Source organism: Nelusetta ayraudi, unplaced genomic scaffold (assembly GCF_046127955.1).
Source record: "Nelusetta ayraudi isolate G7.1 ecotype Tasmania unplaced genomic scaffold, CSIRO-AGI_Nayr_v1 ptg000073l, whole genome shotgun sequence".
Classification (NCBI taxonomy): domain Eukaryota; kingdom Metazoa; phylum Chordata; class Actinopteri; order Tetraodontiformes; family Monacanthidae; genus Nelusetta; species Nelusetta ayraudi.
This window is the reverse complement of record NW_027466123.1, coordinates 1,055,010-1,195,620: the sequence shown is the minus strand read 5'-3', so window position 1 is coordinate 1,195,620 and position 140,611 is coordinate 1,055,010. Positions and strand designations below refer to the sequence as shown.

Below are 140,611 nucleotides of genomic sequence, written 5' to 3'. Positions count from 1 at the left end.
CCTCGGACTGGGGGAAGAGGACGACGCTCCGGTTGCCGCGGCGAATCTCGGCGGCTCTGGGCTCGATGGCTCGGGCCTGCTGAGGGGTTAGGGTTAGGCTGGTTTCGCCTGGCCCCGACCAGCCCGTCTCTGCCGCTCATCCGTCCGTCGTCTTCCCGGTCTCCGCGCAAGCGATTGAGCGGCCGAGCGGGGGGGGGGGGGTCACCGGGTGCTGGAGACAAAAAACATAATCTACAACGGTATAATAGAATTAAAAAAAAAAAGCTTAACGGGCAGCATACGGCCCCCGGGCCGTAGTTTTGCTCACGCCCGGTCCGTAACGTTGAACTCGCGGCCGAGGGAGCCGAAGCCGCTTTTTGCCAGCGAGGCTCGGCGGGAGGCTGATACGGCGTGAAGAGAAAAAGCGGTTATCAAAAATGATATCAGTAGCCCCGCCCCCCACCCCCGCGGCCCTCCAGGGCCGCTTGCAAAGCTCCCAGCCGCCGCAAACACATTCTTCTCATTCCAGAGGGTAAACGCGGACGCGCCTTCCGTAGAAAAGACGAGATAAGCTAAGCGCAGAGAGTCGGACGCAGTTTCTTTTTTTTATTTATTTTTTTTTATTTGTTGTTGTTGTTGATTGATTGATTCACGTTCGCGGCAGCGGAGGCAGATTGTCCTCGGCGGCGGTTGACGGACCGCAGCCACTAGAATGAGACGCGGCGTAAATATTTAGCCGATTCATTTCCTCCCACTCGATTAAAGCCGTCTAAACATTCGCCCGAGTGTGTTATTTAACGCGTAGATATAAATCTGCTCCAAGTAGCAAAAATAATAACATTGGGGGATGTTTATGGGAATGGGACCGGGGCTTCTGGGTGATGAAGTCGCCCCCCTTTTTTAGCGTAAGAAGCTAAACATTTTCACTGGCTCTTAATGACACGTTGTTTTTCTCGGACCCAAGTGCAGTACACACAGAGATGTTTCATCGGTCGAGTACAAGACTTTAATGGAGGGGAGGGGCAGACGACAAACGGCACCCCTCGATGAAAAAAAAAAAAAATTCATCTTTCTAAAATATTTATCAATTCTATAAAAAAAAACAAAAAAACAAACATTGCGGGTAAAGAGTTTATCCCCAGCGTGACGTCGACTGTCGCTGTGCCGTGCCGTGCGGTCCCTTGGCTGATTGGCGGACGCATCGTGACGGTCACAGACAGACAGACAGACAGTCAGGGTGTGTGTGTGTGTGTGTACATAGATGGACCCCCCCGTCCCCCCGTCCCCCTTCAGGGCCGATCTGTCTTTATCTGCTTTTCGGATAAAGTTTGACATTGAAAGGAAAAAGCTGTTCTTGTCGAAAGATCAGACACAGAAAAAACATCGTTTGCCGAGGCGGTGTTGTCACGATACTGGATTTCAAGACTTCAATACGATATTTTGAGGCGGGCGGGGGGGATAGTATCAATATATATATATATATATATATATATATCGATATATATATATATATATATATATATCGATATGTCGATACAATATATCGATATTGATATATAGTATCAGTATATCAAGTGTCGATATATCAATACTATATATCAATATATCAATACTATATATCAGTAATGCTATACATCGATGCGATGTATCAATATATCGTATCGATGTGTCGAGTGTCAATATATCAATACGATCAACACTATGGAAAAGTCAGATTGAAGCGTTTTTTTTTTATTTTTCAATATCAAGGTTTAATCGAAATATCGATATTTTTGTCAACACTATGCCGAGGTCACACAGGCACAGAACAGGCTTCTTGGTTTTTCCCTCTAGGATGGATTGATTGGGCACAGTGGGGAATCCACAGTCAAAAAAGGTGTCGATCATAAAATGACCTTAGAGACAAAGTTATGGTGCTTGACTCGGTGCGTTTTGGGGTTTCGCGCACACGCACACGCACACGCACACGCACACAAATTGGGGATGACTGAATATCGGTAAGTAATCCCCATTTGGAAAATTTTGAGGATTTTATCGAGGTCAAATAAGTCGCAAAACACCTCCAATCTGCCAGCTTGTGCAGCACCTCTCTGTCCAGACAGGTCCCGAGCCCCTTGGGGGAGAGGAATGGGGGGGGGGGGGGGGGGGGGGTGGTGGACCGGATACTTATTAGCCAGTGATCCAGCACATGAGGCCCTTAACCCGGCCCCCCCCTGCAGCACAGACACTTTGGGGTCAGTGCCTTCCACCCTACAATCATCTACCCCCCCCCCCCCCAAAAAAAAAAACCCACTCACTCACTCACTCACACACACACACACACACACAGACATGCACACACACACCTGATTAGAACAGACAAATCCTGTCATGGTGGAGTCGGCGCAGAGTGTAAACTCATCTGCTGCCCGATGATAAGATGTCTGACGGCGCAGATGCGTCGCTGGAGCCTGAGCAGGAGCGCCGCTCTGCTCCCAAAATGCAGATTTGCGTTTTCTTTTTTTCTCCCCCCCCCCCCCCCCCACACACACACGCACTGAAAACATCAAATGCCGGAGTCAAAGCAAAGCCGTTTTTCGCTGAGGCTCTCTTGCCAGTCGCGCAACTTCCTCGGGCCTCGTCTGCCCAGAGAGTTGACTCAGTCCATTAGCTGACCCCCCCCCCACCTCCCCCTCCACCCCTTCCACACACGCACACACACACACACACACCCCTCCTTTAAGCAGACCAGGGTGTGCTCCTACTTGTCTGTGTCTTGTTTGGAAACTGGAGCGAGTGGAGATAAACAGCAGCGTCTCTGCTTATCTTGCCTTTTGTCTCTGGGACAGACCCCTGCTAACCCCCCCCACCCCACCCCACCCCACCCCCACCCCCCCCCGGGTCAAAGTGTCATCCAGAGGGGAGACCAGACTAGACGAGACGTTTTGGATGAGGTCTAAAGTTCTGGCGGGGGCGCTACCTTGTCTTTTAGATCTAAATGTTTCAGCCGCTGGCGAGAGCGTCAAGACAAACGCGGGTCTGACGAGTGCGATTTGCTTCTGCGTGTCAACAAGACCATGAGTCCAAAAAGTTACACGCGTGTCTGGGGGGGGGGGGTAGAACCTCGAGACCAGTGGTTTCCAACTGGTGGAGTCTCAGGACCCACATAGTTGGGTTTTCTTTCCCCTTATCATGAAGTTGTGACTCATGACCCACACATTTTTTTTTTTTTTTTTTTTTATTCCTTAAAGATAAAAGCACCAGCCCACTTTCTATCATGTCTACTCAAGAAGTATTTGAAATGATTGAATTGAATTGTGACGTGCAAAATAAGCACCCTATATTTTAAAATCCCTTATATATATATATATACATATAAAAAAAAGGACACTGCTCATTAAACCGTGACCCAATCAAAACAGCTCTGCGAACCCACCAGTTGAGAAACCGCTGTTTTAGAACCTTGAACGTGATTGGACGAAGCTCTTCTCTTGTCACATTCGGCTGAAAATTCCTCACCGGTGCAAAGTGAACCAAACGCACCAAATGTGCTTCACCACCGAAGGTGAAACTCGCTAGCAGCTAGCTAGGCGCGTATATGCTTCTTCTCCACGGTCCTCCTCTGTGGAAGACAGCGGATGCCTTCGACTTTTCAAACTAAAGCTTTACAAAACTGATTTTCCTTCGCAACGCAACTGTGCAGCCCTGCTCTGCCCTTCTCCCAGCCCGACTCGGATTCCTGCTTTTCTTCCTGCGAGGCTGAGAGTGTTTACTAAACGGGTCAAGGTTCCAGACACATTTATGGGCTCTCTCTCAGATGACCAATTGTTGGTAAAGCGCACGCTGTTCACACAGCTAAAGGCCACCCTGAAGATCTTATCTCGCCGGGGGCCCCTCTGCTACTCGGGGGGGGGGGGCCCGAGGGGAGAGGAGAAGCTGCTTTTAACCTAAATTCGGACGGCTAACGCACTCGTAGGCATTTTGAACCCATTTTGTTTAGTTTACTGGCTTAGCTCCTATCCCGTGCGTTTCACCCCCCCCCCCTGATTTTTTTTCACATTATATGTTGATGATATGATATCATTGTTTTGGCTTTTTCTCCAAAACGCGCCGAATTAAACGTTCTATTTTTTTAATCGCTGCTCATTCTGCACTGAGGGTCGTGGGGATACGTGAGCTAATCCCAGCTCTTCTGAGACGAAGTTGGAAGGCACAACTTTGACAGTTTGTTGTAGCCAACGTAGCCTCGCGACGCGCCGCGCAGGCTTAACCATTAGATGTCCTCGCGTCTGTCCCTTTCCTGCTGTTTTCCATTTTACACGAAGGCGTGGGGGTTTGCACGTTATATGTTGCGCTTTGTGTTCGAGCACGGCTAGCTTAACTGTATCATCCTCTCTACGCTGGACATTTATGGGGAGCCACAACGTTTTAACTAGTAGCATTAGGCTCCATCGGCCTCAAAAGATTTTCTTTTTCTTAACCTCTGCCTTTCTCCTTTTTATTTTCTATTTAGTTCCTCTCTTTACTTACTCACATGAGAGCCAATTAGCTAGTTTTGGACACGGTAATTTGGTGTTGTGTAACTGGTGGTGGGTCGCAGCCCTTATACAACCCTGGGTTTTCCTGATTAGCCACTCTGGGCCTGTTGCTAGCCAAACGCTACCTCCGTCAGAAAAAAAACAAACCCATAGTAATACCGGCTGTCTTGTGAGCTGATGACTTAAATTTAAGGCAAACAAACGGTTTAAATGGGTTGTATTTACAGGAGCCTCGTAATTAGAACAGAAGTCAATACACTTATTGTCGAGGACGTCTTTTTTTTTGATGTGCAAAGACCACCGTAGTTCACTGGCGCGCGCTGGCAAGGGAGGGCCAGCAAATCTAAAATTGGAGCCCAACGTGACAAAAATTTTTACGCACTGTACATTTAAACGTATACGGTGACACTGAATCACCTCGTCTCCTTTTCAAACCTGAAGCTGCCTTTTTTTTTTTTTTAGTCGAGTTTCCACCCGAAACCCCGAGTAGGAATTTGTCTCTTTGACACCATGGGTGTTCTACACCCAACGCACTAATTTCTTGGCTGACATCCATCTGTTAAGTTGTGTATTTACGGTGCCACCAGACATGATGACATGATGATGAAGTGTGATTCAAACTGACATGATTTCGGGTTTGGTGAAAGGAGTACACAGGCTCTTTGCTAAATGAGAATGTTTCTTAAATGACTTCAGAAGAAGTCGAAATTGCGAAACGTTTCTTTGTGGGTTTGCGCGCGTGTGTGCGCGTGCGTGTGTGTGTGCGTGTGTGCCTGGAGATATGCACAGGGCGGCGGAGGAACAGAGGCCGATGGAGGGCAAATATTTACCATAATGTCCCTCGCGCTCCCCCGGCTGCCTCTTTAATGAAAGACGAGGAGCGCTCGGAGGAGGCGGCTCATTCAGGGTCTCCCACCAGTAAACAGTAGTTTGTGTGCAAACACTCGGCTACCGAATTACTGAGCGTACATGGCGATGTGAGTGTAGGTGTGCGTCTGTGTGCGCTAATTAAAGCATCTTACACATTCCTTTTGAGTCTGCAAGCAGTGTTTTGCTGGCAGGGCCGGGAAGGTGTGTGTGTGTGTGTGTGTGTGTGTGTGTGTGTGTGTGTGTGTGTGTGTGTGTGTGACTGACTGGGGGGGGTAGTCTTCATTATGTAAACAGTGTTTATGTTGTCCTCTCAGAACCCCCAGAGTGATGTTTAGACGGAGGCCTTCATCAACTAAAGCCATTACCCACCCACACACACACACACACACACACACACACACACACATCAAAGACACGTACACTTTTTTGCCTCTTTCGTCCTTAAAGTTGTGACTCTGTTGCATGAACACACAGAGAAGACTGAACGTTCCCTCCAGAGCAGCTTCGGATAACTTGCCTCTCGGCTACACCGCGTGTCCTGAGCTAATTCTGTTACAACTGAACTGGGACTGCAGCTTCCACCTGTTTGCTTTGTGAATGTAGTTTGGTTGCAGCAACGAAAGTCCTCCTGTTTCGGCCCTTTTGTTGGACGCGTTCGTTGTCGTGTGTTTTTGTTTTACCTGTCTGCAATGTGTCCTCCTGGCCACAGAGTGCCGCCGCTGATCCTGCGCACCCTCTCTTTCCAGGTGGTGACGAGCGATTGGTTGGTAAAAAAAAGGGTCTTCTTCTTCTCCTTCTTCTTCTCCTTCTTCTTCTTCTTGCACTCAACAGGAGGAGGTTGCTTATGTGTGCAGCTGCCCTCTGGGTTTGTCAAAGCGCTCACGTTTAGTTTTTGTCTTGTCGAATTGCACCGTGGCTTGTGCACCCAGACTTGGATGTCTCGGCCACCTCCTTCTTCGTTGGTTTATTTGAGGACACCAGCGTACAGGCAGCTGGATTGTCCACACCAGGCTTCCGTAGAAATATGGTGGTGCAAGATTGCAGCAAACTAAAAGTATATTCTTCTTATATATATGAGAACCGTTCAAAGGGTAGGAATAACCAAATGACTTGTAAAACGTACTTATTGTGCTGCGAGTATACACTTTTATTGATGTGTTTTTGCGCAGTATGTTATTATTTTTTTTTTTTACCAATATAGAAACCATAAACCAAGCCAAATATTACACACTGGACCTTTAAGAGAGCCTTTTGTTTAGTATTTTGGCCATGTCCTCACTGTCGTCCTTGCCAAGATGATGGTTGTAAATAAAAATCCACCTTGTCGACTGTAGAGTGTTGCATGGTCTTCTTCAAGAGCCGGAAGAAGAGGTCGTGCTCTAGTCCCCCCCCCCCTCCCCCCCCTCGACTGCGGCATAACAATCCCGCCGTAGACCTTCAACAAAGATATCCAACTGTGTCCGTCTGTCTGCAGCCCTCAGGTACGCTAAACACACACACGCATGCAATCTCCTCTGAGCTGTTCCCGTGTTTAGTCTTTAAGAGTCCAGGAAACGCCCACCCTTTGAAGCTCCCTAAGCAGCCAGAGAATGCCCCTCAGCACCAAACGCCTGCTCTGGGGGCCAGAGCTGCCGCAGTGTATATGGTTCCAGTTAAGGGTCTGCTTCAGAGAGGTCCATCTTTAGCTAGCGCGCAGTGTTTTACGCACTCTGTTTATGTTTTTTCCTGCTAACGCAGAGTGCTGCGTTAGCAGGAAGTAGGCTCCTTGGCCAAACGTCCAAATGATGCGAGTAGGTCTTTGCCTAAATGGAGAAGGGGAAAATAAATTCAATGAAAAGCAGATTTTAGTTTCTTTTTTTTTTCTTCTTTTTTTTTTGTTGAATAAGCAGCGCAAAGCCAACACAAAAAGAAAACACAACATTTGTCAAAACACACCCACTCTGTTGACGTGACATCCTGCCAGCTCGAAACTGTGCTGTATTGATTACGAACGTAATGTTGAGCGTCATCTGTGTTCAGTTGAGCCCGTTGGCGTTCACGGTTTACGGATCTACGCGCGGACGCGAGGGTTTCGAGGTGTAGGGCGCACGTGCGCATTGTTCAGTGTGAGGGTTGGCAAAGTAAAGTAAGCTAACCCAACCGCAAGTCACGTCAATATATTACAAACACCCTGATGGGGGGGGGGAATAGAAGAAAGTTCAGACAGAAGCCCAGAGACGTCATCCCTCACTGTAGAAAACGCTTTGACTTGCTCACCCTGTTTTCTCTTTCGAATGTGGAAAGTTCTTGGAGATGCCCTTTGGCTGGGATTTAGCGATTGATTGATTGATTGATTGATTGACGTGAGCTGTGAGTGAATTTATCCAGAGCGACATGATGCGGGGAATGAGATGATTATGATGCGTCTCATCCACCGCTGGGACCAGGAACCAGATGATATGGCTTCATCTCCTCTGAACGGCATTTAGCACTCTGTTACGCCTACACCGTCAGGAAGTTTTGGAAAACAAGACAGTGGAGACTTGGGGGGGGGGGGGGGGGGGGGGGGGGGCTCAGTGCTGTCCGAATACACAGGGAAAAAGGCGGAGGTAGAAAAAAAAATGGCACGGGGCCCAGAGTGTCGTGGGAAGTCCCCTAGCGATCCACATCTATAGTAGCCCTAGAAAGTTAAAGTGTACGCTTGGAACAAAAAACGGAAATCTGAGGTTTTTCCTTGCGTGCGGACGATGTTTGGAGATCTTTTCGTACGTTTGCACAGCGAGTTGAGCAACGCCATTCCGCTAGAGTCTTGAATAGGTAACAAGAGATCTAAAAATAGAACTCTTTTTCTGTTGAACTCTCGACAAAGGCACTCCTGGAAAGTCAATATTGTTACCCACGAGCCCAACAGCAATTGTGCCATTGCCTGCTGCTGGCTCGTACTTTCTGTTCCGTAACCTTCCGTTGCCCGGGAAATTACACAATGCCACTCCATGCTCAAATAATATTAGCAACAGTACAGTCACGTTCTTTTACCAAGGTCCTGGTACTGGTTTAACACACAATAGAGGCTACAGGAAACATTTTGTCGGAAACCCGAAAAGCACCCGAAGCCAACTTGCTAAACGGTCGATCGCTGCGAGAGCAATTATTACGGCCCTCTCTGTTATTGCAACTGGCAAACGCGCCTACAAATGCTACTGTCCGCGGCAAACGTCTCGATGGAAGGAATTGGATTACGTTTGCAATTCAGAACAGAAACAGAAGCTCGGGCCGCGATCTCGCGTCGCCCTGCCGCCCTTTGATTTCAAAGGCGGCTTCCAGAAGACGCGAACGCAACACACCATTATCCCATAATTAGGGTTGGTACAAGGAGTCGCCTCGCCCATTGATTCAGTGTTATTACCACACCCGGCTAAACCTTCAGGTGCATTGTGCCGCTGATTCTTTCTTTGCATGGAGTATAATTAAGTTCTCCTCTTGTTTTGTGGCTCCTCGTTTGAACCACAAACAAAATTCAGAACGTCTCCCGGCGGACTCCTGCCTGGTCTTGCCATCCAGAGCGCTGATTGATTATGATCCGCCCAGTGCGGCGCACGCAGAGCCACTTGTGAAACCTTACGGGTTATAACGTAGGTCCCGAAAGAAATGCGGGGAATCACCTGCAATGATTAGCTAATAAAAAAAAAAAAAGAAGAAAAAAAGTTGAACTTCTGACGTTGGGATTTGCTCGATAAAAGTAATCCAGCTACCGATTACTGATTAGTCCTTAAAAAGTAATCTACTTTCTTATTTAACTCCTTTGTTTTTATAAGTAATCTATTACTAATTACTTTAGTTTAAAAGTAATTTATACTTTAATAACTTCAGTTTTGTTTTGTTCTTTGCTGCCGCCCTGCTTGTTTTGGTGCGTCGTCGCATATCAATGACGTAGCATGCACGGCTGCATCATCAATCTGCGACATCATGATTTTTGTTTGCTTTTCTAAATTTCAGACATTTTGTGGATGACGAGACATTTTTAGCTTGCAAGATATTTCAGAAACGTCATGGATTCAATACTTACGATAAAATGACCATTTTTGCCAGAGTAATCCTTTTACATTACTCTGTCACTAAAAAAAAAAGTAGTTTAATTACAGTAGTGGATTACTTAGTAATAGATTACTCGCCAACATTGTGCATTAATTCAATTCAATTCAATTCAAAAAATTTTTTTGAATGCACATTTTAAAACAAAAAAGTTGAGCAAAGTGCTGTACAGAGATTAAAACCAAAAGAAACCAAAAGAAACCAAAAGAAATAAAACAAAGTTATAAAAAGTAATAAAACGGTAAATAAGAGACTTATTATTATTATCATTATTATTATTATTATTATTATTATTATTATCATTATTATTATTATTATTATTATTATTATTATTATTATATACAGCTGTACACTTTCATTAATTACAATAGATATTGTCTCTACTCTAACTAATGCACTTACATACAGATTTTTCTGGGGACTTTCTGACCTGTAAGCATTCTTATGAAGCTTAAAAGTCAAAGACTTGAAAATGTACAACAGAAATATTTGTTAGAAACAGTGTTTCAGGTTGCAGGTCTCCTGTGAACCATTTTACAGGCGTCTGTTTTTATATTGCAGTCTATGGGGAAAATGCTTTTTGGCCTGCAGAGGTGTGTGTGTTTTTTTTTTTTTAGAACACAGTTTGTCTTCCAATTCGATTTCATGGTGGCAAAAATTGAAAGGGCCAAAGTCCACACAGTATATACGATTTTGTTAAAGTTTTAAAGCGAAGACGCCAACAATAGAGATCCCCCCCCCCCCAAAACAAACTGTAGGTGCACAGAGGAAACCGACTCCCCCACCACTGTTTGTTTAGCTGATGTAAAATTATAATTTCACTCTTCACTGGAAGCCGTGGTCAAGTTTGACAACGTCTGAGCTGATGCTTCATGACAAATTCCTCTCTGTTTTGTTCGCTGGAGTGGGGCACAATGCTGACCCCAGACTCACCCCAGGGCCCGGGGTACCCACTCTGCCCCAATAATGAGATCATTACCAGCAGTTAATTAAAAGTGATGCATCCTCCAAAGCATTGTCCCATAACAAAGTGTCCAAACAATTGTGTCCCTTGTGGACACCCCCAGATGAAAGGGTGAGCCAAATGGAGGAGAATGACCATTGTCCTCATCCTGAGAAACTGTCTATCCTCACTTTTTTTTGCCATCCAATGAATTCTTTGTGTGTGGGTCCACATTAGTCCACACACCAGCTCTACCTGATCCAGCTACGCTAGGCCCAACGTCACGACTAACGGAGTGTGGCACCGAGGAAAAACTGGAGGAATAATCCAGCCAATGGCAATCCAAGGTCACCTTAACCGTTTCTGTAGTTTGAATTTCAACCTTTTAGAATTAGGGCGGATACATATTTTCATCAAATAACACCAATTACACAGTGATCATTATGGGAAAGAATAATGTAAAAAACAAATGTTAAGATCGACAAAACACATCTAAACATTGCTAATAAGTCAAAGATCAAACAATATTGTGTTCATGACCGCCCTAGCATAGTTTTGCATGAGACGGAGTGGTAGAATGCAAAATCTTAACGTGGCAGAAAATTTAAAAAACAAACAAAAAAAATAAACACAACATACTACATACATACATACGGCATAACCCCCCAAATTTTTTAATCAGCCCGAAATTTACCGAAAAGAGGTTCAACCTATTGAGCAAACAAACCATCTTGTTAGTGTCGTGGAGCGTTTTGCGCCTCTGCGGTGTGAGTGAAAGGATGGCTCTAAACTCTGGCTGATGAGAAGCAAGTGTTTCATCTCGAGAGGAACAAGGCTGTCCGAGACAAGCGGGTGTCCGACACAGTTTTTTTCACCGAATATCATGAGTCCAAGTCTTTTATACCGCGGAATAAACATGAGCACGAGATGAATAAACACGAGCATACAACGAGCAGATACATGTGTCATTTGCTGAACGCCTCCCCAACCGTATCTGGACCCGCTCCAGACTCGGTGTCGCTAAAGAAAGATACAAACCCCACCTCTGAGCTACTGGACGCCTTCGCCAATCTGTCTTGGTCAACCTGACCTAACATTGGTGTTGGAGAAGCGGCATATACTGAAGGCCAGCTGAAATGTCTCTAGAAGTCCAGTTGTCACAAACCACATGATTCAACGATCATTTTTCCCACCACATTAGCCCTCTTAATACTCTTTGATAACCACAAATTAAACATGGTATTAATTATGTTTTATGCATTGTATCCACTCCTCTGAATGAAAAAAAATAATTTTAGTATTGAAAAACACTATATGTGTGTCTATCTAAAAAGTTTATCAAGTTTAGTTGAAGTAAAAGACAACAGCTATTCACTTTGTTGACCATGCATATACCAAGTGACCAGTTCTAGACCTAGACCTCTATATATATATTCAAGAATACAGAATTAACATACATATAAACATGTATGTTGACCGCCCAATCGGGGCGCCAGTCCTGCCGACATTAAACCATGTGAAAAGCCAGGTGATGCCATCGAGGCAGCGACACAAGGCGACCGGAAATCACCATTAAAGGAATGGATCTCCAATATTACCAGGGAAATTCGTAATATCTTACAACTAGACAGGTTTTTAACCGCTGTTGTGGGTCAGGAAGCATTGGGCGAAAACCCGGCAACGCCAGCTCTCGCGCATCGCCATTAACAAATCCCATTAACCAATCACGATAAAGCAGCACTTTTACTTGATTTGATTTGAAACACTTCAACGAAGTCAACGAAGGGCAACTTTATTGACAATGTTACAGTTGCAAACAATTGGGGCTGTTGCGCCCAATTGATGCCTGTGACTTTTTAGTAATCTTCTAAAGACACCTCTAAAGTCTTAAATCTTCCATTTGAAACTAGTGATTTAAATGTCCTACAATAACAGGAAGAAAAAAACTGAAATGATATTGATAAAATTGTGTCCTTAAAAATTGGTGTGACACGCTGTAGTTTTAGAGTGTTAAACATAAAGGCAATGGACATGTTGGACAGATTTTCATTTGCATCTACTTACAAATGTTTGTAGAACAAAGAACCATAAATCGGACATCCAGTCCAGTGCCTGTAAATGTTAAGTCCTGGCCCACTGAACAGCTGCTTGTAACAATTATCTTTATCTTTAGCATCCCTCGTGGCATCGACCACAAGTTTGTGCCAGTGAGCATTTGGTACCAACCACTGCAAAGCTGCTCATAAGCTTAATTTGTTTTAGCACTCCTAGTGGTGTAGACCCTAAGTCTGTGCCAGCAAGCTTTTGGTCCCAGCAAGCGTGTCATTACCTGTATCTTTAGCACCCCTTGTGATATAGACCATAAATCGGTGCCAGTGAGTTTTTGTCCTGGCCACTGAGAAGCTGCTCAGAACCCTGGTGGTCTAGACCATAAGTCTGTGACGGTAAAGATTTCGGTCCTGGCCCACTGCAAAGCTGCTCATAACCTTTTATCTTTAGCGCTCCTGGTGGTATAGACCATAAGATCCGTTAGGGAGCTTGTCTGAACCTGTACCTTTGGCACCCCGAGTGGTAGAGAACAATTGTACTTTGCCTTGGATTCCCCCCCAGTCACCGATCAAGCTGGTCAAAATCTGTATCTTCAGCACCTCTCGTGGTTTAGACCATTGATCTGTGCCAAGGATCATAATGGTCTTTCCCACTTGGGGTGCTTACGATGCAGGTCTTGAGGAGTAGTTTTTCAGTTGTTGGAATGAAAAGTTTACTGGCATGGATTAATTGGTCTGTAAAATGGTGGGTGGGGTGGTGGGAGTTGCATCTTGCACGCGTTTGTATTGCCTTAAAATTCTGGGCAGAGGCCAACTGAAAGATAGAAAGAAGAAGAAGAAGAAGAAGAAGGCACCGCTGGAGACACTTTGATTTACACACAACAAGGCCCTAATGCCATTCTGGAGCTTCATTAGACCACTGTCATGTATGGTTCATTTGCAAGGTTTTATTTAATTGTCGCATGTTTGAAGCCGGCAGAAAACACATCAGTTTTCCATTGCTGAAGCCCCACGACATCCCTTAATTGGACAGCCAATTGCCTGTAAGCCGAGAATATGATGTCACATGGCTGGCGAATGCCCAATGCGTGAATCATTAGGAGGAGATGTTGTCAGATGTTTGTTTGCTTGTTGCCCATTTCTCTACGTCTTAAGCGTTTCCGTTTCACACCTCCATCCTTGCGTGGAAACTACAGGTCATCGATGCAAGCAAACTGAAGTGGTGTAAATGTGCGTGTGCGGGGCTGGGGGGGGCGGTGGTGGTGGGGGTGCTGGGAAGAGAGCGCACACACACACACACACACACACACACACACACACACACACACACATCCAAAAACACACATACCTCCCTTCTCTGACAGTGCCAGATGTTGCCGTCCTAATAATTGCACGGTGCCCGGTAAGCTCCGCCCACTGACTCCCCCGCCCATGACATTAAAGAGCAGTGCCTGGTGGGGTGCTCAGGCTCTGCAGGCCTTCGGGAATTCGCACTGTACACAGCGCAACACACATAGACATGGACGTTAGACACAACCCTGTCTCACGCCTGCAGTACCATCACGCGCCCCCAGGTGAGGTCACCCACTGAGCATGCGTGCAATTGTGAACTTACCCGCTTTCATTGGAATAAAATTGACTTGCTTATGTCAGGCTGTAGAGTCAATAAAGTTATGTTAGTATTACATGACGTGATGGATTAAAATTTGTGTATCGTCATCGGGATTCCTAATTACAAGAACATTTCAAGTAAGGCAAACAAACGGTGGCATTTTGAAGTAAAAGCACTGAAATAATATTTCCTTGTAACATTTAAAACAAATCAACATTATAATTACAAGACCAAGGAAATCGTTTCGCTCAGTGTGAAGGAGGTCACATGACACACCCACAGTAACAGGGGGGATTGTTGTCGTCTTGCGTGTCTATATGTTGACATGCTGTTTTCTGCTGGCATTTGAACATCCTGAAATGGTTGCGGGAGTCCCTCCAACCCACCCACCTCCCTCCCCCCTCCCCCCTCCCAACTCCTAAGTCGGAGTGTGATTCACTGCTGGCCCTCGGGCCTGTTCCACTGGTACCAGGCACTGTGTTGCCTTCATTATAGGTATCACAGGGAGCCACGAGGGCTGAAATTAGGGCATGCGGGGATGGCTAATGAGAAGGCAGAGACGTTGCAGACATGACACCGACTCTCAGCCAGGCCAGCTGACTCCATGTGTCACTGTCTTGTCCCTCCAGCCTTTTATTTCCACCACCCTGACCCTGCGAGGGGCTCCTCACTCTGAGGCTGTCTGGGTGAGTCTGGTTCAGTCTGTCCTCCAAGGACCAGATGGAGGATGATAAGTAGCTGTCTGCTGCAGATGGCGCAATAGAAGCTCACACGCACGCACCAGCACGCACACACTCACTCAGCCCTCAGAGAGGGGTGCGTGGATCCTTGCTCGTGCACCTGCCTCGACAAGGAGACACACTCACGCAGGCATGGCCTCACTTTATTCGCTTGAACAGTAAGTAGCTACTGATGGTTAGTTAGATAATATTTTTAAGGACTTGATTTTGGTGCTATATTTTGGTGAGACTATATTCCTGATTGTATCGTATTAGGTTTTGCTGTAATTTTACCTAGAAGTAACATTCAAATGTCAAAGAGTACTGGTCCAAGAACGCACCCTTGAGGGACTCCATCGCTAACTCTTTTATGTTCTCATGAGCACATGAACAAATTGAAAGTGACTGGTCCATGATCCAAAACAGATTTACAGCTTGATTTTTTTTTTATAATGTTAGATCTTTAGAAGAATGTTGTGGTCAACTGCATGAAATGCAGCGCTGAGGTGTAGACAAACTAAAAAAAAAAGATGAAAGACCTCTAACTGACGCTATCGTGAGGTCATCGCTAACCATTAGCGGAAGTTCTGCAGTCTCACTGCTGTGATTGTTCCTGAAGCCTGACTGAAAGACGGATTGTTTGCTGTTCATATCAGAATCGATTTCTATTCAAAGACACTGGTTTCTATCTTTGTGTCGCCCCACTTTTCGTTCTCCCGGCACACGAGTGGTGGCGTCGCATGTCATCTTGCGTCCCTTCCACAAGATGGCATGGGAAAATTCGCACACCAAAATTGAAGGACATTCTGCAGCACACAGCATTTAACACTGAAAACGCTGAAGCCCCATGGTATTTAGCTCTTTATTGAAACGACTCTTAAAACGCTGACAAAGTGGACGGAATGCAGCTATTTTAAGACTTACTCACTATTATGATAATTTCTTCAAGTACGTCAGACCTGATTGAAAAGCTCAACGGGCAGCATATGGCCCCCGGGCTGTAGTTTGCCCACGCCTGCTACACCACCTGGAAGTGTACCTTATTGTTCTAAGTCAGTTTTAGGCATATAAGCTCCCCTTTTCTTTGCCTTCAGCAGCCAGAGGCGCCGCTGGCAATTTTGGCCTCCTAGAATTGTCCGAGTCCGCCCCCGAGGGACCCCAGTCAGGAGCACTGTAAGCAGTGGCCTGTGGGGTTTTGTGGTGTGTTTTCTGAAGCAGGAAGAGTAATGGGATCTGCACTCTGATCTCGCCATAATCGCATTACAACTGTTTGAACTTTGTTTTCTCTTCCCCTCGCAGGGATTCGCCCTGGACACATAAACTCATATGGAAATGTGTTTACAGAACACCCCAAAACTGATGGCCGAGATATGAGACCAGGGAGATTTGTTTCATGTCGTCCTCCTGCCACCTTTGCCTCTGTCTTTCATGTTGTCTTTATATTTCCCCCCCCCATCCGTCTACACCGCAACTGTGCTGACGTGATTTTCCCTGATTCTCTTTTTCATCATTGGTATAATCCAATTAAAATACATTGGGTCGTTTTTGTAAACACTAAACAAAATAATACTTCTAGGATTTCGTCTTTGACAGAGTTTCGTTTTATTATTGCAGCCCAAATAAAATCATAAATAGAGCTGAAATTGCATCACACTCAAAAAAGGCAGCAACATTCGAGTTACATAAAAATTATTCTATGTGTTTCTTTTAATTTGTAGTTTCTTTAAAAAATAGGCTTTTATCACATTTATATATACAAGAAAACAAAACACTAAACATTGTTAGTCCATCCTAAGTTAATACACCTTCAATAAGACACTACAGCTTGAGAATCCATAGAGAATCACACTAAACCATTATGTCGCCTTCATATAGGTGACCTAGTTGGGCAAAACATAGTTTCCGGAGCATTTAAATCATATTTAAGGCCACAGATACTTTCGAAACTTACAAAAAGGCTATTTTAAGAGATTCCTTGATGTCGTTTTTAATAATTCCACCAAAAGTACTCTGTGATCTTGAATTCTGGTCCAAACTGGTCCAATAAACTGCCCATTGTCGCGCATTTATGCAAGTAGCAACCACACGGGAACCAAACAAAGTATTGAATTATTTAAGTGATTCAATAATTAAACATGTTGGCGCAGCTGCTGCGCCACTGCGCCCACGATATTTTCATTTTAAATTGCAGATGGTTCGGCAACTAAACCTTCATTTTCTCCTTTAGCCGTCATGGGTTCGCTGTGGTGGCAACCCGGGAACTCCGAGTTGAGTTCAGTCTTAGAGGCTCCCAGTGCTCATCCAATCACAGGACACATACGCGTTAAGTTCATCGTAAAGCCAGCCAGCTGGCCTTGGCATCACAGACTCGAGATGGGATTTGCTATCTCAACTAACTGATGCTCTTTTCACTTACAGCGGACAGGAGCCTGCTATTCCTAAGGCAGATTTTTATAGAACCTGCCAACACAAGCTAGCTGAAATACCATTGGATAAAAACTCTACCGTAATGGAAGCAGCGCATTCAAGTGGATGTTATATGATGTAAAAAGAACAGACTATGGAGAATTATTATCATATTTACAGGAATGTGTATGCATCCAAGTATGGTTCGGCCAGCAGAGAAGGCCTAGCTGGCCCTGACGACCCGCCACCGACGCTGACCCGCTGTCTCCACCGCAGTTGACCTATCACAGTCGGCCCCACCCCTCCACAATAAGACCCTCTCCCGTCCCTCTCAAACATCCCATCCCATCCGCATCCTTATCCATGTGCCTTTTCCCCCCGCTGCCGCTACCTCCCCGCCACATTCCTTGCATAGGACTGCCATAAACAACTGCTAACTTTAATGGTTACAAAAATCATTAAAGAGGAAACATGTGTGTGTGCCTGCCACAACCAATCAGAGGAGCCAAAGAGCAGCTGAACCATGGACCGTGGCCCGCAGTTCTTGCACCTTGTCGAGGTCCTCCCAGTACCACTCGAGCCCTTTATAGTGTATTTTGTGAGGGGAAGAAGCAGCGGGGGTGCTGTGGGGAGGGGTGGGGGGGTGGTGGTTAGAGTGAAGGTGCGCTGGGGGATTCTATAAAGACACACAAACACATGGAACTGGTTAGTATCTCAGTGGGGGCGGGCAGCAGTCGCTGTGTTTCCCCCTCTGTTCTTGTTCTTTTTCATTTTCTGTCTTTTTTACGTCCCACAGAAAGGCAGCGCGTTTCCACTGCGGGTTCTTCATCTGAGCTCCTTCACTGCCGAAGGATGTAGCGACGAACTTGAGAAAACAAACAAAAACAGGCGGTTTTGGTTTTGATTTGATTTTTTGAATGTTGTAATTATATGCACAAAGAAGCAGTGCTAGCTTTTTGAAAGTGAGAACTAGCATACACAGACATTCCAAGTGATGCCAATTGTTTGCCAAAATCAAACGTTATGAGATTCAACCAACAAAAGCGATTGGCTAATTGCAAACTCACAGTACAAGCAAGCGCCGCCATGTAGAGTAAGTAAAAAAAATAATAATAACATGGCACAGATGGCAAATTTCGCATCTTTGTATCTATTGGATAAAATTGTTGTCCCATTACTGCTCTGCTTCCTTTTCATGGAACGTCTTGAATTATATGTAAATTATGGGCAACGCATCAATGAGCTCTTCCTTATGAACCAGTGGGCTGGCCTCACGGAGAAGGACTTTGCAAGTCGATGTAATATTAGCTCATCGCATTGTATCTTCACAGACCAGACTTGAAAGACTCTCCCCAATACCCAGGTAGTAATAGACTCTAACGGAGCACAAGCGCCCATCTCCACCCCTCCAGCCCCTCCGCCGGAGTGAGATGTCCTCGACATACAGGTCTCACTTGCCCAATGAAAGGATTTACTGGGATGGCCCTCCATGGTCTGGTAACCTTTGTCACTTCACTGTACGAGGGGTCAGTTAAGTGATGAAGAACTCCGGGTTTGGACGATCGGGGAAATAAATTCCGGATGAAGGGGGTAAAGGGTGAATTCTCAGGCTGCTCTAAACCCATCTAACCCCACCCCGGTCCAGGCTCATTAACTCAATTCGTAACTGTCCCTTTTACCCACACGCTGAGCTCATTAGGCCAAGGATTATTGCTTCCACCTCTCTATAAATCTCCGTTTTAAACTAGAAACTCTTTGGGCGCTCGTACTGACAGTTGAAATAATGCTTGCTTATAGTTTGGGGGAGGGGTCTTTTCCCTTTTGTTGATTTTCTTTTTTTTTCCTTGATCGTCTTTCATTTTACATCCTTTGTCTTTACTCCCCTTCCAATTGGTTCAGTCCTCCAACAGTCCAGGCAGCTTGAAGCAGAACCACTAAACACGGATAATTGGTGTGTGTGTGTGTGTGTGTGTGTGTGTGTGTGTGTGTGTGTGTGTGTGTGCTTAATCAACCCCAATCTGTATCAGCCCTTGTCTGACCAATCTTCTCACAGAACAATCTGCAGATTGTTCCTGGGACCTGGTGACACAACGGCCTCCTTAGTGTGCATTTGTCCCATAATTAGCAAGTGGCTACTGGCGTACATGTCAGATGTACTTACATGCATCGAATTGATTTGAAATTTCCCTCCCCCACTTGTTTGCTCAGCAGCCTTTTTCCTTGTTATCCACCTTTCACAAACCGCACAAGTTCTTTAACTGCTTGCGTGAGTGTAACTCTTTCTCACGATCCTCTAATATATATATATATTTTTTAAAATGTATTTTAATAATGTCGATTGGGAATACTTGTCCTGTATTCATCTGCGAAAATAGCGTGCTTAATACAGCTTGCATTTTCCATGGTTTTTATGCAGGCTGGATACTGTGCATCATAGCGCGGGTGAAGCTGAATTGTACATTGTTCAATGAAGAAGGCAGAGGGACAGATGGAGGAAGAAGGCAGGAAGTAGCAATGAGGTGAGTACGTAAGGAGACTACATTTAAAAATGCATTGCAATCGTACCAGATTTTTTTGGAAAATAGAAATTTTACAAAGTGATGGGATGCACAATCGTGACACACTGCTTCTCTTAAACAATACGCTAGGACTCGTAATCAAGAGTTGGCTCACTGATGGTACACTCTAAAAAGATCTAAGGGGCCGTCCACGCGGAGACAGATTTCTTTTCGAAGCCGCACATTTTCGAAAACGCTCTTGGAAAAAAAAATGCGTTCCAAAATGTTCCCGTTTGCGCGGTGACGCTGAAAATGATGTAGTACCTATACCAGGCCTGGTGTGGCACCGCAAGTTTACTCCCTGAAAGTGGAAGATGGAGAAGAACGCCTGAAGCCTGCCGGGTTCAAAGAAGCAGGAGCTCGCTAACAACATTAGCACCCCAGAGAACGGGAGGAAAAAGATTGCTCGTGAAAAGACGGTGGAGCGACGAAAATCAATAAAAAGTGAAACAGGAGGTTTGAATAAACACTTTCGTTGTGTTTATTTCCACTTTGGACACAATCCACGATCGATCCACGAGCACCGCGTCTCATTGTCCAACATTGTTTGCGGTTTGTTGTAGTGGACAACAAGTCTGTTGCCCGACGCTGTTGTTGAGTGGTCGGCTTGGTGTAAACGCGAGGCCGAACCGAAGAAATATTTCTGTCATTGTTTGCTGGAAATGAGACTGATGGCTCTTGCATTTTAGAAGTATTTCAAAAGAAGGGGGAAAAAGAGTAGTAATATTTCGCCAATAACGGATGTCTTCCACTCCCTCACCCCCAACCACCACCCGTCCCCTTAATTCCTGACACCTCTGGGGCTTGGGTCGCTTCCCCTTAACTGTGGCTGCCGAGAGCAAATCCACGTTGGGCGGACGGCGCGAGCCGGAGCAGTTGCTGGGTCGGTACTTCATGAGATCCGCCGTTTCGTACTTAATGAGAGCCCCCCCCACCCCCCCTCCCCCTCCACCTGTCACTTTGAGTCACAGCAGTCAGTGGGCAAAGAGAGATGAGGAGAAGAAAGGAAGGAGAGAGGTGGGAGGGGTAAAAATAGACTTTGGTAGACGAATTCAAGGTGACGTTGAGGAGGCGTTGCATCCCCAGGTGGTGTCCAGGGAGTGAGGGGAGCAACAATATTAGGCCCCGGCCACACGAAGACGGATTTCTCTACGAAAACGCACAAATATTTATGTGGTTCGGCTTTGCGTTTACATGAAGCCGGCGTTTTCAGAAAAAACGCACCGACCGAAACCGAAACCGCCCTTTTTCGAAGACGCTCCTCAGGGTGGAGAAGTTTGAGAACGCCTCCTTGCTCGGATTCGTGCAAGAAACGCCGAAACCGAACTTTTTTTTTTTTTTTTAGAAACGCTGATGTCACAGCTCTAAACCCCTCCCCCAACCCTGCAACCTGAGCGGGCGTGAGGTGCAGACGACCAATCACAACATCAACCGTGCTTCAGGTGTTCTTCTTCTCCTTCTTCTGCGTTCAGGGAGTGAACTTGCAGCGCCACACCAGGCCGGGCATAGGTACTACATCGTTTTTGAAAATCAACATGTAATTGCAGCTCTCGTTCACATTCTAAAAAAAAAAAACACCAACCGACACACAGCTCAACACAACCAGTCGACAAATAAATAAATAATTTCTTAAAGACATAAAGAGAGGGGGGGGAAGAGAGAAAACGCCTCATCTACAAGGATGTAACAGGCATGTATTGATTTTTTAGGATAAAACTGGAGACATATGAGAAATATGCAAATCAGCTGCACATCTCTCTGCTACCTTTATTGCTTTTTTTTATTAAAAAGAAAAAAAAACCTTTCTACCCCAGCAGCCAGCCAGAGGCCTGGTCCGTACTGAACCCTCATTAGGTCATGTGTACTCAATCCTGTTGTTTTTGTGTCCCTTAATTTCCACTGTTACGAGGACAAAAGGAGGCACAAAGTGTATTGCAACTCTGGGTCCTTGCACCCGACCTCATTACCGTTGTCATAGAAACTCAGCCCGAGCCGATCCCTCCCACAGCGTGTGTGTGATACTTTGCATGTGAGAGGAGGCAAAGGGTGCGCGGGCTCCAGGGGCCCGGTGGTAGAGCGTCTGAGACTGGGAGGTTGTGGGTTCCATCACCCATTGCATCGCTGCCGTTTTGCTTTAGTTCTTGGAGGAGCATGAATGCCATGTAAAGGACCATGTATACATATACATGTATGTATATGTGTGTGTGTGTATATATATATATATATATATATATATATAAATATATATATATGTACATAAATAATTGTTTAGAACATATTTATATATTATATATGTACATTATATATGGTATACAATGTATGTGTGCTCCCTTTCCAATTACACGTTCCATATGGAAAGCAGCAAAAACAGAACATTTGGGTGTATTTACTTTAAGTGATTTTCTTTTCTCTTTTTTTTCTTTTTTTTTTAGCAATAATTACACAATAACATGTATTTATATACTTATATGTGCATACATACACATACTTATGCAAGTCTTTTTATGCTTACATACATATTTCTACCTATATCTATATGAGAGCTTTGTCATTTTATTATCTTTTTTTATATTTGCCCTGCAACTCACTCTGGCCTGTCTGCCACTCTGACTACTCCACTCTCTCCCCCCCTCTCTCTCTCATTTTGGTTTCCTTTTCATCCCAACCGGTCAAAGCAGACGAGCGCCCTCTGGAGTCCAGATCTGCTCTAGGTTTTTTCCTACAGGTTTGTGATTTTTTTTAATAATGTATTATTATTATTATTATTATTATTATTATTATTATTATTATTATTATTATTATTGATAAAAGCTTAATATGCTGCCCATGAATACATTATTAATGGTGTATACTCACAGAACAATAAAAGTAATTTGGTTTTCCTAGCCTTACTACGGTTCTCATATGAAATATGCATAGAAGAATATGCATAGAACAAGAGTCTTGCTCTCGGTTCACTGCCATATTTCTAAGGAAGCCCGGTGTGGACAATCCAGCTGCCTGACAGCACAGTTTATAGTTAGAGTGAACGCCCGCGTTTTACATAAACCAACGAAGAAGAGGGTGGACGAGGTATCCAGGTGTGTAGTGAGCGCGGCACGCCGCCGTAGTTCACAGGGAGGGAGAGTGAAATACGCTGCAATCTGAAATATGACCACTTGATGTCGCCGTTTCTTCTTCAAAATCTCCAATCCTCAAATAAAAGACAAAACTAAACGAGCTGCTAAAATAAAAGACAAAATGTTTCATGCAAATACTTTTATTTTGGGATACTTTGCATTGAACAGTGGCACACACTTGTCTATTTCTGATCATTTTTTTTTTTTTTAATAACCTCAATTTTAGACAAACATTGTGCATCGATTCACAAACGGTTCCCTTTTTTACAATAATCTAAAAATACCTTGTTCTGTTTTAAATATGTAGCATAACTATTCAAAAAATAAAATATACATTATATGAAAAATAACAGTTGTTTATTGGATAGACTCTATTGTACCAAATGCTATTATATTCCAAATACACCTACTCTCCATGACTTCTTACACATTTCATGCACTAAAAAGGAAAAGGGGATGGGGGGGGGGAGGAAGAAAAAAAGGCCGCATAAAAAGAAGCTGAACGTACCTCTGTATGAAAATAGAAAATATCAAATCAAGATGTGCACCGATAGTCTATCATGTTTACAAAGAACTTTAGAAGGTAAGTACAAAAAGACCTACAAGAATGACCAGATAACACATTACCTGGAACACAGAGGTACAGGTGCTGGGCTGGTAACGGGACAACATTAGGACCTCGCATGGACAACCTCCATGCAAGTGTACAACCAGATCCATCGGGTTCAACATTAAGCACGACTAGATTAAATTACGAGCAAACTGGAAGGTTTTTTTTTAGGGTTACAAGTTTGGTGCTGAAACCGGTGAATGTAGATGACCAATGCATAGCGTAAAGGTTTGATTTGGTGTTTGAGATTCTCGTATTGCTACCCCCATAAATAAAAAGGATTGTAAACAAATTTCCAGTTATGTTCACATCTTATAAAGCACTGATATATTCTTTTTTTTTTTACGTTTTGGCTGCTACCCACAGCATATCATCTACACCTACCCACTGCATCCTCTTCCCTCACACCAACTAAATACAGATGAGTGTTATGAAGCACTGATGTGTCAAAAAAATTAAATTACAAAATATATATATTTATATATATATATATATATATATTGATACTCAATGAGTATCCCAACACTTCCTGTACAGCATCTGCCTTAAGCCACAACTTTGCGTATTTATTATACTTATTGCCAAAAGTTTTTTTTTTCTTTTTCTTTTTTAAAGACAATGTAGTCAGTTACTGACATCTAGAGTTAATCATTTGTGTAAATGGACAACACGACATGTGTCACACAAGTGAATTTCTTCGCAGTGTTACTGTGTGCAAGGGGTACTGCGCTCAAAATAGCTACATTTGTCATTTGGTGTGGGAAAAAAAGCAATAAAAAAAACAACAACAAAACAAGATCCCACAACAGGAAAAAAAAAACAAACTCTGCAGTTCTAAACACAGATAGCCAAAAAAATACAGAAAAAAAAACCTTTTCTACAGGATGAGGATGAACAAAAGCAAGACTTTAATCAGACACTTGTGATACATGTGAGTGACGCCCACGGGTGGGAACTCCTCAACAATTGCCGCCTCGCGTCATTTGCAGAGATTAATTAGGTGCTCGCTGACAACTTAAAGATCGATCATTCCCAGCAGTGCAGATTCGACGCCGCTGCGGGACGACTATTGCTCCTAAATAAAAGCTAATCACGGACCACAGTGTTTCTCATGGCAATCCAGACTCTCAGAATACATTCTCTATTGAACAGATAAAAAGCAGGTTTAAATAGTAATACATCCAGAGACAAAACTTCCCAAGAAAAATCTATTGTAATCTAAGCACATATAAGAAAATACATATTTCTTCAGCAATAAATGTTTAAAATTATCTTTTATATTCTTAATAAAATTTTAAATAACCTTGATAAAATACTGATTGTTATGCAATACTATAGCCTTCTTCTTGTTATCGTTTGTTTTGTTGTTTTTCTTGTGTGTGTGTGTGTGTGTGCGTGTTAACGATTCCTTATTTCAGCAGAAGCACTTTTACATTCATATTTTAACACTCCGACTCAAGAAGGGCAGAACAGAGTTAAACAACATGCACGGTCACTGGAAGCAAACGGAAACGCAACGTCGAAATAAAGACACTCACTTGCCGGAGCAAAAATGAATAAGTTTAGTAGGGTGTGTGAGGACGGTACGGGAGAGAAAAAGCCCTGGAAAAAAAAAAAAAAAATCTGCACTGGCGGTGCCGTTATTTTGCATCTGAGCCGGAAGATGACATGAGAGCGTTTTGACGTCGCAGAAGCCTGTTCACTTCCGAAAGACCAATTTCCAAATCGGTAGAGGCTGGAGGTCAGAGGTTAGACTTTCTCCACTCGACTTGGGTCATATGAGTCTGATGAGAAAAATGAGAAAGGAGGTGCCACCAATGAAAAAGAAACGCAACTGGAATTTATTTTTATTTATTTATTTTATTTTTTTAAATTAATTATCTCTATTGACTATTTTGTTGGTACAAATAACTCAAATATATTCTTCATGTTTGAGGTAATGAAAGCAATATCATAGTTGCAGTTGATAAGTGAGTAAGATGTGAAATCCCGATACGAAACGACACGAAAATATTCGTTTAAAGTTTCCTCTAGGTTCTTCCGCATGCTCAACTCGCGTGCGGATCTTTCCCATTAACTCATTTTTTTGCTGTGCCCAAGCGTGTTCACATCTCCCGCCTCCAGGGGGCAGTACAACCCTTTGTAAGAGGCTGACACTATGGTTGTTATGAAAACAAAAAACAAAAAAAAACCAAAGCAGTCACTAGCACAAGGTGTGGGCAAACTATGGCACAGGGGCCCACATATGGCCAGTTAGAGCTTTTTGATCCGGCCCGCCAAACTTGAAGAAATTATATCAATAGTGAGTGAGTCATAAAATCACTGTATTTCATCCATTTTTTCAGTGTTTTGAGTCATTTTATTAAATCCAGTGGGGCTTTGACGTAACTTTGCTTTGGTTAATTTATTCATTGGCATTATGTTTTCTACATATCCCATGATGCATTTTTCCTCCTATGAGGCGGGCCACCAAAACACTGCTCCGGCCCCTCTGTCAAATGTACGAACCCATTGTGGCCCCCACCAGTCAAAAAGTTTGCCCAGCCTTGCACTAAATGCTCCACCACAAAAACTCTGTTTTAGTGAAGGCTACCACACTATTACTACAGTATTCTGGGTAAGCAGAGGTCTGGTGACGCTGTTGGTATCCAGAGAGATTTAGGTTTCGTCCTTCATTTTATTTTGGTACCTACCTGAAACTGAGTGCTTTTTGTCATCCTCCTTTTTGGCGGGGCCACGGGTCCCAGTGTTAAAAGGCAGTGCCGTCTCTCTCTTGAGAACACTGCGAGGTTTCGGGAGCAAGGGAGGCTTCTGGAGCTTATTCCGCTGCCTTGGTTTGAGCGACTTTCCTCCATCAGCAGCACCCTGAGTGACTTCGGCTGGACTGATGCCTGCTGTCTTCTGCTTTACTCCCGCTTTTGCCACGGAATTCTTTTCCTCCACGATTCCCGGTCCCACCTCTCCTTTGGCTTCTTCTGCTTTGAGTTCAACGTCAACCTCCTTCATCCCTTCATTTTCTACAAGTAGTGCAATCTCCGCATTAATGCCTCTTCCCTCCTCTCCTCTTTGCTCTCGTTCGCACATCTCCCGATTGGCCTCTCTGTGAGGTGTGCCCACGTCTTCTTCGGGATCCCCAAGCGCAATGTGCATTTCTGTGACATTCTCACGTTCTAAGTTTTGTCTTTCTCCTCCTCCTCCTCCTCCTCCTCTTTCTTCATTGAGTTTGTCGTCTTCCTCTCCTTGCAACGCCACGCCATTCTCAGTTATATTTCCTTGGACTTCACTCTGCCCTCCGTCCCCATCGCTAACGTCAGACTCTGAAACTTTGAGGTTGCGGCATCTCGTCCGTGACACCAAGTCCTCGTCTTCAAGATGAGCCATCTGGTCAGAGTTTGACCTGGCTGAAGAATCGGCAGATGAGGAAGAGTTTAGTTTATCTTGCAGGGGTTCCATCAGTTTGGATGCGCCACCTCTGGCTCTCTTGTCCATGGTATTCACACGAAGTGCCCGCTTCTCATCAGCAATGACGGGCAGGGAAAGTAGAAGCTTGCTGGGCGGAAACTCAGGCAGATCTAGGACCACAACGGACTGAATTTTGGCATCGTCTTCTTTGCTATTGGTGTGCTTTTGTCTTTTCTCCTTTTTGTGAATCGCCACTGACTCTGTCACCCTAACTGTGTCTCCCTCTGCTCCCTGAAGTTCAATTTCTTCAACTACCTGCTCTGTCTCATCACTCTGACTTTGCAGGTTCCCATCAAAAGCGGCATCTAAATCGTCACGTGTATCCTCTGGCTGTTGTTTGACCGCAACCAGAGCTTCCACTGGGACAGATATACCCAGGATTCTGGCAGCCCTCTGCTCTATCGGTTCATTTTCAGGAATGCCTTTTGCATGTTTCACCTCGTAATATTTGCTGAGGTCCTCTGCAGGTAAAGAATTTGTCTTCTCTAGAGGAAGTACGTTATCCAAGTCTCTATCTGCTACGGTTGATTTATTCATATATGACCGAGACTTGGACATTACATATTTCTTATAATAATCACCTTTCCCATACGCGTACGAATCCCTGGTCGACCTGTTATCATCCGACAAACCACCCTGAGGCAATTTGCTGCCCTCGCTGAAACTTCGACAAATCTTCAAATTCACAGTACCCCCAGAAGAGTATGCATTGTTGGACATGGCCTTTTTTAGAAGCGCTGCATCAGACTGAGCTACTTTCTCTGAATTGTGATGGATACCACTGTCCTTGTCACCTGTTGTCTTAGTGTGCCGTGACACTACCTCTGACGGACTTAGCCCCTTGAGGTCAATTGGAGATCGGACTGAAAGTGAGAGTTGGGTCGGCTGCCCAGGACCACCCGGAGTCTCTGTGTATACTGTTAACCCTACATCTTTGAGCAAGGATTCTTGGGGAACTGGAATGTCCTGTTTATACAGCCGGTTTGGCTCATTTTGGGGGCAAACTAAAGGAAAGTGGCAACTGTCTGTCGCACACTGGCCTTGGAGGCTCGGCAAGTCATTTGTTGATGTCTCATCTTTGACCTGTTGCCTCAAAAGAACACCTTTTACATCCATAGAGGCCAAAGACTTTGATCGGACTTTGATATTGAAACCTTTTTCAGTGTGCAGTGAAGGAAGACTGATAGCCTCCCTTCCTGGTTCTGGACAAGCAGTGAAACACGCTTCTGATTTTATGTGCTCTGTTTTCTTACTCAGCCTGTTCAGAAATCCAATGTTGGGCCTTTTAGTGATTGTGGCCTCCATCTCGTTGTTAATGCTCTCAAGTGCACCAATGAGATCGCAAGGTCTTCGGTTTACCGGCTTCAAGAGAAACTGACCAAAGACCTCTTGCTCTGCACTCTCTGTGGGAGTGGAGCTGCTCTTCTTGAGATACTGTGTCAGCTGGTCCTTTTGGTTCAGGATTTTGGTTGGAGATGAGTGGTCCTGTTGTAGGAATGGATGTAACGGTAGTTCTGTGGGGCTAAGGTTGAGTCGGGAGAAGGCGCTGTTGCTTGAGAGGTGAAGGTTTTTCTGCCCAGCCATTGGGTATCCAAAATGAGAGCTTGTGCCTGTTTCAAGAGCGTTGTCTGCGGTTACGTCAGAGACGGACTGAGCAGAATCTTGATCCTTCGAAGGGCTTTCAACTTCTGTACTTTTCACGAATGTTAAGGGTGAGCCAGTCTGAGTTTCCTGGTTGCGGTACTGGTTTCCAGGCCAAGACCCAGCGTAGCACAGCTCTTTTTCTTCACTGGCTTGAAGTGCCCAAGCATCTATTATCTCTTTCCTCAAAGGAGCCCTCTTGTAGTTCCTCATTGAGGATGTGCTGCTGGTTTGTATGTGAAAGTAGTGGGGTTTTATTGGTATCTCATTCACCGACTTGCTCCTTACATTCAGACTCTCTTTGAGGCCCACGGCAAAGGTGTCTGCATAAGTCAGGCTCTGTACTGTCTGGTTGTTGTTCTGATCTGCTGATAAGTCTTTTCTAACGTTAGTGGGTGTGTGGACTGGTACAGACACAAGGCAGAAAATGGTCTCGCTCACCCGTCTCTTGCTGTTTCTGATGCTCTCTGACCCTGAATAAGGGGTGATTTTCTTCACTTGTGTGATGGTTTCCGCAAAGACCTGATCCGAGCCAGATCCATGTCGAGAAGTCCTTTTCTGTGGTGCGTGGAAGGCTGAGGAGTTAGACGAAGGAGGACGGTGATCTATGGAATATCTGTTACAGTTTTGGTCGGTTGCTGGGAAGTTATCAACAGTCTCTTTGTGCAAATCACTGTGCCACCTGTTATTGTCATTGTCTATGTCGCTAGAAGATGTCTGGTTAGCACCATCGGCCAGTTTGGCTGCGATGGATGACCCCAAAGGTGGGGGTAAAAAGGCACTGTCGTTAGATACAGGTTCTGACACAGTGACGCTAGGAAGCTCATTACGGATGTGTCGGATCTTGTCGGCATCTGTCAAGGAGTTGCCACCAAGGGCTGATGAAAAATGGCGAATCCGTGAATCATCGAAGGGGATATATTGGACACCTCCACCTGGGTACTCCTGGGAAGCATACACGGGGTACAGGTGCCCCTGGCCAGCCATGCTTCTCTCTCTGCTGGGATCCAGCAAAGGACCAGCTGGATGTCTGGTGAACCAGTGACAACCATCTGGAGCCACTTGTAACTGCTGGCACACACTGCCTTTGTACCTGTGAGTTGAAAAAAAATAGTTACAATTTATCCAAACAACAAGACAAGAAGACAAAAAGATATATAGGAAGACTGAAGGCTGAAATAAATAGATTTGGCATTTGTTCACCTACAGAGGTATGTTGCTACCTATCAACAAGCAAAATACTTCTTAAAGGTCCAGTGTGTAATATTTGGATTTATGATTTTTATGTTGGTAAAAGCTTATTATTCTGCCCATCAATAAAAGTGTATAATCGCAGTACAATAAAAGTAATTTTGTTTTCCTACCCTTACAACAATTATCAAATAAATCTATACATAGATATATGATAATATCCATTGATCAAGGGTCCTACTCCCAGGAAGAGGCCATAATGCACCACAATATTTCCAAGGAAGCCTGCTGTGGACAATTTATCTGCCTGACAGAGTGTTTTGTATTTTGGGTGAACACTGGTGCCCTCAAATAAACCAACGAAGAAGAAGGACAAGGTATCCAGATGTGGTTGCCCAGGCCACCGTAGTTCACAGGCAAGCTCAGGAGGGGAAGGGAGCGTGAAAGAGGCTGCAATCTGTAATGTAACCACTTGATGTCGCTGTTTCTTCTTCAAAATCTCCAAATATTACATACTTGACGTTTAAGAATAACATTGTATTCAGCGACAGCTTCTCCACACATCCTTACTTTTAAAAGTAGCTCTTGAAAGGTTCTGTATATTCAGTTCAACCAGAGGACAGAAACAAACAAATAATTAAAAATGATGAGCTCAGGTTTGGCTGTGAATAAATGATATTTACAACATATACAATTTCATATTAAAACCAAAATCAAGTATTTCACTGGCAAAATCAAATATGCTTAGAAGTAAAAAATGCCTATTTACCTGTAGTCCACAGCAATTTCACCATATCCCGGACACACTCCACCCATTATTGGAATTCTCTTATAGGACGGGGGTGGGATATATCCAGGAGGTCCAGAATCCTGTGCAAAATCATCTAGCTGAGGGCCCCCGGCCCTCGACACTGGAAGCGGTGTTCGGTCCCTTGCATGGGAAATAACTGAGTCTCTCCCAGACAACACCTCACAGCTTCCCCTGATCTGCTGGTGCATTTCATAAGAGGGAGGTCTTGGGGGTCGCGTGAAGCGGGGCTTTGGTGTCGTTGAGAGTTGGTTTGCGCTAGCTGGTCTGCCATTCTCAGGCCTGTTTGGTGCCCTGTAGATGTCGTGGTGCGACAGCGGGTGACCACTGACCCGCCTGTGGAGTTGCTGACCAGATGAGGCAAAGTCCACGTACTGCAGGCTCTCAGGCTGCAGCATTCTGGGTAGAGACTGGGATTTACCTTTGGTCCGTGGGTAGACCACCATGCCCTCTAGTGTCCTGACATGAGGCCGCTGCTGTTCCTGTGCCCAGCGCTCACTCTCACTCTGGGACAGTTGGCGGTGAAAGTTAACGGCCGGATGCCACTCATTTGCCACGTGACTCTGACACTTCCTCTGGGCCACCATTTTCCACTGATGGAGAGCTGCTTCTCTCTCTCGGAAGTGTGCCTGAACTTGGGCGTGAGCCTGGGCCTGAGCTTGAGCTTGAGCCTGAGCCTGAGCCTGAGCCTGTGCCTGAGCCTGAGCCTGAGCATGGGCAGCCCAGCGCTGCCTTCCCTGATTTAACCTCTGACTTTGCTCCATGTATAACTCTTGCTCTGTGGTTTGTTGAGGTCCCTCTGATCTACCATATCCCCTCGGTCCTCCACCACGAGAATCTCTGTAGTCAGCATAGTCCAGTAGGACGCTAAAGTCCTGCCCTCTTCTTCTCCAGTAGGACACATTCTTGGACTGGAGTTGAGAACCTTTGGTGCCATCACAAAACCTGAAAAGACACAGATTTTTCAGAATAACGTTATTATACTTTAATTGGATAAATGAATGGAACCTGAATCTTCCTTTGGATTATTAATACATTGGATAGCTTGCTGGCCAGTCCCGCTGAGAGAAGAATATTGCTGGTGCTCTGTATAACCTCCATCAAGTTTCAATTTTGCATTGCATGCATTGACCTCCAGAAGGGATTATAAGGGTTATTTCAAAATAAAATGAACTATTAAGATATATATGTATGTATATACAGTATATAGTATGTATGTGTGTATATATGTATATATATATATATATATATATATATATATATATATATATGTATATATGTATATGTATTTGTATATGTATATATATATATACACACAATGTAATTCAAAAAAATAGGGCAACACTCGAAGCGAATTAACGTAGCTTGTAATTGCTACGAAATGACAAGTGGAGTAGACACTGAGTCTATTCTTTGCCACTAGATGGAGTCAAATGAACAGCAGAGGGGTGTGCAGTTGCTATGATGGGATGTAATTAATTATACAATGTCACTCTGAGCTGTAAGTCCCAGACGTCCTCGACAAAGCAGAGGATGTGTCATTGACACTCCATTTTGCTCCTCTTGAGCAGTTGATGGGATGATCGGTAGAATTACTAGCATTCAACCAAACTGTAGTCTAATAGCTGCCTTCGCCCAATGACGGCTGGGATAGACTCCAGCAGAACCCTGCAACCCTGAGTGCAGGAGGGAGTGAGCGGGATGGATGAATAGTAAGAACAGCTTGTGTCTGTAAAAATCAGTACACATCCAGTATAAGGCAGTTGGGTTCACATTCTGGTAGAAAGGTTAGATGATGACTGTGGGAAGGAAGGATCTCAACAAGACCTAATAGCGCTCTGTGTAGAGTCTAGTAATTTCAGACTTTTGAAGAGGGACTGGCAGGCAGTAAAAACAAGACCAAAGCACATGTGAACGTACTCCTGAGACTGAGGCCACACGGTGCCCTTGACATTTCAATCAACGACCATCACTGACCAGGGATGTTTGCTGGAGGACGGGGGGGGGCGTCCTGTCAATCGGCTGAATTTGAGAGCATCTCTCAGCGTGACGTTTTCATCATCATATCGTTGTAATTGGGTTTTAGCAGCTCTCCTATTGGGAGTGCCAATATACGCCTGCTCCTTATCTACAGAGCACCGAAGCTGCCGGGCGAAACGGATTTGGATGAGAGGGGGGGGGGGGGAGAGATGAACAAACAACGCGCTTAACAAACGTCTGCGGAATCCCCACAATCCCACAAGAATGCCCGGGTGACGCAGGCAAGGCGGCGACGCGAAGCACGGTTTACTCGTTGGAAGGAATGAAAACAAGAGTAAAAGGAAAAGAAACCCCACTTAACCCTACCGTTGACATTATTCAAGGTCATCTGACTATTTTCAGATTCTCTGTCACTGGCTGGTGGCTAACAGGATTAGCGGTGGGGGTTTAGGGCGGGGGGGGCGGGCGCGGGCGCGGAAGTCAAGCCAAAGAAAAATGGGAGTAAAAAGGGTGAAAAGTCTGATGAGTCTGCATGGAAACAGCTACATTAGTTTGTTTCAGTTACAGTAAAATACAATTTCTTCTGAGCAGAAAACACACGTGACAGTATTGGCAAAAATATAAATATGTTTCCCCCCCCCCACTCTGAGGGATTCAATTGCCTAACTATAGAGGGAGATAAACAGAGGCTCGCTCCCATATACATATTTAAATGAAACCGACATTTATTCTGTATCACTGACAGCATGTGCATTGCACTGTGCATAATGTTTGTAACTGAGGAAAAAAAACATATAGGTCCAAATATTAGAGGTAGTATGCTGAGGCCGGCCGGTGATCCTCGGACCCTGGGACGAGACGGAGGAGGTGGCTTGAGCGTGGGCGGAGGCGGGGCCGACCCGAGGACCTCACTCCACCACCCAGTCGGTGGCAGCGACGCGCGGTACGTACAAAGGGCAGGGAACTTACTGGGAAACGATTGCGATCCCTAAGTGAAAAATAACAATGAAAGAAGATAAAACCACTGATGCTACTGATTGTCCTACTGACGGACGCTCCGCCAATTCCTGGGAGAAAACAAGCCGACGATAGTATTATTGCTCAAACGTCTAAAAATATGTCGGAGAAATATGTCGGACTATTTTCTCGGGGGCGTTGGACTGCTGCCGCTTCACCGGCCAAGTGACTGACTCAGAGAGTGAGGGTGTCTCCCTTGTCCTCATAAAAACCCTAACTGTAGAAAAACAGCCGCCTTTTCCTGTGTAAGTGTGAGTGAACCCGGCCGTGGCAACACCCAGAGGCTCAAAAAAGCGGAGGTGAAACCGGAGGAGGAGGTGAGCGAGCTGCTACTCCAACTCCGAGTGAGAACTTTAGAGACTTTTTATGAGACATTTCGGTCTTGACAAACACGCTATCAAGAAAAAAAAAAAGAGCAGGTCATGAAAACAAGGCTGCAATAAACTCAAAAAATGACGTCGCCAAAGAAGCCAAACGCCGCGACGCTACACAGTCGGTCTGACGTAAAAAGACTTTCTGGAATTTGCAGGGCAAATCCAGGGCAGACGAAGAGGGAGAAGGTAAAGCAGGTCCTAACTGAGAAGTTTGGACCTTCTTGACCTGATTATGGTGGCCGAGAGCTGCAAATGCAAGCTGTAAGAGAGAAACGCTGCAAATTCGCAAAAACAAAATGGAAGCGCGCCAGGCCACTAGGGGGCACCAAACCGAGGGATTGACCAACCCAGCGGGATCTGTCCCTCTTTAAACCGAGAGAACGATGTATTTCTCTGTATTAGTTGAGGTAGAGGTGGAAGTAGAGGGTACGTTTCCACTTCCGCAACCTTATTGGACGCTAACTGATATACTAAGCTAACGTTAGCATGCTGGCATTTGTTGTGCTTTTCGTGCGAAGTTTGGCAACGGTCACGCTAGAGTACCATTATCTGCTGAGTAAATCCACACCTCCCCATATCCGTGTCTCTCTAACCACCATTAAATACAATCGCAACCGCCAGGTATCGAAAGTTGTTGCAATGGCTAACGTTCGCAACACCGATAACAGTACTTTAGTTTGGCCGTTGCCAAAAACATAATTTAAAAAAAAAAAGCAAAATAAAAAATACCAGCACACTTACATTAGCTATGTAGATCGGCTAATTTCCAATGATGTTGCTAAAGGGGAAATGCACCCTTATATTCAACTTCTTTTAGGGTTGGTCAATCCCTCACTTTGGTGCCCCCTAGTGGCCTGGTGCACTTCCGTTTTGTTTTGTGAATTTGACAGCGTTTCTCTCTTGCAGCGCGTTTCTGTGCTTGCAGCATGTGTGCAGCTCTCGGCCACCGTACCTGATGGTGATGGAGGAAGCTCATCGGAACTACAGCGGCACCTGGAAACGAAAGACCAAAACTGTAGACTAGGGGAAGTAGCGATGGTCCCTTTAGGGAAGAGGTTTTTCAACCTTTTTTGAGCTGAGGTCTGAATGCACTAAGACGTGCATGAGTACCTGAAGGAATTACACGTTGTCAAGAAAGCATCAGGAAAACATAACAAGGAGAAATGATGCAGCATCTATGGTATAGACCGCAGGTTACGATGTCTCACCCACTGTCTGATATCAGAGAATCTCCCAAAGAGTGGATGTCAATTTGGCTCCTGCTCAAGCCGACCCCCCTGGGTTGACCCCTGTCCCTGGATTCATTGTTGTTGGAACAGCTTCCAACGTGGACTTGAGAGTGCCCGGCTCCGTCGCTGTTCCCATAGGGGCTCCTTTCATAGCCGTTCACTGTCCTGGAGTGTCTGGGAATGCCCTCCAGGAACTCATGGCGTTTGCTGTAGGACGGCAGTGAGGACGAGGGAGCCGGGTAGGTTGAGGATACTGCGGTTGGTGTTGGGGTGGAGGACGAGACGGCGTGCTTGGGAAGCTTGTATCCATGGGAGATGAGGAGGTCCTCCACACTGTACATGGTCACATTTGTGGACGATGTCGAGATGTCTCTATTTCTTCCTTGCGTGTGGCGGCAGGCTCACCAGAGGACGGCTGCACAGCTCAGATCAATACTGAGAACAAAAAAAGCAGAGGGAAGAGAACACGGTCAAAAAAAAAGAAAAAAAAAGGACTTGTAACATTTCCTCAAATAATGATTTGCGCATGTTGTTGCTTTTGAAACATGGGGAATACATGGTGACGGCAAGCGAAAGGTCCAAACTGTAACCCAGGACTGTTTGTACCTCATGTCAAATGGCTTTATAACAGGTCATCTATTGCAGCAGTGGGCAAACCTTTTCGAGTGGTGGGCCACAACGGGTTGTAAAATTTGACAGAAGGGCCGGAGCAGGAGCAGATGGATGGAGACTAAATCTAAGTCTTTGAAGACCTACAAGGTCTTTATTGAAAAGACAATGGACGAAAACACATGGATGAAATACAACTATTTTATGACCAACTGACCAATAATATCATTTCTTCAAGTTCGGAGGGCTGGATTAAAAAGCTTTAATGGGCCGCACATGGTGCCCCCTGGCTGTAGTTTTGTCCATGCCGGGTCTATGGCTTCTGCCCCAAAGCATTAGTTAATCCCACTTGTAGCAAATGTTTAGCACAAAGCTAATCCAATGCCAATAAAAATACTCGCCTTTCAAATGTGCTAAATAAAAGACGCAAACAGCCACAGTGACCAGTACCCAGTTTGGTGAATCACATTGTGTGTGTGCAAAAGAATACCATCAAATAGTAACATGAGGCTGTGTATGTTGCAAAAGGGGTTTGGGGCACCCAGCTTTTATATGCAGGAGATTTTTTTTTTACCTATGAAGGAGGTCTTGACATCTATTTTTACAGACAGATCAGAATGAATGAAGCAAGGTTTTGGGTCAGTTTGAATCAAGTCACTCTTGACGAAGTCCCACCCTCCCAACCCCACGTTACTGTTGCTATGCCCGACGACAAGCTTTCCCTTCAAAGTGACACAGTAAGCCTCGATTTTTTTTCAGCAATTTCGACATAAGGACATTTGAAAGAAAATCACATCCAATTTTTTTAGGAGGAACAGTTCAGATATATGAGGGAGATTTGCACAGAAAAGTGCACGTGGGCGGCGGAGTAACGTGAAAGGGCGTTCAAATCGAGGTGAAGGCTCACCATTCTTCTTGAAGAACACGCGCAAGCGAGCAAGTGCTTAACGTGGAAAATCCGAATGACATTTCGACATCGGTAACGGACTGAACGCTGCACGCACGCTTAGAATTGAGACGGCAGAAGAGGACAGTTGGGATTTTAGCCAATATGTCAACACTGGTCTCTGTTTTTATTTGTCAACAGTGTGTATTTGGCCATTGATTAAGACCCAGCCATTTGAGTGCACATCTCTTTCAAACTTTCCCTGCATCACTTATTCAAACAGTGACGCAAGCGTCAAATTCGGCACGAATGCACTCCGAGCAGCACTCTTGTGAAAAAAGGGTGTCCGCCACTCAAAAAAATTCAAGATGGCGACCATTTTCAAGATGGCCACCGTTTCGGTCACGACACAATTTGATGTGTCGAGGAAGGTGTTGCTTAATGGAGTACCACCATACAACCGGGGCGGAAGGGGTGACATCACTGCTGTGGAACTCCTGGAAAGCCCCGGGGTTCAGTGCGAGCTAATGTAGTTTTACTTACACCGTAGCTGTTCACAACTAAGTTTAGCGTCCCAAATGCTGTCTGACAGCCAATTAGTCGTTACAGTAACAGCAATAGATGTGGTTAGATACCGCACTTGAATACATATATATTTGTATACATACATGCACACACACACACACACATATATATATATATATACATATATATATATATATATATATATATATATATATATATATATATATATATACATACATATATATATATATATATATATATATATATATATATATATATATATATATATGTATACATATATATGTGTGTGTGTGTGTGTGTGTATATATTATTCATATAGAGCAGGGTAAAAAAAAAAAAGAAGTGATTAATCGTGAGTTAACTCAGGACGCTAACGCGATTAATCGCGATTAAAAATGTTAATCGACTGACTGTACATACATACATATATATACACACATACTGATTTCACAGATTTTTAATTACTGATAACTCCAAATGTTTTTGTGCGGCTATTTGTTTTCCCAGTTTTGATCTCATGTGTTTCGCCCTCCTCAAGGGGTCTAAATTCCCATCAATTCCCATGACTCGCCCTGACTGATGGACATACCATGCAGGGCTGTCGCTGCTTACATGTCAGCTTACAGTTTGGTGTCAACTTTTTTTTTGGGGGGTAGTGTTTAACTGAGAAAATCAAACAGTCAGGACTCGGGGTGGTCCAGACTGACAACATGGACGGCACACATTACTGGCCTCAGGGTGGGAAAACTGTAGATTTGGAGGTCAGAAGCAACAGAAAACCCCCCAAAAAAGCAATTCCAAACACTGTAAATGAACTTTTTAATATTGAAAATTAGTGCAAAATAAGTGCTAAACAACAACAAGGGCGGCCTGGAACTGAAAAAAAAAAAAAAAAAAAATGAAAATGCTGCTTTCTAAAATATCCAACAGGAGCCACACCTCTCTAGTACATTGTTTCCAATCTTGTTGTTGGATCTATAACAAGTGACCCCAGTCAGAGTACACTTGGCTGCACTCCTGGCCTGCTTGTATTGGGGCTGTTGTGCACGTACGGGGCTTCCTTTGAGGCAGACGGCAAACACTCTGCCAAGCAAATTGTATTTGTGAATCGGGGCTTCGCAAAATCGATTGAATTATATTTTTTGCTTAGTACTAATCAAACTTTGATTCTGATTCGTTTCCCCATAGCAACATTTGTTTGGCTTTTTTTTTGAAAGTCAGATATTTTGGTGAGACACTCCCAACATATTGCCACAGCGCGATTCCAGTTACACCCCGTTTGGCAGCGAAATTAAAGGCGGGATGAGCAAAAAGGGTGGGAAAGTTAGGAGGGGAGGGTGTTGTTTTCATTCCACCGCACTCCCACTCGTCACCCTCAGACACATTTAGGGTTTCGGTCGTGAGTCATTTAATCCAAGAAAATTGTCCTGCCAATACTCTTTAATGCTGAACTCAAGTTGGTCTGACTGCCATTAGCTGACCACCAAGGTAAAAAAAAAAAAAAAAAAACAACAACAACAACACATATACACATATATAGCCCAGGGGGTCTCATGGGTTATTTGGGAGCTGGGGGGGTCAACCCCCCCCCCCCCCCCCCCCGGAGCCCCCTGTATTTCACACACTGGTTCTGAGCCACTGTGACTGATTTCAACCTGACCGACATATATTTCTACCCAACACATTTGCCGGTTGGGGCCCCACCTTTCCGGCACTCGTTCACCCGCTAATCACCGAGATGCAGTTTCATAACACGGCGGGGCCTCACCTGCACTACACTCGACTATTCCCCAACATGCGCCGTTTCCAAGCGTGGCAAAGTGCCTTCACGGCAATTAGTTTCTGTCAAGGTCTGGGGGGTGGGGGGGGTGGGGGGTCTCTAGAAATGACGCGGTGGCATGATTCATCAACAGGGAAGCACAGTGATCAAAGGACAAGCACGCTACGGCGCCCTGCTAATTAGACGGATTGTGCATGCCTACTGCATGCGATGGGATGGAGACGCATGCGCGGCCCGGAATAAACGCAGGGACTGAAGGCGCGATCGTGGCGACGAAGCGACGGATGAATGTCAAGGAAAACAAACAAACAAACCAACAAAAGAAAAAAAAAAAAACGAAAGAAAGCGCCGCCATGTATGTAAACGCGGCGTAATGAGACGGCAGCGATTTTCTCGAGGGCTTCGTTCAGAGCGGCGACAGAAATGTGGAATTAGAATGCCTTCATTAGTAGCCGCATTGGGGAGATTTGCATAATTGCAGCAACAACATAGTGCAAAGAAAAGAAAGATTATGAAGGACTATTTACAAGTTATCTAGATGGATAGATAGATACTTTATTGATCTTCAGGAGAAATTCATAATTACAGCGGATATATACAGTATATATATATATACAGTATATATATACGCACACAAACACACACACACACACACACACACACACACACATATACATAATACTGACAGACACATTTTTATTGCACCTTTGTGAAATGTAAGTGGTTGATAAAAATCTGACACACGCGAGCGACAAGGCAGTATACAAAGCACATAAAAGAAGCGCCTTCACCGCGTGACGTGACATTAACGAGCTCATCGTCCGACGTCGCGGAGGCAGCGAGGCTGCAGCAGCTCCGTCCGGCAAATGTCATCTTCTCGGAATTTCCGGCGGGCCTTTTCCGCCTATAAGTGAAGGCTTAAATCGACACGCACGGTCTCCTGAAATGCCTGCCTCCTATTCTAACCCCCCCCTCCCCCTTGCTCCCCCCCCCCCCCCCCGCCCCCCGCCTTCCTTGCGTCACCACAGCTCTCATCACGTATGACATCACGCAGGTCCTCAAAGGAGGGGGGGGGGGGGGGGGGATCCCTGTAGCCGGGCAAAAACGTCAGCGGAGTCGCTTGAGCTACGGCTCGTCAGTGATGGAAAACAGATTTCCTGAAGGTGCTTGACCTAGAAATACAGACCGCTGAGCCGACTGGAGGGGACGAGGAAGAGGAAGGAGGGAGGAGCAAGCAGCGGTGCGGACTGATAGTCGAGAACCCCCCCCCACCACCACCACCACCACCGCGGAAGACTGGGAGGTTGTGGGTTAGATCCCGACCACATCCTACCAAAGACTATTCCAAAATGTTTTTTTAAGCCACAGCACACCCCCCCCGACCCCCCCCAAATATTATAAAATTACACTTTGTAGCAAATAATGACAATACAGTCTGTTCACTTATTTCAACTTTCACTCCATGTGAAACCTAGGGAACCTGTTTAGATGCACACAAAGCTGCTTATCCGGGGAGGGAAACAGGCTCACATAAAGCCACTCCGCAACAATTTGTTTTTAGACCAATTCAGTGATATTGACTGTTTTTTACGACGATACGTCACGGAACGCAGTGGGTTGAAAAAAAAACACCGGCTTAGCACCTCACGGCGAGGGTTGGACTTGTGAGTTGGGTCCACGCCGCACCGTTTTTTGCTCACAAAGCCCCACAAAAAATAAAAATATTTTTTTTCACACGCTCGGATATGTCTCGGTTGTTGGGACAAGGATACAACAGCCGCGCCGCCTTGCAAATACCAGGAAGCCACCCCAAAACCCCAGACGCTCTTTTGCAGAGCTAGCTTAAAAAGTTAACCGGGTGGGGGGGGGGGGGATCGCATCGCAGCTTCTTTTTCCGCAACTGTGAGAAGGAACAAATGAACTGTTTCCTCTCTAGGCGCACTCCTTGTTCCATTCACGACCCCCACACTAAACCACCTACCCCCCCTCTAGACGCTGACACACTAATTCAGTCTCAAGGAGGAGTGAAAGGCCCACTGTTGTTGTTGTTGTTGTTGTTGTTTGTTTTCTTTTTTCAATGTTGGCGAATCAATCGGCTAATCGATCAATCAATCCGGAAACCAGTTTTGCAAAAACAATTAAGGCCGAGGCAACAACAGGACGGCTCAGACAAGGACAATATTAATCAACCCTTGGTAGGGGAAAAAAAACAAAAAACGTTGACATTCTAGTACTAAAAACATAAATAAATAAATAAAGCACACTCTAATCAGTGTGACCAAGGCAAGGCGATTAAATAGAGGCTATTAGGCATTAAATATTATGACTATTATTAAATATGACTGCACTGTAAAGAAACATATACATTTAGTATTCAAGATTGGAACACACACACACACACACACACACACACACACACACACACACACACACATTGACTGGATACATACGACTGACTTGACTTAAGGAGGGATATTTTTTTGCTAGCTTCGTCGATCAAAGTTGAAGGCAAGAAGCACGCACGGGGATGCATGGAGACGGTGGGTGGTGGCGTGAGGGGAGGTCAAGCAGCAGCCACCTCGGTGTGCAAACAAGCAGGCGTGACAAAAGTGACAGCACGGAGGCCGCCTTCGACCCTTTTGTTGCACCATTTGTTTCAAATTCATCCCCGTGACCCTGACGCACGCAAAGCCGGGGTGACCGGGAGCCGATGGACCGACCGACGGACGGACCGACCTTGGACCGCTGCTGTCATTTCACCCCCTGTGAAATTATTGACAGGGACGCTGTGTGACGTTAGAACCTTGCTGCGTTCGCCTTTTTCTTGCAGGTCAACAGCAGCCCTCGTCGTCATGCATTAAAAAAAAAAATAAAATAAAAGAAAGGTCCGCTACGCATAACACAAACCTCCCTCAGCGCGCGCACACACACCGTGGTTTGAAGTCGTTCTTGTGTTGTAACTCCACCTGCGAGTGTCGCCTATGTCGATACACTTGAGACTGGGGTTGGGGGGGTGGGGGTATTGGTGAATAATTCCACAACTTCAAATTGAGCCGAGATGGAGTTAAAAAAATAATAATAATAAAAATAAAACGGTAAAAGCTGGCTGGACGGAACACGGGAGGCACTCGGAGGAGGCGGCGCAAACGCTCACAGCTGCGCTAATTAGTGTCCTGGGTCGAGGGATGGCGCATTAGAAATCTGCGTAATTTCAGAGTTTGGCCTCTATGGTTTCAGCGGAGAGAGGAGAGGAGATGAGAGTGGGGGGCGCTAACGCTAGCCCCGCCGCTAGCTCGGCTCCATCAGCTCCATCAGCAGCAACAGCAACAGCAGCAGCAGCAGCAGCAGCAGCCGTCTTTAACCTTCAGCTGATCGAAGCTCGTCACGAAGGCGGGCCGGACAGCTGCCGGCTAAAGTTAGCAACATCTGGAGCGGCCGCTCGTCGTTCCGATACAAGCGTCGAGGCGGGCGGGCGGGCGGGCGCGCGCGCGGCGGTAGGAGGGATATTATATTAGCAACAGCCCGGGCCGACGGAGAGGTAGAGACCCCCCCCCCCCCCCCATAAGCAGCAAGTTCAACCCGTTAGGAGAAGGGGGGGGGGGATAACGAGATGCGTCTCCCCTTCCAGCTTCTCCTTCCTCAGCCTTCCTTCAGCTCCAGTGAATGCAGCAGGAGGAGGAGGAGGAGGAGGAAGGGGAAGGAAAAAAAAAAACAACAAACAAGGACGTGCATTTCCGACGACGACTTTGACACCGGAGAGTAGCGGCCGACCTGCTGCTTTTTTCTTTTTTCTTTACCTGTGCGATGCGTCGTGGAGCGGCCGACTCGGTATCCTGCTCTCATCCTCGCCGCTGCTCCGCTGCTCTCTGGACGGGCTGAGGGATCCGCCGAGGGAACAGCCCACCTTCTCCACCGCCACCACCACCACCAGCAGCAGCAGCAGCAACACGACCACCTCCTTCTCCACCTCCACCACCACCTCCACTCCTGCTCTCGATAGCGCGAGGGGGAGAGAGGGAGAGAGAGAGAGAGAGAGAGAGAGAGAGAGAGAGAGAGAGAGAGAGACTTGCTTTGCTGCTGCTGCTCCACCACCACCACCTCGCACCCAGTCTGGCTCTGCACATCTGGAAATGTTTACATGAGTCACTCAATCTGAAATAACATGTAGGGTATTTAAAGAACATTGAATATTTGCGGAATATTTTATTTTATATTTTAAAAAGATTGATTGATTGATTGATTGATGGATTGTTTTTTTTTTTTTTTTTTTTAAGTTAATGCTTAATTAAGTTTAATGAACCTTTCTGGTGGCCAGCGCCTATGGCTCACAAGACAGCAAAACTAATGACTAACTGTGATGTATTTGATTAATACAGTTCTGCAATTACCTAAAAATATACAACAAGTGCAAATATCAAAACAGTCAATAACAGCTGCGATGGAAATATTTCTCTCTATCTCAATTGCTGAGCATCATCAGCAAATTTTGCCAGATGCAAACATCGGGCTTCAGGTTTTTCGGGGGGAGTTTTTTGTTTTGAAAGTGAGTTCAAAACACATCGGCTTCAGACAACCAAAACCAGTTGGTAGCTTTCAAAAAAAAAAAAGAGACATTCTCAATGAAATTCATCCTGAACATCAAAATCACAAAATGTTTTGCTCATTTTGTTTTCTTTTTTTTTTTAAGATCACTTAGAAGGCTCAAAACAGTCCCAGAAACCGCTGTTGTCTTTCTTTTTTTTTTTGTCTCGTTGTAGATGTCCACGACATTCTGGTTAGAAAAAGCTGCACCCCCTGGTGGAGCAGGCAAAGGCTTCCAAAATGAGTCATGAAATCAGGACAGGACTTTATAAAGACGCAGCTGCCTTCACCGACTGCACAATCCAGATCCAGATGTCTGCAGAGAGCCGCAGACGTAACTCGACGTGGGCTGCTCCCACGTTGGGAAAACACCCTCTTCGGACTACTACTGGCTTCTGGGAAGCGTGACGGGTCAATCGGGGCTTGCGCCTCGACATTTTCAGGAATCTTACGCCATTGAGGAACTCCAACTTCTGAATCGGACGCAATCATTTTTTTAAATTTACTTTATACTACACTTGCTTTGTGCTCGCAAGCTAACAAAGTGCATGTTGTGTACGTTCCTTTATCTACTATACGAGGGGTGAGTCGCGATCACTACACAGCATGGTCATAAAACGCCAATAAAGGCATTTCAGGTTTCCCGACGGTGAATAAGAACAAATGAACACGTACCAATCACTGGGATTACAACTAAACCTTTCATAATAAACAAACCTCCTGAAAACTGCTTCCAGAGACATTCTTGAAAAAAAAAATTTTTTTTTTTTCAAACCGCAGTTACTCTGGTTCAACGTTTGCGTTTTGTTTTGTTTGGTTTTTTTTCGGGGGGGGGGGGGGCATTCTGGATCATCCGGACCCACGTCCACCGGGCCGAGAGCTGCACACCCTCTCCGCCTCTTCACAGGGAGAACAGAGGACCACCACCGCCCCAAGAACCTCCAAAAATATTGACACAGATGTTGCAGATCATCAACCCCCCCCCCCTGAAACTAAGGCAAGGCTGGCAGGCTCCTGCATCCCCACGGTGGAAATAACTCCACCTCAGCGATGAAATGGATCCCCCCCACAACCCCCTTCTAAGGAGCGGAATTGTTTGTCCCATTTGCCCAATCGCAGCCAGTGGCAAGCAGCCCGCTGCCAATAACAGCACCGACGCCGACTGCGTTTCCACTCGGTCAGATACACTTTCAATCAACCGTGTTGTCGTTCCGCCTGCATCAGGTCTCTGTTGCACTTCCACGTCGATGGGAACGTCAATGATGACTTAATGAAGTGAAGGAGACGGCGGCGTAGACGTAAAAACGAGTTTCGTTTGGTCTTTTCTCACTCTAAATATTTTCAGCTTTCAATCAATCAATTTTCCTTCTTCTGCACTATATTCTCGATGCAACAATGCAACTATATCTATTCTATTCTATTAATATCTGGATGACTTGTTGAAGCATTTTGGAGAGCGCCCGGGGAAAATGAAGAACAGCACTTGTGAGAAGCAATTTGGCGTGAGATAAGACTTGAAAGAGCAACCAGAGTTTTGAAGAGCTGCCGAGGGAAAAGGCGCGTCTTTTGATTTAGTCTGCTAATCACTGGCATCTGCCCAACTTCAACAAACACTGGCTGCTTCCGGTGCCCGAACACTTCCTGCGCTGCCACAGCGAGACTCAACACCCCGGTGGTGCAGGGTCTGTTTTCAATTCTCCAACGGCAGTGTTTGACAAAAAAATAGACTTTTTTAGCATAATAATGACAATGTGGTCTCTTCATTTATTGACACTCTGTCAGTGTGAAACCTGGGGAACCTGTTAAGAATAAAATAAGAATGCCTTTATTCATCCCACATTGGGCACATGTGCATAGTTACAGAAGCATGTACAATGGAAAGACAAGAATTAAAAAGAAATATACATGTATATATATATATATGTATATATATATATATATATATATATATATATGTATATATATATATATATATATATATATATATACATACATGTATTAGGGATGCAAACTATGGATTAATTTGTTAATTGTTAGTTGATTGACCTTATCAATCGATTAACGATTAATTGATAAAGGGCAATTTTTCATGAGAACCTAAATTTCACAATGAAAAATGTGTAAGAAACACAATATTTTACCCGTAAATAATGTTGAGGGTCCAATGTGACCACTTTTTAAATTAGAGAATTAATCGATTAAATTCTTAGTTGACGATTAATCGATAATCGATTAATCGTTAACATTCCTAATATGTTGATGTGTTAAATTAATAACACATCTAAAGATAATGAAAGATGCAGACACAATTCACATGGGAGGAATTGAGAGAGAGAGACTAAGGGTGAATTCCAATTCCTTAACCCCCTAATCTCAACCCTCAATCTCAAAAATGCGCGCTCCCGCGAGGTGCAAGTGCTGTCCCGATTCTCAGAACGTCAAGTTGAGGGACAAGTTCAAGGGCTGTACCGCCCTCAATATTGAGACTCTCCGGCACCACCCTTGGGAGTAAGGGCTACCCAGAAGGCATTGCGTATTTTCGCCAAGACATCTTTGAAAAATGGTGATGAAAAAAGCGAGCTACAAATGGAAGTATTTAATAAAGATATAAATATTACGAAACCATTTTATTGTCTTAGTTTAAGACTTTTTTTATGGATTATTGACATCGTTGTTGCGTAACATTTACTTTTTTTTTTAACTTTACGATGTTTGTCAGCCGGACCGGCGGTCCTGGCTTCACGTTGCTTGTGTACATCGTTGTGTAGCGACGGAGGACTTCTTCTTTTTCGTCGTCTTCTTCTTTTTCTCCTTCTTCTTCTTCGTCGTCGTCGTCGTCGTCTTCTTGACTGACTGGACGTAGCTTTGGCGTAAGGCCGTCTGAAGACGTAACTGCACTTAAGGGGTGTCCCATTTCTAAACCGTTACACTTATTTTTGAGGGCCAAGATTGAGGGTTAAGGGCGAGGGTCGAGATTGAGGAGTTAAGGGCGAGGGTTGAGATTGAGGAGTTAAGTGAGGAATTGGAATTGGCCCATAGGCTTACAGTGAAAGAAAAGAAAAAGTGCTAACACCGAAAAAAAAAGTGCTGACAAGTGAAAAAAAGAAAAGTGCGCTGGAAAGCTGGCGCTTTCACTGCTCGTGCTGTGCTAACGGTTTTGCGTTGAGCGCAGCCCACTGGAGGCCGCCGGGGTTTGCCGCGACTCTGCAGTCGTGAGTTTTGCGAGCCGTCTTCGTGCTCGTCCGCTCCGTTTTGGGGTAACCAATAATTTGACGAAAATAACACAAAAGTTACAAGTGCGGGATTTGAACATCGTGATTTCTCGTGTGGAAATGAGCCTGTAAGCGACGCAAACAGTGTTATCTTCACTTTATCACTCAGCGCCAGTGCATTTTGAGTCATTAGGCCAACAGCTCTAATCTTTCCTGTTATTGTCGTTGTGAAGTACAAGTTTGCGACAAGTTTTTTTTTTTTTCTTCTCTCGCTGCCTTTCTCTCCGGCAATCTAACCGTGCAGGTTGTCAACTCATTTTATGAACTTCATCCTACACCTTTGGAACATGGAGTGGTTACTTATGTTGTTTAAGACTTGTCTTTTCACCTTTGGTTTCGTTTTTTCTTGTCCGAGTATGGTTGCATATTTCATTTACTTTTTCTTTTTACTGTGTATTACTTTTTATCTGTTATTTTACTGCATCTTTGTAAAGAGTGTTTGAAAGTGTGTTAGAAAGGCGGTTAAAAAAAGAAAAGAAAAACGTATTATCATTATTATTCCATCTCTGCAAGAGAGCAAAGTTTAGAGCTTAGCCCGCTATTAAGTTTACGCTTTCACTCCTTCCATTGCCTCCACTTTTGTGTTGTTTAGTCTATCGAGCAGCAGAGCAGAGGTTCAGTTACCAGGATGAGGAGACGTGCCAACTGGAGCTGACCACAGGATTGCGGAGCCGCTGCAGAAAGTCCATCGTGGAATTCTAAAAAGTTATGAATTACCGAGTGCACGCCGTAAAGTCTCCGCAGTGACTGACTGGCAGGGCGCACTCATTCCCCCCAGAAGGCACCGTTAGTAGTGAGATGCAATCGGTGGCATTCCAAGTTCAGCGCTCCTTCTTGAAAGGAAACTTTAAAAGGACTCTCTTCCACTCTCCTCTGGGGGTTGGGTGCCTTTTTTTTTTTTTTACTTTTCTTTTTTTCTTTTCTTTTTTAACCCCAAACCCTTCCAGTTACAAATTCCATTGTCTCTGTCTGCACCCACCCATCTCTCCACCAAGCTGCTTCACACACAGCTTTTGCCCATGGCAGAGATAAGAGACTGTGTACTTTTCCTGGGTGCAGCAGCAGGAATCAGGCCACTGAGCTCTTCAACTTTCTCTCTCCAACCTTTCTTTCTTTCTTTCTTTCGTTCCATAACAGGAAAGTGTGAGCAAACAGCATGATAAGCAACCCTGATTTTATATATATGTATATACATATATATATATATATATATATATATACATACACGTATGTGTGTGTATATATATGTGTATGTATATATATATTATACACACACACATATTATACTCACAGTTATATAACTCATACCAAGGGTTAGGCAACTACTCCTCGGATATGAGCTCACCACTTCCTTTTTCTTCGCTTCCTACATAGGCTACGCCTGAGGAACTCAGACAAAGTCGTATTTTCCATTACACGGACATCTTTAAATGTCTTCGTCCAGCCATTGGTTAAGGCTCGGGGAGTTTGATACCAGTTCTTTATGACAATCACAGAAGTGGAATTTTTCTTTCGGGGCACGGTACTCTGTGCTTCTACAGCAATGACAGCAGAGTGTAATTAAAACGGCAGGCGATAGTTGAGGTGATATCGGTCCCCCGCCGCTGGAGCCTTCTACCAACTACAGGAAGTATAACTACGTTGCTGCCGGGACACTAGTCCCTCAAAATATCCCTCAAATTCCTAAATTCAATTTACCAATCTGAATCAAGTTCCTAGATGCCACCTACCAACTAGCATTCACCAAGTCCTCTAATCATTTGTTGCTGAGTGGATCAGGGAAGCGGCCCCAGCAACCAACGCTCACAACTTGCCTCCCAACATTATTACTTTGTTGAGCCATTTTACTTCCTATGTCGCCTATGTCCTAAGTGGATTTGGAAGGAATCCATCTTGGCCTAAATGCCTTTCTATTTCGCCTGGTATAAAGGGCAGCATGCACAGGCCAAGAACGTCCCTAGAGCTACATAAAAATATAATTTCAGGTTCAGTAATGCAAACCCACCTTCCCCTTTTTTGGAAGAGAAGACTCATCTACCTGATCCTTAGCTTCTTTTTTCCAGCCTGGATAAACTGGATGTCGGCGTGTCCCCCTCACCCCCCATGTGTGCCAAAATCCAAACAAACAAATCAAACCAAAAAGCAAAACAATCCAAAACAATAAACAAAGCCAATTCAGAAAACCAAATTTAACAACTCATCAATTGAGCCAAAACAAAACTTAGCTGTCAAAAAAAAGACAGAAAACAATAAAATAAATTAAAAACAATCAAAAGAAATTCAAATTTCAGCGATCTTACAGAGCCACAAGCATAGTGTGGGTCACACCAATTAAAAAACAAAAATCCTCATTCAACAAAAGTCCGATTAAAAAAAAAAGAGAAAAGAAAACCATAATAACAACAACACACACCCGTCACACATAAAACGCGGGCACAAGGGGAAAATAATGGCCAACATCAATAACAATGGACTGGAAGGAAGGCAGGCCTGCTCGAGCCACAAGGCCGGTTGACTAAGTGCTACTAAGCAGCAGTACAGTGAGATTATCTGTTAGGCAAACATTACCCAACATTCCTCACATTAGCCACCTTCTGCTGCCACAACCCACTATTGTGATACATTGTTTAGTCTTGTCGCAGTGCAATAAAATAATTATTTATAAACACTTTTTAAAAAAAAAACAAAAAACAACAACAACACTTATTTATATATGTAAATCATTTGTGTGTGTGTCCGTATTTATATACAGATAATATCTTTGTAATGCACACTTTGCACTTTCCCTACTTTTTCTCTTTGGACTCTATATGGCGCTGCAACTACGAAAAATGTTGGTTCTTGGTGTTCTTTGAAAGTCTTCTTAACAACCTCCCGACATGTTTGTTTTAGATCCATGACAGGATATTTTGAAGGACATGTTGTTTCGAACATTCCAGTGTTATCTCATGTGGCCTGAGCGACCTCAATAAAAAGACCTGACTCATTAAAAAGAAGTCTTTGTAGTAATTTAGACAATTAATTGAATTATTATTATTATTGTTGTTGTTGTATCTCATTGTTTCTTATTTTGTCACACGTGTTAACTTTTCTTCCTCTGAGACACGTACAGTTTGGTTCTCAACAATACATAAACAAATAAAAATATTTATTTTGTATCCATCAATGGACTATTACGATTTTAGTCTCAATGATAAGACGATAGCAGCCTACCAGTCTTTCTGCTTTGCCTCGACTGTTCATCCACTCGGGTCTCTCCTTCTCCGTCTCCCGCCTGCAGCAGCTTAAATATGAAACGCATAAATGTAAACGTTAGGTCATTTTACCTTCCACATGTGCTAAAAGCGTTAAGCGAGCTAGCTTAGCGGGCTAATCAATCGCACGTCCGTCCTTACCATCATCATCTGCTCGTCTGTCTCGAACCTACGTACAAAATGTTTCAGAATAAGGTCTTTTGGTTTCACTAAGACAGAAAACCGAATGTTTGTAAGCCACATATTACCAATACAAACACAAAAAAATAATTTTAGGTCGTTTATAATGTGCGCATGTCATTAAACTTTTTTTTTTTTTGTACAATACAGCATATCAATGCAGTTATCAGAATGACTGCGTTTTATTTTCCCTACCCTGAGATTCATACCGGACCACATGACCGAGTAAAAGTGGTCTGGGTGGATGACATCACACAAGACAAGGTGAGAGTGGTCCAAGTCAACTCAACTAGTTCAAAGTTTCTGAGGGATGATCGCTGACAGATCTGCCAGCATTTACAGGTCCAGTGTGCAATATTTGAAGATTTTGAAGAAATAGCGACACCAAGTGGTTACATTTTAGATTGCAGCGCTCTTTCATCCCCCCCCTCTCCATAGCTTGCCCGTGAACTACGGCGGCCTGTGCACGCAAACCTGGATTCCTTACCCACCTTCTTCTTTGTCAGTTTAGTGTTTTATCAACGTATTTATGGCCGGTATATTAAGCCAGCCATAAATACCCCTGGTATTTATATAAATATTACACACCGGACCTTTAACGGATAATCTGAAGGTAGTGATATACAGTGTGTGTTTGCTTGTGCGCGGCTGCTGAGGTTGTAGTGTCTCTGCTGCATTTCCACCTCACTCTGCCCAGACGGTAGCCAGGCAGGACCCCGGGGCAGTGCACTGGGTGCCCGCCAGTGCCAAATAAATTCATTACTCCCTTTTCCTCTTCAAGTAACATCTCAGGACATCTTTGCGCAATGTGACGAATGACTAAAAACCAGTGTGCGAAATACAGGGGGGTCCGACCCCCCCGATTAAGCCCATGAGACCCCGTGAGAGCCTCAAAGCAAAATTTTAAAGAGGTTTCTAGGTGTTTTTTTTTTTTCTTTCTTCTTCTTTCAAAAAGCTCATGGTCATTAAAATGTCTAACATTTGATTTTTTAAAAATATGCCTCCTGCATGCAGGAAATGTAGATTGGTATTGGGACCCACCCCCCCCCCCCCCCTCCCAGCAAATATTGGTATAATGTGTATTTCGCACACACAACACTGCTTACACAGTGGTAAGAAAACGCGTACAGGAAACCATTGAAATCCTAAACAATCAAACTTGCATTGCGTTGTCAGTATAAAGGAGACCATCGACTTCTGCGTTGCATCAGAGAAGGTTTATACACGAGCGATGGTGACTTACACTTTACCTGCGACAAAGTAGGTAAATGATTTTAAAAACACCCTCTCTCTGTCAAGAATTAAAACACGTCGGCCTCTGTGGCACCATCCAGTGTCCTTGTTTGGAGCTGCAGTTCGGTGCTCTGCAGAGCAGGAGCAGTTTTCCAAGGCTTTCGGAGAACAACCCAACCTGCTGGGTGTCTAAAATAAGCACAAGTCGGAGAGGCGGAGCTCGTAGGAAATGTCCCGGGAGAGTCTTAGCTCTTCTCCGGCACGCTGTTCTTCTTCAGAGACTCCAGCAGGCTCTTGATTCTCTCGCTGGCCGGCTCCCGCCTCCGTTTCTTGCGACTCTTGACCCCCGCGACCCCCGTGGGCAACAGGAGGGCGGCGAGTCCCCACGGCGAAGGCGCCACGTCTGGGCCGGCGGCGGCGGCGGCGGGCTGGGCGTCGCTTCCCTTCTTTTCCAGCAGCCAGGAGCACTCCTGGCACAAGGCCACGAAGCGGTCCAGCTGCGTGGCGTTCACGTTCTTGCTGACGTTGAGGGAGGTTTCGAACGGGTTCTGGATGTGAAGCGGGGCCACCTCGGGCTTGTTCTGCTCTCGACCCTGGAGGAGGAAGACGGGGGTGGGACAGCACTGGGATCAGCAGGTCCTAAAACAGTACATTGTGTACGGTCCAACTACGGTCTGACTGTGGAACTACTTGTGCCACAGGTACCACCCGAAAAATTAGAATATCAAGTAAAAGTTGTTTCATTTTGGCCATTTAACATAAAAGATGAAACCACACAAATTGACATCTCTCGAGCAGTTCCTTGTTGGAACTTTGCCGATTAAGATTTTCATAAAGATTTGTGTACTTTATGTAACATTCTAATTTTCTGATTTTTTGAATTTCAGTTTTTTTTGTTTTTTTTGTTTTTTTTAAAGCTGCAAGACCTGATCAGCAAAATCCAAAGAAATTAAAAACTTGAATACATATTGATTTGCATATTATTCGCTTGTATAATATGTCACATTCACCTTTTAAGTTGAATTGCAGAAATACTACAACCTTTCCAGGATATTCTAATTTTCTGGGTAGTACCTGTATATGTCTGAAGGTTCTCAGTCCTCCAGGTCATCTTGATGGTAAAGGGTTAAGGTTGGGCAACCAGTCCAGTGGCTTCAAATTAACCCCTCTAATGACATTATATTATATTATATTATATTATATTATTTATTATGTTTATTATACGTTTACGCACTATTATTAGAACTACTGCTACTATTATTATTATTTTAATTACCATTTATTTTTAACATGTTGTCATTTTCGAATGTTTCTCAAGTCTCAGTCTATTCAAATGCAAGCGAGACCACAAAGCAACAGCAAGAGAACACAATTCCATTTTAGGCCCTGAGACGGTTGCGTGAACGGGGTAACCGTGAGAAAGCCCGACAGTTAGAAAAGGACACAGGCAGAGGATGGCAGACGGTCACACGGAGCCATCAGTCACCCTCAGACTAGCGGCACCAGTGGAGCACATTTATGGACGTTGCTGCGCAGCTAAAAGCCTGCAGCTCCAGGGTCACGGCCAAGAGGTCTCTTCTGCAGGTCCTCCTCTGCTGCGTCAGACCCCATCGCGGGTGTCATAAATTAAGGCTGCGGTGGAGTGTCCTCGTACACACAAGAGGCATCATTTATTTAACTTTCGCAGGCCGGCAAGGCGGCGCGCCGTCTCATGCGCGGTTGCAAACCCGAAGAAGGAAAAACCCAAGTTTCCTTCGGGGTCAAAATGCGTCGGCTGATGATTTGTGTTGCAAAGTGTTTAGTGGCAGGGAGCTCAGACGATGCGAATTCAGCGTGGCTGCGCCGCTGGACGGCAATACAACATAATCTCAACCCAGGCCTTGTGCAATGCGGCACACAGAATAAATAGAAGATGTGGCTTGGAGGGGCCTCTTAACTGGGGTCCCACCTCAAGATAAGGACAAGTGTCATCTGTGTATTGGAAGAGGACAATGTTTTATATATATATATATATATATATATATATATATATATATATATATATATATATATATATATATATATATAAATATTATCATTATTATTGTTATTCATTATTGAGCATCAATTTTTTTTTTTAGTTCGACAATGTCAACAGAACAAAGTGACGCTGGATTGCAAATCTATTTTATGCAGGAAATGTTTTCATTTTGTTGCTTTTCATAAAGGCCCCCGTGACACTAATTGTGTTGCATGCTTGTTATTTCAAAGAAAATGTGTGTATAGATTAAAAAAAAAAAAAAAAAACACAAGAAAAGGATAAATGGTATCCAAGTGACTCCCTCTCTTATTTTCCCTTTGTCCTGTTTGGCCATTACAACAAGGCAGGAATGATAACTTGATGTGGCTTGATACATACCTTCCGGATGTTTATGGACATCTTGTTGAATGGGAAGGCGGCGTAGAACTCAAAGAACTCGCGCAGCAGATACTCTAAAGGCAAAAAAAAACGTGACAACAAACCGATGAGAAAAAGGAAACCTGAAGCTGCGCTACTGCACCCCCCCTTACCGTAAGTGCTCGCTCTCAAAGCTCACCTAGCGTTTCCTCGTTGCTCTTCAAATGGATCCTGCTGAGGTCGCTAACAAATGTGCAGTCGTTGCCCTCGATCGTGCACTTGTCTGCGGGACCTTGTGATGGTGGGGCGGGAAGGACAAGAGAGACGGAGTTCAGTCAGCGGTACTGTGACTGCAGTCAACAAGGCGAAGGGTGCAATATTTGGAGATTTTGCAGAAGAAACGACATCAAGTGGTTGCATTTTAGATTGCATTGTCTTTCACTCCCCCCCCCCCCCGCGAGCTTGCCAGTGAACTACGGTGGCCCGCGCAACCAAACCCTGGATACCTCGTCCACCTTCTTCTTCTTCTTCTTCTTCTTCTTCTTCTTCTTCTTCGTTGGTTTAATTGAGGACGCCAGCGTTCACCCCAAATACCAAACGCGCTGTCAGGCAGCTGGATTGTCCACACCGGGCTTCCTTAGAAACACGGCGGGTGCAAGACGGCAGCTGGATTGATGGATATTTTATTGCATCTCCATTAAAGCCCTTGTTTCCATCTCCTTTACTGCCACCCACGCGTCTCTACGTTGAGACCGCTGTTTAAATGTTTTAAAACGCGTGAGGTGGCGAGGTCATGGACCTTCCTGGAGTGAAACGCCTTTTACTGTCCAGGAAGCACTCGGCGTAATGCAGTTGTAAAGTGTTCAGGGGACAGAGGCGGAGGAGGCAGATGAGATGCGGGAGGGTGTGGATTTGCTTTTGGGAAAATAGTTATCAGAAAGCCACGGCGGTTGAAAGAGGCACAGAAGCAAACCAATGGTGTGTAAACCCACAAATTCCATTAACGTAAAAAAAAAAAAAAAAAAAAAAAAAAAGACATTGTAATAAGGGCTGCAACGATGAGTCGACAGCATAAATTCAGCGCCGCGAAAGTTGAAGCGTTGATCGTAAATTGCTGAACGATAAAATTACACTCCGGGCCGCTACGCGCTCATTTGTACCTGCAGTGCAGTACTGCGCACTGAGGGTGGCAGTGTCGCTCGACATCCTGCAAAAAAACAGAGAAGAAGAACGGCTTCTTCTTCTCTGAAAAGGCTCGAAAACTCCGCCCCAAAGTTTCTAAAGTTTAGGAATATTTCATAGAGAATGAGGCAGCGAACTCTGCGAAGCTCACCACTTAGCATTCCATGGTAGCACCACGGCGACACCCCGGAGTCACCGTATCACCATGCACCGCAGAGAGGAGTTCACAAATAACATCGAGGACGGATATTTCGTAGTTATGTTTTGAACCGCACGCCTTTTTGTTAATTAATCATCAGCCTTTGACGCAAGTACATTTTTTTTTTTTTTAGCACATCGGAAAATCAACAAGCTAGCTTAGCGAATGATAGTTCCCTTAGGTAAATGTGTGCTCTGCGGCAGTAATTGGTGAGTTACTCGCGTTTACACCGAGTTGTAACACACAGTCGCGGCCCTAATTGTAATACTGGCTGTATTGCATTATGAGGACTTCAGGTTTTGCAAGCCGGACAAACGAACAGTGACAACGGGTGTATTAATGGGAACTCCATCAAGATGGAGAACTCGACATATCTATATTAAACAGCAACAACGTAATTTACTGGCAAGCTTGGGAGAGGGACGGTGAGCGAATGAGCCCTGCAATCTAAAATCTGACCATTAGAAGACACAATTTTACACACTGGAATTGTAACACAATACTAAATCCATGTGGTACCGCAGACATTTTCTAGTATTGGTGTATTGTGGATCCATCAAAGTGAGTCTGATCTAAAATGGAATGCTACACTTAAGATCGACCTTCAAGACATCGTCCCTTTTTCTTCAGGAGGAACCAAAAGCCAAAGACCCCCGGTCTGGTACCTGCAAGCTCCTTCATGTGGTCCACGGTGGGGATAACGGGGTTGCTCCTCTTCTGCAGGAAGAAGAGGACCATGACGGTGAGGGAGAAGTTTGTGATCCAGGCCCCAGGGATGCTGCTGGTGACGCCGTGAGCTCGGGCCCAGCAGCGCACAGTGAACACCAGGTGGCGCACGCGAGGGTCCAGCTCTCCATACAGGTACAGCAGCTCCGTGCTCTTCACTGCCACCCTGTGGAGAACAAACAACGTTGTTATTAGCGCGTTTTCCAAAATTGCAGTACAATAAAAGTCATTCACTTTTCCTACCCTGACAACAGGTCTAATATTTATATATACGAACATCCATAGATCAATAAAGGTCTTGCTCCCAGTTAGCTGCCATAGCTTGCACCACAATATTTCTAAGGAAGCCTGGTGTGGACAATCCAGCTGCCTGACAAGCGTGTTTGGTATTTAGGGTGAACGCTGGCGTCCTCAAATAAACCAACGAAGAAGAAGGTGGACGAGGTACCCAGGTTCGGTTGCGCAGGCCACCGTAGTTCACTGGCGAACTCAGGAGGGGGAGTGAGAGTGCATTTCATAATTATGGCGAATGCTGGCGTCCTAAAAATAAACCAACGAGGAAGAAGGCGGACGAACCGCCACCTCGTCCAGCAGCGGCGCAGACCTCACCTGTTGTTGGCCGTGAGGTCGCACTGAAACCCAGAGGGCTGGTGGGAAAAGCGGAGCAGGGGGCACCGCGCGTTGAGGATCTTCTGCACCCCGACGCAGCCGGGTCCAAACTCGTCCACGCACTCCCCGATGACCGACAGGATGCTCTGCGTGGCCGCCCGCTCCGAGTTGGCCGTCTTCAGCTGGTACTCCAGGGAAAGACCCGACCTGGGCTGCTCGCAGAGTCAGAGGGAACATATGAAGACCGGTTATTTTAACTCGATTGAAACTAGAAAGTTTCCACAATGGTAAAAAAAAAAAACTTCAGCTAACTCCAGATACAAGCAGATGTGCGCCTCAAGCCAGAGGTCTTTGTTTTGCTATCGTTTACCCAGAACGTTTTGGTGTGTAGAGAAGCTGGCCGGTATTGCCGCACAATACGTGAATACGCAATAGCGAAAGGCAGGGGCCCCGAGAGAGGGATGTAAGGTGGGGCTGCTGCATCAAGGATTAACTCTCAGCCCCCGTTTGTTCACTTAAGGTGACAGACAGGCTGACAGACAAGGTTTGACACGAGTCTCCGTGGACTCCTCGTGTGTGCAGATGACACTGTGATCTGTAGCGAGGGAAAGGCAACAAGCGGAGCAAAGACTCCAGATAAGTGGAGTTACGACAGAGGAACGAAGGTCCGAGTCAAGCTGGACGGGAAGTCAACCCAAAGAAACACGAGAGAATCCTGGTCGTTTTCAAAATAAAAGCAATTTTATGGCAGTGTATGAAGCTTTCTTTAAAAAAAAAATAAATAAATCATAAATCAAGCCAAATTTTACACATTGGACCTTAAACCAAGACATTCTTATCCGATTGCTCCAAAACGAGCCCCTCTTGCGCCGCAGCCTCAAACTCCACGCAGTCACCTTGTTTTCTCCTCTTCCGCTGATGCCATCCAGGTCCAGGATCATGTCCAGGTCACAGCCCAGCTTCCCAAAACCGTTGACCGACGAGCCAAACGGCAGGACGTTGCACTCCGGGAAGTACGCCGCCGCGATGTTCTTGAGCAGGGAGGAGACGAGGAAGCGCAGGCGGGTATTCTCCTCCGTCAGCTGATAGGCTTCGGTCAGGGAGACCATCTGCTGCTCAATCTGGAGGGAGAAGCACCGAGAAGAGAAGCACAGCCGTTGACCAAGCGTCCTCGCGGCAGGTGAGCTTCGCCTTCGAATCAAACTCTTACGGTTTCTTTCTCGGAGAGCCTCCGTATGAGCTGGCTGATGGGAATGCTGCTCTGCGGTTCGCTCGGCTGAAGCGGGGACTCTGCCGCGCCTCGGTGCTTCAGCGACAGCAGCCGCGACTTGAACGGCACGGCGGCTTCGTGGCTGCTGCTGGGAACGGCCGCCTCCCCCAGCAACGACGCGACGGCGTCCCGGTTTGTGAATTCAACTACGGCGTAAACTCCCTAGTTTGACGAGAAGAGGCCGACACACTCATCATCGAAATGACGTGGTTAGAAAATGTGATGTTTTCATTGTTGTTGTTGTTTTCACTGGGGAACAAGCCACGTTTACTTACGTAGCTTTCGTAAAAGAAATACTTGCTGATGTCACCGTGTCGCGACAAAAACTTGAGGAACTTTTTCTCGTTGGCTCTGGGATTGCAGCTGATGAGCACGGAGCGTTCAGCTTGGGCCAGTCTCTCCGCTTGGACGGTGTGCAAAGGGCGACTACTTCTTGCGTCTGGGAGGGAAAGAGTAAGAAAACTGTTAAATTCAACGTGGACTTGTTGAACTTAAGCATGATTCTCTAAGCCTGGTATAAAATACTTGCGCATACAGCGTCAAGTCATTCACAACCAATGTTTGGGACAATGAAAGACTGGAAAGCATCAACCAACACATAGAAAAAACGTTAAATGGACTCTCAATTTACCGAAATTATTTGACAAATGTGTTCAGAAACCAGTTATCTCTCCGACAAAGAAAGAATAAAATATTGAAAGAAAGTACTCATTATATTGGTCTTTAATTTCTTGTACGTGAGCGATACAGATACAGCCAACGCCAAACAGAATTTGAATGGTAACTACAGCTGTAGTTTGTTATGACCAGGCAGTGCCCGGCGTCCATACGGGGCTTAACCCGGTTTGTTTGACACCTGCGGATAACACACCAGCTTTGTCCTTGCCCAGCGGTTCCCCCTGCACGGCGGCGACGTTCGTTCCGACGAGTCTTTTGAGGGGCGTCTCGACCTTCCGAAGGTTCTTGGCCAGGCTGAAGCGACGCCCCAGACGTAACCTGCACGCCACATAGGGGGACGCCATTGCTACTGTGGGAAGAAGGAGAGGGGCAAGTTGCAACACAATGCGACTGCGCACTACGCTCGGCTACGGCAAGCGGCAGGGTCCAACTCGGCTCGTTTCATTTTATTTTTTTAGCTTCTTTCCAACCATCCGGGCAATGCTAGTCGACGTTCGGGTTGTGCTACCTCTGTACATACAAAGCACTACGGCAATGACAACATAAGGACACAAATATTAAATAAAAACAAACATTTACCTAGCATGTTTTGTACTTTTCATTCATTCAGTGTGACGTAATTCGTTAAATTTTAAAAGTAAGATAGAAGAAAAACAAGAACACCATAGCAATTTAACAAGGATAGTAAACACTATAACTATCCCAGTTAACTATATTCGTATTATTTAGTATAACTAATGTTAACTAAATTGCCGAACGATTGCTGTCGTACAGCTGTTTTCTTTTTGCCCAGCAGAGGGCAGCACAGGACTGATATCTATAGCGCGTGGTCACTCGAACGACACAACAGTTGACGATACAAGCAGCTAAAAAAAATTGAAGGGTTTCAATTCTTTAATATCTCGAAACTTGACAAAATTGTACTTTTACCTGCTATTACAGCTTTATTTTCTATTCATGAAAAGTTTTTTTTTTTAAATATAAAAATAATTTGCTAAATTTAAGTTAAAAGAGAAGAATTCAGAATAAATATTTGGTCTACTTTAACAGTGGTTAAAAGCGCAACATGAAAAAATGTCCTTGAGTTTTTGGAAAAGGTTGAACATACCACCCATAAATATATTTGATTAAATAGACAATCACTGTAAAGTAAGAGTTGTTTCTATGAAAACACGGAGGGTCGTGCTGTCAGGGGGTCACCATCTCGGACCGGCATGCTTGTATGTATAACACAATGGGTGACACGCATGTTTTTAAAGGCTGTAAGAGGCCAAACAATCAAAAGCAATTTTAAACAAATTTGACAGACGGCATGGAAAATCACAGTGACATTAAACACGTCCTCCAAATGAGTTCCCATTTACAGGTACATGGAAATGTGCCATGCCCCCCAAGCATGCATCCAGGTGAACGCTCCAATGGGGTGATCCAACCTGTGAAACCACACAGCCTCATCTGAACACAAACAGGAGAGGGCTGAACGCTATCAGATGTTCTCAATACCAAGCGTTGACTCCTAATGGGAGCTATTAGGAGAACGCTTCACGCACTTGCTGTCAAGTAATACACACAGCATGTTTCCGTCATCCAACAGTTACTCAGATGTTGCTCAATATTTGAACTGGCTTGCTTGCAACGCGAAATAGGCCGAGAGGAAATAAAAAGAGGGAGGAAGCAGCTGCTGCCTTTTTTTTTTTTCTTTTTTTTTCTTTTTCCCAAAAAGCTTGGCAGGCCTCTGCAAGCTTCTCGCTCCATCTCATCCGCTCTCCCCCTCTTGCACGCTAAGTTGCTGGATTCGGAGGCAGCAGCGCCAGATCATTTGGCTACGACGCGTCTCCTCTGAACCTGAACTAGCCCCTGCAAGGAGTTTGATGTGTGACACAGCACGCATCTGCCCACCCACTCCTCCACACCCACTCAGTGCAACGTGTTCCAGCACCCTCGGAAAAAAAAAAAACTCCGTGACCCCCTCTCTGTCTTCCAGGAAGGCGGTGGGATGTACTTTTCATTGGTGGGTGTATATGTGTCAGGCGTGTAAAAAATCCCTGAGCCCAGTTTGACTCAGAACTCAGCTTTCTGCGGGTTTTTATTTATTTATTTTATTATTATTATTTATTTCCATGCGCTCCTTTTACAGATGGCAAAGAAATTACTGCCAAATGTCATGCCACTCACAATCGCATAAACATACACACACATTTGTACTGTTCGAAGTACCCTGCAATTGTATTTCTATGTAATGTAAATGCTGCAATTAAAGAAAAAACACCAACCTTTTCGCACATAATTTAGAGCTAAAAGGTTTTGTGAATGTCTTCCGGGCCGACTTGTGAGGACACAGGTGAGGACCGGATGATGTCAGGATGGCCTTGAGGAGGTAAAGATGGTTTCTTGAGGGAAGGAGGACATTCGGAGTCCTTACTTACAGTACGTTTAACCGCTTATTTTGTCGATGTCAATCAGTGGTGGAAAGTGTAAAATAGTGAAAAGAGTGATTCCACAATTTACAAATAAATAAGTCACGCCAATAAGGGCTGTGGGTGAATGAAAATCTCTTAGAGGTCTACACACTGGACAAGGGACCAGGTCATGTGCGAAAGGATGCCAAGTCTTTTCTTGAGCACAAATAGTATCTGAAGAAGTGATACTTGCTCACGACAATGCACAGAACAGCTCTCTTCCTCCTATTAGTCGATTCCCCCGACTCCTTGGAGCCAGACTAAATAATGAATAAATAAATTACCAATTCGGATGCCTGCTTCAAGCTAACTTTGTTAGCTTTTGAGCTATAACAAACAGAAAACTGTGTCTATTCTCTCTGTGCGTGAATGTAGAGGTATGGTGGTGATAGTGGTGGGAAGTAAAACAAAGAACAACAACTTTGTTTCGGTGCTTGAGTAAAAAAAAAAAAAAAAAGGTATCTGTATTTACTTGAGTATTTCTTTTATGAACATTTTTTTTTTTTAAATTTTACTCCCTATGTTTCTACACACAAATATTTGTACTTTCTACTCCTTACATTTGAAAAACATGCTTTTGTGTTTAAAAGTTACAAATTCCGTTCAAAGGAATTCACTCATTATTACCAAAGTTGTGGTTGTGCTGTATGGTTGTGTAGTTATATATAACAAAACTGGATCATATTTTAGAATGAGTTCGTTAATGGAATTACTTGAGAGTACCTCAGCCTGTCAATGAACGTATTGTTTCATTAGTTGCAAATATAATTTTATTTTTAAGAATCTAAAAGATTTTTACTTGGTGCTCAAGTACATTCCAAAACCTGTCTACTTCTCTACTTTTACCTACGTAAAATAGTTGAATCAGTACTTTTACTTTTAACAGAGTTTTAGTATAAGTACCCATACTTTTATTTCAGTACAGAATGTGAATACTTTTGATACCTCTGGGTGTCGATGATTGTAAAATGCGAACGACCGTTCCGTTCATCCTACAGCCGACCTGATTGGTTGACTCTATGTGAAGCAGCGCTTGATGGACACAGGTTCCTGCTCAGGCTGATGTAATTTCCTTCAAGAATAGCACAGTTTCAATATCCTGTTATCTTGTCACGTTCCCCAAAGTTAAACTGACTCCAGAAAGACACTGTCGCTGTCTTAGTTGCATTTGTTCCGAGACCTACACTCCAGGGCACTGAGGTATCAGAAAAAGAAGCTAATGTGAGGTCAATGCTGTGGGTCACTCTTGATTTGGTGAACAGTTTCTGAACTGAATTGTTTGATTTTTATATTGCAGTTGACACAGAAATTGACCCCTTGGAAGTATATTAAAGTATCTGCCTACCTACCAAGACAGCTTGACAGACAACGCTGATGGCAAATTGAAGTTATTTTCCAGTCATTGCAATAAAAGGTAAGCCTCACTTTTTTTTTTTTTTTTTTTTTTTTTTTTTTGGTCTTGTTAGTTTGGGACTGACTTCGATGCGGGCCTTCAAAAATAACCTCGAAAAGTTCACGTGAAGGCAACGTGACTGGTTTCACATTTGATAACTTGGATTCACCTCTCATCTGTAAGGCTCCTTCAGTAGAACTGAGGGACTGTGGAAGCTTTGAAGACGCTTTGAGGGTGACCTGGATAGCTGAGAACCTTCACACAGACGTACTTCACCACGATAGATGCGAGCGCCGGCTCTCTAACTTTGAGCGGCTGGAGGCGACTCGGAGGTTGCATGAGAAAAGTGGAGGTGGACTGGAACAGATGGTAGGAGTCCCTCTACCCCCCTGGGGCCCGCGGTGCCTGGCCAGCGCACGCTGCGATGCTCTTGACCATCTGGACTGAGGAGCAAGGAGCAGCGTCCCATTAGCGGATCCCCAAAGCATCTTCTGGTTTGTCTTGGTTTGCAGTGAAGTCGTCTCTGAGAAGTGCGGGACGATCAAATCAAGACCAGCAATGGAACTGAAGATGTGAATTTGATTGATGATTGATGTTAACCACAGTGAACCACGGGAGGTATTTTCCATTTCAAAGGTTCAGTGTGTAAAAACTTGGCTTGATTTATGATTTTTATATTGGCAAAAGCTTAACTTACTGGCCACAAATAGGTGAGTGAAAGTGTATTCTCGCAGCACAATCAAAGTCATTTGGTTTTGGCTACTTCAATAGGTCCTTCAAGTCCTCCAGCTGAAGCTCGGCATTCACTTCCCCGTGTTTCTCAACCACAAGACACTTATTTATCTGTCAAAATAATGTAGATGACTTGTAAATAGTCTGCCACACTGTCCATAAGATGTAAACCTTTTTTTTTTTTTTTCTTACACTATGAATATTTAATTTTTTGTTTCTTTTAATCAATAGAATTTTTCTTCTCTCTGCACAATTTTCATGCTGGAATTTTGTAAATTCCCCCAATGCGGAATTAATAAAGGCATTCTATTCTTTTCGACTTGACAAATGGAAAAGAATCGAATCCGAATCCCAAAGTGCAGCGTCACATCGCCCTCTGCCCCCCCCCCCCCCAAAGTGTCTCATTCCCCGGGTCCATTTGGAGCTCCAGCCCTGCTCAGATTGATGACTCTCTCCAGCCGCCACTCATTAATTATTCACTTGATCAGTCCTGCGGCTCATTAGACGACTAATCTGGGAGAGTGAGGAGAAACTTGACCCTTTGAAACCTGAGGCCGCGAAGCAGCAGGGACGGGACGGGAAGGGGAAGGGGAATGGAAGGGAGGATCACAACTCCAGACGAAGAGGGAGAGATGGAGTGACAGTTCATACATACTGCATGGAATCGCTGATTTCTACACGTGAGTTATGACATCCAGCGGGGATTGTAAATCTTTGATAAACCCATGGAACTACTTTAATAAGTGTGCACTTTGCACGCGCAGACAAGTTAGTTCTCGCGTGTGTGTGTGTGTGTGTGTGTGTGTGTGTGTGTGTGTGTGTGTGTGTGTGGTCAATGTGGCACATTGCCACAGCCTGATAAGTGTCCAAGAGCCCGTTATGTTACTCCATGTCGCTCGCATGTTATTTCAGAGTCTTGTTACCTCCTCATGTATTATGGCCAAATAGAAGCAAAAGAGAACTCGTTCAGAAGGTACGTGGACTCACAGGCACACGTAAAACCTTTTAACGGCTGTAAAAAAAAAATTATATCAAAGCCTATCTCAAGCCTGTATATACATATATATGTATGTATATTTAAATATTTACATACATATATACTTAGACATACATACATATGTATATGTGTACATTCATACGTACAGTATATATACATATATTTATGTACATACATATACTTATGTATGTCTGTATATATATATATATATATATATATATATATATATATATATATATACATATATATATATATATATACATATATATATATATATATACACAGACATACACATATTCATACACACACACATATACACATATATGTACAGTTCTTTTGAGGAAGTTTCTTTTGAAGCCAAAATATTCCATATTTAGTATAACAGGAAACTGGTGGTTAGATAAACATTTTGAAATTAGTCCAACTAAATATATATAAATACATATATGCATATTTATATAATATATACATATAATTTATGTATATATCCACATATACAGTATATATGTACATACATATATTTATGTGTATATTTACATATTACATATATACACACATAAGTGTATACATATTGTATATACTGTACAGTATATATATATATATATATATATATATATATATATATATATATATATGTATATATATATATATAAAGAAAGTTCTTTTGAAGCAAAAATATTCCACATTTAGTATGACAGAAGACTGGTGGTCCGATATACATTTTGAAATGAGTACAATGGCCCGCAGAGTCTTCAACCAAGCATATCTTTATAGTCAAACAGGCTCTTCAGGTATACATAGTCACAAGCACAAACACATTCAGCTGTTTGTTGTCTTTTTTCCTCATCGCTGAGGGACACAGACGACATCAAAAGACGGACCTTTTTACTCCGTCGCTTCCTGATTTGCGTGTGGAGATTGAAAATGAGGACGCGCCACCCACGGAAACCCAAACAAGGCTACTCCCTGACCACTGGAGGTGTGTACTCGGCGCACGGTTTACAGTACATCAGTACTCTCTGCCCTTCATTCAAGTCCTATGTCTGCGTCAGAAACATGAGGACGGCTCTGCCTGCCCTGCTCTCGTTCCCTCCCTCCTCCACTATCGCAGAACAAAGCAGCTAATTCACTCCTTACTTTATGTAATATGAATATATATGTAATATGAATATATATGTATATATGTATATATATATATATATATATGTATATATATATATATATATGTATATATATATATATATATATATATATATATATATATATATATATATATATATATATATATATATATATATATGTATATACATATATATATATATATATATATATATATATGTATATACATATATATATGTATACATATATATGTATATACATATACATATATATATATATATACATATATATATGTATATACATATACATATATATGTATATACATATACATATACATATATATACACACATATACATATATATACACACATATACATATACATATATATATATACATACATATACATATATATATATATACATACATATACATATACATATATATATATACATATACATATATATATATACATACATATACACATATACATATACACACATATATATATATATATATATATATATATATATACATATATATACATATACACACATATATATATATATATATATATATATACATATATATATATATATATATATATATATACATATATATATATATATATATATATATATATATATATATATATATATATATATATATATATATACATATATACATACATATATATATTCTCTCTCAGTATATCTATCTTCTATCAATATGAATCAGTCTACGTAGTATACATTTTTGGTATAAAAAAAAAAAAAAGAACATTTAGGTACATTCACTTGATTCTTCATATGAGCTATAACCACAAACAGATTTCAGACCTACTTGCCACATTGTAATGAGCCTCTCAGGCAGGAAACAACACAGTGGGAGTAGGAACAAATAAAACAAAAATGTCTCCATGCTGGCTCTTTCAGGACCAAGAATCAAGCATAAATATACTTTAAGAACTATATATATATATATATATATATTTTTTTTTTGAAAGTTAGTACAAAATAGCATAGTTTCTGGAGTTGACGACTGTAAACTGTAATGATTGGAGTCTTGAGCGAACACGATCCCACGGGTGCGTACACAGACTGGCACGAGATGGTTTCCTCTCCGCAACGTCTACGAAGTCCACGGTGGAAGCTGCGTAAATGCTAAGTCACTTTTAGCATCGCGCGAGCGAAAGGGCTATTTGGGACGTCACGACGGAACGGAGCCACGCTAGCACGAGTCACAATACGCATGAGCACTTATACATCTTTGTCAAAAGGCCACGAGAATGTCACGCGGGTGCTGGTTGAGGAAGTGTTCTGTTGGGGGCCCAAGGGTGAAGGTTCTATATTGTTTTTTCTTTTCCAAATTGTCAATCCAGTACTGGACAGTAGTCACTGTTTTCGCCACAGAAGACACCAAAACTGGACAGCTAGCGTAGCAAAACCGGCAAAGGTCAAATCATTGCTACGAAGAATCGAAATCGAAAAGCTTGTTTTGAGTACGACATCCCTTTTGGTTAACATACTACCAGCACCAACTCATGGCTGTGTCTCAATTCAGGGTCTGCGTCCTTCGAAGGAAGCGTCCTCCGAGGGTAACACATGGGGACGGTCTAGCCTTCGGCGTATTTCTTGGTTGCGTCATCGCCGCTCCCTCCTGCTGGCCAACCCCGGAAGTGACGTTTTCATAGCATCAAGCTATGCGCAGTGCTATGACGCAACTGGCCTTCAAATGCAGGCTTCCAAGGATGCAGACCCTGCCTTGAGACACAGCCCGTGTGGACTCAGACATCTCCTTACTTTCTTGTTAGCCTCTATTAACATTGCCAAACCCAGGGTCAATGGAAAAATGATCTGCAAGTGTAATAGTAGCCAGTGTGCCTTGCTTATAAAACATCTTTCAGTATTTAAAAGCCTACCCAAAGACAGCTTTACTGACTTTCCTGTAGATTTAACACTTCTGGATGATATTCTATTTTTATTTATTTATTTATATTTTTTTAGATTTTACCTCTATAAAGTCACAAGGGATTGATTTTTAAAATGCTCACTGACAAGGGTCTGGTGTACCTTAAAAAAAAATGAGCAAGTGCACTGTTAAAAGTCTAGCTCAAGACAACTGTTGAGGGATGGAGGTCCCAGCACGAAAACCAAACGACAAACGATACAAACAACACTTCACCACAGCGTCAATATAGCTCGACAGCATCAGCATAGCTTGCTAACACAAGAGGAATGTGTTGAACTCTCTCAGCTTTATAAACCCTCTTAATATAATTTAAATAATTACTGGGAAGGAAAAAAAAAAGACGACGACGACAACAACAAAAACTTCTTAAAGGTAGAGCAGTGCGATCCAAACAACTGGATGAAAAATAATCGTCTATAAAACTGGATTTTTGACCTGAGAGAATATCCCCAATGACTTACAGCACAAGGATCTAGTTTTACCGTCGATTTGCTATATATATATATATATATATATATATATTTTCTTTTTTGGACCACTGGCGAAACTGGTGCTTTAAGACATGGGAGGAAATCCTCAACCCCTCGGCTCGTTACTCTTAAAACGGAGTTTTTTTTCCCCCGTAAGGAGGACGCATTAAATGGTTTCGCAGTAAAGGGGCTAGGCCGGGTAGTGTGGGCTCGGAGCGGGAGTGTCCAGATCTTCGTCGCCTGCGACGCCTCCGCCGCCAGAGTACGAGCTGAGCGCCTCCCACAGCAGGGCGGGCTGCTCGCAGTGGTGGCGACTCCGCCAGTGCTCCAAGACGCCCTCTTTAGTGTGCAGCACCTCGCTGCACAGCACGCAGTTGAGAGCGTCGCCCGCGGCCAGGACCCCGCCGCGGCCGTCCTCCCGCCCCTGGTGGTGCGACGGGTGGCGCCGCTTGAGCTTCGGGGCCGGGAGCTCGTCGTCGCAGCCGCCGCCCCCGCCGCCCCCGCCGCCCCGGGCCAGGCTGCGCTTCTCGTTCAGCTGCCTCCAGAAGTGGGCGGCGTGCTTGACCAGCTCGACCTCCGCCTCGCCGCCCGCGCACTGCGGCTGGCCGTCGCAGGGGGGCACTTGGATCTCCTCCCCGTGCACGTACAGCAGGTGCACCTTCATGTCCGCAAAGGTCGAAGTGATGGCTTGGCATCGGCCGCATTCGATCTGCAGCTCCTGATGATTCTGTTCCTTTTCTGATGAGCCTGGGGATGTGGCCCTGGCGAGGGGGAAGAAAATACAGACACATAAATGCTTTTAAGGGTAAAAGAGAATTTCCTACAAGTTACTGTCCAGGTAAGTATAGAAAAAAAGACAAGCACTCTCAAACTACGCAAAATGGCTTAAGAGGTGCAGGGCCAAAAATGGCCAATATCCACAGATCAAGGGTCTTGCTCCCAGTTGAGTGAATGCATGTCGACAGATACAAGTCAAAGGCAGTGTCAGAGTGTAATGTTTAAAGGTCCAGTGGGTAAAATCTGGCCTGATTTATACTTTTTATATTGATGAAAGCTAAATATACTTCACATAATTACATTTATAAAAGTCTATACTTACAGTACAATAAAAGCTATTTGGTTTCTCTACCCATAGAACGGTTCTTATTTACTCATAGGAATACATAGAGTAAGGGTCTTGCTCCTATTAGCTGCCATCCTGCGCCACCATATTTCTAAGGAAGCCTGCTGCGGACAAACCAGCTGCCTGACAACGCGTTTTCGTATTAAGGGTGAACGCTTGCTTCAAATAAACCAAAGCAGAAGAAGAAGGTGTGCGAGGTATCCAGGTTGGGGTGCGCAGGCCACCGTAGCTCACTGGCAAGCTTGGGAGAGGGAAGGGGGAGTGCAAGAGCGCTGCAATCTAAAATGTAGCCGCTCGAGGTCGCCGTTTCTTCTGCGAAATCTCCAAATATTACACACTTAACCTTTGAGGGTCCATCATAATTTTTTTTGAATTCATCTCACTGGCAGGCATCAAGGATCAAACACAAACGTGTTTCGATGACGTCTCCCTCATTAGCTGCATTTCCATTACAGTTTTTTTCACAAAATAAAGGCGATATTTCGGAAATTTCAAAAAAATCTCACAAAATCTCATCTCGCGGGACGCCACTCTCATAAAATCTCGTCACGGAAGATTTCCGAGAATTACGCTTGCGTTTGTTTGTTTACAAAAAAGTGCTTCCATTACGCTTTTGCGATATACTTCCATATCGATACGTCTGAAAAAAAAAACACCTAATGAGAGCATAGAAACCTTTTTAGCGATATTTGAAAGGTTTTTCTAAGTTTAGGTTTTTCCATTACCAGTTTTATTTATTGCGATATTTCGTTTTTTTGCGCAATTCTAGGGGTAATGGAAACGCAGCTACTGTGTAGGGGTGACTTCATCAAGGACTTGGTAACGGTCGCAAAGAAGTGCATATCATGCTGTTTATGTCAGTTAACTAAAATAATTATAATCTCACCTTTTCACAGCAACGTCTTCCTCGTGGTGGCTGACAGACGGCTCCACGGTCAGAATGACTTTATGGACTTCCCTCAGATGGTTGAAGTAAACCCCGACGTACCCAAACGCCTTCTCGCAGAACTCACAATGCAGGGACCGGCGAGGGTGGACCTCAGAGTGGTGAAGCTTCATGTGGGTGCTCAGACTGCCCGAGTGGGCGTACGCCTTGCGGCAGACCGGACAGACGTACGGGCGGCTGTTGGTGTGACTGTTCATGTGACTCTGGAGGTGGTGCTTGAACTGGAAGCAGCGGCTGCAGGTGGGGCAATGGTGGAGTGGACGGCTCCTCCTCGGGTGCGAGGCCTCCGTCAGTTGGAGGGTGACGGGGGCCTGTGCCTTGGTTGGGGTTGCACTGGGAAAATGGTGACCAAGTTCGAGCTCTTCTTCTTGCCCATCTGTCAAAGCAGGCAAATTGACCAGTTGAGGAATCGCCTCCATCACCAACATGGGCTTCGGCCGGATGCTGCGGTATTTCTTTGAAATGTCCACTTCTTTTTGTCTGGAGACTTGAACAGCAGCCGGTTTCTCTGGGACCCGTTTACGAAAGAATGACAGGGACCTCTTCTTTCTGGCCTCAAATGCCAAAATGTCTTCCATTGTCTTTCTCTTCCTCCCTCTTTTCTTGCCAGGTGGTTTTTGGAGGGTTCCCAACGCGGGTAATATCTTTGCCTGGGGCTGAATGATTGAATTTAGCATCTGGTTGTGGCACAAGGTTTGAGCCGTCTCGACATTCTTGGAGCTCGGTTCTGTGGCGCTGGTCAGTCCAATCAGGTGAGAAGGACCCTTTTTCTCCTGAGACAAGCTGCTGAGCTTAGCTGTTGGAGTAATGGTGCTCTTTATTTTTGAGTAGGGCAGGATGGGCAGTTTACCATTGGGTGGCGGTGGGTTAATTTGGACCGCTTTGCTAAAAATGGCCGGGGACAGGACAGCAATACTACTCTGGGGCTGGGCTGCAGCAGGTTTCGACTGGCAAATCCTTAGCATAGCCTTGCTCTCTTCGGGAGACTTGCACGGGGAACACTTGACATCAGGCGGGAACTGAGGGTTCTGAATTCGGCCTGCAGGTCTTTCGGAGACAAAAGGAACTTGTTCTAACTGAGAAGTTGGGGATAATACAGCGTTATCTCTAGGTACCGTTGTGACAGAGAAGTCAGAGGAGGATGGGTCGGATAAAATTAGCTGCTCGATAGGTTCGTCTTTGCACACTCTGGTCTTCTTTGTGTACTTGAACTCGTGCTGTTTTTTCTTAAAGGTTGTGAGCACCGATTTTGTCTGGGCTTTTACAACGACTTTGCTGGCTGATTTCAACTTCGAGGCGGGAGCTGGTGACTTGACCCTGTCGGTCCCTTTGCTCCTCATTGGCTGGTATCTGGGGATTGGCAACTTGAAGTTCTTCTGAAATGGCTGGGTCTGATGCTGTGGCGTTTGGGATGACACCGAGGGCGGGAGTGCCACAAGAGAGAAAGTACCATCTTGGCCAGCAATTTGCATCAGTGCATAGTTTTGGGTGGGCACAATAATGGGAGTAGAGGCGGTGGTCGCCTCTGGGAGGGCAGCATTAGACTGGCAGGACAGGGCCGCAGGAGAGAGGGAGGGAACCACGGCTGGGGCCTTAGGGGCGATACTCCGGAACTGAAGACTCTTCATCTGAAGGGCTGGACTCCCTGGTTACAAACTTAAACACAACAAAGGACAAGTACTTTCATGAGTTGAAAGCATTTACTTCATAACTTTTAAACGCTAACCCTAAGGGCGCAGAGTCCCAGTTGATTAACTGATTACCCACTGATTTGCCTTTGAGTATTCAAGTTTTTTTTTTCTCAGTTGTTTACAGGCAAATACTGCTACTGGAGACACAATGCCAAAAAATCCCACCACTAGTCTAGACAGTTTTCATAGTCTGTATGTGCAACATGCTGTGGAAAAGAAATCACTAATTTCTGTACCATGCAATCTTTTTCCCCCCCCCCATCCAATCCTGCTGAAGAGGTCCACACTTGTTTGACACCCTGGCAAGCAGAGAGCCCACCTCGGTCTTGCATTCTTCCAATTTATTTCCTTTATGGTGCACAACAATCATCGACCTTTACGCTCACCCCAGTCGTCAACTTCCCGTACACGTTTCGAGCGCTAGCTCTCTCCCACTCTGCCGCACATGCCGCCACAGAAACACACACACACACACACACGACTTCAAAAAATACGGAGGCATATTTTGGCAACAGGCTAACAATGAGTAGGTAGCGACCATCGCCTCTCATCCGAAAAGCTTCTTCAGTTCCAACGAGAAGAAGCCTACATTACCTGGACGACTGACAACCGTCAGAGGCTAGCGTGGCTTCTTGTGAATGTGTGTGTAATTATAGTAATGATACTTATTCTAACGCTAACGCAATGAAAACAGAAACGTACTTATGACAATTAGTGCCCAGTCGAGTTTTAAAGGGGCATTTCCAGAGAATGTGAATTAACTTGTGAGGTTGACTAACGGCAATAAACACGTTTTGTTTGGTTGTTTTTGCCAAGTCGTTTTTTGGCCACGTGCAACAGGATATTGCACAAATGGCCTCTTCCACTCCACTCTCCACTCATTGGCAAAAAATGATAACACCAAACAGGATCACAGACGCCCCACTCCGCTCTCTGATGCCGCTCTGAAAGCAGCGTACGTACAGTTGGAGCAATTCCCAAAGACTCAACCCATCCCGTGCCACCCATCAGATCTTCCTGACCTTCTTCGACCAACTTCATTAAGCAAGAGACAGTATGAGGCAGCGCAGCCAAGTGACTCATAAGCACTAACTGGGCGACAGCCACCAGATTGTGATATAAGAAAAGATAATCACTCTCTGGTTTATCACTTCTCTGCCCCCGTTTTCACTGGATTGAGCAGTGAGTGGCGGGGGTCTCCCACACCGTCTTATCCAAATCTGACACTTATCCTCTTGTGGTTCAGGCTTTGGAAGAGGAAAAAGTACAACCGACACAACCACTTGCCCGTGAGAAAGCTCGCCACGGTAGCCTCGCTTAGTTACTGTTGCTAAGGCACTATTGGTCAGTAGCTGTCCTGAGGCGGAGCGTACCGAAGGGTCAATTGTACACGGTCCCAAAGGTCCCTCTCCGGCTTTCACCTGGAGGTTCTTTGAATATGGGAACCAGATTGTAGCAAGAAAAACAAAAAATTAAAAGACAGAGCCCGTCACAAACCCAGCCAGAGGCCCAGTTGAGACTTTTTCCATCGTGGCTACAGATTTCTTCGAACCTGCGTCCCATCAGCACTCGATAACTATTCAGTCTTGCAGTGCGTTTGCGAAAAACGTCAAGTGTATAAGGTTTTTATGACTGCGTTGATCATTGAGTGATAGCAACAAAAGCTTGTGTGTGTGTGTGTGTGTGTGTGTGTGTGTGTGTGTGTGTGCGTGTGCACGCAGACACACTCACTTCCAGTGAGTGGAAGAGGGAGGAGTGCAGGGGCGAGGGAACAGAATAGCAGTGCCATATGGTATTCATGGCATGCGCACAACCGTATGTCATCTGCTGTCACCTGAGTGAATCAATGCATGGGCCAAATCTATTTTAATTAGGATTCCATTGCTCTGCCCTACACGCTGATGTAAATCAATCAGTGCAGACATTCCACCGCTAACCTGCCGTTCCTCTCAGAAAGATGCGAAACTGAAGACCCTGAATAGAAGAGACCGCTGCATCTTGAACTGTGGGAAACTCATTGTTGGCTACTTTTCAAGACAGAATTATTCTGAGGTTGGTAAGTGTCCCCATATTCACGTTGTAAGGCTTTCCAGATTGGTGCTCACAAAACGCAAAGATAAGACACGGCCCTTTAAAGGAAGAATGCTTGCAAACCCCTGACCGCCAATGAAATTTGATCAGCTGCCCAACTTTGGCCAAGTTCCATTCCTGGGAAGTTATAAATTAGGGCTGTCCCAATACTACATTTTCACTTCCGATACGATACCGATATTTCAACCTTGAATATCGGCCGATACCGATATCAATCTGATATCAGCATGCTACAAATGAAACATACTTTCATTTTTTATTCTAAAAGTACTGCCACACGGCCGACATTATTTCTTCCGAGAGCACATAGACTGTTACTGTTACTGTTGAGGTCACGTGAGCTCTACATGCTGGAGCCGAGCACTCTTCTTTGGCGAGCGCACCAGGTGTATTACCGCCACCTACCGCTGTGTTGGAGTATGAACCGCAGTCACCTATTTGCATAGGGCAGAAGCGCCGGAGTGGAATGGACTGCTTTCTATCGGAGTGTTAATATCGGAGACTTAAGATGACGTCCGATATAATCCGATATTCCTTTTTTTGGCTGATATCGGACCGATATCCGATATCAATATCGGATCGGGACAGCCCTATTATAAATGGCTTCAATCACTCATATTCAGGAAAAATGAGCACACAGACGTGCATACTTTTTAATATCTCCAATATATCGGAATTGACAAATCAACATTCGCTAAATTTAAAACACAAATAACCAGTACACTCTAGCCAAAGTAACTGCTTTGTCATTAATTGACTGTATGCCGGAAATCCAAGGAACATGGGTGTTCCATGATCAGAATGAAATTATGCAACGCAAAACCAACCGCAAGAGCTACAGCTCTTACAAACTCTCGCTGTTTCGGCGTTGGTTCATTTGAAATACATGTGAAGCGACTTGGATTGTCCCCACCAGGCTTCCTTAGAAATATGGTGGCGCAAGATGGCAGCTAATAGGAGCGAGACCCTTACTCTATGTATTCCTATAAGTAAATAAGAACCGTTCTATGGGTAGGGAAACCAAATAGCTTTTATTGTACTGCAAGTATAGACTTATATAAATGTATTTATGTGAAGTATAATAGGCTCTCATCAATATAAAAAATATAAGTCAGGCCAGATTTTACACACTGGACATTTAAACATTACACTCTTTCACTGCCTTTGACTTGTATCTGTCGACATCCATTCTCTCCACGTCAACACTCCAACTGTGTGGAGGGAGGACAGCAAATAACTTTGGTTCACAGCCGACAATCCATGGAAAAGTGAAGCCACTGCAACCTCAAAATGGAACACTAAAAGCATTCAAGGCAGACCATAATGATCACTCATAGCAACAGGAGGACTGTAATGGGGTCGCTGGAAGGAAGTACCTGGCAGCTACATCTAGGTACTCTGCATTTCAGATGACAAACTTGGGAGGGAGGTGCGGAGAGGCAGAACGTTTCTCAGCTTCTTTCTTTCTAAACCTTCTGCGTCATGCCTTTGCCCAACATTACCCGCTGCACCCACCATCAAAGACTCTAATAACTCTTCCAGTCCCTGAATCAGCGTTCCTTCTCCACCAAGCCCTGCTTCTTCCCTTCTCCCTTTTCTGGTCCCACCTCCCTCCCACATCTCTTGGTACCCGAGTAAATAAAGTGTTTGTGTGGGATGCTAATTAGAGATGGGGGTTGGGGGTGGGGGTGGGGGGGTTCCCACCCCAAGGGCACGGCGCAACACAGAGGTAAACAAGTCAACTTCACAGCGTTTCGCAACAGTATTTGGGCTTTCAATCCAAGTGAGGATTTCCTTGAAGTGAAGGCCGTCACCAGGGTGGAGGACTTTGAAGGAGCTCCCCTGGGATAGAGGGCACTGGTGAAGGGATGTGGTGGAGCTACAGCCACAATAAGAGGAAGGTGAAATGCATAATTCTTTAATGCCCTTTTTATTTAGTGGCCTGGTGTGAGATCAAAAGAATATGCAGATGACCCAAACCGATCGGAGTCTTCTGTTGAGGTGAGATCTGGCCTCTAAAATCAGGTCAATGTGAAAGAGTCGGTTCTTTAACTTAAGACAGCTTCTCTGGGTGGATAAGCAGCTGAATGTGTAGATGAAAAGGTAAAGTAACAATGGAGACAGAAGACAAACATGTGTGACCTATCAGTATGTATATGTATGTATATATACATATATATATATACATATGTACACACATATATATGTATACATATATATATAATACATACATACATATATACATACACATGTACACACACACACACACACACACACACACACACACACACACACACACACACACACACACACACACTTTACTTATGTCTCCTTTTCTGGTGCAGCAAATGTCAACTAACCTAATTTTCATACAAACACACAAAAAAGTTCTTACCAATTCAATGATTCTTTCTCTTCAGCGGCTCAGGATCTGGTCCTGCCCCCCCCCACCCTCCGCCACACTCCCAACTGTAAACACAGAAAACATTGGCCAATCAAATACACTGCACATGCACAGCCTTCACTGAGTTGCTACGCTAGCTCCACTGTAAGCCACGACAAGGTTAACTAAACACTTTCGGCGCGGGGGTGGAGCAAACAAACAAAACGGAGGCGAGCAGTGCAGGTTCCCTCCTTTTCCACAAAACTCCAAAACGCTCTTGGGTTAATGCAATGCATTTCCCGGAACGACATTAAACGCATCTCGACGAACTCTGCGGTGGATCGTGCAGCGGATCAGACGTCGACTTCTTCTCAAAAAAAAAACAAAAAACGGATCGTTTTGATGACGGGAGTCGCTGGAGTCAGGGAACGTACATCACTCGTGACTACAGGGATTATTGCGACGGGTACGTTCAAAGAGATGTGGAACTGCCCGTCGAGCACTCATTTGAGTGCCCCTGCAGTTTGGGGACGGAAGGCCACCCACTGAGATTCAGCCACGCTAAAGAAGCTGCTCTGCTGTGTACATTATTCATTTCATTTGCCTTAGCCTTCCTTTCCCCCACAACCTTGTTAGAGCAACTCAGGAGTGGAGGAAGTAGGGCAGGATGACACCCTGACTATATTGTGACTCATTGAAAACTGTAGCGCATCTCTTCTTAGGTTCACCAGGCAGTTAGTCATTGCGGTTGGGAGCAGGGAAGGAGGACAAATTCGTCATTCACATGTTTTTTTTTTTTGTTGTTGTTTCGGGGGCTGCACCTCTTATTTCAATCTACATTAGGGTTGAGGCAGTAGGTAGGGCTTCGATCCTCGGCCTGGTCATACCCAAAGACTGTGAAAAATGTTACCCTGCTCGGGCCTCAGTATTTTTGCGCTTGGAATCGGGGGGGGTTTAGATCACACCCAATGACAGCCTCAGGGCACGGGTCAAGTGCCAAGGACAACTTTGACATTCTTCAGGGTGTGACAATCAATGGGGGTTTCAACTTTAACCAGTACAAATAGCTTCTACACTGAACCCACTCACTGGTATGGCTCTTTCTTAAAACCATGTAAACATCCTAATAACGCGAAAGACCGGGTGGGTGTAGTGTCGAGATGCCGACGAGGACATTCACCGACGTATACATGCAGACATACCGACACATCAACAACCAAATGAGAATCAGTGCAGCCCTAATTAGATTTACCATATAAAATTTAGTTTTCAGGTTTTGGAAAGTGAGGCAATAGGTGGGCGTTGAGCATTTTGTCAGGCTAGCTAGTCGTAATCCAATCCCTTAAGATACCGCGAGTAGAGGTTACTTACTAACGCAGATCATTCCAGTAAGTTGCTCTAGACTGCCGCCACTGCCTCGCTGCGGGGCATACATCGCAGCATGGGATTCCGAGGTACAACCCCGTACTTCTCCGGCGTAACAAAAGCCGCAATTCCCACACAGTCGTGAATTATGCACCAACCTCCCAAGGAAACTTCTCACGAGTCGTTCAGAAAGGCTGCCCGAGGACCACGAGGAGTCCTCTTCGATACATCTCCGCCCGAAGAGACATCTCTCTCCCGCATCTTCAAGACAAGGCAAAAACACACGACACAACCACTGTTAGAACCACACTTTTGCAAAAAAACAGATTTTTTTTCCCCCCTCCTTCTTCTTCTTCTTTTTTTTAAAAAAAAAATAATAATTTCAACTGAAGCTCCGACGAAAACTTTGAGCAGGAAGTGGGGGTGGTGGGTTGGCGAAGATCAAAAGCCGAGCCAAGCTCCTTGCAAACGGACCCAATCAGCCGAAAGGGCCAAGAAAAGAGGAGGAGAGGCAAGCGCTTCCTTTTTAAATTGATCCCACAGAGACCCTCAAGGATCCCCTCGTAGGACTTGCAGGAAAAGTGATAAAAATCTGGCGATGTGGATCTTTAAAAAAAAAAAAAAAAAAAAAACATGGCGTGGGGGGAAAAAAAGCAAAGAAGAAACACAAGTTTCTGTGGGAGAAGAAGAGGCCGTTGGTGCAGATCAGGAGAGGAAAAGTAGGCTCATTCCCCAGTTTGCTGCTGGGGGGAGGGGGGGGGGGGGTTGGGTTTATCAGCCATCAAGCCCATGTTACACATCCAGTGATTCACTCAGCCATTCAAAAACAGAGCATGTATCTGTGTTCCGCCAAGGTCCTGGCAGCTCGCAGGTTGGATCGCTCGGTGTGCTGGCCTAAGATCAGACCACGGATGAGACTTGCAGACTTATCCACAGGATACTGTGGGACCCTGGAAGGGACGAGCTCTATCAGTGCATCCCAGAGACCCTACAGCCTGCCAGACACCCTATTACACCTGCCCAGTCCACTCTAGGGGGCACACGCGTATGAAATGAGATTACATGTGAATAATCTCCAATTATTTACAGCACGGAATAAAAGCCATTTTCGAAGGCACAATCGAAAAGGCGCTCGCGTTCTCTATAAAAACAAGTATCATCGCCGCAATAAAATGCTACGTCATGCTATGCTCGATATGCAAACTGCTATGAGCTTTTGATGCCTGTTCCTGAAGCTGACTCATACTTTTTAATGTTTTTTTTTTTTTTTTTTAAAGCACGCCTCAGCTCAAATTTAGCGTTTTATTGCACCGCAGCGGAAAGTGGAAACTCCAAGTGGAGACGGAAACTCGTTTTCCCACAGCATTCTGAATAGAATGGAACACGCTTATTCATGTTCAAAGAAACTACCACAAAATTAGGGACGATACCGGGCAGCTAACTGGGAGCAAGACCCTTATTGATTTATAGATATGTTCTTAGAAATAAATAAGAAGCTTTCTAGCGGTAGCTAAACCATTTACTTTTATTGTACGGTGAGTTAAGCTTTAACCAATATAAAAATCATAAGTCATGCCAAATTTTACACACCGGACCTTTCAAAGTGCACGGCTTCTCAGCCCTCTGTTGCCGAGGATGAATCTGCCAGGCAGTGGAGTTCCCAGTCCAGGCCAAAAGCAATCAAAGCACTGCATCACTGCATCCAGCAGCGCTGATATGAGTAACAACCGAAGTCCACATTATACCTGCATACACCAACAATGACAAAATGCAAATCTTCATTCAGAGGAAGTAGTGCAGCATGCATACTTTATATATATCTCGATAGGGCACACAACAAGACACTTGTTAAAAAGAATATTGTAAGATGACCCCTTTAAAGTATGAGGTTTGAGGGTGAACAAACTGCCTACATCCATGATGTGGCAAGAAAATGAAATCATGTGGCGGACACCCAACTCAAACCTCTGACAACAGAAAGCAATTCAATGCAAAAATACATCCATCACAAAGAAAAGCAGTGAAAACCCCTTCTGAGTCGCATCACTTGCCACAAGACAAAACAAGGTATCGGCCGTGGCATGGGCGGACATTATTTATCAAAATGAATTCACACTGGCAGAAGTACAGCAAATGCATTATGAACCGTTATATGGAGCAGTGGGAGATTCAATTCACTGCAACACTGGCTTGTGGTCTAAAATAGATGTCCCACATGAGACCCGGAGGGGACCTGAGTCTGAAGGCCGTCTTGTCTCAATGTTCACGAATAGAGGGGGGTTTCCTTTTGAAATCCCATTTCAGTGTGTAGGTAGTTTGGGCTACCTTTGCACAAATCCATACTCCGTATTTGCATGCATTTATTTATTTATTTATTTATTTTGGTCGGTGTTTACACGAATGCCGCGAGACCAAGACAAGCGATTGTAAATACCGCAATGTGCATGACAATCTGTGTGCACAACGTGAGCCCACACGCACATGGTCCCTCTAGTGAGATTTGAATAAAGCCATGCGTGGCCACGAGATAATAATGTGCAGTCACAAGTGTTCCTGTTGTCATTCCTGGCCATGACAGGCATGTTCGTAGACGTGAGACCTGGTTTGCAGCTCTGCCCTTGCTGATGGTGGGCCTGTTTTTCTTTTCTTTTCTTCCTTTTCACCACCAGCAAACCGCTCAGCGCTAAGATTCTTTAATTCTACATCCTGAGTTAATGGAACATTTAGCAAATTAAAAGAGAGGGGACAGCAGAGCAACACGTTTTAAGTACACTGCTTCACATAGCTTTACATAACATTCCATGAAACTTAAACTTATTATCTTAACTTACATATACACATACACACGTTTATGTTTTATGTTGTATATGTTAGAAAATCAGTCGCTAGTCGGTAGTAAAGATGGCCAGCGTCAGCCGATACCTATCGGATTGCTGATATTTCGTGCATCCCTACCTATATGATGCAGCTTGTTTGTTAGCATTACAGACCATGTTGTAAAGTATTAAATAGGGGGGGGGGGGGGGGGGGGGGGGTGTCAATCTAGTTATTGATGCATCATCTCTAGTCACCAGCTGTTAATATTCCACGTGAGGTTGTGCAAAGAGCAGTGACGTGATGACAGCGATGAAGCTAGGGTGGCTAATTTGTGAGTCCATTTGCACGCCTCCCCCGTTAATCTCGACCGTGAATGTTTACACGAGCAGCTGCGCACACGCTGTGGCGGCGGGATCCCGTCCCCATGACGTATGTGCGGCGCAAAGCTGCGGGGTCGTTCAGCTGCGGGCCTGTTTAACATCAACTGACACTCGCTGACACTGCGAGCCTGACACCTCCGCTCGCTTAGCCTGTATGCTAGCTCTAGCATATGCACGCTCTCGTCGCGATAAAAAAAAAAAAAAAAAAAAAAAAAAAAACACTTTCAATGACATTGCCCTTTCAGTCTGATACTAACGTTAACCCTGCGAATAACGGACACGGACATTAGCCAGTTATCGCCACTGCTTCGTGTAATAGGTACCGGGTTAACAGGACAATCACTGTCCCGGCGTTGTTTTGCGAGCAGCCAGACAGTTGTTGGATTTCGTAGAAAATGTCGAATGGGTCTCACCTGGAGCCCCACTTTGTGAGGGGGACACGTCTTCGCGCAACAGACGGGCTCGCTTTTATCCTCGGGTTTTTTTTTCACCCCTAAATTATGAGATGAAGCCGCAGCTCTCCTTCACTGTTTCTCTTCGGCCATTTTGAGCTTAACAATCACACCGAGCCGGTGGGGGAGCTGGAAGGGAGAAACGTACGAAAGTAAGTCAATCTGAGCTTAGACTCTTGTACAAATATGCGTGCGCCTATTCGATACGGCATTAAACGTTTCGTTTAGGTATAAGCTGTACTTCAAACGAGGAAGACAATTGGATAATGTAGTCATTAAGACCCACATCAAAACAAACAAACAAAAACCCCCCTCCAGGATCCTAAATGGTACGGTCTGATAAATTCCGAGTGCTCAGATCAGCTACCATTTTTTTTTTTTTTAACCTTAAAGGGATAGTTCAACATTTTTGCCAAAATTGCCATAATGAATAATAACCCACAACATGGCCTATAGTCATACATTTGATTTGAACGTGAGTGCCTGCTGACTTGGGTTGCGCAGGAAGCAAAAATGGAAGGCGAACTGTTCGGGTTCCTCCCTAAAAACTCACATCACTGGCAGCTCTTCTTATTCATTTTTTGCCGACCGACACACTCCCACGTGTCACCTGACACGTCCGTGCACTTGGTCGGCGGTGGTTGAAAGATATGCGTAAGAAGGAGTCCGTATGGCAATTAGCCAGCAATAAAGGCAGTATCAGAGTGATGCATCAGAGGGCAATTGGTGTTTCTCACACCTCGGTGTTGCTGGGGAGTAAGTTTTGATGACACGCTTTGTAAAGCGACTTGCCACCATGGCGGCATTAAGAAAAACAAAACAAAACAGAGGGTACCAAAAACCTGCATTCTATCTTTTGGGCTAGCTGCAGCAAAGTTGGTTCGGAGGCAAACACATCTGAGAGACTTACAGCAGTGGAGAAGTCCGAGGTCCACTTCTTGTGGCTACGTTTATGAGTTGATGTTGCTCAAAAAATAATTAAATAAATACATACAATTACGTTTTTATTCTAAAAGCAGTGGAGGCCATGGTTTGACCAAAGAGAGCAAAAAAAAAAAAAAATCTGAGGCTCACAACAGCATCCCTTTGTTCACCGCAGTGGCAGCAGGAGTTTATAAACTAAAAAAAGAAAAAAGGAAGCATCCCTTCTCTTTTTTCCCCCCCACTTTTGCAGTTGGTCGCTTCACTTCTTCCCCGAAATTGATTTTCTCCCCGCATCGCAGTATCGACTGAAATGGAGCTTCCACTACTCAGTTTTAATGCGCGCGTAGATTGCGAGTGTGCAACCATTTGCCGAGGGGATGCGGCTGCGCAGAGTGCTGCTGTGGCAATGGTGTGGTGAATACGCGAGGGCAGCGAGACGTTTTCCTCGGCCGCCGTGGAGCATGATGGAGCGGGAAGAACCTGCTTCCTCTTGAGGGAGTTTAAAGCAGTTTAGGCTTTATAGTCGATTGGATTGCATTCAGCTTTATTGTCACCGCACACGTCACAAGTACAGAGCAACGAAATGTAGTTAGCATCCGACCAGAGGTGCTTGGCAGTGAATTAAATCCAAATCTACATTATATACACATTATGTAACGCGCACACACACACACGCACACATACATATATATGTATATATATTGAAAATATTCAGGTGACATTTATATGAATTTAGTAATATACAATGATTTTGATGCTTGGCAGTGGACATGAGTGCAGGGAGGTATTGACATTACTGTTTACTGTCACTGCTTCCCTGTTCTCATCTTTTGTTTTGTTTTTTGTTTTGTTTTTTTTACAATATCTGATAATTTTTCCCATCTTTCGGTCTTATTTCCCCTCTTTCCCCTCCATCCCGGGCCCGCCGCTGACATCTGCTGCTCTTTGGATTGTATTTCCAACGGCCCACGTGGCACATTGCATCAGCTTGGGCGAGCTGGTGCTGCCTCACCATCACCTCCAGCCACTCACCGCTGCTGATCCTGCTGCTGCTGCTGCTGCTGCTGTTGCTGCTGCTCTCCTGTCCCCACCGAGCCCAGCCCTCACATTAATCTCCTAAACGATCTGGACCTGAGCGGATCAATACTCATTTTCAGGGAGCAGCATGATCCTTTAATGTAGTGAAGGATGGATGCATATCCCTCACTCCCCTACCACCACTCTTTATTCCTGCCTTAGTTCCATTCCCCCATGGGAAGAGCAGACTGATTGTATTTCACGGCCCATTTTAGATAAGCCAGTATATTGCTTTTATTGCTGATGTCATCATTCAGGTGGAAAGCACCTCTGCGCATCCCTTTTTTTTTTCTCTCTCAGGCTTTACCTCTGACTTTTATTACCTGATGACGTATTAGCTTGCGCGTGAGGCGGTGGTTTTTATGAAATTTGTAATAATTCTAATGCGCTGCCTTTATACTAATCTTGAAAGGGGCATCAGGAAAAACTGGGGGGTGTCTCTAAGCAGTGGAAGCAGCACTTTTTATTAACTCTTTATTGTCTTAGACCCAGTTTTCACTTTGCAAAAAAAAAAAAAAGATCATCTACACGCATTTGAAATTTCACAGTCACAGATAACTCACAGGATGCACCGGATACGTTGACATGCTGTCCTAACTCTTAAATGACTGAATTTAGGTGTCATCCTGAATGAAGTTGTCTTTTCGTTCTGTATTTTTTATGTTCTACACCACAACAAAATATTCCCCATGGCACAATAAATGTCATTCATTCATTCATTCATTATTGTCATAGAAATACACAACAACAACCGAATGTTATGAAAAACTAGAGCTGTGGGGCTCATCTGCCCCAACACACTGAATGAAGACGACATAACATCGCACACCAGAGGTCAAGCCACTAAAAAAAAAACATTCAGTCATCTACTTCCAGAATAGCTCTTCCTTGGTGACGCTGTCACTTCCTTCCCTAATAATTCATCATCGTCAAAGGACGTCACCGAAAGCGTAATTCACACCGCGCTATGATTACAAACTTCATATTTTCTTCCTGCGAACCGCTTCGCAGGAACCGCTCTCGAAAGTGATCAAACATATCCAGCTAATTAGACTGAGCCCAAACAGACAAGTGGGCCATTTGTGTGAGTGTGACCGCGGAGGTCTGCCTGCGTCCTCATGCCGCTGTGGGCGATGAACCAGAGAACAACAGAGTCTTTGTTTACGTGGAGAATTAAATCAGTGGTGGCAGTCTTATGACATCCTCCACCGTCTTTTCAAAACACACACACACTGAACACATGGTGCGTTGCAATGCTCCTGATCAATGCACACATTGTCACACATGGGTCAGTGGGTCTATCTATCTATCTATCTATCTATCTATCTATCTATCTATGTCTGTCTGTCTATCGACTACTTATCTATCTATCAATCAAGTTTTATTTGTACAGCGCTAAATCACATCCAAAGATGTCTCAAAGCGATCTGTATCTATCTATCTATCTATCTATCTATCTATCTATCTATCTATCTAGCTAGCTAGCTAGCTATCCAGTTCAAATAAATGAGGGGAACACATGGTCACCACATTGTAACTCAAAGTCAATCACACTTCCTGGATACCAACCCGCCCAGTCACAAAGCAACAATGACTGTGAATCGGTGTCACCTCCTTTTGTGCAAATGGGACGGACACGCAGGCGGAACCGAGAAAACCATTCTTGGTCATGTCTAGATGGTACCAAAGATTCGCAAGGAAGTGACGTAGATTCTTTCCAACTCTCATCGGATTGGTTCCAACTCTCGTCGGAAGAAATGGAGGGTCCGGGTAGCCTAGGCTCCACTGCTACCATCAATTAAATAAAATCAATCAATCAACGGTTAGGTTTAGGAACAGGACTCCGGTGATGGTTAGGCTTAGGATTCAGGTCTGAGTCATCGGTTAGGTTTAGGATCAGAACTTGGGTAATGGTTAGGTTTAGGATTCGGGTCCGAGTCACGGTTAGGATCAGAATTCAAGTTACGGTAGCGGTCAAGAATACCGTTTTGGAGGCTAAGGATGTTACATAGGGTAAAATCATTGCCTATCTCTATCAATGTTAGCCAGCCTCTTTAATGTTCGCCGTTTAAGCTTCGTCTTCAACGGGATTTTTCGAGACTTCCCTAGAATCTAAATCACTTTCTTACAAATCTTTGATCTAGCCAGGACCCTGATTCTTGGCTAGTTTTGCATGTTTTCGATACCCCCGGGACTCCCACAGGAGTTGCTGAGGTACGGCACGTTTAGATGCCGAAAAAAAGAGCATGTTAGTGTTAGAATTTGCTCGGCTACAGAAGTTTGAATGCGCTTGCATTGATCACGAAGCAGTCAAACAACATAGAGAGATGATATATCAATGTTCTGTTTTACAAATGAGTACTTTAACCGAGGGAATGAGTGATGTTATAACCTGCTGAAGGCATCTGTCTAAATAAAGTATCAGGCAACTACAAGGTTTCTGAATTTCCTTTATACACACGGAACCGGTGCTCACCCAGGCACCTGCTCCGATTTTGAGCCTGCCCCTGCCCTCAGTGGAAAAGAGAGAAAAAACAGGGTTATTCCAAAAGAATGAACCAATTTCATGACGCATCGCTTCAGTACTCAAGCATTGTCACAGAATTACCCGGTGACAATTTGAAAGAGGAGTTTTTCCAAGTTAATATTCCACCGCTAACCGCTCACCTCGATGACCTATGACGTCGAATAACAACAGCGATGAACTCGGCGGATTGCGAAATGCTGATAGGCGTCTGAGAGGAAACCTCTTCTCTTGTCGATGTTGTCCGTGTTGAACACTAGTTTTTTTTTTTTTTTCTACTGCTTAGAATATTGCAGCATGTAATCGGATCATTTCTTTTTTGAAAAACCCTGTACACAGAAATCTCATTTATTTGGAGTATGATTTAGATGAATAGATGAACTTATTCTTAACAGACACTGCTAAATGAAAAAAAAGATTTGAAGCGGAAATGTTTGATTCATCAAGATCTGGGATTTAACTGTTGTGTTTACCTTTTTATTTTTATTTTTTTGCAGCAGCAGTGTACACTACATACATTTTGCTTGAACAAAAGCAGAAGCCCAAGGCTTATTTCTGCCTACCATCCATACGTTTAAATAATCATGGATAACCCAGAACATTTATAATAAGGGAGAGAAAAAAAAGAATTGCACTGACATTCATCTTTTTTTTTTAAAACAAATTCTCATTTACATTTACATTGCCATATAGTCTTTCATTATTTTGCGCTTCAAAGTCTTTCTGAATTCCAAAAGAGAATTACACAGTTTGAGTCCATTCCAAAATTTCACACTCGCAGCACACTCACACATCAGTGTTTCACATCTTGCTGTACTCGTTGAAAACATAAGCAATCCCCTGCAAATCATACGCACCTTCCCTCAGCTTAAACGTGTCTTGAATAACCACCGAAATGTTCTTGTTCACTACGCGGTACGTCATTTCGAGTGTTCGTGAATATACAATGTCTTGAAATCTCAAAACAGATGACTGAATAAAAAAAAACAAGTAGTTGGTTCACAATAGCCAACTTTATTTATAATCCTGATAGCTCTTTTTTTTTTGGGGGGGGGGGGGGGGGAGAGTTTTACTCATGGATCAAAGTTAGTTTCGTAGGTGTTTCCCCAAATGTCTACACGGTAGGTCATATAAGGCACCAGAATCAAAAACAGATTTGGATCATTTCTTTCTAGCGTGTTCGATACGTGGCTTCAAACGCAGCTTGTCATCTGTAGTAACACCCAAAAACCTAGTTTCAAAAACTGAGAGTAAACTTCATGTCGAAATCATTTCTCTTGCCTTGTCTTTTTTCCATTTGGAGAGTTGTTGTTGCAAGAGTATATATATATATATATTGTGCAAATTTGTTTTTAGGTTTTTTTTCTCTTCTTTTTTGCCAGTTGATTGCACAGAATTTCATCATTTTACATTGTAAACGAAAATGAACTACTCAATCGAAAATTCAACACACACACACACACACACACACACACACACTCCTCGCATGCGTTGGCTGGACAGGTGCCGCCGTCTCTCTCTCTCTCTCTCTCTCTCTCTCTCTCTCTCTCTCTCTCTCTCTCTCTCTCTCACACACACACACACACACACACACACACACACACACACACACACACACACACGTCCACTTCTGCCATGAGTTGCTATTGGATTGGCAGGCACCGTGGGTCAGCGTTACTGTGGGAAGGTGACGTCGTATAGCCCCAAGTGTCGTAAAACCAGGTGCCAGAGAGTGTGGGTGGGAGGGGGCAGGCTTGGCTGGCTGGCTGGCTGGGGGGGTTGAAAAGGAGAAGGAGGTGGGAAGAGGAGGCGGAGGAGGAGGTGTCGGTGGTGGAGGTGGGGGGGCGAGAGAGGAGGTGACTCTCCGGCAGCTGTTTAGACACAGCGGAAGGATCATGGCGGATGGCCCCAGGTGTAAGCGGAGAAAGCAGGCGAACCCGCAGAGGAGCAACGGTGAGAACAGCCACACACGCAACAAACAAAACAGACCAAAAAAACAAGAAAAACAACACACTTCCAAAGCGTCTGCCGGTGGAGGGAGAGCTCGCGCTCGCGCGAGTTTGCCCCGCGCCAGAAGAAGTTTGACGGTTCTGCGGTGAAGTGGAAGTCCTTGGAAGTCTCGCATTGAGTGACTGGCTGTGTTCGCTGCGGACCGTTATACCTGCGTCGGGGCTCTCCAACCGCCTAACGGTCCTCGGCACAAGGACCGCGTTTCACTCTGTCACTTCCTATCAAATTTAAGCCACTTAAGTCCGTCTTTTTCTGTTTGGGGGCCGGTGGGGGGGGTGATAAGTAGTCAGAGCATTTACTGAGTCGGAACGTGGTTTTGGTTTTCTTTGAGAACAAAAAACCCACCACGTCGGACCTGTTTCACTTTGGGGGCGAAGCGGCTCTCCGGACCGTTATTGCGAGCAGGCTATTGATTTGGAGGGGGTAAAATACGAAAAGGTTGGAGACGTTTTCTCGGGGAGGTTGTAAAGCCGTGGGGATTTAACGTGTGTTTCACGAAACTGATCATCCCCCCCCCTTAAATGTTATTATTATCATCAATTATTGCCTGTTGTTGTTCGAGTTAAACCGGAGCAGATATCGACCGGACACTTCTGTTACACAGTGCAAGGCTTTTTACCCCCCCTCAAAATACAAAAAATCAATATAAAATCCACTATCAACGCGTTTATCGGGCTTTTCCAGTTCATTTACGCTATCTTATTACTTTTATTAACGGTAGAACACGTGAGAGTGTGTGTGCGCGCGCGCGCGCGCGCGCTCCAACTCCTACTCTCATTCCTTCACAACGTGGTGGAGCTGCTGTTGGGATGCAAATGCGGAGGAAGAGAAGAAGAAAAAGAAGAAGCGGTGTCGGAAACATGGATCCGCTCGCGGCGGAGGTTCCGTGGTGGGCATAGTCGCGCGGAGAGCGTGCGAGCGCGAGCGCGCCCCATATAAGGACAGTGGCCCTTCCCGTGTCGCGCGCCAGGAATCCCTGCGTTCGCGCGACCGCGACCAGAGAGCAACGACCCCCCCCCCCTCCTCCTCCTCCTGCCTTCCCCCGAACTGGCGTCTCGCTGTTTATTCATGTGAAATGTTCGGTAGTTTATTCGGTGTATCAGTGGTTCACAGAGGAGGAATGGTTCCGTTGTGTCTCAGGAAGCGATGTGTTTTTTTTTTTTTGGGGGGGGGGGCGCGTTTATTCGCTGTTGTTTTTAGTTGTCGTTGTCGTCGTCGTCGTTTTTTGTTGTTGTTTGGATTTGGAGAGAACGTTCTCGACCCGAGGATTCTATCGCCTGTTTAGACAACTCAAAACACGTCATTTTTGCGGCGCTGTTGTACTTATTAAGTTGATCCTGACTTCCCTCCCCAACGTGTTGTGCCTTCCTAAACTTTGACCGTGTTGTTTTAGTGTGTGTGTGTGTGTGTGTGTGTGTGTGTGCGTGCGCGCGCGCGCGAAATAGAGAGAACATGCGTTGTTCAGCAACGTTCTCGAGCACTAATACTCAGAATTGTCTTTTTTTTTATTTTTATTTTTTTTATTTTTTAGTAAAAACCAGAACACAAAATCTGTTTTTTAGGTTGTTGTATTTGTCATGCGAAAATCAAAATTGCCGCGTTCCTTTCTTTTACACATTGTTGTTATCTTAATTTCTCAGTGCATTAACGATCAATAGTGATCTCTGAAACTCTTCACCATCATCAACCATAATTATTGAAATTAATATTGTTTTTTTTTTTTTTTTTTACCGGGTCAGTTTGCTTTTTAAACAGGGCGTTGTCAGATGAAATTCATTTGGTCCCCAAAGTGTCCAGCATGTGGACACACCTTTTGGGTAACTATCCCATTGCGAGCTTGGAATATTTGGTTTGCGGAGTCTTCATTTACCCAGGAAAATCTATGAGGGTTTGTCCTTTGCCTGTGTGTTTCCATTAAAACGATGGCTCTTCTCTTCGCAGTGACATAGCCCAGTTGATATTTTAAAGGCACATCCCTACGTAATATGACAGAATTGTGTTGCTATTACTGCACCACATGTGTATGCGCACCTGTGAGTCCTCGGTTCCTTCTTTTTTTTCTGACAAAGTATGTGAAGTGATTAGTATTGGAATCACATTTCTGGCAGCAAAACAAAAAAAAGAAGAAGATGAAAACTGAACATTAAAAACATGGTAAATTGAAATGATAAAAAAGTTGAAATTGTGAGACAATAAGTCAAAATTCCGAGATAAAAGTCGAAATTCATAGATAAAGGTCGTAATAACGAGTGATGATGATGTACTTTTGATTTTACCTGTTGTCGAAGTGCTGTGTAATGGGCTTGAGGCTCAATGAAGACACTTGGGGAGTGTAGCGAATGACTTTTTACTGGCAGCTCAGTGGGGCACATAGCTCTTTAATCAACTACGTAAGTGTTTTAACAGCTGTAATCGTCTACCAATGTAATGTGGTGCCGCGAATAGCTTCTGGGGCACGTGGTATTGCCATAAATTACTGATTAGTCACCGTAGCAAGCACCTCATGCCTAGGTGCCATGGCTAATATGGTGTGCTAACAAAAGTATAGCTAATTGGTAACTTATGTGCAAGAGTGGCTTCTTGCTTAAAATCCATTCGATGGTGCGTTTGCTTAGTACAATCCAATTTGAATAAGCAAACAAATGAAATGGTAAATAAGTTTTAAAAAAAAATTAAAATTTTAATTTTTAAATCTCGTAACTTTGACTAGTTATCTCGTCACTCTGACTTATTTCATCGCTGAGTTTTCAACTTTTTCACCAGAGGAAACGGGTTTCCATAGTTTGGACCTCTTACAAATAAGTAATCGTCATGTTGCGTCCAGCTTGTTATTGTCAATGGTTTTTGCCAGGCCCTGGCCAGCTAGGATCAAGGTGAACGCCATTCCTGGCTGTAAACAGAGAGGTGTTAACAGCCGGCAGGACGACAGGTGTTTGCAATCTGCGGGATACTCCAGCTTCCTTTGTCACTTCTCCCCCAGTCGGCTCCCTTCAGGAATAGCAGCCTTCCCTTTGCAGTGGTAATTTAACACAGCGCAGGAATAGAGGAATGCGCTCGGTGTTAACATTCTTTGCAAAAATAAACAGGGCTGTGCTTTGACAGCTTTGTGCCCACGCTTAAGAGCGTGGACTCGTGTTCTCCAAATGGCATCTCGGACACTCAGGTAGTTTCTGTGAATTTGAAAATAGCAGACGGGCCATTTGTCTCAAACTATAATATGTCTCGCTCCTACCTGAGCCCAGTGTGCTCCCTCCCCTTCTCACACCGTCATACTCACACCCTGATAAATCATCCATCAAATAAGGAAAAGATGGGGGCCTAGTACTCCTTCAGTTTTGTGGAAGAACAATAAAAAAAAAGAGAAGCAGTGGTTAAAATTTAGAATTTTCAATTTTAGTACGACGAAGAAATGTTCTGAACTCGGGAGAAGTTTCCACGGAAAGCAGAGGTGGAAATTGGCTGCTCCATGCCTCAAACCACTGCAAAGTTTCAAAAGTCATCCGTATACATTTGAAAGGCCTACACCTTATGTGGCAAAAGTTTCCTCCTCCTTTTCTCTTTTCCTGAATGCATCTTGCTTTGTGGGTCATCAAAGTAAACACACACGCACAGACGCAGAGACAGAGAGTCCCTCCAGTGACACATACACATACACAGTCCCGCGACTTGCACTCTTTGCCTCATTCCTCCTCATCATGTCCATTACGCCTTCCAGGATTCAGGTTAAGACACTGTAACTTGTCACCCTGTTGATTGTTGATTGACCTAGTTTGTCTTCACTTTCCCCGCCACCTGTGCCACTGCGTAGCTTCCTCTTGTATGTCCACTCTTGTGTTTGTGATGTGTTCAGCCATTGAACAAAAAGGTATGTTTTTTTTCTCCAATCCATCCCTTCTGACCACTCTGTCCGCTAAGGAGGAGAAAGGTCATTGTGAAGTGGCTAAAGCAATTGAAGTATTCAACAAAAGGTGACAGTTGACGACATGACACATCAGCAAGTAGCAGCACGGGTAACAATATTATTATTATTTTTTTTTATTTAATTCAATTGTGAAAGCATTTTTTGGGGGGCCATGCCCCCCAAAAATGGCCCTCAAAAGCTGTCCAACTGGAGTGTGGGATAAGACCTGTCCTCATTTGACCATTGAGCAGAATTAAAATTGCGCCATGTATAGTCACACTCCCAGCTCTGTGAAGGCAGCTTAATGATTAGCCGTCCCATGGGGACTGAGAGCATCAGCCTACAAAAAGGTGCTCTCCCTTCAAAAAGAAGGAGTTTTAAACCGGAGCCAGTTTCAGTAACTCCCTTAACTGTGTTTGGATGTGCTTTATTGGGGTTTGTGTGGCTGGATGCTTCAATGAACCATTGTGTGTCCGGGCTTTAGTGAGAAAGCCCAAGGAGAAAGAGCCTAGTTACCTTTGCAGTTTGCCTGCTCTACCTCATACACTTTCAGTGGCAGAAGAAAAGGCCTATTCAGCATGCCCTGCATGGGGAGCAAGAGCCCTTTTCATACTTGGCTTTTGGGAAGCTTCTCCTCTAAACTGCGCATGCTATTTGCATATGACCCATTCTGTTCCCAAAGGCCCCTGCGATGGGGAGGAATTCATGGAACGTTCACAGAATTCATCCAATCCTTTTCTCTCATGGCCCCAGGCCCTCCAGAGTATACTCCACAATGCTCTGTTTGACATTTGTGCCTTAGAAACGTAGTTTACATCTCTCTTTATTTTAGCCCAAACCTAATGGTATCACGGACACATCCTTGTGGCACCCTTTGTTATGCAAGCAATGTTGTTGTTTTTTTTTACCAACAGGAAGGGCCAGATCCACAAAGCCATTGCATGGCTTTTGCAGCAGAAACTAAAAATGGGTCCAAAAATTGTGTCCAAAGCAGTGCGAAATCCAACTTGGGTGCTGGTTCCAGTGCTCAAGAAGTCAACTCCATCTATCCACAGTGACAACCGTCCAATCGTCTGCACTTCCTCATGTGACGAAGGTGCTGGAGAGGTTGGTGCTTGGGCTGCTAATGCTACAGCAGCCCCACAGGGCACTGTACTCTCTCCTGTTCACCTTGCACACCAGTGACTTCCATAACAACACAGAGTCGTGATACTTCAGAAGTTTTCTGATGGCTCCGCATTTGTTGGGTGTTTTAATGGTGGACAGGAGGAGAAGTACAGAGCGCTGGTGGATAGACTTGTGGAGTGGACTGGGGCGAATCACCTGCTGCTTAATGCGGAAAAAGACCAAGGAGATGGTGACTGACTTCAGGACTAAGGGAACAACTCGGAGGCCCCTATGCATCCTGGATAGGGATGTAAAGTTGGCTGAGGAGTGCAAGGTCCCGGGTCTGACTATTGACAATCAACTGAAGTGGTTTGGAGTCTGGCTACACTGCGTGTATGAACACAGTGTAGATTATTCTCTGTGTATGAAGTGTATGTCAAAGTTCCTCGGGCTTGCTGCCCATTTAAATGTAGGCGAAACAGCGAAACACTGGCTAGATTGCTTGTAATGGCACATTTCCATGACGCAGCACTTTTAGCAGAGCACTCTACTCGGCTTGGTCATTTTCCATAATAATTGAGTACCACCTCAATGTAGGTGGAGCCGTCAGCCGTTGCTGGCCTAGTGGAGGTGAATGTCTGCAATTCTTTTTTTGGCCCCATCAGTACCTGCTGATGTAATTTTTTATATAATTCGCACACAGCACACTCACACACATCCATTGTGTCCCCCTCTTTGTGGTCCTGAGTGGTGCAATAACTGAAAAAGACTGTAGTAACACAACAGACGTACCCCGCGAGAGGCTCTCACGCATGTTTGCGGTGAAAATTCACCAAGGCAAACCTACTGACTGTCTTTATCACTACTCATTTTCTTGTTATTTCCTTTTTCAGTTGGCGTTGAGGTCTACTGCATCTGAAAAGTGCTTGACCTTATGATGGTCCCATCATGTTTCTGTACACTAGTTCAATTAGATTACATCAGATGAGTAATTTGCCATGTATTATGACGTAAACATGGCCTACAGCCTGTTATGATGACCATATTGATTTTCTTTTCCACCAAACAGAACCGAACTGATAACGACCCTGCATGCCATTGCGCTGCAGCAGCAGTGATAAGGCGAAGAAATCGAGCCCCCTCAAAGTTTTTGTACGCTGAGTAAGCCGTGAAAGACCAACCCCATGACAAACCTGGGAGAGGAAGAAAGAAAATCTTAGTCACGTTGTTTGTTAGTCAGGGAGAAAGCCTCGCTGCTATGTTGAATGTCAATGTGGCTAAACATCCACATGCAATTAATGAGGGGGGAATGGCCAGCCCGGAGACAGAGAGAAGAGAGTAGGAAATAAATGGTGTTAGAGCGCGGAATGAGAAAGGCATGGAGCATCAACATTGTCCTGTTTAACTCATGAGGGGCTATTTTGTGCTCACCGGTGTGGCCTCAGTCAAGTCAACGCACAGCCACAACGCAGCTTGAAATAACATTACTGTGTCTCGATAGGACAGGGATTAATAGCCGTCATTGTTGTTTTTTTTTCAGCCTGTCTGTATGCCTTTCATATAAATTTAATCGTGTTTTGCGATCAGCTCACTGATGCGTGTCCTTTCTCAATAGAAGGTGCAATATCACCCAAATCAAACAGAATAATTGTGCTCTAAAAGTACACGAAAATGCCAGGGAATAACCCTTATTCAAACTTCTTCAATCTTTATTTGTATAAATCACCACTTGTAATGGATTAACTCCTTGAAATTACCCCGCTTGAGGATTCGAATGAGCACGACTCGTAAACTCAACCAGGGGGGTCGCGGCGTTCCACGAATCCTCAGGACACACATCCTGTCCCATCAGAAGCTATCGATCAGCTCCTCGGGACGAGGGTTTACTTTTCTCCAGCCTCACGGTGAACAAAACCAGGAAGTGTGAGAGATTGCAGCCCAGGATGCAACCTCAAAGCCCTTTATCTCTGTGAAAACAAAAGGCTTCCTGCGGCCCCGTATCCATCAAGGCCAACCCATGCCCCCTTCACCGCCATGGCCCCACGGCACCTGTGGTAGCCTAGGCCCTTCTGGTCGACTGTGGAGACCAAAAACCAACAGAAAACCTTCATGGCATTTCAAAGAATCTGCACTCTTGGCGTGAGAGTGCACAGAGAGCACAGATATGGAGAGAAAAACAGCAGCTTGTTTCATTATAATTTGTTTTGTTAAAGTCAGTATTGGTCATTTTTGAGGTAGTATTTACCCCCAAAAAGTTGCACTGCTTAAATTGTATATTTGATTAGTAGTTAGAGGTTAGAGATTAATCCACATCCAAAATAACACAGTATTGATTAGCTTTAACTCCCACCACACACTCTCTCTCTCTCTCTGTCTCTCTCTCTCTCTCTCTCTCTCTCTCTCTCTCTCTCTCTCTCTCTCTCTCTCCATCTCTCTCTCTCTCACACACACACACAGACACACACACATTCAGTTTTTGATGGCACTGGTGGTGCTTGGCCACCAGCGGGCCCGTGTTCATTGTCACCATGTCTTGCGCTCATTTTGAAATTTACGCAAATGACATTTCTCACAAAGCCACGCCCACCTCAAGCCCAAGCGTTAGGTGCCTACCAGGTCGCTGAGGCTGGGGAGCTCCTAGTGCCCTCCTCACACGGCATTCAAAAACATAGACATGCAGAAAGGACACACTGGTGCGCACAATTTGGGACGTCCCAGGCAATTTTGCAATTTTTTTCTACCCTACTTCCAATGCTGATCACGATCTATGTGTCAGTGTGTGGGCACTAACACTATACGTCGAGGAATATCCTCCTCAGTTTCCTTCAGATGGATTATTTACTTGTGGTGGTGGCAGTGCTCGGCACTGCACGGTGTTTGATAAACATGCACAAAATGATCTAGTCAAACAAAAGGTTTATGACCTGTGCTTATTTATTGCACATCAATCCTCAATATAATTTCCACTTCGAGGCTGTTTACAGAGTTGAACAGCTTCTGTGTGCACTCGATCTCTCTTTGCTTTGGCGTGGAAATGATTCACGTAAATGTCCATTTACACTAATCAAGGTGCTTTGAAATCAGTTTCAGAGGTCAGTTTTGTTCTCAAAGAGAAACAGACTTGCAGAACCATTGTGGACGATAGCGCTCGAGAAAATGTCTTTGAAATTCATTACAGCGGCACGATTCTTGAAAAACGTGAATCAGAACAGGGTTAGTATTCATATGCTAATCCTAACCACATGCTAGCCCTTACTTTAACCCCCTAACGCTAACCCTAACCCTAAGCCCGCTGCAACTTCAGTTGCAAGCAATTCACGTGATGCTACAGCACTTTGTAATAAGTTCAGCAAGCGAGCAATGGCAATGTTGCCTATGGGGCTGCTTGAGAAAATCCGAGAGGGAAATGGGAGCATTTGTTTGTTATGCAGCTCATGGAATAAAATGAAGAATGGCCGTCACTAAGAAATGAGATCACATGTAGTTGTAAATCGGAACAAATGACGAAGAATGGGGGGCGGGAGGGCGGGTCTATGTCCCCTCTGTTTGGGTATTAATGCTTCTGTCTGAGAAAGATGGAACAGTTAGCTCTATGTGTGATGTTTGCGGACCGGTTTACTTGTTGTTAACGTATCACAACTGGAAAATCAGGTGGGGGGGTTGGGGGGGGGGGCGCCCCTGTGAGACTACCGCTGATCATCACATGGTCTCGGGCTGCAATGCATTTCAAAGGCTACGCTTTCTTTGTCTTCACTGTGACACGGCTTGTCACGCCAAGCTTTCCGAATCTCCACCTGAATCCTGACCTGACTGTGAGCCGTCGATTCTTCATCGCTTTTCCTCCCCACCCCTCCTCCACCCTCCCTTGCACTCTGCACATCTCAGAGGAAAACCACTCATCTCCTCACTCAGGTTGCCCTCCCTTGCTTTCCCTGCATCTCTCCTAACCCAATGTTTTAAAAGCCGTTTGTTTCGGCCACACTTTGATAAATGCTTACCATAAAAGTCCATTGGTCGGATCCACCGAGAAGTACAGCAGCCGCGAAAACACCACAGTTTTTTTTCTGATGACATTGCGCACTTTGGCTGCACACCCACAAAGGTTTTTTTGCTCTAAGGATATGATCATACACATTTGGCACATGAGTCAGTGGCGGGAATTAACGATCATATCCTCACCGCAATCTTCCATCAACATAAGTAAAAAAAAACAAACAAAACAATGGAAAAGATGGAAAAGAAAAAAAAAAACTCCTCAATGCCAAATGACGCACTTTTTGTTTCAAAATGCTCAATTGCTAGCAAATGCCAAATATAACGCATGACCAGGAGAGAGAGAGCAGAGCTTTAGCTTTCGCTTTCGAGGTCAACGACACACCCGCCTCAGCAATGTAGCGGGTGTGTCAAAATGTCCCAAAAAAAAACCCCAAAACAAAACAATAAGCAGGTCTTAGTTATTGATAATCAAAAGTTGACTTTTGAAAAAGAGTTTCATACGGTTTTGAAGTTTGAATTGTCATACTGGCCCGATGAGCCTTTGATTCTCCAGAACACCGCTGATCGTACCCCCGGTTCTGACACATCTGTCCGTCGTTCATCCAAAGGAGGAGAAAGGATTGTAGTTCTTGCATCATCACCGCAGCTTCTCCGATGGTCGTCTCTCCAAAAATCCTCCAGTTGGCTTGCTGCCGCTCTCCCAAATGCCAGGGTGTGAAGGTGTTAAAATACACAGGTGGCGTTCCGCATGGGGATGACTGCATGTGAGGTCTCCCCAACAACCACGAGAGAAGGAATTCACACACTTTCAGCACAGTTTCACACGCAACAGTGCTGCTCAAAGCTCAGAGGCCTGCACTTGAATTACAATAAAAAGTGAGAGGGGGGAGGGGGGGGGGGGATAAAAATTTGGAGGTCAAATCCAAAAATCTGTTACCGCATGCGATGCTGCAGCAGTGATTGAAATAAAGTCCAAGCATGTGAGTCATTATATAGCCAGGTGACACTGTTGTTGGGATTACTCCATAAAAGTAATCCAACTACTGATTACTGATTTCTTCTTTTAAAAAGTAATCTAATTACTTCTTTAACCGCTTTGTTTCACAAGTAATCAATTACTCATTACTTTAGTTAAGAAAAGATAAAGCAGCATTTGAGAACGTCTTGTTTCCTGCACATAACGTACAACAAACCACAATATTATTTCTTTTTTTTTTTTTTTTTTTTCCGCCGCCATGCTTGCTTTGGTGTCCCGTCACATACCACTGACTTTGCGTGCACGGCTGCATCATCGATCTGCGACATCGTTGTTCTTGGTTGTTTTTCTAAATTTCAGACATTTTGTGGATAATAAGACATTTTTAGCTGGCAAAATATATTGGAAAAGTAACGGAATCGTGACTTGATAAAGTAATTGTGATATAATTACCAGTTTTGACACAGTAATCCCGTTACATTACTAAAAAAAAAAAAAAGTAGATTACTGTAGTGGATTACTTAGTAAATAGATTACTCGCCAACACTGCAGGTATCCTGCAAACAATTTTCACTTGTTTTGAATCTACCTATCTTTGGAGTACCTGGATCTTACACATATGTTACAATACACAGAATCTTCAGTTTTATGTGCTAAAAATGTTCTCAAAAAAAAAACCTCATCCCTCTTATAATACGTGAGCTGTCAGCCTTCTCATTCATTAACCCAAAACACTCCTCATAAGCTCTGCAGAGAGAAGAGAGTCTGCTCTGACCACGCTATAAATATTACCCGTTTCTTTTCTCTGCGTGTGGAAGTCGGCGCAGTCTTAGCGGATAAGGCGCTTATTTCTAATGAGGCTTATTGCAACAAAGAGGGTGTCGTTTTGCGTGAAATGAATGCAAACTATCAACGAAAACGCGTTCAAATGAGTCCGCCGGCTACAGTCACTCATTCTTTCATCTTAGAATAAAATATTTCTGAAGAGACCATTACACCGATGGGTCAGTTTAACTGCATTACAGTCCTTCCAGTGGAGACCAGAGACATAGCCGTTATTGCCGCGCGTGTAAACGCTGGGAGCAAGGGTCCCCTCTGCTCTAATGGTCCCTGCAGTCCAGCCCACCCCCCCATCATTTCCCTGGCTCATCATCTAATTTAAAACAGCAACCACCACCACCACCAGCCCCACCCCTGCCACCGCCGTAATCGAATGGCTACCTGATAAATCTATTGCATCATGACAAATGTCCAGCGGGGTGTGGCAGTTGCACGGTGTGTCTAGACAGGCGGAGAGGGACATGGATGACTTGTAGGTGACTCAGATGCGGAGGAATCTCTTTGTTCTTCTTTTCGCTGACGTGCAGCGTGTTTTTTTTTTTTTTAAACCGCCGTTCAAGACAAGCGCGTGGGGGGGGGACGAGAGGAGGAGGGGTTTCCGAGTTGGGTTCGACAGCTCAGACCGTGGGGACCAATGTGAAAATTCACATGGACCATGGACTTCATTTGGTCCGCCTGAAAATAGGGGTCTTGGCCCCCGGTTTTTAAGTGACCCCTGGTGCGGTTCAAGTCAGTCGGTCCATTTTCATTGTCAGTTTCTTTCTCAGTCTGATTGAACCGTTTTTAAACTGAGGGATCCGATTGTTGCTTCTATGCCCATTTGAACTGAGACCTCAGACTATCCAAGGTGAAAGCGCCATCAGCCCCCCCAGGTGATTTATGGTCTATTACTATCATACACAATGAGAGTCTGGGGTAGGCTCTCAGAAATGACATTAACGTTGATTAAATTATGCATTTTGATAACAAGGTGGAAGTCTTATATATGGGTCAGGCTTCGCGGATCCCCCCTCTTAAGAAAGGAACAGTAGCCCTGGGCGTCGTTCCTAACAATGACCGTGTTGCTCCATGACAGATAACACTGAGATAATGTTGTTTATTGTTGATGGTGTGTCTATTAGACCCGGCCATGCCTTCCCCCTTTTTCACAACAGAAATGGGGAAAGGCGAGGGTTTTTGATAAAACCCAGTTTAAAATGGTCCGGATTCATCAACATAGAAATGAATTAGCTAATAACACGTGCATTCACATTGCCCTCACTCGACTCTGGGTAATAATAATACACATATATGGAGGATTACTGTCTGCTTGCCTCCGCAGGTGTGGAGAAGGTCTTTGTCCAGGTAGACTGATTTTGACTCTGTGCTTACCACATTCTGTTGTGATTGGGGATCTGTAGCATCCATTAGTTTCATGTTTTAGTTCCCAAGAAAGATACGTATCTTATATTGTGTATCAGTGGATGTTCCGCTCAAGCTACATCTATACAGCAATGCAGCGTTCTAAATTCCGACTGATGTTGCACCGTTACATCGTTACGCTAATTTGTTTGGCATTAAAACTGTATTTCTTCATGCTTTTACTCATGGTGCCCAATTTCCATTAAGGCTATGGCGGATCCTTACAGGTACAAGCTACCTTTTTCACAAGTCTTTTCTCTGCCAGGAATGTAATACCACAGGTGCTGTTTGGCTTTTTTTTTTTCTGTCCGGTACGACCTAGAAGTTGGTCGCTAACGTATGCTAGCTCGCCCCCCCGATCCCTTTTCAACATTATGGATGAACCACGTGCATGGTACAAACGTTCATTGTAGATAATGTATATGTTACGTGATATAAAATATGTTTAAAAAAAACCCAACAACTATTCTATTCTATTCTTCTTCTGTTGTTTGGCAAGCAGAAACTGTAATGCATTTCAGTTGCTCAGGTCAAATTTGCTTTCACCTTTGTGATCCGTCTTTGTTTGTAGGCCTTTTTCTGTGATGGCAGGCTGGAGATTGTGGATTAATCTGCCAATTAGTCAGTGACAGAGAAGAGTCAACGGCGAGTTTGGATGTTGCGCTTTGCAACTTTTTGAACCTATTATGGATTTAAAAACAACGCAGAGGTAAAGCAGCAATAAACGGGAAATGACTGCCAACGCCAACGCGGGGACCATGAAGTCTGCAAACATTTGACAGTCTGAAACAGAAAATTAGAAGAAGATACAGGAAGGCGGCATTCCAAACAGCTTGTGCAGCAATGATCTGGTCTTCATCGGGTTATTGGGTGAATATGGAAGGCTGGCTATTGGAGAACCTATGTCTCTGCCCTGTGTGAAAAAAGGGCTTGGGGTTCACCGGAAGGCATCAGAGTATCAGGGAGGTCAGGAGTGCTTGATTAAAACAGTCGAGGAAAAAGAGGATTGGTTGGCAAGTGCAACAGACACTCAATCACACAATCACCAGTGCTCTGCAAAAGATGCAACAGGCCGCTGGGGTTGCCTCAGCAACCTGACGCCATTGATTAGGCAAGTCGGCCTGGGCTCACGTCAGGGTCCCAGCGGAAATGCTAGCGCGCTGATTTGCAGGGTTGGACAGGGATCAATTTCTACGATTGCATCTGTTTGCAGCTGTCTGGATCGGTCGCTTCCATTGCTTTAACTGGATGCCTACCTCAGCTCCATGTTTGCGCTGTAGATATTCCTGCGCCCTCGGTCAAAGCTCCTTCAGACCTTCAAATTTGTTAGCTTGCTTGCTTATATCCGTCTCCATTCGCGGAATAAGTTAAAGTTAAATGTTAAATTTTTTTTCCCGCTACGACTCAGTGAACATGCTAAATTTCAAATTTTAGTTACAATTCAGCAATGATATTTTCAGTGTGTTGCTTTGGTTATTCTACACCAGCGGTTCCCAACTGGTGGGTCACAACCTAAGAGATGTTGGGCATTTATTTTGCAGGAAACACAATTCAATTTAATCATTTCAATAATTAGTTTACTAGACATGATAGAATATGAGCTAGCGTTTTTTTTTTTTTTTGTGGAATAAATTTAAGTGCTGTGGAATAAATTTCTCTCCTGACTTCATGATAAGGAAAAAAAAATGGGTCCTGAGACTCCACCAGTTGAGAACTGCTGGTCGACACTGTGTACACCTTCAGGAAATTAAGTCTTTTAAACCTGCTTTGATCGAGAGTCCATTTAAAACAAGTCGGACTTGTACGAATGAAGCAGTGGGAACAATGCAAAATCAAAAAAAGTTGAGTGCTAAGTGGCACTGAGTAATATAATAAGCTGTAGGGGTGCTAGCATACCAGCTAACAAGCTAACATCTAATCTCACTTCACGATATTCAATGTGGCAGTAGTTTGACGTTTCACCGGGGGAAATGGAGACCAAAAAACGCCAGGGAGTGTAATGATTACTTTGTAGTCCTTGTAGTTCGGCCTCACCATGGCTTTCACTCATTGTCACTGTTACTGGTATCTTGTATTCCTGCACACAACACAAATTTCCCATTTTGGCCTTTTTGTCGTTGATGAAGACCCACAGAGTCCTTCATCATCTCAGCCATCATTTCGGTTGAATTTTCAAGACCGCAGCAACAAAGTCGGGTCAATGTGCTTACGTGTCCCTGCAGGAATCAGAGAGACACTCCGTCAAAGGGACCCCGATCTTGTCGGCTTTCCCAGCGAAAAAGGCTGACGGGGCAGAAATGCAGACAAAGCGGCGAAATCAACTGTTGTTGTTGTTGGGCAGATGAGAAAAAGACGCGAGTGAGTGAAGAGCAGAGGTCATTACACGCTGGATGCGTCGCAGATAAACGTCGCGAAAGTGTAGATATTCACGGACGATGAAGATCGCATCAAACACTGATGGACTGATAAAGGACTCGTCGCCTCGTCACACAATTATGTCACGATTGGTTCCGAGTGTAGTTTTGGAACGCAATTGGGAGACGATGAGGAGCTTTAAGTCCTCCTTGAGGAAGAGGAGGGCTAAATACCTGAGTGTATTGACCTGAAATCTGCAAGTTGCTCTGAGGTAAATTGCGGACTCGATATAGTTTATTGCCATTGCATAAGCCACTAGCGACCGAGTGATGTAATGCCAGAGCACTTTCAGTGCTCCTTTCCACTGATGGTCACACCCCAAAGGATGTGGAATTTGTTCTCCTGAAGAAGAAAGAAAATGAAAATGCATCGCTTTCTCGCAATGGAAAAATTGTGCAAGCGAAAGTTGTGTGAGCGTAAGCGATAATTACAAAAAAAAAAAAAAAAATCCATCCAAGTTCCTCGCACTAGGTGTGTAATAGTTTTGAAGAGGGGGGGGGGGGGGGGATTCGAGCAAAACGTCACAGGACGGACCTTGAATCTAAGAACCCTGAGGAACATTGGAAGTGAGACAGCTGCGAGTAGCAAGGTTACTGAGGATGGCTCGGCATTCCTTTCCCCAACACCTTGTGTCAAACACGTGCTCTCAAAACAAGATGCAGTCACGCCATGTCACATGACCGCTCGGACTAATCCTACCTCAAGCACCTGCTGGATTTAAAAACTATATATAAAAAAAAAAAAATCCAACAGTTGGTCCCATTCTGTGCTTTGCAATGGAACGGAGTGTCCATAGTAGTCAAATGAACCGTAGTTTTAGTAACGAATGTGCCACAGTAGTTGTGGTAGTTGTGGTAGTGTGAGTACAGTATCTAATAAAACTGGGCTGTGAAGCCCGTGTTCCTTTCTAAGAAGGATTTTCCACAGTTTCGGGTTCACCAGGTCACCAGGTCATGGCTACATTGTCTTTTCAATCAGGTGTTGTTTTTTTTGGGTTTTTTTTTTTTTTTTTTTGCCTTCCGTCCCCGCCTTCCCACCTCTGGGCACCGGGCCAGAGGTCCCAACCAGCTTCATAACCCGGCGACTGCCTCCACTCATCCTTTATTCATTGACATCAAAGGAACACGAGGGTTGTTTCCCGACCTGGAGTCGCCACCGCCGTGCCGTCCAACCTCCCCTGCTCTGCTCCGCTCCGCTCTGCGCGAGTGTACCTACCTAGTGTTCTGTATATAATTAATGGGTGAGTGAAAATAAAATATACATGCGCGTTTCCGACTGTTATATTCCTACCTGGTCTTTATTTCCGTGCCAACTATAGTGCAGAGCAAGGTGTGAAGGTGTTATAGTTGCATTGCACCATTGAAAATTGGTCAAATTCAGCATAAAACGTACTGAGTAACCTTTGAGGAGCTTATCTGAATGAGTGTCTTCTTTGGTTATAGACAGTATTAAACCATTGACTATCCATACAGAGAATTAATAGACTTTCAAGTATCATTTTAGTATCTCATCGCTGAGACAAACGTCCCCGTCGCCCTAAGCCAACCTATAACCTTGTTTTCGCTGTGAACACCGTTTTGCAATGTGGAGGAGGAGGGGGGGGGGGGCGCCAAAGGGGAAGGCAGGAGATGAGGACGGGAGACGTTGCGAGATAAAGGTTAAAAATGGTGATGAAAATGGAGAAAAGAGCCACGCCAGCGTCTTTAGAAGGAGAGGGAGAGAGGAGTGAGCGTTTCTGCACTGCTGGTGGAATTTTGGGTGGTGGGAGGAGGTGTGTGTGTGTGTGTGTGAAGTGCGTGTGTGTGTGTGTGTGTGTGTGTGTGAAGATCAGCACATCCTGCGAACTGTCAGCCTCCCCTGCTCTTCCCTGGTCGGACTTGACTCCTGCATCAGTTCTTTTTCTGTTGTTGTTATTGTTGTTGTTGTTGTTGTTGTTGTTGATCTCTCGCACAATAGAACACAAAAGTAAAGTGTTTCGTTTTCGTGAATACTAGCAGGAGATGGGCGGGGGGTATTTTCCGGGCGCCTAAGCGGCAACGTTGGTCGGGGTAAGCCGTTCAAATAGGCGGAGGAGGTTCGGAAATTCGGAATTTCATCCATTAATTCCGCTGCCGAGGGATGGCAACGGAGCAGCGGTGGAAATGAACTGCGGCATCGCGATTTGTTCCGCATTTCGGTGGCACACAGGAGGCCTGGATAGCGGGTAGCGGTGGAATGCAAACTGTTGGCGGCGCACTTCGCATAAGGACAGTGCCCTTATCCAGGGAACCATCCGACTGTTTGTTAAATGTAAATTTCCCATCATCAGCCGAGTTCACTCTGACATCACTCAGTGCATCACAGTAATCCGTATGCCAGAAACTTGCGTGCACGTAGAAAAGTCCTGTGTTGTCTATATATATATATATATGTATATATATATATACATATATATATATATATATATATATATATATATATATATACATATATATATATATATATATAGCGTGTGAATTAAAGTTAAGGTGTGTAATATTTAGAGATTATCTCCCTCCATCGCCTCTCCCGAGCTTGCCAGTGAGCTACAGTGGCCTGCGCATCCAAATGTGAATACCTTGTCCACCACCATATATATATATATGTATATATATATATATATATGTATACACACACACACATCTATATATATATATGTATATGTATATATATATATATATGTATATGTATATATATATATATATATATATATATATATATATATATGTATACACACACACATCTATATATATATATGTATATGTATATACATATATACATATACATATATATATATATAAACCAACGAAGAAGAAGGTGGACAAGGTATTCACATTTGGATGCGCAGGCCACTGTAGCTCACTGGCAAGCTCGGGAGAGGCGATGGAGGGAGGTAATCTCTAAATATTACACACCTTAACTTTAATTCACACGCTTCACGTTTAAGTAAAAAGTGAAGTCAAAGTTTTCAAGCGCTGCGGCGGCCCTGCCGAACCCAGCGTCACTCTTTCCTGCACGGAACCTGGAAGAGCGCAGCCAGACAGACGGACGAGGCCCGTTGGCAAATGACACGCGCGAGCCAGCCTTCGCTCGGCGCCAGACGCTTTTATTGGATAATAATGGGAGTCTGCCGCGGACGCACCCGCAGCCCCGCGCGTGGACGGGAGAGTTTCATGGCAACGCACTCAGGAGCGCCTTCTTATTAAACTCTTGTTATGCGAATGTCTCATGTGCGATGTGTCTTCTGCCCACAAGACTTTTCCAGTGGAACAAAAACCGTACTGGGTGTAACCCGCTCGGGTTTGACTGCGTCCGTGCCGCAGCGGCGAAAAATTGTGAGACTTTAGTCGTGGCACACTTTGCCACTTTGTAGTCCTGATTTCATCGCAATGAATTAGAACCGTTTTTGTCTGTGATCGCTGAACACGGAAGCCACGAGGAGCGCTTTGCCGTCATACTGAAAGTGCAACTGCGTTTCCACTGCGAGGCATTTGGTTTTTTTCGGCTTCATCACAGCCGACGGCTTTCAGGCGAGTCACATGCTGTCTGCCGTTATTCACAGTCACGCCAACTTCCCCACTGCGAAAGCACCGTCACCATCGCGTCTCGACGGAGGCTGCCGGACTTTTTTTTATTTATTTATTTATTTATTTTTTAGCTCGGATATTTTGCTGCCTGTTTTGGATGAATGCTTTTATCACATTGGGGGCACTTTCTACTTTTTCTGGACGAGAGAGAGAGAGAGAGAGAGAGAGAGAGAGAGATCTGTCCCGTTCACGCCCCCTCCCAAAAACACACATCTGGCTGTTTCCAGCTAAATGATTTCACATCGCACGGGTGACATCACATGGGATAGTCCCCCGAGTTCTGTCCAATCATTGCGACGCCCTTTTGCGTAATGGGGTTCCCACCCTGTTGGCCTGCGTTCCACAGGTTTTCGGGGGGTTTCTGGTCTTGGCCTCAGAGCGTGCGTCCAACATTGGCATCATCAACGGGGGGGCTGGGGGGGGCAGGTTAACACAGCAGCGCGTCACAATCAATCAGTCAGTCACCAGTTCTCGCAGAGACTTGGATGAGATCGTAGTAGTAAGGTTTTTTTTTTTTTGTTACACTTTCTACATGTTTCAGTAGCATTTCAACCTAGCGTTGTTACCAAATGCAGGTCGCATTTTTTTTGAAAGACGGCGTTGTTGTTTTTTTTTTTTTACCCTCGTAGGTCCGGCTGCGCCTAAATCAAACTGTTTCTCCGTAGATTCCGTATTTCAGCCTAGTCGCTAGCAGTTCAAGTCGGTGCAGGCAAAGAAAAAAGGAAAATATTCGCTTGAAAACGTCCCTAACCACCTGCATTCCCATTTATATATTTGTAGTCATGGCAAATTCAGCACGTCTCCACCCTTCCGCTAATTCCGAGTTAGCTAGACGGGGGGAGTGGAGTGGGGGCGGGGGGGGGAGTTTTGAGAACACCGAAGTCACCAGAGTGAGTTTTGTGGAATAAGCGCTGCTGACGTTAAGCCTTTTTCCTGTCCCGCCTTGATTAATCCCACATTGGGGAAGTTTTTGCATTAACAGAAAGTAGTGCAAAGGAAGTGTAAATATTTATAGGGTACGAAGGAAAAACAAAGATATCTACATCTACGGTTGTGAGCAGTTGGGTTCTCTACCGCCATCTACATACATTTACAGTTTTCTCCCAGCGTAAGTCGGTAAATAACAAGAAACGAGCGTGACAACCGAGCGCTGGCCCCCCCAGGCTACGTGTTTGACTGCGCGCGTGTCCCTTTTTGTGTGCGAGTCAGGGGTTTGTCTTCCGTGTGTGTGTGTGTGTGGGGCCTGGGGTGTCTTGTGATAGAGCTGACACACTGCCTGAGAAATTAGACTACGGTCAGCTGTTGTCAAAAATTTGCTGCAATGAGTATGATTTTTCTGTCCTTTCCCCCCCACCCCAAACAAAAAAGAGGAGCTATCGCTGCACTTTTCTGCGTTAGTGTCAGAATTAGTGAAGCCACAGTGGGTTGTCAACACCGATCTGGGCTCCGGTGACGCCTGCTTACTGGGCTCACTGCAGCAACAAGGGGTGGGGGTGTGGGGGGGGGGGGAGTTGCTGCTGCAGCAAATATTACACATAACCTGCTCTCCCGTTTTTTTGTTTTTTTTTTTTTTTTTTGTTCTGTTTCGTCAAGAGATTGTTATTTATGCTTCTGCCTGTTTTTTTTAATAAGTGTGTCAACATGCGCCTTGCCTTGCCCAAAGGCCAACAACCCACCCACCCCCCTTCCCCTCCGCGGCAGCGTCAGCTGACCTTAGCTCACACACCACCAACACAAATGTTCTCCTCCCTCTCACTTCCTCCTTCTTCCACACCGTCTCCCGCTGTCTTTATATCATTCAGGCGTGGGCAAAATACGGCCCAGGGCCCATATGTGACCCGTTGACCTTTTGAATACGGCCCGCCTGTCTTAAAGAAACGATACTAACAGGAAGTAAGTCACAAAATAGCTGCATTTCATCCATTTCCCCCCCCCCCCCCCCAGTGTTTTCAGAGTCATTTCAATAAAGAGCCAAACACCGCGGCTGCTTCAAAGACACTGATTTTGTTGGAACTTTGCTTTGGGTCATTTTCAAATGACATTAAAGCACACGTTTTCTTCTTGTCCCTCATGATATGTTTTTTCCGCCATGCGATGGGTCACCAGACACTCCGTCCATCTGCTCCGGCTCCTCTGTCAGATTTTACAACCCACCGTGGCTCATCAGTCAAAACGCTTGACTGATTTGGCCCCCTGATCTACCCCTGATTATTTCCTTTTGACACCCTCGTTTTGCCCTTTTGTGACTCTTGTGACTCGAAGCCAAATGTCTCTCAATGTCTCAATGTCAGCTCTGTCTTTACATCATTCCCCTTCACTTCACCACTTACTGTGTGCTGTCGGTTTCCATGTGTCACTCACTCACGCTGAAACACTTGACACACCGGCCTTGATTCTGCGGTTAGCGTGTCAGGTTTCAACTCAAACAAAACATACAACGAGGACGTGAGGACTTTATTTTTTTATGGCAAGTTCTTCACATCCTCTTAAAACTTGTTAACTCACAGTTTGGTGCAAACCTCACCTCTGAAAAACGACTACAAGCGTGCGGAAACTTCCCGGAAAAAGAAGTCCGAAATTTGTGCTGCGTTCCAAGGAAGAACTCTGAGGTTAGCCTGTCAGGCGTTCAAGTCAAACAGAACAAATAACGAGGACAAGAAGAATTTTTTTTTTTTTGTCACAAGCCCCTCACATCCTCCGCCGTCCCCCTCGCCAGCTCTGTCAGCCGCACGGAGGAGTCCGCCACCCGGCGCGTGCTAGCATGCTAGCGCTAATGAGGCCAGCTGTCCAAACATGCAGCCTGGTCGGCAAGGGGGGGGTGGGGGGGACCACGGTCCCTTGTCGGTGCCAAGTGTGACTTCTCCAAACCATTTGTAACTGTATCGAATGCCTAAAAAAAAAAACCTGTCCGAAGGCCTTCAAACAGGTTTGTTATCGTGTACGAAGTCATTTTGTTCTCTTGAAACTATTTTCTCGAGAATCTTTGAACAGAAATGCTAAGTGCTAATGCTGCACTTAGCAAAATGCTCAGTGTGGTTATTATTAGTGTAATTTTAGTGCAACTACTCAAAAAAAAAAAAAAAAAATGTGTGGCACATCGACCTGTTGCCAGTGACTGGTCATTAGAATAAGAATAAGAATAGTAGGTTTTATTTCGAAGCGCCTTTCTCGACACCCAAGGACACTTTACGAAGACAAAACAAATGCAGTTAAAACAACAGACAAAAGCTACACACAGTAGAAGTCATAAAGAATAAAATAAAATGGAACAACACAGTTAGACAGAGTGAGCAGCGTGAGTTTGGAGTCTGGATTTGAACAGAGGAAGAGGGTCGATGTCAGTTTCGTTGGGATCGAGTCTGACAGACGACAGACAGAGAGTCAAATTGGCTCAAATGCTCCCCAGATGAATGCTAGCGCCGTTGGATTTCAACAGCTCACATCCCACAGGGCCAGAGGGCGGCAAATGTCGCATGGATTTCATCGCCAATGCGTGTTATTTTAATGCCGAAACAATTCCGCAAAGTCCTCGCAAACAAAGATTAACGGCGGCGTTGGGCTCCATCCAACTGCGGTTGCTGCTCAGTTTGGCCACGGTCTTATTAAGGAAAAGAGGGTTGTTTTTATTTGTCACCTATTACTGATGGACGGTAAGTAGTTCTACTCCTACACAGGGGGCCCTTCTCGCACATTCTAAAAACAGGCAGTACGGGACCGCAGCTGCTCTCGCTTTGCGCGCCAAATTCTTCCTCGTCCCCGAGAGCGTTGTTCTCGCTCAGAGGTTGAGTTAACCTCCTTAAACTTGGCTACGACAACGTCGGAGACGTCCTTTCATATCTTGAGCTTCTACTTCTTGCCGTCTCCCCGTAGGAACGGCGTCACGGTTCACGTAACCCACAGTTTGGTTCAAATCTTCAGTTTGTGACTCACAGTTTTGTTTCAAACCTTTTCAAATCTTCAGTTTGTGACTCACAGTTTCTTTTTTTAAAACCTCACCTTTCAAGAGCGACTAAAGAAACGCGGAAACCTCCAGAAAAGGAAAAAAATAAATAAATGTGTGTTCCGTTACAGCGAATAATAAATATGAAAACTGCTATCGCATTCAGGCCACACTGTCTGTTTGAATTGAAGGCCTCCAACCCTCACCTACCTCCCTGCAACCTTTCCCTCGAACCTTTATACACTTAAACAACAAAAGACACACAACCTCTTTGGCTCACGGTTTCCCGAGGTTGAGCCTCCTAATCGTCACTGAGTGTACAAAAACCGCACTTTCAGCCAGCCACCAGTCACTCTCGTTGCTTGATGGGCCGGTGATTCATTTTAACTGGGAATGGTTTGTCTGTCTCCCGACGCAGTAACTAACTACAGTGCGGTGGTGGACGCCGGCTCGGACTCCGAAGATGAGGGCAAGCTGCACATCGTGGAGGCCGACGGCGGCCAGGTGGACGGGACGGACTGCGACAGCACTCTGCCCGAAGACGAAGCACACTGCTCGGATGAAGGTGAGAGCCATGTGTGGGTCACGGAGCTGTTTTGATTCGTAGAGAAAGTGTTGGGTATTTGTTTTGCAGGACACACAATTCAATTCAGTAATTTCAAAAATGTACCAATTCGCTAGACATGAAACAAGAAACTGGGCCAGCTTTTTTATTTTGTGGGTTGGATTTGGGTCACCACTTCCTGATAAGGAAACAAATGTGGGTCCTGAAGGCTCTTTGTGGCCGTGTGTTCAGTGGCAAAGCAGAGGATCTTATCTTTCACCTGAAGTTTGCTGTCATCGTCTTCTCTTCTGTCTCGCGGGTTCTTTTTAGGGTTGCCACCCGTCCCGCTTTTCCCAGAATTGTTCCCGGGAAAAATAAAACCTCTCCCGGGGCACAATTTGTCCCGTTTTTTTTTTTTTTTTAGGGAAAATGACAAAACCTCATTTGATTTCCGTCTGTGGTCTAGATAGCGTAAAATACGCGATTGTCCCATATTTGGCAACTAAAAAACCTGTCCCGTAATGAACCGATACGGGACGCACTTCACTTTGTCCCGCATGTTTCGGGGACGCCTCCAGTACACGGAAACGCTGGAAAGTACTTACGCCAGGCCTTAGGTGGCGCTGTGGTTTTACGCCCTGAAGGCGAAAGGAGAAGAAGACCCGGAGCCCGGTGTATTTACAGAAGTAGCCGCTCGCTAGCATAGCGCTGCGAAGATGGCAAAGAACGCGAGCAAAAGACGGTGCGGATAGACGACCAATGCTGTCTCAATTCAGGGTCTGCGTCCTTGAAGTGCGCATTTTGAAAGGAAGTTGCGTCATAGCACTGCGCGAAGGCTCGTCCCAATTCCCAAGTCCTTAGGACGCTCAAAATGCGTACTCGGAATGCGCCCTCGTTTTAGCCGATTTCCAAGGTTGCACCGCTACTGTCCTTCGCGTACTTGTGTATCCCAGGATGCTTTACGTGCTGCTGCAAAGCATCCTGGGATCCTGGGAAGTCAGCTGAAAATAGCTGCATCTACTGGTAAAGACACTTCGTATAAATTCAAGTATTGAAATTTCACATAAAATATGCAGTTTTAACGTAGGGTTTTTACTTATTTGATCATCGAATGACATCGTTAGATGGTGAACCAATGGTTAGCTTGATGCTATAAAAACGTCACTCCCCCCCCCCGGCTCCAGGTGAATGTTATTTGATGGCAGATGGGGCAAGAATCTAATTCTATCGAGTTGCTCCATTAAGCTAAACCACAAGACCACCATAGGAGCTTCTAACCCTTATTTTCCGATCATTTTTTTTTTCCCGTTTTTTTTTTTCTCCCTAATAATTTGCTGAAACAAGTGTGGGACGACAGCGCCGATTCTCTATTTGCCAGCGTTGTCTTCACACGACGAGCGAGGCAAATAGAGAAGTGAATAGTCGAAGTGAGGCAAATTCGTTTGTTTTGCACCGCTACGCGCATCATCCGAAACACAAAAATCAGCTCAAAAGTAATTGATCCAATTAGACGCCCCCCCCCCCCCCTCAGCAAACCCCCCCCATCCCCACCAACATTTTCTCACAATATCTCGGTGTTCTTCAGTCTCCTTTCACACAGGGAAGCTGCCTCAGAGCCGCGTTCACCCCCGCCACCCCCGCCACCCCCGCCCTCCCCTCTCTGCATAAGCCGCCTTTGTTGCGCGCACAGGACGCAACAAAGGCGGCTTATTGCGGGCTCACTTTGTGCGATTTCACGCAACTCGCCGGCTTCCCAAGTTTAAATGACTGGGACGCCATTACAAGGAGTGTGCTGACAGCCGTAGCGGGAGAGTTTTTTCGCGGACCCCGCGGCCCCTTTGTCGGCTTTTGATTATCGCTTTACCGTTGCTTGTTGTCGTCGCGCGGTTCACGCGGTTCGCGACACTGCTTGTTCGTGAACTGCTGCGCGGCTAGCTTGCACACTACCGCAAGTACGGGAGCGCGGCCCCAGACCTCCAGCTGCCCAGTGAAGGTCCGACAAAGACTGCAGTTCTGGAGACCTACAGTTTTTCGGAACGTCCCTCATATGGAGCTGCTGGTGGGTACGGGGTAAATAAAAAAAAAAAAAAAAAAAAAAAAAAAAAAAAAAAATACAGATCTGAAAATGAACAGAAGACGGAACTTGTCAGGATTAACGCTTGTCCCCACTTCTTAACGTGCCATTACAACATCAGTCGTTGAGCCGTCTCATTGTGAACCTGCTGCAGGCCAAGCGAAGAAACGCCCCGCTGACAATATTACCACGCTTGCGTACCTTGACCTCATTGTGAACCAGTGAGCGAGAAAATAGGTACCGGCTTCCCAACTAAGACAGGTGGCGGCTTTCCTGCTGAGGGCAGGAAGGGAGGTATTAAAGAAAGAGAGGGGGTGAGGGGGAAACAAACAATGCCAGCACAAGTGGGAGACCTTCAAGCACAGGAAGTAGCCTTGGTGGCGCTGGTGGCACAACAAGCGCAGTTTGAACGTCTCGTTGCGAGTAGCCACTTCCGTTCCTGGGGGCAGGACGGCTGACGTCGCGCTCCGCAGCTGCAGGTGCCGAAGGACGTTTCAATCGGCGCCCGAGGCTGCCCTTCGCGATTGTGCCAATCCATGTTGTTGTTTTTGCGCGCCGTTGTTTCTCCGCTGCAGCCAGCGTGACGCGATCCCGCCAGTTGAACCCCACCGGGAATTTCTGTTTTTTTTTTTTTTTTTTTTTTTTTTCCCGTGCTTGCTCCACCTCACGGAAAAATTTGCAGTGCCGGTGGAACAGCCCTCTGCGATGTCACACGAAAACAACAACAAGAACAAACAAACGTAAGATGTTTCGGTGTCCATCCAAAACACCTTCATCAGTTGTTTCGTCCCCCCCCCCCCCAATCGAGAGCTCTTTGCACTCCTCTGTATGCGTTCCTTAGGTGTTTGAGAATCTGATCCTCGGGATGGACCAAGCGCTGTCTCATGGCGTGCTTTGTGCACAGGGGTGTTGCGCTTGGAAAAAAAAAAAAGAAGCCCTTCGGAACTTCTCAGGCAGTCCGGCCACATGTGGAACGACAAGTTTGTCTTCTGTTGGCCTTTGAAGTTCTGCCTCTTCTTGGTTTTGGATCTTTGGTGAAGGCCCATTCAGGACAGTGGCACTGTTTTGACGCTTGCTTCGTACGTTGCTGTCCTTAAACTGGTCTTTGGTGTTTTTGAATTTGTTCTTCATGTGCGGTGTTTTAAAAATTAAAAAAGAAATCCTCTTTAGAAGAGCTTTCTAACTGGATAAATGAATCTCCACAGACATATTTAGCCACACGTTTAGACACAGAGAAAATAGTTGAAGTGTTTAGAACAGGGGCGGCCATGTGCGGCCCATTGAACTTTGTATTCAGTTCCGCTGAACTTAAAGAAATTAAATTAATAGTAAGTAAGTCATGAAATAGCTGCATTTCATCCATTTTTTTCCCCATTGTTTTAAGAGTCATTTCAATAAAGAGCTAAATTCCACGGGGCTTCAAAGACACTGATTTTGTTTTTGATTTTGTTGCTTTAGTTCATTTTCAATGAACACGTTTTCTACATATCCCATGATATGTTTTTTTTTCCTCCTGTGGGGTGGCTCACCAAAACACTCCATCCATCTGCCGCTGCTCCGTCTCCTCTATCGCGTTTTAGAACCCATTGTGGCCCCACGCGGTCAAAAAAAAGTTTGCCCTCCCCTGGTTTAAAAGAGTATCTTTCGTCCATATATACCTCACAATTTATATGTAGAGAGAGAAGTCTCCCTGGCGCGCCTCTAAAAGGTGGCCCACTAATCTCCTCCTCCTCCTCCTCATCTCAAACTCAGGTTTGCGTCCAATTTAAACTCTCCCTTTGTGAGTGAGACACTTCTAAACAAAGGTAGTTTTTTCATTCCCCTTGATTGTACGGTGTCACGGGCTCTTTGGCCCCCTAGCTGTGATTGCATCTCAGCTCACAGTCCAGGAAAACCCTCATCTGATAAAGTTTCCCGTGGCACCAGATGACAGGGGAGAGGCCGAGTGTGCGTCGGACCAGCGGCACTATGTGCTCCAAACGGTCGTCGCTGGCCTGTATGAATTAACGAGACCTCATCAGAATGAAGTACACGTTTGCTTTATTGACGACTTCTTATGACTGCCTGATTCGTCGTCTCATCAAAACTGCCGAAAACAAATCAGAACAAGTCACTATCCACTGCCGCGTGTTCTAACAGCAGCAGTGTATGTAGCACAAGTGCAGTCGCTCCTGATGTGGCCGCTAGCTTAGCTAACTTCTTTTTGAATTTTAATTTAGTTTTCAAGTTTTCGGCACGTGTTATTACAATGTAAAGATAAGTCTGGAGGCTCTCACAGAAAAATGACATCCGACATTTTCAAAATAATCCCCCCCCCCCGCCCCCGCCCCCCTCACTGGTGTATCCTGCGTCTGCGATGCACATGCAGATCGTGAGTCGACCCTCCAGACAGAAAAAAAGAAGATGAAATGTCCAGCTTGTGAGCAGCCAGAGATAAGCAAATACCTCAACATCTATTCTCGACCGAGCCTCCTTGTTGGTGGGATTTCAAGCACAACATCCCCCAACGAGTGATCGTTGCCCATTCGAGCCGTCGGTGCAAAACCTTATCACTTGACATCCCAATCCGAGACACAATCGCAAACAAGTCGGGCTTGGCTTGGCTTGGCTTGCACGGTCGCAGGAAGCCTCCGGGGCAAAGGTTGGCCGGCGGAGGGAAATGCCTCCCTGGGATACTGTTACTGTTACCGGTATATTGTGTTGCAGATATCGAACAGAAAAAGGATGGCCCTGTGATTTCAACCAGTGTCTCTCAACTGGTGGCTCGCAACCCAAAAGTGGCTGGCGGAGCTGTTTTGATTGGGTTTTGTGGCTTCGTTGGGAGTTTCCCTTTTTTTTTTTTTTTTTTTTTTTGTAAAGGGGAGGGTGGGGTGGGGTTCAATACATATATATAGAGAGAGATAGAGAGAGAGAGACAGAATGCTGGCCATTTATTATTTATTCAATAATTCCGATGACTTATTTACGAGACACGATAGACAGTTGGCTAGCGCTTTTATTTTTGTGGAATAAATTTGGGTCACGACTTCATGGCGAAGGTGATACTTGGCCAGGTGTTTGCCAGCTTTGTCTTCATACAATTGCCAGTGTGTTGAGTTTAGGGTAATTCGTTTTTTTTATTTTTTATATATATATATATACACAGTATACAGTAATTGATCCAATTAGATGAACTCTCTCAGCAAAATCCCCTCTGCAGACATGTTCTCACAATCTCCCCTCACACAGAGAAGCTGCCTCAGTTGAAGCACGCGTGTCTATCCTACATGGGGGGGGGGGGGGCTGTCAGTTTGCCTTGCAAGTTGCAGACGTTAAAAAACTAAACGCAAAAAAAAAAAAAAAAAAATCCGGACAAAGCAGACGAATGTTGTGATATGACGATGACGGTATGATATATTTTGGGAACCTGTTGTCGGAGACTCATCAGCATGACTCTTGACGGTTGTGCAGTCTGCAGGTGAGGCACAACAGAGTGAGAGGAGTGGGTGCCACGCAAGCGATTGGGACCAATCAACAGAACTTTGATTATAGTTCTTAGCTGCAGACCTTGCGTGAGTGCACTCTAAAGCCTAGTCTAACTCAATACTCCTAATAGCGCTCATGAGCGGTGAACCTCCAGCATTCAGACCAATTTGCTCGGATATGATCTTAGCCTGAGGGCCGAACCTCTCAAGTGAACGTTTGAGCGCGCGCATGCATTTGTGTGCTACGTCTGCAGCCAAACCAACACAGTACATCACGACAGTGTTAATGCTACCTACGTAGGCTTGGACTCGGTCCCAAATGATCTGGCCCCGGCTCACAAAGCACTATCAAAAGGGTTGCTATTCAGGCGGAACAAAGGGCTTGCTGCTCGTACATCGCGTATTGTTATCGTCACATTATCGTCGTCGTCGTCGTCGTCGTCGTCGTCGTCGTCGTCGTCGTCGTCGTCGTCATCATCATCATCACAGATCGAGTAGGCCTCTACAGTATGTGGTTGCGTGCCCCATTTCCGGGCTGTAGAGCCCGTTGCAACGGAAGGGGCTCGGCAGTATGTACGGAAAGAATGAAAAGAAGAAAGAAAAAAAATTAATGAGATCAAGCAATAAATTCCCTCGCGATTGCTCATCAGTGCGCCTCCGTGCGTTTCGCAGTCAAGGAAGACTGCGGGTCAGATGGTGAGGATGACATGAGCAGAGACACGCTGGTGGAGGAGATGCTTCAACAGAGGGACACGGCCGTCATCTACCCAGAGGCCCCTGAGGACGAGCGCCAGCGGGAGGCTTCACCGGACGCCACTTTCAGTGATGAGAACGGTACCTGACATCCATCCCTTTTTTTTTCTCTCTCTCTCTCTCTCTCTCTTTCACCATTTAGCACATTTATCTTCAGGCAAAAGAAAAATAAAGCCCAGAAATACACAAATACAAATTTGGCTTGATTTACGATTTTTATATTGGTAAAAGCTCATTTGGTTTTTCTTACCCTTGGAATGGTTCATACAAGAATATCCAGAGATCAATAGGGGACTTTCTCCCTGTTAGCTGCCGTCTTGCACCGCCGTATTTCTAAGGAAGCCTGGTGTGGACAATCCAGCTGCCTGACAGCGCATTTCATATTTAGTGTTGAACTCTGCCGTCCGACAAAATAAACCAAAGAAGAAGAAGGTGGACGAGGTATCCAGGTTTGTGTGCGCTGGCTACTGTAGTTCACTGGCAAGCTCGGGAGAGCTTAGTCGCAGAGAGGGGAGCGCAATCTTGTCAAGCCCTTACATTTCATAAAGGTGCAACAAAACACTAATTCATATGTCAATATGTAGATAACTTGTGGAATAATCCAACTGCCCACGGAATGCAAATATCTTGGTTTTCCTCTTCCTCTTATTGATTTTTAATTGATGTAATTTCCCTTCTTTTGCACCATATTGTTGCTGTAATTATGGAAATGTCCACAATCCACAATGTGGGATTAATAAAGGCATTCTATTCTATTCTATTCTAATACTCCCCCGTCTCACCTCAGGTAATTCCCCGACCCCCATGAACAGACTCTCCAGCAAAATCACACTTTGATTTTTTTTTTTTTTTTTTTTTAAAGTGCTGCACACTGAGGCCTTTGTATTGGCTTTTGGCTTTGTCTTAACACCGAGGGAGGAAGAGAAGAGAGAAGAGCAGGATGGCGACTCAGGAGGGGGAAGAAGAAAAGAAAAAAAAAAAAAAAAAGGAAACACCTGAGTCAATTTGTCACGTATGTTGCGAGCTGTGAATCACAGCTTTGTGGGCGATAATCCGTCAGCAGTGTACGCATCGCGAGGCCCCCGCCGAGCCCGCCAGGGAACTACATACATCACCTGTTAACCAAGTCGGGCTTTAATCTGTGTGGGAGTTGGTGAAACTCAGACCCTCTGTTGGCCAGCCCTGGTTTCTGGTGTGTTCGCGTGTGGGTGTTTTTTGTCTTTTTTTTTTTGTCTTTTTTTTCTTTTTTTTTTCCTTCTAAAAACGCACAATAGGCAATAAGAAACATCAGGAGCATGCAGAGTGCCAAGTAAGCAGCTTGTACTGTTCGTCCTGTTATCGACTTGCCAATAATCTCAGCAGCGGGGAGGCAATGCTACGCATCGGCCTCTTTCCAGTTGGTTACCTGGCATTTGTTTACCTGAGGGGGAGTGACCTCGCTGAGACTGGCCAGGGCTGTTAGTGTTAGCCAGTCATGTGCAACAGCAACCGTGAAAAAAAAAAAAACATCACCTCTCCATTGACCGTGTGTGTAAAGACCGGTGATGTAGTCGAAACTGCAACCAACCAGCCGAGACCAGGACACGGTCGAGGCTAGAGAGCCTTGAGATGGAGACAAGACAAAGACTGTATATATATATATATATATATATATGTATCAAAGGAAAAATCACGAAACAGAACAAATGACCAATATCTTTATTTTAGTTCATTATGTTTCGTTTGGTTAACATTTTGCAGCGATTTTGAACCATTTTCAAAAAAAAAAAACCAAAAAAAAACAACTTCGCTAAAACTTCCTAAAAAATTTTTTTTTTTTAATTAACTTGAAATAATTTAACTGAAATTGATTGTATGCCGAACGTGGACCAAATGCGTTGAAACCTGTAATGTCTGAGCTCAACACCAAAAGCACACCGATCTCCCTCATGGTGGTTGTGAAAGACCTCAAAGTTCTGAGAGGCCAAAACAAAAGATTTCCTTCCTTTTGTTATCGTGTCACTGCAGCGTTGGCTGAGTCTCGACCGAGACTCTCGATCAAAAATCCCCGGTCTTCCCAGTCTCGACATCAAGACCAATTTCCACCACTACGAGCCACTCTCATCGCTCTCTCCACCTGTCGTCTTTTTTTTTTTTTTTTTCTTCTTCTCCCCTCACTCAGGAACTCCACCCGATTTGTTCTCCCAGCTGCTCACCTGCCCGTACTGCACGCGCGGCTACAAGCGCTACAGCTCGTTGAAGGAGCACATCAGGTACCGCCACGAGAAGACCAAGGAGACCTTCAGCTGCCCGGAGTGCAGCTGCAGCTTCCCTCACCGCGCACTGCTGGAAAGGCACCTGGCGGCTCACAAGAGTGGACGGAATCAGGTAAAACGAAAGTTTAGCTCCGTTCACCGCCTCAGAAAAACACGGTGGATTTTCACCTCCTGCTGAAACTGATGTCTGATCTTCCGGAAGGCAGACAAAAAACAAATTTATCGAAGTGTTGTAAACGGACTTTTAGGGTCCCAATAAAAGTCGTGGACTCCTGTCGTGAATAAGTTGCAGTGTAAAGGTTGTTGTTTTTGTTTTGTTTTTTGTGTGCGTGTGTGTGTGTTGCATGTCACCAAGTCCGCTCTTTCCTTGTCCGACAGAGACACGCGATGCCGGCGGCAGGCAACCGTAAGTTTAAATGCACTGAGTGTGGCAAAGCGTTCAAATACAAGCATCACCTGAAGGAGCACCTACGCATCCATAGCGGTGAGCGAGACAACCTCTGTCACCAACGCAAAGTGTGTGCGCGTGTTTGTGTGAGCGAGTGTGCACGAAAGTCCATTTCGGCTGCGATGTCTATTGAACACTTTTTTTTTTTTTAACGTTTGGGCGAACTCCCTGTATTCAGATGCTAATTGTGTTGTTTCTTTTTTTTAACACTTGCACACATATGTAAATAACATGTATGGAGAAATTAATGTATTTCTTTTTAATTCACTATTTGCACTCTTTTTTTTAAAAAATTATTCTCTTTGCATTGTAGATGTCGCTATAACTATGCTAATTTTTCCCCAACGTGGGATGAATAATAAACAAAGGCGTCCTTCTTCCTCTTACTCTTCAGGTCTTGCTTGATTTGCCGCGGTTATGTTTTCTTTTGGCGCCACGGGAGCGCAATTAGAGCGGGGCATTTTCCCAGCGTCGCCATCGCATCAGCCTCTGAACATTACGAAAAAGCATTACCTTCCTCGCCGTGCGGCTAATAGCCTCGCCCGCTCGTTTAGCTCCATTAATCCGCTGATGTCGTTGCAGGAGAGAAGCCCTACGAGTGCTCCAACTGCAAGAAGCGCTTCTCCCACTCTGGCTCCTACAGCTCGCACATCAGCAGCAAGAAGTGCATCCGCGTCGTCTCAATCAACGGCCGGCCGCACTTTGCGGGCGCCGAAGCCCAGAACCGGGACGCGTCGCCCAGCGCTCCCCCGTCCTCGGCCCCGCGCGGCCGCACGAGAGAGAAGCTGGGGTACGACAAGCCGCTGCAGCGGGAGCAGCTCTTGGCCAACCGGATCAAAACTGAGCCTGCGGACGACGAGTACAAGCCCGTGGCGTTGCCCACCCCAGCAGTGAGCGCTGGGATATTCAGCGTCGGAGCCGCGGCCCCCCTGCAGGGCACGGTGCAGGCCGTGGTGCTGCCCGCCTTGGGTTTGGTGTCGCCCATCAGCATCAACCTGGCCGACCTGCACAACGCCCTCAGGGCGGCGGTGGACGGCAACGTCGTCCGCCAGGCGCTGGTGGGCGCCGGCAAAAATCAGACGCTGACCGCCGGAACGCTCCCGCAGCAGCTCGTCTCTGCCATAAGTCTGCCTGTCGTGGGGCAGTCGGTCGACGGGAGCGCGCAGATCATCATCAACTACAGCGTGGACGCCAACCGGGGCCGGCTCGCGGCCCACAACTTGAAAAAAGAGGCCGAGTCCGGCCCGCAAGCCCCGGGAACTACTGACATGTTTAGCCTCCAGAAGATCCCGGAAGACCTCACCGTCGGCAGGCCCAGGGAGACAAACGAGAAGGAGGAAAAGACCACTAAAACCTGCCTGCTGTGTGATAGTTGCCCCGCTGGGCTGGAAACAATCCCGGCCCTCGACCACTGCAAGGCGGAGGGGCTCGGCCTGAACGGACGGGGCCTCGGTAAGCCCGAGTCCGCCGCGGTAGCGAGCCTGCTGTCGGAGGGAGGACTCTGCAAGCAGCCCAAAAACCTCCTGTCCCTGCTCAAAGCCTGCTTCGCCCTGAGCGCCGAGTCCTCCAAGGGCGAGCTGTCCGAGATCGCGGACTCGCTCAGCCTGCCAGCGCACGTGGTCAAAAAGTGGTTGGACACGGGGCGCGAGGGCCAGGTGTCACTGGGAGCTCCCGGATCGCCTTCGGCAGGCGGAGAGGACGCGCGTGAAGCCGGCAGCGTGGTGTCCCCGGTCCCGGGGAGGGACGCCGCGCTCGTAACCCCCTGCGTGACCCAGGACAGCCCTCCAGAGGGCGCCACGGCGGAGGTCAATGGTGCTCGCAGCTCGCCGCCATCGCCCGTGCCGGTAAACCTGACAGCCAGCGGTGGTCCCGTCCGAGGGCGTCCTCCGCAGAACGCCGAGGGACCCCTGGACCTGTCGCTGCCAAAGCCGTTGAGGGAGGAAACGGAGCGAGCGTTGGGCATGGACCCCTCCCACTCCCTCGGCCCGACCAATGGGGACGAGCCCCTGAACTTAACTTGCACGAAGAAAGACGGATCGGCCCTCCTCGTCGGCCTCGGAGCGCCGCGCGAAAAAAGCCATCCCAGTGCCAAACCCTTTGAGAGTGTAGCCGCAATGCATTGCCACAGGACACTGACCACTAACGGCAGCAACCACCACCAAACCATCCTGATCCCCCAGCTGGCTTATACCTATACCACTACAGCAAACAGCCCTGCAGGGACAGAGATGCAGGAGATCATCCACCTCAATGGAGTCAAGGTGCGCAAACCAGTCCCTTGTTTTTGCGCGGTGTAATTTTAGTCGAGGAAATGAGCTTATTTGCTTGGGAATTAAGGAAAGATTTTTTTTTTTTTTTGGCTTTTCCTTTCTGGACTATAATTTCAGAATCTGTGTTCCAAAACCACAAGGAAATCGCTGCCTTTTGTAATGTCACAAATGGCACAATATATTAATAATAATATATTGTTTTCTGGAATGGTTCTGAGATTTGGAATAATTTGTAGTTCCTTACCGCAGGCTGAAAGGAAAAGTGATTGGTATAATTATGGTTGCCTTTAACTCATCCGAGCACAGTCCTTTAGCTAGCAACCAGCTTAGTCGATTTAAAAAAAAAAAAAAAAAAAAAAACTGTGTCCAGCAATTGTAAATATTGTAAAAGTTAACATTAGTTCATCCTGTGTCAAGTCAATATTGCATTGCTGCCTTTAGCTTCTTCGAGCAGCCAATCATTTTGTGCTGATTGGTTTATTAAAGGCCAGTGACTTGCACCGAGATTCGAGTCTATCTCTACGTTTGGAGCAGCCGGTCACAGCATTTGGTCAAGATCACGACTCCTTCCTCAATAAAAGCAAAACAAAACAAAAACAAAAACAAAAACAAAAAAACAATTCACGACGTGAAACAAAGCAAAATCGAATTAATAAGACATATAGAAAGTGCTTTGTGAAAAGGACGGCCATTAGTTCTTCATTGTGCAGACACCCAAGGGGTCGGCAATTATGTAGATTTCTCCGCTCGCGTGTGACTGATCTCGCAGTGCCGTCATGCAAGGGGACGTGAGGCTGCGCTTCACCACAGAGCCTCCATTGATCCAGAGCAATCTGTTTTCAACGGCAGGTCTCTGTCTCCATCGGCGTTATTGTCAGGTGTGAATATGCATCGATCCGCCGCGCTGGGCCAATAGATGTATTGTCCAATGTTGCCCAACGTCATGTATTATTGCCGCGTCCGCAGACGCTTTGTCCTCCAAAGAAGACAGAATGTGAGTCGGTTGGGGAGGGAAACGGGCCGAAAAAGTTTCTTCCTGGTCAGCAGGCGATTGGTTGGTGCTCGCCCACAGACCTAAGCATTCTGCAAAGGGAAGCCACGAGAGTGACACGATGTCCCTCTGTTTTTCCGCCATTAAAAAAAAAAAAAAAAAATCTTTTTTTTTTTTTTTCCTGGCTGTTTGTCTGTCATGAGTTGCCGAAAGTCATCTTCTCATTTTCTCCAGGAGGAGAGGCAGGACCCCGAGGGCCTCTCTGCCGTCGAGGAGCAGAGCGACTCCGACTCGGGGCCTCAGAGGAAGAAGACGAAGAAGACGGACAGCGGCACGTACGCCTGCGACCTGTGCGACAAGGTCTTCCAGAAGAGCAGCTCGCTGCTGAGACACAAATACGAACACACAGGTGAGCGCCCGCCGCAAAAAACTTCCCGCGAAGCGCTGCCGAGACTGGGACTGAAGAGAACGCGCACCCAGAAATCGTCCGCCGCTCGGTGGAAACATGAGTCAGAGTTTGAGCAACAGAACAGAAGAAAAAGGGGGATTTTTTTTTTGTTTTTTGTTTTTTTTGTTTGTTTTTTTTTTTTGTTTTTTGCGAAACAGTGCAGAGCAGGGTGGACACCTCCATTCCAACAGGTATTACTCAACATGTACAGGGGAGGACTGAGAAGTCCGTTTCCGCCAACTCCCCACCTCTGCCAGCTTCTCGTGTGAACAGCCAAGTGTTGCGAGAGGGAGCGAGGCGAGCTCTGCTAGTCATTTTCGACGCTTATTCCACTGGCCGAGCTCCAGGATGACATCATCGGCAAAACTCGCTGGCGAGCTTCCTCGAGGTTTTTCGGCCCCATTGTTGCGATTTTGCTGCATTGTTTCAAAAAAAAAAAAAGAAAAAAAGATGACGCGAAGATCTCGAGCTTTTAGACCTTTCACAAAACACCTTGGGGAGATTCTTCACCGTGACAACTTTTTTTATTTTATTTTTTTTTTTTTTCTTCACAGAGGTATTGTAAATAATGTTTGGTCTTGAAAACCTCGACGCTTTTCTGACCCCTGTCATTTTAGATAGTGGGAAATTCACTTCACTTATTTGCTTTCTCGCACTAAACTTTAACAAATTGTGACACATTTCATTGACTTTCTTTTGAACAATTCCCTGGGTTATTTATTAACCGATTTCTTTCGCTTCTCCAAGTTTTCCAGAAGGGTGTGTGCCCATGTTCCATAGCTCTGGAAATCAGTCATTTTTTGATTTTTACAATGGGTGCTGTTGCCTCACGGATACCTCGTAGTTAAATGTCCAGTGTGTAAAATGTGACGTAATTTATGATTTTTAGACTGCTAAAAGCTCAAAATACTGCCGATGAGTCCATTAATAAAAGTGTTTACTCACAGCACAATAAATGTAATTTGGTTTTCCTCTCCGAGAACGCTTCTTATATGGATATAAGAACATAAAGGTACTGCAAAGGTCTCGCTCTCAATTAGCTGCCATCCTGCGCCGCCGTATTTCTAAGGAAGCCTGGTGTGGACAATCCAGCTGGTCTTACAGCGGGTTTTGTATTTAGGGTGAGCACTGTCCTCAAATAAACCAACAGAGAAGAAGAAGGTGGGCGAGGTATGCAGGTTCGGGCGCGCAGGACACCGTAGTTCACTGGCAAGCTTGGGAGAGGGAGGACACGAAGTCCCTCAGGGGACTTGAGTGAGGAAGCGCAGCAATCTAAAATGCAAAACTGCTTGATTTTTTGCTGTTTCTTCTTAAATATCTCTCAGAATATTACACACTGGACCGTTGAGTCATAACAACCCACAGCTGGGAGTGATTTGATTTAACCCACTTTCAAGCAGGTCAAACAAAGCATCAATTCTTTGCAGGAAGCGAAAGTGCAACATTTTATGCCCCCCCCCCCACCGTAGATGCCCAGAGTGGCGGAAATTGATGGTGCAAAGGTTGTTTTTTATCACATTTCTTCCTCCTCCTCCTCCTCCTCCTCTGCAGGGAGGCGGCCCCACGAGTGCGGCATCTGCAGCAAGGCCTTCAAACACAAACACCACTTGATCGAGCACATGCGGCTCCACTCGGGGGAGAAGCCGTACGAGTGCGACAAGTGCGGCAAGCGGTTCTCGCACTCGGGCTCGTACTCGCAGCACATGAACCACCGCTACTCCTACTGCAAGAAGGAGGCGCAGGGCGGCGGAGGCGGCGGAGGCGGCGGACGCCAGAGCCCCGAGGAGGACCTGGAGGTGGAGATGGAGTCCCAGGCGGGGCTGCCGGGCCGGGGGCCGTGGCAACAACCGGAGGGGCGCGACGAGGAGGTGGAGGAGGCGGAGGAGGAGGAGGAGGAGGAGGGGAGTGAGGAGGACGAGGAGGAGGAGAAGGAAGACGTGAGTGGCGTCCAAGTGGTGAAGATTGGTGACGACAGAGAGGAGGAGAAGGAGGAGGAGCAGGAGGTTGCGCTCGCGGGGGACGGAGAGGTCAAGGAGGAGGAAGAGGACGACGCCTGGCAGGAGGAGGCGCCGAGGAGCCTCCAGGAAGGAGTTAAGGAGGAGGAAGAGGAGGGGATGGACACGGCGGGTGAAGGTGCGACGGAAGGAGAGGGAGTGGCCGCGGAGACCCGTTCCTCCTCTCAGTAGACGGTTGGGAAGCAGCAGCAGCAGGTGACGATGATGATGATGATGATGATGATGATGAATGGTTGTTATTTCACTACTGTGTAGAAATCCAGGTGCCTGATAAAAAAAAAAAATACACACACACACACACAAAAAAAAAAGAAAAACTGTGACTTTTTCCGCAGGGAAAAAAAAAAAAAGAGAGATACTTCACTTTTTAAAAAGAAAAAGTCCAAGACACTTTTAAAACAAACAAGGCAAACACATTCTACAGACTTTGGAAGCTGCGGAGGTGAACACGTTTTTAGGTAATGTTTTATTACTAAAACACCTAGGGGGGTTTTCCTTTATCAGTGTTACTGACTTTGTCGCTCGCGTTTTAACCTTTGAAAGCTGTACATTTGGAAGATGTTTCTATACCTTTTTATTGCCAATGTACTAAAAAAAAAAAAAAAAAAAAAATCAGTATTTTCTGAAGATGGAAGAGAATTACGAGAAATCCTGTGCACTACAAGTGGCTTGGTTTACCTGTGGTTGAAAGCGGAGGGGTTGTTTTGACCACTCAGTATTACTGCACTAAAGGTACCGCGCTGTCGCCCCCGGGCAGACGTGAGCATGACGTCGTGTTTGGATTCATCGCCATGTGAATCATCGTCGCGATCTTTTGATTTCCTTTGATTGTGTTGCGGGCCTTAAGGAAAACAAACAAACAAACAAACAAACAGACAAACATTGGCAAGCAGGTGAGAGAGTTGTGGAAGTTTCTTCATGTCCTGTGTTTAAAGCGAAAACACAAAAAACAAACAAACAAACAAAGGTTTGTCTTTTTTTTTTTTTTTTCAATGATTGGGCTTAAATGGGAAAGTCAATACTGCTGTTCGTGCCCATTAGAAGACGCTGCTTAGCCAAGCTTAAAACAGCGGGCCGTGGATCGTTCTGGAGGCGTTTTGTCAAGCAATTTAATTCTGTTATCTGAAAGAAAGAAAGAAAGAAAAAGAAAAATTGCAGCAAAATTGACAAAATTGAAGAAAATAATTCATGTTTGAAACTCTTAAGTTTGGAAGTTTGGGATGCTACCACGTGCTGCTCTTCATGTAGCTCACGCGAGGACGAAGAACAACGTTGTTTTTCTCATCCACCCAACCCACCCATCCATCCATCCGTCTTCCGCACCCGCTTCCACCTGCTCTGGTCCAACACTTAACCAACTGTCTTACCTTCCGCGGGACTTTTTTTTTTTTTTTCTCAACACCTAGATTTATGCAAAGAAAAAAAAATAAGATTAAAAAAAAAAAAAAAAAATCCAACAGAAGACTGACAAAACGTGCCACTGAATCAACGTTCGTCAACCTGCTGGGATCAGACGTCGCGAGGTCCCGGGTCAACTATGAAGCCGAAACACTGTTGACTTCAGTTTTACTGCCACAACGCAAAGAGAGGCGGCGTTTTCGCGAAATGCATGTTTTTTCGCGCCGTAGATCTCCGATTAGTTCACCCGATTAGTTTCATTTTGAAAACATTTTTTTTTTTTTTTTAACCCGGGCGGCTACGAGAACTTCGCTTTTCAACGGCCTGCCGCCCGCCCTCTCGAAGCGTATCCGGTGCACTCGTCTCTTCAGGTAACAATGACGTGGTCAGAGAGAAAAACAAAGCCTATAACTTTAATTCTGCATCATTTTTTTTTTTTTTTTTTTTTTTTTTCTACCTGTCAGTATTAATTTCAGTTTTATTTAAGTTTTGTCGTCGTGTTGTGTTCCGTTTCAGTGTTTGCACACAGTGTTTTCAGCAACGTCAGTGTTAACCCCCCCCACCCACCCCCAGGCAACATGGATGTATCTGTTTTAAAGTTTTGTATTTATGTGTTTATTTTTTATATATATGTGTATGTCGTTTTGTTTTGTTTTTCCGTCATGGTTATTTATTACATAATGTAGTGTACAATACTGTAGTTTGTATTAATACAATAATATATTTTAGTAAGGGGGTGGGGGGGGCTGGGGGCTGGAGAGGGCGAGATGAAAAAAGGCAAGAGAACCACAAGCTTGGCAAGCGGAACCAGGTGAGACTCACTGGTTCACTTGGAGGAAGTTTTCCAAGAGTTTTCCTTGGATGGGGGAGAAACTGGTACCCTGCGAACAAATAAAAGAACGGAATCTTTAACTTCCCCCGTGTCCATTCTCACGTTATTTTTCACTTTTTATTGCCCACTCTAATATGAAGCTACTGATTTTTTTTTTTTTTTTTTTTTAACTAATAGTATGTCTTATTGCATGGATGTGTGCCATTCTATTGAAAGCTTGCCCTATAACCACACAAACTGTCCTTTTATTATTTTATTGTTGTTGGTTTTTTTTTTGACAAGCCAAAATGTTGACGTTTACTTTCTAATGTTACTTGTACCAACTCTGTTTCTTAACATGTTCGTGTCAAGACCACAGCCACTTTTAGGCCTCATTTTAAATGCCGTTCTATTGTTTGTTTTTCATTTGTTTCACTTTCTTTTGTTTTTTGTTTTTTTTATGACTCCCATCTCACAATAAAATGCACCAACTACCATCTGCTGGCTTTCCTTGTGATTTTCTTTTCGGGTGTGGTCCATTCAACCATTATTATATTTATTTAAAAAATAAAATAAAATGAAATAAAAATAAAAAAAAAGGTATATGAGTTTGAACGTATTTGATTTTCCCCCCTGCTTTTACGCGTCACGGTTGTAAAAAAAAAAAAAAAAAAAAAAAAACCCGGAATCGAGCCCACGGCCTTCTAGCTGCGAGGCAGCAGCGCTAAACCACTTGGCCACCGTGGGGTGGTTCATCCATTAGTAACCGGTCGAGATAAGAACATCCTTCAGGGGCCGCAGTTCAGATCTGCTCCAAGACCGGGATTGTCAAACCGAGAGGCTTGCGTTCCCTGTGGGAGCATCAGGTGGTGCAGGAGGCTAATAAGTGCGACGTCAACCGACGCCTTGCATGCTGCCATCTTCAAAGTTGACCTCAGGCCATTGCCTCATTATGACTGCGGCACTGAGGAGAACAAACAATTTCCCCCAACTCTTTTTGTTCCTTCCGCTGCAAGGTTGCTTAATTAGCGTCGTGATGCAATTTTGTTGTATTTGTACATCCTGTAACATCGTTACCTTATTATTAGTAGGTCTTACTGGCTTTGTTTTTTTGCGTATTCATTTAATGCTTTATCATTGTTTGTCTATTGCTGACCCCTGGCTATCTAGACCGATTGCTACGACACGCTATGCTTTTAGTTGTTTAAGTTATGCCTGAGGTAAGCTGCAAATGAACTGCCCTTATACAGATCAATACACACACACACACATATATATTTACATATATATATAATTGCGATTAATCATATAGTGTCCTGAGCTAACTCGCGATTAATCTCAAATTAATTGCAAGTTTTTTACCCTGCTCTATATTTAACTTTTACAAGGTATTTATTGTATACGTACTTCCACTGTCCAGATACCCCTCAAACTTTGAGGCATTCTCAAGCTATGATCACATTTGTCAATTACGGTATTCGCGAAACGATCGGTGCGCGTTAAAGTTGCGCGTCAAAAAAGAAATTGCGTCAACGTGTCGTTAACGTGTCATTAACATGTCGTTCACTTCCGACAGCCTATTTGTAAGCATCTTTGCAGTACTTTGAAAAAGGTAAGCGAGTGTGCACCCCATTCCTGGTGTCAACGCCATTTTACAGGCTTTTGGGTCCAGACTGTGGACTCGAAAGCTAAGAGATGTTCTGCTGGGCTCAGCATGTCCAAGGAAAATTGAAAAGCTATAACTGCTAAGACGCTACGGACTACTCTTGCCAATAACAGTGCTCAAAAGAGTGATGGAGCATCCCGGCTGCTGTGCTGGGACTGACATCGTGCCAAAGCCAGAAGACTGAGGCGCCCTGGGGAAATTTAGAGGAAAGCAGAGCAAAGGGAAAAGGAGGACGGAAAGGCCTGCGCTCAGTGAAATGGCACTCACTTAAATATCATCTTCCTTGTGTTCAACTTGCTGAATGCAGAAACACACGGTGAGATAATGTGTGTTCTTTTGTGCGTGTGCGTGTGTGGAAAGGGACAGGGAGGATGGAACTCTGGCTCTTCCAATGGGGGGGTGGGGGTGGTTGGTGGGGGGGGGGGAATCCCAGCAGGCTGGGGTTGACTCAGCCATCATCAGCCCTCTGATTCAATCTGTGCTGGTAAACTGCAGCGAAAACCCAACTGACGGCGCAGCTAAATCCAACCGTTTGGCCCCACCGATTGATTTTTTTATTTTATTTTTATTTTTTTGCAGCAAACCGAGTCGAAGCTCCGCAGTCGCTGTTTTTAGCACCGAATTGGCACGAGGCCAAATTTTGGAGCCAACCGCGGCCGTCAGACCCGCGTACCAGAGGCTGGTTTTAACACACCGGACCGGACCCAGACTGTCAGCCTGTGCTGCAACCAGATACAGCTACGCCTCCACCCACCATACACACGTCTATGCTGTTGTGTGCGTTGTTGTTTAGGCTTGTAATTGTTTTAGGAATGCATTCATTTCGTCAGCCAGCATAATTAGCTCCAAACTGTCTTGTTCTTTGCCATTTTGCGCAGTTTAGGTTTGGTTTGTTATGAGGACAAAGAAGTGTCACACACACACACACACACACACACACACACACACACACACACACACACACACACTCACCACACTTAATGCTGTGGCAGTTCCGTGCTTTCTTTTCAGGGTGAAGTTGAGGGACGCATTTCACCACTTCCTCCTCTTACCACAAGAGGGGCAACAAGGGGTTTTTTGTTTTTTTTGTTTTTTAGGGACTCGAGTTGCACTCAAAAAAAAAAAAGTCAGCGCTACCGCAATCATTTCACAGCCCCGTTTTGCCGCCGCGCAGTCGAACAAACCCTGCGAAGACGGCGAAACCGGCCAGCGCTCGCGGGTCGGCCCTCCCACACTGCTGGAGCGCGCACAGACCGGTTCTCAGTCATGACCAGAATAACGAGGAGCTGAACAGAATTTAATTAAACGGTCTGCTCTCGGAAAAGCTACCGCCCACCTGCCAGCCAAAATAGCACGTTGTAAGTAACAAAATCCCCGCCCAGCCACACACACACACACACACACACACACACACCCACAAACACAGCAAAAACCCGTGTACGAAACACATGCACACACACTTGAAGTTTGACTGCCTCCTACAAAAAAAAAAAAAAAAGTAACGTCAGAAATACGTTGAAGGTGTTAAATGATATCATCATCAAAACAAAAAACAAAAAAAATGAGGCATGATGTGGTAAGCAAAAACGTCCATATTGAGCACTCTAAGATTCACAGGCTGAAATAGTTTTGACATATTGGTCAAGGATATGATTTGGACGGGTGGTTGTACCCCTCAGATGTATCTTTAACCAATCTATGAATAATGGAGCATTTTCAAACGGCACCAGATTTTGCGAGAGTCCACCGATAGTCTAAACCAGAGATGAAAAAAAAAAAAAAAATTCTATATGAGGTTTGACAAATTCATAGCAAAACATGATCTTTTGTGCTATCAGCGACATGGCGTCACGAGATAACTACATATGCACTCGTTAGATTTGTAGAAGAAATAACAGGATCTGAAAAAAGCTTTTGATACTGTTGATCATAATTTGTTAATCAAAAAAGAAGTTAGGGAATCAGAGGGACATCACTTCCATGGTTAATCAGTCATTTAAATATGAGATGCCAATATGTGCCAAACTTTAAATCCAACACACAAAGGATTTCATCCTGGGTCCCCCAGTGGTCAGGTGACGGTTCTCTCAAACCTCCAGTGGTATCACCCGTTTCTAACTTCCCAAAAATATTTTTGCTTTTATTCTCAACAGAAGCCACGACGGAACGACCCGGAAACCTTTCTACCTACCATTTTGATGGCCAGAGCGATCGACCGAGCCATCGGGGCACAGCGTCAAATTTGTGAACTCGTCTCCCAGCACTGAAACACCAAGAGGACTATGGAGCATGGAATGGAACTACAGTAGTTTCCAACACTCTCCCAGCATACCCTTCAACTGCAGAACCGCAGATCTGGTTGCAAGGCAACTCTCGAAATTGGTCCTATAACATAGTCCCTATTTTGGAGGGCCACCACAGACATAATTATGAATTGGCTATTTTCAATTCAACTACCGAAATAGGACTGGCAAAATGCTTTTAATGTGGCGGCCAGATGGATTGAAAGAGATAATGCTAAGCGTTCAAGCACAGACCATTGAGAAAGTCCACACCCATCTCCAAACCAGCGTATATTAAGCCTCCGATCCTCAAACAAACCTGGAGCCCACTGGTAGCCAAAATAAAAAAGGCCAAGATCACTCGACAGAACAACCCAGAGTCGCTATCCGGTTGAACGAACCACGTCCTTCCACGTCAAGACAGCCACATTTTTTTTAGATTGAGTAGAAACCCCCACAAGCCTGCCCAAATAGATGAAGGTATTCGTAACCTATCGTCACATTTTGATTTAACACCCAACTCTTAAAGGACTACCAAAACTTTTTGATCGCTCCTCTTTCAACTCCTACCACACTGTCTACCCACGGCAAGATGATGGGTAAGGGACATGGGTTTGACTCGTCGTAAATCCCTTTTTTTTTTTTTTTTTTGGGTGGTTGCAGCAACAGTACGGAGATGAAGGGGCACCAGAAAGCTTGATTAAAGTGTAGATAATCCAGAAGAAGAGGAGGGCCTAGACAAAAGGCGTACGTGATGATCAAATTGGATGTCAGATTCAAAACAGAAAAAAGGGCGCTTGGTGTGTAATACAAGCCATCTCTCCTAATGGCCCTCCGAGGTTCATGCTTCAAATCCCAATGGCCCCCCGGGGTCGTCACTTCGACCACGCATCCCTCACTCCTTAACCTCACATTACCCCCCGCCCACAGAAAGCGTAACCCTATAAAGAGGGCAAGAAGGAGATACAACAAAGAACTTGACAGCACATGAATCACCGAGCATCATTATGGATGGCTTCCATGCTTCTATAATTCGCTGGCGTCTGTGTGTGTGTGTGTGTGTGTGTGTGTGTGTGTGTGTGTGTGTGTGTGTGTGTGTGTGTGTGTGTGTGTGTGTATTTACAGACTCAATCAAATTTTCCACGTGATTGGGAGCCAAGAGTCATCCTTTTGTGGAGTTGGGCGATGAGGCGGAAGATCAGGAAGAGGAGAAAGGAGGACGATTGGTTGAGCCAGAATCCTAAAGGGCTGGGGGGGCCTGGAGCAGCTACAGTATGCATCTGGGTCGTCCAGGAGAGACTCAATCTGTGTCCTTCACACGACACTCCAGTGGGACATGGGTGACACTGCAGGTACAACAAATTCCTTCCTAAGTTCCATCCCCATTGGGACAATGCGGCAGAGCTGGAGCCGTGTGATTTTAAACAAAGGGTTGAGCAACGCTTAAGTCTTTGCTAGCCAACGTGTTTGGTTTCATTAGCTAGCAGTGAAGATGCGCAGTGATATGAGTCATAGGCAGCTGCCTGGGTCTTGAACCAAATGGCGTAATTTAAAAAGAAATGCATTAGATAGACTATATTTACCAAGGTATGGACAGGCATTTAGAAAAAAAAAAAAAAAAAAAAAAAAAAGTGAGTCTAACATGAAGTCCATAGTTGAATGGATGGATGGGGATGGGTTGGGTGGAAGGGGCACTTTGTTTATTTATTTATTTTCTAATTCACTAAAATCAAAATACTGAAGCACGATTTGTATGTGTTGTGCACAGGAGTCCAGTGCTGCCGAAAGTATCTGCAAAGATAGATAAAGCCAACAGAAACTTACATCATGAATCGAGGGCTGCAGTGCACTGGAAGATGAGCGTCTGCTGCTGCTGCTGCTGCTGCTGCTGCTGCTGGTGGTGGGGGTTTTAGAAGTGTGTAGGTGTCCTTCTGGCTCACATCAATTTACTCATCGGATCTGGGGGCAGCAAAGAGGGTGCGAGGGAGAGAGCGCCAGTGCCAAGAGCCCCTGGGAGGGATTAGCGCTGACAGCACAACAAAGAAGAATTATGCCAAGGGGCGCTGGGCACTTCGACAGATTTGGATGTAATGTATGGCTCGGCTGTGCCAAGGCGGATCAACATAATATATAATCGACCCACTTTGCGGGCGCGCTCTGCTGGTTGTGGTGTAAAAACAATTTCTGCCCATAAAAACGTGAATGCTAATTGAGTCAGACGTTGGGCAAAGAAGCAAATCCAATGAGTTTATCCCACTACCCCCTTAACCACCCCCTCTCCTTCGTGCGTTGGAGAGCGAGGAGATGTTGAGCAAGAAAAAGTACCCACCAAAAGTGGCGAAGAGTTGTCCAATTAACTGTGTCGATCCTGAAACTGATGCCGAAATTTATTTCATGTTTGTAAAGTATTTACAATTTAAAGGTCGAGTGTGTAAAATGTGTCCTGACTTGTGATTTTCATATTGGTGAAAGCATAATGTACATGCCTTGTAAATACTTATGTAAAAGTGCATACTCGCAGTACAATAAAAGTAATTCGCCTTTCCTACTGGGTCTCGCTCCCAGTTAGCTGCCATCTTGCGCCACCATATTTCTAAGGAAGCCTGGAGTGGACAATCCAGCTGCCTGACAGTGTGTTTCGTATTCAGGGTGAACGCTGGCGTCCTCAAACAAACCAACGAAGAAGAAGAAGGTGGACGAGGCATCCAGGTTTGGGCTTGCAGGCCACCATAGCTCACTGGCAAGCTCAGGAGAGGGAGGGTGAGCACATGGGTGCTAAAATCTAAAATCTGACCACTAGATGGTAGAATTTCACACACTGTACATTTTATGCCTGCTCTGTGTGTAAAATCATGATGCTTTCGCAAGCCAACCTTTTGGGTAAGCATTGTGTCAAAGGCGGAAGACTTTTAGTCACAACTGGGGGGCGGGGGGGGGGGGATGCTTTTGACTATTTTGTTACTCGTCCAGTCACCCGCAAACAAAGTGGGATAAAGGGGGAAAACACTGCAGACCCATGCATTTTTTATGCTCCATAATGGCTTGTTCACATTACCTGCCCACACCTCAACCTCTGAGAAGTAGGCCAGTCTGGCGGCAGTCGTGTCGGGCCTGAATAAGGAGAAACCATGGCGAGCATATGGAGCACTTCAAACACTCTCAAGGTTCCCTCACTTCCAACCTGTGGTTGCAGCCATAAATTATAGAACCCGTCTAATTGTTTTCCCAATCGTCCAGCAATTTTTTTTTTTTTTGCATTTAAATGCCTGCAGTTTTGAAACAGGCGTCAGCGCGACCTACTTCAGACAATGTCTGCTTCTCTCAAAAGAGAAGCAAAGCCTATTCAGCGAATTAACATGTTGGCATAAGGAGGTGGTTGAAGGTGTGCTTGTGCTTGTATGTGTTGGAAGATGGGAATAATAGCAGAGGGACTCTGAGAGACGCACATTGGTGAGAGAAAACATTTTGGAAGGGGAAAAAAAAAGTTATTTTAGGAGAACATATACTACCCCCAATTCCCCCCCCCCCCAAAAAAAAAAAAAAATCTGTTGAAAACTATTCATTAAAGGGTAGTTGGAGCAGTTATGGCCACGAAATAGTCACACTCATCTCTTCTCCACCACAATCCTGAGAAAATTACATGAATTATTTAACAATGACTTTTTTCAAGACAAGTGAGTGGACTACACTTAAAAATGATGCCTGTTACTGGCAAAACGTATGGAACACATAACTTGCAACGGTGGCTAATTATAGCACTGATTTGCTCCGCACCCTACCGGCAATGACGGCTGGGTTTGTACTACTTTCAGGTAGGCTAATACTTTTTTTGTGGCGTCCTATTGGAACTGTAGATCCGTTTGTACGACAGAAAATCAAAAAAAATTAGACTTGTAAGTGTTTTCTATCCAGCAGTTTGGTTTACGATCAATGGGTCTAAGATTGAATAATGCCACCATCTAGTGGTGAAGAAAAATCACTACCTATGATTGAGGAGGAGGAAAAGAAAGGCCCAAAGCGTTTTCAGGTGCTCTCTAGGATTTACAGCTTGGAGGGGGGAACATTACATATATATTGACATTTTTATTTCGATTTTTCTTTTTTTAATTCATTTCTCGAAGTCAGGTAGTCAGACGACAAAGGCAGGTCAGAAACCAACTGAAAGTAAATAAGTTAAAACATCGAATGTATAATTAATCAATTTATTGCTTGAATGTATGACGTTAGCGTGAAAAATAGAGTAAACGTTTAAAATGCAAGACATTAAAAGAAAATGTGGAAGGGTTGAGCACGGTTGATGCAAATGTTACTGGTCGCACTGCGGCGATACATGATTGAAAATAGCTCACTTTATTTGCATTTCAAGGTTATTTTTTGGCACCCTTAGGGGGAGGGATGCACAACGGGGTTGTAGGTGTTCACGTTTGCCCCCTTTTTCAAATGCAATATCTGTACAGTATTTTTTACTGGACATATATTGCCCCTATTGTGGGCTCATTATGGGGGGGGGGGGGATGTGAAGGTTTTCACCTGTATCATGACCAAGTCTGTTTCAAGCCATTGTAAAAATAAATAAATAAATAAAGAAGCTGTTTGGTGTGGAATCCAGACATTAATACAGGGAGAATATTGTATTGTATTATCATATTATTGCTTTATTTTATCATTGTATTGCACGGGAAGAATGAATATTGAGGCGGTATCTAGAGCGGAACACCAGTGACTGTGACATGTGTACGTTGCACATTGGACATTATATTGATCGCTTGGGGTTGTTACGTGTGAGAGTTCAGGGCAGTGATGGCTCTCGGAAGGAAATTGTTTTTCAGCCCTCTGCAGCGCCTCCCAGTGGGCAACAACTCAAAATGCTGAGACCCCGGATGTGAACTGTCGTACAAAACATTAAAACCGAGGTAAAATTAAAAAATTAAAAAATTAAAAAACAGATGAAATAAAAGGACATTTTGTGAGACTTGATGTTGAAGAATTCAAAGGACTGAAAGTTATCACAGCCTATAGGAAAACCGCATGCCTATTTAAAGCAAAAAATAGAGCCAAGAAGAACCTTTTTAAATACAGGATTGTTTGAATATAATCTAGGAATTATGTATTTTTTAGATCGTCCAGGTCATCTTTGTGTAGAAGACAGGAAAACCGGTTCACTTGCCTCAACCTAACCCCTCTACACCATTTTCAGATATTTCTTGAACTTGTGTACACCAAAAGAATGCAATACATATATTTTCAATGCAACATGATAACATCCAGGGCAGTCATAGACACCAGCAAATTTTTTGTTTCTTTAGAGTTGGTCTTCCAGTTCGTAAAAGCACTGGGTTTTACTTTACATGCTTACCTGGTGTGATTAAGGACAGTCAGTCTCACTTACTGCCTGTGAGGCATGTGGTGTAGTGTGGCCATCCTCCGCATTGACCTCAGTACCGTGCCTCCTACCCTCCACTTGTCTGTCCGTATCAGCTGGCCCGGACTGGTTTCCAGTAGCCACGCTCCTGGAGTCCTGATGTTTTTGTCCTGGGTCCCTGGGTGATGACACTGGGTTGGGCTGATTGGTCACATGTCTACTATGATGCTGCTGTCGCTGAACTCCCGAGGAGGAGTTCCTGCTGCTGGTTGGCGCTGAACGTGAACAACGACTCACTAGCAGCTGGGCTGGTCACCGGCAGTCGTCCACTGGTGTGTCACGACAAGGGGCTCGGGTAGGGATCTCTTTTATCTTTATCTGTATCTTTATTGTTGAAATTTCATGAATTAGTGGACAGCGGTATTTTGCAAACCATGTTCAAAGCAGAGGGGGAAAAAAAAGTTCCCATTCAATATACAAAGAAAAAAAAACAAAAAAAAAACAAACAGAAAGCAAGTATGTTTTAAAAGGAACCAAGATCTTTAAAAAACAAAACAAAAAACAGATTCAAAACAAAAGTGATGGCGTGTTATGTTTCTGTACAACCAAATAATCCAAATCAATATTTAAACAATAGTATGTTGAAGAAATGTTGTCTCTGATTGGCGTGAATAATAAATAATCTTGTCAGATGGAAACTTCAATGTCATAGCCTGAGGTCGAAAAATCCACGAGTGCGACTCGATGCGGCTAGGAAAACTTTTAAGCTGTGCATGTGCCATGTCACAGGTGCTACCAGTCTGTTGCTTTCTCCAGTGTTAGGTTGGACCCAACATTGAGGAGTTTCTCTATCACTTTAGGTGTACTGTTAATTACAGTACTGCATTACTGCGCAATTACAGTCTTTACAACTTTACAAGCAGTCTTAACTTACTTAACTGTTCGATGGCTCTCAGCAATATATATATACACACACAGACAAAAATGTATGAATTTATGTTTATATTTATATATATGTATGTATATAGGCCCTGCGATGAACTGGCGACTTGTTCAGGGTGTACCCTGCCTTCACCCTAAGACAGCTGCGATAGGCTCCAGCAGACCTCCGTGACCCTGAATAGGAATAAGCGGGTATAGAAGATGAATTAATGAATGAATGTATGTATATATATTTATGTATATATATATATATATATATATATATGTATATATATATATATATATATATATATATATATATATATATATATATTTATGTATATATATATATATATATATATATATGTATATATATACACACACACACACACATATATACACATATATATACACACACAAGCTTATTTTCCGAAATAGCTCAAATTGTTATATATATATTGACATATACAGATGCGTGTGTGTGTGTCGAAGGCGACAATTCAATTGATCAATTGATTTTTATTCTGAAAATTTTCTTCACGTACTACTTCCGCCGCTTGTACGTCTGACTTGTGTGTGTGTGTGTGTGCCGAAGGCGACAATTCAATTGATCAATTGATTTTTATTCTGAAAATTTTCTCCACGTACTACTTCCGCCACTTGTACGTCTGATTTGTGTGTGTGTGTGTGTGTGTGTGTGTGTGTGTGTGTGTGTGTGTGTGTGTGTGTGTAGCCGGGGCTCGGCGGAACAGCGCAATTTCGCAGCGGTTCCTCCGGGGGACAGGAGGCAGCCGGGCGGCGACGGTCATATAATTTAGCGTCGCCCCGTTCGACTCCTCTCCGCCTTGCTTTCGAAGACCCTTTGCCCGTGAAGGAGAGGACTCCGGCCCGACGCGACGGGGGTAAAAGGAAGCGGTAGCCGCGTTTAATGTCCTTTGCTAGTCTGGCGCAGTCGGCGCTCGGTTTCGCCATCAGCCGTTGTTACGAGCCGATAAGAATTCGCCGCATTTAACGTCACGAAGGGTTATATCTCAACGTGTTTGTGCTGAGTTGACCCCAAAAAACCGAGGGGGCCGATGTCAATAGCCGATAGCCGAGCGGAGGCGACCGAACGATGCAGCCGCGCAGTGGGTGTCTGACTGCAGGTGGATGGCCGCAACCTGACGGCCGCGGAAGCCGCTTCCCTCCCCCGACCAGCGGCCGGCCCTATTCTGCGGCTCCGCCCGGTGCTACAGGCACAGGAGAAGAGAGACGAGAGCGAGAGAGCAGGTTGTTTAAAACATATTAACAACAATAATAATCCCGAAACATGCTTCCGGGGGTCGGTGTGTTCGGCACCAGCCTGACCGCCCGGGTCATTATCCCGCTGCTGAAGAACGAGGGCTTCGCCGTCAAGGCGCTGTGGGGCAGGACCCAGGAAGAGGCGGAGGAGCTGGCCAAGGAGATGAACGTGCCCTTCTACACCAACCGGATCGACGACGTGCTGCTGCACCAGGACGTGGACCTGGTGTGCATCAACCTGCCGCCGCCCCTCACCCGCCAAATTGCGGTCAAAACGCTCGGTGAGTGAGTGAGCGAGTGAGTGAGTGGCCCCGTCGACCTACTCCTGATCTGGGTCTCGTGTGCCGGATGCTGCGGTTCTGCTGGTGTTGGGGGCGTAGGCGGGGTGGTGGTGGTGGTGGTGGTGGGGGGGGGGGTTGGTCGTTCAGTTTGGGCCATTTGTTGGCCTGTTTGTGCGGTTGTGCAAGCTTTCCCTGGTTCCCGCTGCTTGCACAGGATTAGAGGTTCATACCCTTCTGGTCTGTCTCTCCAGTCGAGACACATGCACCTTTGCTGCTCCTTTCTACAGGGCCGTTTCTAGCTCTTTTTTTTTGGGGGGGGGGGGTGATCAATGTGCGAAATATATGTCCATATTCGGAGGAGGGTGACGTTGAGGGGGTCCCGAATATTGACGAATATCGGTGTTGTTGGGATTACTCCACAAAAGTAATCCAACTACTGATTACTCCTTAAAAGGGTAATGTAATTACTTCTTTGTTACTTTGACTACTTTGGATAAGTAATCAATTACTAATTACTTTAGTTTAAACAAAAAAAAAAGATATAGTTACAGTTGTTCAGTGCTTTGGAATGAACTTGATTAAAGTGCAAATTTTGCAATTGCAAACATTGCCTCTGTCCTCTTAACGTGAGTGAATGTTTGCTCTCTGAACACAAACTGCACAATTCACAGAACAAACTCGTGCACAGCCCATATTGTTGAAAGGATCAGAAGCGCGGTAGTTAAAAGAGCTCTACTGCGCAGAGGCACTGCTGACTTACTTGTAAACATGGCCTTCGACAGTTTATGAAGTCCCGCGTGGATATTTTCGAAGTTGAGAACGTCTTGTTTCCTGTACATAACGCACAACGAACCACAATTTTTTTTTTCTTTTTTATTGAAACAAGATGAACTCAAAATAGTGTTTGTATGTTTTCTTTTGCCGCCGCCGCCGTGCTCGTTTTGGTGCGTCGTCGCATACCAATGACATCGCGCGCGCGGCTTCGTCGTCGATCTTGCGACATCGTTTACGGTTGTTTTTGTTTTTTTTTCAAAATTTCAAAGATTTTGTGGATAATAAGACTTTCAGCTGGCAAAATATTTCGTAAAAGTAAGATAATGATTATGATAAAATGACCAGTTTTGCCACAGTAATCCTGTTACATTACTCTGTTATTTAAAAAAAAAAGAAAAAAAAAAAGTAGTTTAATTACAGTAGTGGATTGCTTAGTAATAGATTACTCGCCAACGCCGATTGTAATATATGAAGATTGGCTCAAAAAATGTCAATAATAATTTAAAAAAAATGTGACATTAGACAAGGTGACACGATTCCAGATCGATCCGTAAACTTTCAACATCGGCTTTCGTTAACCTCTCCACCGTCTCTGCGTGTGCCCTCCACAGGCTCCCGTGCGCGTGTTTTGCAGCAGACTGTGTTGTAAAGTTGCGAAGTTGCGTTGCTGCAAGCGACTCGGCAGCAGCGCTACGACGGAACTCGACAAGCGTTGAGTCATTCGGGCGGCTCGACATGAGTCAATGTGCAGTATGCAGATAAATGATACGCAGAAACGAAAGTGGGCACCCTGGTCTTCGGGGTGAGCCGGTGGGTCCAGGTCAACCTGGTGCACCACACTGCCAGAGGCCTACGCTTCTATTTAGGCAATTCTATAATTAACTGAAGTCAGTTTTTTGGTTGTTGTTTTTTTTTTTCAGTATACCTTGAACTT

The 140,611-nt window shown here is 44.9% G+C and overlaps 5 protein-coding genes and 1 long non-coding RNA gene across 9 annotated transcripts in view; 3 read left to right on the top strand and 3 right to left on the bottom strand.

Annotated features, from left to right (window-relative positions):
• Positions 1–22,966: 22,966 nt before the first annotated feature.
• jcada (junctional cadherin 5 associated a) lies at positions 22,967–50,890 on the bottom strand. Of its 4 annotated transcripts, none has more exons than XM_076043136.1 (7): positions 50,224–50,890; positions 50,042–50,111; positions 42,773–43,099; positions 35,134–35,589; positions 30,516–31,499; positions 26,146–29,648; positions 22,967–25,236 (listed from the first exon to the last, which is right to left on the bottom strand). In XM_076043136.1, the coding sequence occupies exons 4-7, from the start codon at positions 35,493–35,495 to the stop codon at positions 25,202–25,204; spliced, it is 4,884 nt and encodes a 1,627-aa protein (XP_075899251.1). In that variant the 5' UTR covers positions 35,496–35,589; positions 42,773–43,099; positions 50,042–50,111; positions 50,224–50,890; the 3' UTR covers positions 22,967–25,201. The 4 variants fall into 4 exon arrangements, with proteins under 4 accessions (XP_075899251.1, XP_075899253.1, XP_075899254.1 ...); XM_076043138.1 differs by having other exon boundaries at positions 42,773–42,959; XM_076043139.1 differs by lacking the exon at positions 50,224–50,890 and having other exon boundaries at positions 22,967–24,593; positions 50,042–50,160.
• On the top strand, positions 39,296–127,195 carry LOC142899534 (uncharacterized). Its single transcript, XR_012928782.1, has 2 exons — positions 39,296–39,330; positions 125,518–127,195. It is a non-coding gene; the product is annotated as an uncharacterized LOC142899534 (long non-coding RNA).
• On the bottom strand, positions 51,717–58,913 carry mtpap (mitochondrial poly(A) polymerase). The gene is made up of 9 exons (XM_076043109.1): positions 58,726–58,913; positions 58,134–58,320; positions 57,799–58,020; positions 57,485–57,709; positions 56,589–56,800; positions 55,919–56,145; positions 54,072–54,164; positions 53,894–53,967; positions 51,717–52,088 (listed from the first exon to the last, which is right to left on the bottom strand). Exons 1-9 carry the CDS (start codon positions 58,878–58,880, stop codon positions 51,741–51,743), a joined length of 1,743 nt encoding a protein of 580 aa, XP_075899224.1. The 5' UTR covers positions 58,881–58,913; the 3' UTR covers positions 51,717–51,740.
• LOC142899480 (zinc finger protein 438-like) lies at positions 65,924–77,322 on the bottom strand. Its single transcript, XM_076043079.1, has 4 exons — positions 77,281–77,322; positions 75,922–75,988; positions 69,685–71,400; positions 65,924–68,436 (listed from the first exon to the last, which is right to left on the bottom strand). Exons 3-4 carry the CDS (start codon positions 71,370–71,372, stop codon positions 67,866–67,868), a joined length of 2,259 nt encoding a protein of 752 aa, XP_075899194.1. The 5' UTR covers positions 71,373–71,400; positions 75,922–75,988; positions 77,281–77,322; the 3' UTR covers positions 65,924–67,865.
• On the top strand, positions 87,298–127,195 carry zeb1b (zinc finger E-box binding homeobox 1b). The gene is made up of 8 exons (XM_076043161.1): positions 87,298–87,401; positions 110,058–110,204; positions 116,394–116,555; positions 118,636–118,841; positions 119,108–119,213; positions 119,760–121,438; positions 122,673–122,847; positions 124,438–127,195. Exons 1-8 carry the CDS (start codon positions 87,344–87,346, stop codon positions 125,070–125,072), a joined length of 3,168 nt encoding a protein of 1,055 aa, XP_075899276.1. The 5' UTR covers positions 87,298–87,343; the 3' UTR covers positions 125,073–127,195.
• Positions 127,196–138,093: 10,898 nt separating this feature from the next.
• Positions 138,094–140,611, top strand: part of gfod1 (glucose-fructose oxidoreductase domain containing 1) — a 6,851-nt gene continuing 4,333 nt past the window's right edge. The window contains exon 1 of the mRNA XM_076043091.1: positions 138,094–138,903. Coding sequence (XP_075899206.1) covers positions 138,651–138,903 — 253 coding nt within the window. The 5' untranslated portion in view covers positions 138,094–138,650. The remainder of the gene's footprint in view (positions 138,904–140,611) is intronic.

Bases quoted from the DNA above. Each gene is read 5' to 3' on its own strand.
- LOC142899480 (XM_076043079.1), bottom strand. From the start codon at position 71,372: ATGAAGAGTCTTCAGTTCCGGAGTATCGCCCCTAAGGCCCCAGCCGTG. The intron at 68,437-69,684 runs GTGAGATTATAA...CCCCCTCGCCAG, and splicing joins GAAGACGTTGCTGTGAAAAG to GGCCACATCCCCAGGCTCAT.
- zeb1b (XM_076043161.1), top strand. From the start codon at position 87,344: ATGGCGGATGGCCCCAGGTGTAAGCGGAGAAAGCAGGCGAACCCGCAG. The intron at 110,205-116,393 runs GTGAGAGCCATG...TGCGTTTCGCAG, and splicing joins AGCACACTGCTCGGATGAAG to TCAAGGAAGACTGCGGGTCA. The intron at 121,439-122,672 runs GTGCGCAAACCA...CATTTTCTCCAG, and splicing joins TCCACCTCAATGGAGTCAAG to GAGGAGAGGCAGGACCCCGA.
- mtpap (XM_076043109.1), bottom strand. From the start codon at position 58,880: ATGGCGTCCCCCTATGTGGCGTGCAGGTTACGTCTGGGGCGTCGCTTC. The intron at 58,021-58,133 runs GTAAGTAAACGT...TCGTCAAACTAG, and splicing joins ATTTCTTTTACGAAAGCTAC to GGAGTTTACGCCGTAGTTGA. The intron at 54,165-55,918 runs GTACCAGACCGG...CACCATCACAAG, and splicing joins CCACATGAAGGAGCTTGCAG to GTCCCGCAGACAAGTGCACG.
- jcada (XM_076043136.1), bottom strand. From the start codon at position 35,495: ATGTACAGTGTGGAGGACCTCCTCATCTCCCATGGATACAAGCTTCCC. The intron at 31,500-35,133 runs GTGAGACATCGT...GTGTCTTTTCAG, and splicing joins TCTCTGATATCAGACAGTGG to GTTTTGTGATGGCACCAAAG. The intron at 25,237-26,145 runs GTAGGTACCAAA...TTTTCTCATCAG, and splicing joins CAAAAAGCACTCAGTTTCAG to ACTCATATGACCCAAGTCGA.